The following is a 144,179-nucleotide window of genomic DNA, read 5'->3' as shown; positions in this document are numbered from 1 at the left end:
AATACATTTTAAGTCTTGAATCTATTGGATTTAATTTTTATATGGAGTAAAATACATCTACATACTTTTTCCAATATGAACAACATTTATTATATAATCTATTATAAATCTACTAACTCTTTGAAATATTAAATTCTTAGAAATTAGCATCTCTTTCTGAATTTTCTCCTGGAATTTGTGCATTTGTCAATCCCCAAGCCAACAGAAATTGTTTGATCGCAGTGGCCATTGGATGCGGCTACAGGTTCAGCAGAGGCAGCCTAGAGGGGACTGGACCACAGAGAGAAGGGATATATTACATGGAGGGAGATGGAGACATGGAGATGCTGATGCTGGAGGTATCACAGGAAGCAGAGGTATCAAGAAGAAAGACCCTTGCTTTTCCTTTCTTCCAAATCTCCAAACTTCTGCCAATGCTTCTCATTGGCTGGACCTCCCAGAAGGAAAGAAGAAAGGAAGGAGGACTGGGGAGGAAGAGTCTAAGACACTGCAGTTTTAAGACTGCAGTGTAGTTCCAAGGAAGTTTTAACCCAGCCAGTGAGGAGTCCCACATCCCACTAGGATGTCTACCATGCTTGGTTATTGGCTGGGAGCAGCCCAGGGGAAGCAAAATTTCAGTGCAAACACGGTGATGAATCCGGAGCAGCAGCAGCTGGAGCTGCCAGTCAACTACATTCCCCTCTGCAGGAGATCTAAGTAGCTAGTTTCCACAGTCACCACCTCTGGTTTTAACACTCAATCTATATTTAAGTCACGGGTACAACATCACCAGTGGTCTCTAACTGCAAAGCACAACATACACTCTGACTATATAAATACTTGGTATTGTACATTTGTCAAGATACCATGTTGCAGGAAAAATGCACACCATATTCCATTTATGCCAATTGTTACCAAATAACTACCTTTCATATCTGAAATGAAATCTAAATATATTTGGTATCTTCCAATTGAACGGCTATCATGTTCCAGACAATGCTCTTAGGCACTGGAGGGACACGGTGATCAAGCAGAACAGACTTTGCCCACATGAAGCTTACATTCTAGAGGGGAATGTGGTAGGGTACAAAATAAATGAGGGTAGTGAGATGGAGAACCTTGACTTGTTGGGTGGAAAGTACCCAGAGGGAAGGAGCCAGAGGAAGACATTAGGTAGAGTAGTTCAGCCAGGCCCCCAAAGAGGTGACAGCAGAGCTGGGACTTGAATGAAATCGTTTTTGCTCTCTCAAAATATTTCATAACTTACGTTCAATTCTTCAAGTGCTTTTAGATAGTCTTGATTAGTGACAAAAAGAAGTCAATCTATCAGATGCTTAGAATTCTTATATTTTGAGATGAAAGTCAACTAGCTTCTTTTTATAATCTTCATGAACTTTTTCTTTCAAATGACAAATTTAGAGAGTGTTTTCAGCTGCTATTTGTAAGCATGGCTCTACAAATAACACATTACAGATGTGGATAGTATTTATTCCCAATAAATAGAAAGCCAAATGGGAGTACTTTCCATCATATTTTTCTTTGGTACTGGCTGCTTAAGTAAGATAAAGATCTCCATCAGATAAATGCAACTTACATATCTGGGAAGAAGATCTTGAGGCATATCTAAGGAATTATCCTTTATCTTCTTAAGCGTATATTTCAACATCAATGAGCCTCATGTTTCCAACCTTCCATCAAGTGTTTATCACAGCTGTGAATTAAACACTATGACTAAGAATCTAAAAATTTACAAAGTATGATGTAATGGTTAAGGTAGTCGCATTGTCCACTCTGCTCTACCAGCCACAAGGGACTTGGATTCAGATAGACAAACTCTCAAGGCAAAATAGACCCCACCCAGCATCAAGTTTACTTAGCCTTGCTAAAGGATAGAGGACATGCTATACCCTGGCATGAACAGCCGAGGCACAGCGGAAGTCCCGTGACTCCAAGGCACAGTGATCCTGAGCTTGGGACATGTGTGCTCACAAGAGACAAGACTGAGCACAAATGACCTCAGTTCAGGGAAGCCATCAGCTCTGAGCCCCCTTCAGCTTTACGCCAGCTGGTCGTGCAGCCCCTTCCCTCCCTTTGACTACCCCATCTCTCCTTCTTCAGGGCAGCTGCATCTCATCGTTGTCAATTACTCATTCTTCAATAACCAATTTTGACAACGTGCATGTACAGACTATAATTCTCCACCAGATTCTATTTAATCAGTAGCCTATCATCCCAAGAATACTTTGAGTTAATGTTCCTGAGAGAAAAGACCGAGAGTCAAATCCTCAGATACCCCGAGGCTAGAGGAAAGACCACAGAAGTGGCTGTTAACCCCTTCCGTCCCGTTTGCCTCCTGAACTCCATGAAAATCTCCTTGATACAAACTTGAAGCATTTTCTTATTCTTAGAACAGCAACTTCTACAATACCTGTTGTCCAAAAATATATATATACCTGTGTACTAAAATGTAGACAGCCACAAAGACCTGTATCCTCCACTGAGGAGCTGGAATTCTCTCCACAAAACAAGTTAACAAGACTCTGTTCCACTCACAAGATTTCTGATATACTATATGCCTTGGCCAGATGCTCTATTCCTCCCTCCTCCACTCCCCCATATCACCTCCATGGTTTGCCCCCTTTTATAGATGTTGACAGAAGCATTCATTCAACTCCATCGTGTCTTTCAGCACGTTTCCATGGGAATTACATCAATTGGGTGTCTTAAGTCTATGTCCCAAAACATCTTTTCATCTTAGAGATCATCTTCTCCATTGGCTTGATATTCATTTAGCTCTATATGTGAAGCTAAAAATCTTACTATACTCTGCAACTGCAGCCCAGAGATTAAAGTAGTGCTTAATACATCAGTTGATATTACGGTGCCATCTTTCCAGCTTTCCAAGTAAAAACACTCTTTTTTTCTCATATACCATTTATTTCCCTTAACCAAGGTGATCACTAGAGACCACTGCTCAGCCAACTCTAGGTCCCTCCCATCTGGTCTGGGACACGACCATATCCCACACACAAGGATGTAAGTTTTCACTAACCCAGGCTCTCAGGTTTCACTGTGCAGACCCACTCACCTGCCTTTCCAACGTGCCAGGGGATTCAATGGGGGCATGGCCACCATATCATAGTCACACTCTTGGACACCACTATGATTCCATGAATGCTTGCTTACATGGTTTTTATCCACATTCACAATTATGTAGTCAAAAGGCAGAGGTGATTCTGAGATATTATGTGAACAGCAAGATGCGGCTCCTCTTATACCCATAAGTGATGCCATCCTTGCTCACAACAGTATAGCATATCAGCTTCCAGGCACAATAGACAACATGTCCATCCAAGTTCAAAGATAGGATTTCTCTCAAGACCAGAAAAAAACCATTACCACAAACACAGCCAAAACAAACAAAATGAAAACCACCCCAATCCAGTCTACAGTTATCCCAGTTGGTCATCAGGACGTACTGAGTGAGGTCATTTGTCTCAATCAACCAAACAGAATTCTAAAGAATAGCTTGCACTCTGACTTCAGTTCAAATCTCCTTCTCAAAGGAAATTCAGAGGTTTCTCCCAGAATCTGCCACAGTTTGGCACCACCAACATTTAAGAGTATTATTGTCTTGCTCTAAGTTGCAAACTTTGGACAACATACATTATCCTTTCCCAGTATCATTATCCATTTGTCTTCTCCATTTCCATCTGCCACAATTCCCCACTCTGTCCATACATTATCTGGTTTGAGATGGATAAAGAGAACCTGCATTTCTGGATTCAGCCATACTGCCCACTCACAGGACAGACAGCAGGACTGACCTCATCCTAACTTTTCCTTTTGGCCATTACAAGGAAGGAGGGGATAATAGGATTAGGAAAGCAAAGGACGAAGGAACTATACCAACAGGCAGCTGGGCAGCGTTTAGAGTCATCCTGGTGTAGACATAAAAGATGATGTCTCTATCCAGCCCTTATTGCCTTTGGGAAAAAACACCAATTCCAAGCAACTGGAAGTATCCTAAGCAGCTCTGTCTAGTATCTCCATGGTCTTGGCCCAGGGTAATTCCCAGGAACTGAACTGACTGGAGCTGCATTTTAGCCAAGTGCAGTAACCATCTCTAGCTGGTCATATGCGCTGAGAGTTCTCCAATCTTCTCTGACGGTTTTTCTGAGACAGAGACCATCACAAAACCATCAGTGTGAAAAACAACTTACTTTGGATGGCAATCAAATCTAAACCTCTTCTCACCAGGTTGTGACCATTTACTGGAGGCTTGAGCACCCTTGCAGGAAGACAGTGAAGGTATAATACACTCCTTACATAATAAAGTGAGTTGTGCCTGGCCTGAATTCCTTGCAAAATTCATACAGAAAAGCAAGCATTAGTCATAATCTATCTAATTTTAGCCAGTTGGACTTCCTAAACAGTTTTTACTCCAGTTTTTTAAAAAATTATTATTATTATTTTAATGGAGGTACTGGGGATTGAATCCAGGACCTTGTGCATGGTAAGCACATGCTCTACCACTGAGCTATACCCACTCCATCACTGTGTCTAGCTTAGGCCAAATAGGACTATTATGAGGATAAAGAGATGAATCACTCCTGCTTCTTCCATGTATTAAAGCTGAAATTTCTTAATGCCATCCCATCAGGCAGTAGTATTTAATATTCAATTTAAAGTGTGTATGATGTTAAAGCCTGTCTGAGACCGTAGAAACTATATATTGTATATTTAAGCAATATTGCATATTTTACATTTGTAAAGCTTGTTTAGAAAGATAATTGGTCATGAGATACAAGTAGAAGATTATTGATCAAGATTTATGTATATGATTCAGTAGTCTACTATTATAAGTAATTCTGAAATCAAAGACTATTGGGTAGGGGAGGGTATAGCTCTAGTGGTAGAGCACATGCTTAGCATGCAGGAGGTCCTGGGTTCAATCCCCAGAACCTTCTCTAAAAATAAATAATAAACAAACCTAATTACCCATCCCCCCAAAAAACAAAAACAAAAAGACTATTGGGTAAATTTGACATTAACCTTCACTGGATTAACATCAACAAATTAGGATAATAGAATTACTGAAGGCCATTACAGCCATCTGAGTTATTTCCAGGTACATCTCAGTTAAAGGGGAAAAATACAGTGGAAGGTGAGCTTGGAAATCCGTGATGCAATTACCTGACAAGTTGTGACCTGACATTGTCAACAGAAGGCAGACTCAGAAGAAATAAACTTTAAGTTATTACATGATCAGAAATAAAATCTGTTTCAGTTTCTTGGGGAAAAAAAGGTACATATGATATTAAGGGTGGAGGGGGAAAGTGCAGTGTATGGGAGGTGAACTGCCAGGTCTGCTCAATAGCAGTGTATTTAATAAGTAGCCAAGCTTGTCTGATCTCCTCTAAGGTAGGTTGTTCCCAAGCACACGGGAATGGTGAGCTGGGAAGGGTTTCAGATTCTACCCTACTTCAAACTAACAAATTAGCCTACCACAGTTTCATAGCGGAAGATGAGATGCTTGGATCAAAGGACTCTTACTCATGGAACAAAAGCATGAGCTGCATGCTTCCATAGCTCCCCTCGCATCAGGCGGATTCTACACTGCCGGTACCAAAGTCCCAAGGTGGGAAAGGCACAGTTAGCACATTTACGAAGAGGAATAATACAGGTGTGCCTGGAGCCTTGTCATCAAGGAACAAAGTCGAATGAGAAGATTAGCAAGGAAAACAGGGGTCAGGTTTGCAGGTCCTGTGGATCATGGTAAGAAGTCCCAAATTTTATTCTTGAAGACAGGGAGCCAAGTAGAAGATAGGGAGCCAACTGACTCTTCAAGGTAGGAAATGCCAGCATTTGATTTATGCCTGATTTATTCTGCTGCCAGGTGGAGAAAAGATAGGACAAGGTCAAGAGTGAAAAGCTTCGTCCAAATGAGAGATGAAGATGGTGATAGGAAGACAGAAAGCTGTAGGTTCATTCAAGACAATATGGCGCTCGAATCAACACCTCCTGCATATGGATTGGTGGGGAGAAGCTCTGTGCTGGGAGGGGTCAAGGAAGAATTAAGAGTGATGCCTAGGTTTTGGGCTAGCAGTAAAAATAAATATACCAGAGGTGGGTAGATAGGAAATGAGGTTTGGGGCCATCAGAGAGGCATCATTAGAGCTCCTTTTAATCAAAAGTGACTTGAAATGCACATCAGTGTTGGCATGTTAGTATTTGGGGCATAAGGCAAGGCATGAGACTGGACAAGATGACCCAGTGAATGAGTATAGAGAAAAGATGAGACAAACACCATGATGTGGGCAAAAATTTACCTAACAGAGTGGACATCGTGGTGTTTAATCATAAAAGCACAAAATAGTAACCAAAATAGTAACCAAAGATCCATTAATAGGAGACTGATTAAATACCATGCCATCAATTAAAATGGTGCTCTCCAATGTATTTGCTCACATGGAAAGAGATTCATGATATTAAGAGAAAAGAGTTATGAGGCTCTATATAAAGTGAGCTTACTTTTATTGAGAAAGTTCTCTACACATGTGCGTAAAAATAAGAGTAACACCAAAATGTACATAACAATACTAATGGTAGTACTGAGTGGCTAGATGATAGACTTTTTGGTCTCCATTTTCTAAATCATCTTCAAGGAACATGTATCATTTGTATAATAGGGTAACAGCTATGAAACAGTCTGATTCCTCACAACTTATCTTTGGGACTAAATCCCGATTCTTGAAACTCAAGTGCGGACATTAAGCTAACCCCGGTGGATCAGGACAGTGAAATCTATTGTATTTTTTAACATCATTTCCATATTCCATGTCTGCATCTTGGCAGGATACTAGAATCAGCTGAGGAATTTATAACTCTATGCTAGAGATTCTGACCTAAGTGCTTGGGCAAGTGGCCCAAGCATAATTATTTGGGGGCCCCAGGTGACCCTGACGGGAAGGAAAGCCTGGTAAATTCTGGCTTAGATTGGGAAGCCTCTTTAGAGAGGAGAGTAGGGTAGAAAAGGAGCTAGTGGAGGAGGGATTGTGGGGAAAAAGGAGACTTAGAAATAAAGGATTAAAGAGAAATTAATCAGGACACAAAATGCAACGAGGAAAAGGTTGAGAATTCCTCCCACCTCTAAATAGCTTTTCTTTCACACCAAGCACTAGTTAGCAGCAAAAATCTGATCCCTACCAGAAGTTGATAATAAGAGGCTGTTCCCAAAGCTGCTGGAGCAGGTGTTTCCTCCGGAAAGAAGGCGGGCCAGAACCATAAATCTCATTTTAGAAGTTTCGAGCCCCAGGGATACTATTCTGTGTCACTGCCACTCTCGCTGCCATCTGTACTGCATCTCGGCTCCCATTTCTGGGGCAGCCCTCCATCCAACCTGCAGCCTCATGGTTTGCATTCTCACACTGCATGTGAATGGAGTGGGAGAGCCTCTGGCAAGGCAGCCCTGGGGTCTCCCACTCTCAAAAGATTTGCCAGTGCTCCCTGCCCTGCTGGTTTCCCCCTTTAATTGGCCCGCTCTGTGGGGAGCAATTGAGATTAAATGGCAGCTTGCTGGGTGGCTGTGCAACGCTGGGTGTGGGTGGCCCTATTTGGAGCATTTGTTGTATCCCAGGGTTGAATGAGGCCACCGTGGCTGCGGAAGCTCATGGCATGTTCCTTGAAGCCATGTCAAAGCAGCCTCTCAATTTTTGCAAAACAGCCTCCCAAGTCAAACCGGCTCTACTGGGGAGACTTTCGAGACAGAGAGATGGATGTCACAAGCAGAAGCCAGAAGGCTCAGAAAGAACCAGGCAGAAGGAATTAAGAAAATGGGTTATTGTATAATTGCCTCTTCATTTGAAGAGCCAGCAAGGGACAGGGAAGGACTTCCTTCACTCCCAGAGCTGCCGTGTTTCTCTCACAGTGCTCTGGGGCAAAGATCATCCCAAGAGAATCCAGAAATTCTGCATTTGAGATGCTAAGGGTCAAAGCAGGGCATGGCTGAGTATGACCGTGGGCAAGTTGCTGAGCTTCCTGGGGCCTCAGATCACAGGCTTTGCACAATGGTGACAGGAAAAATCAAAGACATGTTTGCATCTTCTCCTGGGAGTGTTGTCAAAGGTGAGCTCTGAGCCCTGTTCAGCCCCATCATGCAGAATGGATTAGGGACTGCTGTCAGATCGAGCTAATGCAAATGCCCATCCTTTGGCAAACTCAGAACCTGACCACATGCTATCAGCTGCTGCCACATGCCATCCTCCGATGAGACTTCTGGCCTCATCTCCCCCCACCCCCCACCTCATGCTTTCTTTGCCACCCACACACTCTTGCCCCAAGGTCATTGCACTTACTTCCCTAAATCAGACCTATATTGGAGAGTAAATTGAGCTTCTAGTAGAAAGAACAAGCATTTCCAACTAATAAAGATCTCTTCAGCTGCTACTGTAAATGAATTACAAAATGTATATATCAAGACAAACAAGGTAAATTGCTGCCTAGGATTATTAGCTATACACCAATTATAAATCAGGAATTGTCTACCACACAGAAGACTTTGCTTACTCAGCAGCCCTTGGATTCTGGGTGAAATTAGCTGACGGTGCCTACTGCACAGTAAGGCCCTTCCTAATAGTATGTAGATGACATGGCTTTAACATTCCTCTGCGTGTATCCATGCTGGGCGATCATTAAATAGAGACGAGCATCCTGGACCATCAGCCTGTGACGGGTGAGATAACTACACATGAAACCAGAGCAGGGTCACAAACACAGGTCTAGCAGGTAATAAGTAAGAGTGAAGTGGGCAGAAGCAGACTGGAGGGAGCGGGAACCATCTATGGGGACAGCTCCTGCTCAGCACTGCCTGATTATGACCCCGTGGGAAACTGAGTCTGGGAATACCAGTTAGGATTTTTCAGTGCAAGCCAGAAGCCAAATTTATGTGAAATTTGTCTGTTTTTAACTATTGGCAATTCATTTCAATTAAAAACAAAAGTGGTGTGGATCAAACTACATCTTTGGGACAGATTCAGCAAACTGATTGCCAATTTGTAATCTCTGAATTGACAGACAGAAAGGGACAGTGGGTAAGTAATGACATGAAATGCAGCCACTATGGAAAACAGTATGGAGATTCCTCAAAAAATGAAAAATAGAGTACTATGTGATCCAGCAACCCCACTCCTGGGCATATATCCAGAGGGAACCTTAATTCAAAAAGACACACACACCCCAATGTTCATAGCAGCAATATTTACGATAGCCAAGACATGGAAGCAACCTAAATGTCCATCAACAGATGACTGGATAAAGAAGATGTGATGTATTTATATAATGGAATACTGCTCAGCCATAAAAAATTAAATAATGCCATTTCCAGCAACGTGGATGGACATGGAGATTGTCATTCTTTTTTCAGATTCTTTTCCATTACAACTTATCACAAGGTATTGAATATGTGTTCTGCTAAATCTGTTTATTAGTTCTAGTAAATTCTTTTTTTCTTTTAATTTTTTGCAGGGGGAGGCAATTAGGTTTACTGATTTATTTTTTTCCCGGAGGTACTCGGAATTGAACCCAGGACCTCATGCATGCTAGGCATGCACTCTACCACTTGAGCTATTCCCTCCCCCGGAGACTGTCATTCTAAGTGAAGTAAGTCAGAAAGAGAAAGAAAAATACCACATGATATCACTTATGTATGGAATCTAAACAAACAAAAAAAAAGACAAATGAACTTATTTACAAAACAGAAACAGACTCGCATACATAGAAAACTTATGGTTACCAGCGAGGAAATAGGGTGCCAAGGGATAATTGGGAGTTCTAGATTTGCAGATACTAACTACTATATGTAAAATAAATAAACAAGTTTCTACTGTATAGCACAAGGAACTATATTCAATATCTTAATGAAAAAGAATATGAAAATGAATATATATAGTATATGACTGAAACATTACACTGTACACCAGAAATTGACACACTGTAAACTCACTATACCACAAATTTTAAAAAATTAAAAAAAATAAAGTATTAAAAGAAAAAGGAGATTGAAATGGAGGGAATATTTCCAAACTCATTCTATGAAGCCACAATCACCCTGATACCAAAACCAGGCAACTACCAAAAAAGAGAATTACAGACCAATATCACTGATGAACATAGATGCAAAAATCTTTACCGAAATATTAGCATTTAGAATTCAACAGCACATAAAAAAGATTATACACCATGATCAAGTGGGGTTCATCCCAGGGACACAAGGATGGTTCAACACATGCAAATCAATCAATGTAATACATCACATCAACAAGAGAAAGGACAAAACCACATGATCAGCTCAATAGATGCAGAAAAAGCATTTGATAAAATTCAACACCCTTATATGATAAAAAACTCTCACCAAAGTGGGTATAGAGGGAACATATCTCAAAATAATAAAAGCTATATATGACAAACCTACAGCCAGTATAGTACTCAACAGTGAAAAACTCAAAAACTTTCCACTAAAATCTTGGACAAGACAAGGCTAACCACTCTCACCACTCCTATTTAACATAGTCTTGGAAGTCCTAGCCACAGTATCAGGCAGGAGAGATAAATAAAAGGGATCCAAATTGGAAAAGAAGAGGCAAAATTGTAACTATATGCAGATGGCATGGTACTATATATAGAAAACCCTTAAAGTTCCACACAAAAACTACTAGAACTAATTGAAGAATTCAGCAAGGTAGCAGGTTACTAGATTAACGTACGAAAATAAGTTGCATTTCTTTACACTAACGATGAATCAACAAGAAAAGAAAGTAAAGAAACAGTAAAGAAACAATCCCCTTGAAAATAGCACCCAAAGTAATAAAATACCTAGGAATAAATCTAACCAAGGAGGTGAAAGACTTATACATGGAGAACTATAAAACATTGCTTAAGGAAATTAAAGACTTTAAAAAGTGGAAAGATATCATCCATGCTCCTAGATCAGAAGAATCAATATTGTTAAAATGGTCACACTGCCCAAGACAATCTAACGATTTTATGCGACCCCTATCAAATTACCCAGGATATATTTCAATGAACTAGAACAAATCATGATAAAATTTGTATGGAATCACAAAAGACCTAGAATTGCCAAAGCATTACTGAAGAAAAAGAATGAAGCTGGAAGAATAACCCCTCCCAGACTTCAGACAATACTACAGAGCTACAGTGATCAAAACAGCATGCTATTGGTACAAAAACAGACATACAGATCAATGGAACAGAACAGAGAGCCCAGAAACCCACAAACTTTTGGTCAATTAATCTTTGACAAAGTAGGCAAGAATGTGTAGTGGAGTAAAGACAGTCTCTTCAGCAAATGGGGTTGGGAAAACTGGACAACTGCATGTAAATCAATGAAGTTAGAGCACTCCCTCACACTTTACACAAAAATGAACTCAAAATGACTTAAAGACTTAAACATAAGACAAGACACTATAAACCTCTTAGAAGAAAACACAGGCAAAACATTATCTGACATAAATCTTAGCAATATTCTCCTAGGGCAGTCTACCCAGGCAATAGAAATAAGAGCAAAATTAAACAAATGAGACCTAATTAAACTTGTAAGCTTTACCACAGTAAAGGAAACCATAAGCAAAACAAAAAGACAACCTGCATAATGGCAGAAAATATTTGCAAAAGATGTGACTGTCAAGGGCTTAATCTCCAGAATATATAAACAGCTCATACAACTGAATAAGAAAAAAACAAACCACCCAATCCAAAAATGGGCAGGAGACCCAAACAAGCAATTCTCCAATGAAGACATACGAATGATCAATAGGCACATGAAAAAATGCTCAACATCGCTAATTATCAGAAAAATGCACATCAAAACTACAATGAGGTATCACCTCATACCAGTCAGAATGGCCATTTTTCAAAAGTCCACAAATGACAAATGCTGGAGAGGGTGTGGAGAAAAGGGAACCCTCCTCACTGCTGGTGGGAATGTAGTCTGGTGCAGCCACTGTGGAAAACAGTATGGAGATTCCTCAAAAGACTAGGAATAGACTTAGTATATGACCCAGTAATCCCACTTCTGGGCATATATCCAGAAGGAACCCTACTTTAAAAAGACACCTGCACCCCAAAGTTCATAGCAACACTATTTACAATAGCCAAGACATGGAAACAGCCTAAATGTCCATCAACAGATGACTGGATAAAGAAGAAGTGGTATATTTATACAATGGAATACTATTCAGCCAAAAAAAGGCAACATAATGCCATTTGCAGCAACATGGATGGACCTGGAGAATGTCCTTCTAAGTGAAGTAAGCCAGAAAGAGAAAGAAAAATACCATATGAGATCACTCATATGTGGAATCTGAAAAAAAAAAAGAGACAAATGAACATAAATACAAAACAGAAACAGACTCATAGACATAGAATACAAACTTGTGGTTGCTGGGGGGAGGGGGTTGGGGAGAGACAGACTGGGAGTTCGAAATTTGTAGATACTGACAGGTATATGCAGAATAGATAAACAAGATTATACTGTATAGCACAAGGAAATATATACAAGATCTTGTGGTAGCTTACGGTGAAAAAGAATGTGACAATGAATATATGTATGTTCATGTATAATGAAAAATTGTGCTCTACACTGGAAATTGACACAACATTGTAAACTGACTATAATGCAATAAAATAAAATTAAGGGAAAAAAATGAATGAGATGAAGGTAGCACTATAAATGCAAAATGAAGAATGATGACCCCCAAGCCTGAGATCAGGGAAGGGGTCAGAAAGGAAACAAGTCTTAAGACTGAAGAACACGACTCATACAGAGCTGCAGGCAGGTGTGCATAGTAAGCCCGCCAGACTTTGGCACGGACAACAGAGGCAGGGAGGCGGAATGGACAACACACTGGGACTGAAAGACAGGGAGCACGCTTGGGCAGCAAGATATCCTGTCTTCCTTTTCCTATCTGGGTTTTCACCTTTCAAAACTACAGGCAGCTCTGTGCTCATTGCCTCAAGGCAGAAGTCACAAGCAACATGGGACTCCACAGGGCGTGTTTCCAAAGTCTGTACCTCTTGCATCTAGGGCAGAATTCTCAAGAAAGGGGTTTGGCTCACGAAATGAAGGGACTGTCCTAGAAAGAGCTTTCCCTGGGCTGTGGACGTAAAAACAAGCAGAGGTCTGGCAGTCCCATGACAGAGGCCATTCATAACAAGGCAGGAAGAACCGCCTGGGATGGAGCCCAGAAAGGGGATGTAGTACCTCCAGGCAGGTGCTATTCAACACGGCTGCCCAGGTGGAGTCCCAGCTACAGTCTGGATGCAGCAGAGAGCTTCCAGGAAAATGCTTCATAACCAGAGAGATTCTGCCCAATGCCATGACTCCCCTGAGAAAAAGGGAGGATACAGTTTCCTGAGACTCAGTAAAGTGGAAGTTCAAAATCAAAGTTACTTTTTATATACCTGGGTTTGAGGACTGAGATTCAAACCAGCTCCCCTACAGAGGGGTTAAAGGTACAGGTGAAAAGGCCAGGAGGAATAGCTGGACTTGAGTCTGAGCTCCTCTGCGGACGGTCACAGGCGAACAGTCTCTAAGACGGCTCCTAAATGATCCCCAACCCCTCAGCATTCACACCCTGGCTGGACCCTCCCTCACTGCACGGGGACTGGTTGGTGTGAGATCAATATTTCACAGCAGAAGAGATGACCTATCACTTTGAGGATCAGCTCTGTCTTGAGCGCTCGCTCTCTTCCCACTCACCCTGCATCACTCTCTCTGGGAGATGTGAGCTGTCACGTTGTGAACGGTTCCAGGAAAGGCCCGAGTTGTAAAGAACTGAAGCCTCTGGACAACAGCCAGAGGAGAACTGCGGTCCTCGATCCAACAGACTGCAAGTAACTGAGGCTGCCCATGACCATGTGTGTGAACTTGAAGGCCGATTCTCCACCCTCACTCAGTCTTCGAGGTGATTGCAGCCCCAGGTGGGAGCTTGACGGCAACCTCCTGAGAGATGCTGAACCAGAACCCTTAGGCTAAGCCGCTCCCAGGTTACGACCCTTCAGAATTGTGAGATAACATTTAGTGTTTTAACCTGTTAGGTTTGGGGGTAATCCGTTACACAACAATAGATGACTGATAATAGCCACACCCCACTAGGTAAAGTGGGTGCTGAACCTAGTACATTAGGCACTGGCTGACGGGCCAGCAGCCAAGTACAGAAGAGTTGTCCTTTCTCTGCCCACGTGATGCCACTGACCGTCTGCCAGAGAAGCTGACGCAGGGGAGAGAAGAGGATGAGGCAGAGAGTCGGGGAGGGATGCTGAGACACGCTCTGTACCAGGCACCCCTGGGTGTGACAGAACAAATCTTGTACAGGAACTGCATGTCAGCAGAGGGATGCTTGCCTTCACGGCTTACACCAGTGCAGGAACCAAGAGTTCCCAGGCCAGCTTTAAGCCAAAGCCCCACAGACGGGCAGCCCAGAAACACGCTCTGGGTGATTCAAGGTAAAGACTGATTTTTAAGAGCAGCAAATCTTTGCTAGTCTTCTCCCCTCCTACTCTTTTTTCTTTTTTAACACAAAAGGGGAACATTTGCTGCTTTTTTTTTTTAATTGCCCAGAGTCTTAGCATCTGTCCCCTTGTCACTGGGAACTAAGTATTATGGCACTTGCTGATTTTTAAAGTAGCCATTAATCTCTTAGCTCTACACTCACTGTGATGACAAGCCAGAAATGATTAAACTGGAACATCAAAGGGTTAACCCAAGACTTTGTCTCCTGACATTTGTTCTCCATGGTCTATGAAGCTGGTGGACCCAAACTGGAGACCCTAGAACCCAGGAGAGAGGTTGGGGTCAGGGAGCCTGGAATCCAACCCTCTCTGGAGAGATTTCCAGTGGCCCCTCTTCTAGTACCTACATCTTCTGCCTTGAGACACATCCCACAGGAGGGTACTTCCAAAATTCCAAAACAGTGCGAGTGTCCTCCCCGAGTCACGGGTTGTAGGCAGTGCCGCCCCTGCTAACTGTTTCCACTGGAAAAGTTTACAATCAGAAACAAAATCACTTTAGATCCTGAGACTTAAGAAGACTCCTCTAAATTAGCACAGAGCTTCCTCTCAAGAAGGTACATTCACATCACCTTCACTCTGATGACTGCTCATGGTAACCTTGCGACAAGGCATCCACTCACACAGGACTGAGCTTGATTTTAAACTCTTAGCTGGAAGCAGGAAAGCTGAGAAGTACTTGATGTGAGCTTGTGGAATCGGAGCAAGGGCAGCTCGTGAGGAGTGGCCTTTGTCAAGCGTTTAAAAGGTCAAAGTAAATGCCCGGTGTCGGGTGATTGGATGGGCTGAGCTGGGCTGATCCGCTGGCAGGGAGGAACTTTGGCTTCCTAACTGTAGGAAGAGGAAGAGGTTTGGGTGGGCAAGGAGGAGTGGAGATAAAGTCAACCAAAGCAGGAGCTGGGAGTGGTGTGGAGACAGCTCTTCCCTGGCCCTGTGGATGGATTTGAACACCTGTGGGTAGGGGAATATGGGCCACCAGCTTTCCATAGAGTCCAATCCATGACATACACATTGGCCTTGTCAGAACTTTGTTCCACTCAGCATCACTCCCAAAAATCTGGGGAAAAGTTATCTCTGTCTTGGGCTTGAAGAGAAACAGAAAGATTTTGTGTCACTAGAGTAAGCCTAAGATCATGAGGCTCTGAAAGTCTGATTCTGTACAACAGCTAGCCAATTTCCTTTACAACAGCTAGTCAATTTCCTTCAGTCCCCAGGCGTGGTGTCTGCCATCTGTTTCTTTCAAGTTACCATGAGCACTTTGAAGTGTGGGAGCTGGTATCCGGTTAGCATGAGGCTTAGCCATGCTGCCAGAGCCAGAGGCTGTCTCAAGTGTCACTTTCAGTAAGAACTTATCAGGGTTTTTTCCAGAGATGCCACTTCCCTCCACAGTCAGACCACACACCTGGAAAGACTTTTTTAGAAGCCTCCTCCTATAGGCAATCATTCCAAGGCCTCTTCACAATTGAAGATGCTTATTTCCACAGGGAAGTGGTTCTGAACTTACTCTCAAGACAAAATTATAAGAACCCCAATGTACAAAATAGGTCCAAGTGGCAATTTTGATTAAATGAGGGAATGTAGCATCAAAGTCCCACCAAACTTAGTTAGAAACCACGCGGTAACATGAGATGTCATCTTTGAAAGTGGTCAAATGGGTCCCCTTCGTCTTGTTGCCCATTCTGACGTCTGTTTTGTTTTTGTAGAATGATAGCCAGTTATCGGGGGTCTATGGTCCTGGGACAAGCAAAGCCTCCAGGTCCAGCTAAAGCACTGTGGGGAGATGCCAGGGGAGACCCAGCCAAGTCTTTTCCAGTGCCAGTGATGGCAAAATCCAGGGTCTGCTGAGTGGTTGTCCACACTGCCACTTGCATGTCCTTCAGGGGACCAGTTTTGTGATGTTATTTGGGGTACTGCTCCTGGCTATGGAGCCTCCAAATCTGATTTTTTTGTCTTTCTTGCCAATGACTTTCTTTTCTGCTTAACTTAGCCAGCATCGGTCCTTGGAACCCAAAACTTGATGCTGATCCAAGAGACAGACAAAGGAAGGGAAAGTTATGGCAGTAAGAAAGACTTATGAAGCTGGAGGAATAACCTGCCCAGACTTCAGACAGTACTACAGAGCTACAGTAATCAAAACAGCATGGTACTGATACAAAAACAGACACTGATCAATGGAACAGAATAGAGAGCCCAGAAATAAACCCACAAACTTTCGGTCAATTAATCTTTGACAAAGTAGGCAAGAACATACAATGGAGTAAAGACAGTCTCTTCAGCAAATGGAGTTGGGAAAACTGGACAGCAGCATGGAAATCAATGAGGTTAGAATACTTCCTCATTGCATACACAAAAATAAACTCAAAATGGCTTAAAGATTTGAACATAGGACAAGACACTATAAACCTCTTAGAAGAAAACATGCAGAACATTATCTGACATACATCTCAGCACTGTTCTCCTAGGGCAGTCTACCCAGGCAACACAAATAAAAGCAAGAATAAACAAATGGGACCTAATTAAACTTACAAGCTTTTACACAGCAAAGGAAACCATAAGTAAACAAAAAGACAACCTAGGGAATGGGAGAAAATATTTGCACATGATGCAACTGACAAAAGGCTTAATCTCCAGAATATATAAACAGCTCATACAACTTAATAAGAAAAACAAACCACCCAATCCAAAAATGGGCAGGAGACCCAAACAAGCAATTCTCCAATGAAGACATATGAATGATCAATAGGCACATGAAAAAATGCTCAATATCCCTAATTATCAGAGAAGTGCAAATCAAAACTACAATGACATATCACCTCACATGAGTCAGAATGGCCATCATTCAAAAGTCCACAAATGATAAATGCTGGAGAGGGTGTGGAGAAAAGGGAACCTTCCTACACTGCTGGTGTGGCCGTTATGGATAACAGTATGGAGATTCTTCAAAAGATTAAAAATAGACTTACCATATGACCCAATAATCCCACTCCTGGGCATATATGCAGAAGAAAACTTAATTCAAAAAGACATCTGCACCCCAGTGTCCATAGCAGCACTTTCTACAATAGCCAAGACATGGAAACAGCCTAAATGTTCATCAACAGATGACTGGATAAAGAAGATGTGGTATATTTATACAATGGAATACTACTCAGCCACAAAAATAATAAAATAATGCCATTTGCAGCAACATGGATGGACCTGGAGAATGTTCTTCTAAGTGAAGTAAGCCAGAAAGAGAAAGAAAAATACCATATGATATCACTTATACGTGGAATCTAAAAAAAAAAAAAAGAGCGACAAACGAACTTACTTACAAAACAGAAACAGACTCATAGACATAGAAAACAAACTTATAGTTACTGGGGGGAAGGGGGTGGGAAGGGATAAATTGGGAGTTTGAGATTTGCAGATACTACTGTAAATAAATAATAAAATAAAATAGATAAACAGTAAGTTTTTACTGTATAGCACAGGGAACCATATTCAGTATCTTGTAGTAACTTATGGTGAGAAACAACATGAAAATGAATTATGTGCATGTTCATGTATGACTGAAGCATTATGGTGTACACCAGAAACTGACACAAGATTGTAAACTGACTATACTTCAATAAAAATGTATTTAAAAAAAAAGACTGAAGTCTCCCAAAACAGAATTCTGCATCTGTTTGATGCCCCCTTTCCCCCTGTAGGGAACCCTCCATTTCCAGTGGCTCAGGGTCCCTGCTTGGTGTGTTGTTCTCAGTTTGAGCCATGAGCACTGTCTCAGGGCGGGGCACGTGCCTGGAGGTGCCGGGGCAGAGACAGAGAGCCATGGTCCTGAGGGACTAGCTGAAAGGTGGAGGGTGAGTCTCTGCTAATGAACATAACTGGAATAATGGTCCAAAACAGCCACTTCAAAATCGCCTTCTGCAGCAGGTACCTCGGACGACCTCCTGCCTAGGTTTTGCTCCCTGAAAGTGGAGCTGAGACAAAACTTATTTGCTGGTCATGAACTTGACAAGGGTTCTGGGGATCAGCAGTGAGGGGAAGGGTGGCATGAGGTGAGGAGGGAAAGCCATCCCCAGATGCGTCCTCATCACTGAGCTGGTCACACTGTGGGCCACTGGGGTTGGGGTGCCCCGTGGGGCCATAACCCTCACCCATGAGGATTGTGTGTACAGCCGTGTGAGGTGGGTTCCCACAGCCCCCCACCCCGGGGAGGTAAGAGCAGCTCCAGGGCAGGTGTGGCCCTGCCCAGAGGTGCTGACCCCTGGCAACTGGGCACTCTCGCTGCACCTGTAATCAGAGGCCAGGGCGAGTGGATGTGAGGCCATGCATAAGGCATCCAATGCCCCTCCCACTGCCACTCTCCTACAGCGCCTCGTGCGTTTCAGAAGGTTAGTAACCACGTTGTGTGTCTGTTAAAAATGATTGCTGCCCAAGTATGGTCACTTTCTGTGTTATTTCTAGAATAAGCCCCCCAGAGATCTCTCTTCCTTCCCTGTGCACCCTCCGGCTTATGCACTTTTGGATTTGTTACCATGAGGCTGGGCAGAGGAAACAAGGTCCGAAGATTGGGGTTTGGGGCTTAAGAGAAGAGGGCCTACTCAGGCTTCAAGCCCAGCCCATCTTTTCAGATTCTGTACGGCAGCCTTGGGAGCCTATGTCAGACTCAGCTGAAGACGTGGCTGCTCTCCCACGCCCTCTTGTTCCTGGGTGTGGAGCTCCCTCGACCAGCTCCCAGGAAAGGTGTGGCCGAGTCAAGATACAACTCAGGGTCCCTCATCACTTTGATGGCAGCAAAGTGTCTGCCTTTGCCTGTGACATTCAGTTGGGCAAAGGTGCAAATGATGGATTTATTCCACTGATAACCTGAAGCTCTTCCTTATGTTTCAGCTTTTTCCAGTTATCAGAACTGTTTACCTTAAATTATGTTCAACTAGATTTGAAAGCCAACCCATCATCTTCTCTTGGGAAAACACTTTATCAAAATGGCCAGCACATAAGCAGCAGCAAAAAAAAACAAAACAAAAAACAAAAAACAAAAAAAACCCAGGGGGAACTCTGGCCTCTGACCATACTTATGTAACCAAATCTCTGACTATATTACCACTGGCCCAGTATGGAAGTCAATTATGAATGAAGTCAAGAGCTTGAGGTTCATTGCTTTCTTTTCTTATAAACAAGTGTGTATTAATTTCATTCTTCATTCCTAGTGATTCTGTAACACTGACACAGTCACGAAACACTTTTGGTCAGCCAAGCATCTCAGTCTAAAACCTTACTCCATTAACCACTTTCTCGCTCAAGTTCATTAAGCAAAGGTGAGCCGTTACAATTTTTTTCCTACAAGGATAGTGATTCCTGTAGCACAAACAGGTCTGAAGACATTAAAGATGGTAGCTATCTGAGTGTAACACCTGTGTCGTGGATCTTACACATACGGAAGTTATAAGGCAGCCTCAACAGGGGCTGACCTGTCACTAGTAAGCAGTGGTGCTGACTCCGGGAAGAAGCAGCCTAATCCAGTGCTCCAACCAGAAACCGCCCATCACGGTCACCATGAACTCAGCCCAAGCATGCTCTGCCTTTCCAGTTGTTCTTTTGCCCAGAGACAGCTCTCCAAGCAGTCACACTACAACCCATTAAGGCATCTTGCATCTGACTTTAACTTTGCCCCAGGTTCACATGTGAGTCAGGATGCACTGGTCTTTAAACACTTCTAACCTTTTTTTATCAGAGAAAACTTGGTTGGGTGAAATAAGATTATCCCAGGTCAGATGACTGGATAAAGAAGTTGTGGTATATTTATACAATGGAATACTACTCGCCTGTAAAAAAGAATAAAATAATGCCATTTGTAGCAACATGGGTGGACCTAGAGATCGTCATTCTAAGTGAAGTAAGTTAGAAAAAGAAAGAAAAATACCATATATCACTCATATGTAGAATCTAAAAAAAAAAAAAAGACATGATGAACTCGTCTACAAAACAGAAACAAACTTACAGACTTAGTAAACAATTTTATGGTTACCAGGGAAAGGAGATGAGAGAGGGTAAATCTGGGAGTTTGAGATTTACAAATGTTAGCCACTATACATAAAAATAGATTTAAAATTTTTTTCTTCTGTATAGCATAGGGAACTATGTTCAATGTCTTATAATTGTCTTTAATGGAGAAAATATAAAAACAAATATATGTATGTATATGCATGACTTGGACATTGTGCTGTACACCAGAAACTGACACATTGTAACTGATGGTACTTCCATAAAAAAAAACAAAAGATTATCCCATGTCAGACTCTAAGGGACACAGGCATGCTCTGTGTAACAGTCCAGTATATGTAAAATGTGCCATGGGTAACAGGTCAGTGGGTGTAGCATCTGCCAGGGAAGGAACAATGAGCATGTATTGATATTGTGGCACAGAGAGGAATGCCTCTCTCTTCTCCTTTTGGAAGATTGCTCCTCCACTCACCTCCAGACATATAATTCTAGTCAACTTGCCAGTCACAGGCTGAACTAAACATTGATGTGTCATGTGTCCTTTCCCCCTGTTCAAATTCAGGCCAGTTGGAGTCCCTCCCTGGCATTCTATTACTGAAGTTGTCAAGGAAATGCTCTTTTTCCTCTCTGATCATATGGCTGTGAAAAACCTAAGTCAGGAGCTGCCTGGAGATTTGGTTCCAGCTTCCTCAGTACAGAGAGGGAGCCTGAGAGAACAAAAATCATCATGCAAAGAAGGCTAGATACCAAAGCCAGGGATTACCAATGACATCCAAGTCCCTGGGTCTACTTATCCCTTAGATCAACATAACTTGAACTCCTTCTTGTGCAAAGGTGGGAACCTGTAACTGACAGTCCAAATGCAAAAGGCTTCATAAATGGATATACAAGTTGGGTCTTGAAGGCAGGTTAAGGCTTTGGATGCGTGTTAAGAAAAAGCACATGAGAGCTCCAGTGATGTAACTAAAGAGGTAGGAGTGTTGCCTAACTTACTAAAGCTGATACAAGAAGAAATGAGAAATTTGAATGCCTGTATCTATTAAAGAAATGAACTATTAAAATTTCTCAAAAACAAGACTCCAGACCCAGATGGTTTTATTAACATATTCTATCCAACATTAAAGGAGGAAAAAAAAATCAGTCTTACACCAACTCTTTCAGAAAATGGAGTAGGAAACAATTCAACTTATTTTACAAACAATTCAACATTTCCCCAATACCCCAGCACTAGACTAAGACAATGAAGGAAAAGAGTAATGTAGACCAATATCTCAAATGAACACACATGCAATACTCCTTAGCTAAATATTAACAAATCAATATATTGTGAGTAAATGGAGTTAATGTCCAAAATGCAAAGTTGGTTGAAGACTGAAAATCATTTGATAAGACTCCTCATATTAACATAGTAAAGGGGGGAAAATCACATGATTATTTCAATAGATGTAGAAAAGGCACTTAATAAAATCCTACAGTAATTCATGATAAAAGAAATAAAAAACACTCGGCATACTAAGAATAGCAGGGAATTTCCTCAATCCAAAAATGCATCAACAGTACACCAACAGCTAACATCATACTCAAAGATGAAACGCTGACTGCTTTCTCCCTAAGGTCAGTAACATAGCAAGGATATCTACTCTTATTATGTCTATTCAACCTCGTATTCAAAATTGTAGTCTCTGCGATAACACAAGAAAAAGAAGATACTGTGATCCGAAGAGAAAGATCAAACTTCCTCTTTTCAAAGATGACATGATTGTGTAAACAACTTTAAAGAATCTATAAATCAACCACTAGAACAAGTGAATTTAGTCAGGTCACAAAATACAAGATCAACATTGAAAAAGAACAGTTGCTCATCTATACATTAACTGAAAAACTGAAATGTAAAAACCAATCCCACTTACAATAGCTTTCCAGCCTCCCTGGCGTTAGGTGTGGCCTGTGGCCAAGCTCTGGTCAATGGAACTTGATAGAGGTGATCTGTTCTAGGCATGGCTCAGATAATCCTCCAGGTACAATCCTGTCCACTTTCCCCTTCCTTATTACCAGAAACCTCGGCAGCCTCGGAAATCTTCATTTGAAGATGACAGAGCTACAAAGACAGGTGCATGGATCCTCAAAGCCCTGCTTTAGAAGAGAGATGCCTGCTCTTAGGAGTAACTGTTTGGTACTCCTAGTAATAAATTTATCATGTTTGATCCATTAGCTATTATTACCTTAACTGATACAGTGACCATCACTTGGGAATCAGATAAGGAAATACTCTCGAACACCATGTTGCAGTTATCTGTCATGAATAAAATATATTCACGTAGCTGTGCATACATCTTAAACAGGCACTGAGTGGAGAAAAAGCTGAGATCCGTAATGTGGAACCACTTACGTAATTTGGAATACATTCCACTGTGTCTTGAGTCATGCATATATAAGAACATATTACTAAATGCACTACAAAGGTTAGGGTGGAATGGGAATGAATTTTAGGAGAAAGGGGAAGAACATGTGACCATGAAATGATACTCAACTCAGCAACTGCAAGGAGACAACACAAAGTGAGAACAGGTTGGACACAGGGAGTCTGAAAGTAGGTGCTGTGAAGTGGCTAAGTGTCATCAGCACACAAAGACAATGACAAGAATTGTTTAACAGGATGTCCAATGGCACAGTGTGCTTTGCAGAAATAACAAATAACAATATACTTAGTTAAGGAAAGCATTTTGATAGTCACTGTCACACTTGCAAAATGGGATAGTGTACATTTTCTGGTAGATGCAAAAATACCCTAAGTCACGATACTGCTAGTCTGTGTTTTCCAAAGGAAGGGTTGCTATAAAGAGTAATACCAGGTACCATTAAGGGAAACAGTAATACCAGGTACCATTAATGGAAGCCTCAAATCAGTACTGTTAGAATTGAGACCCTCTTCCACTGAACCCAAAACTCTGCTACACACCTGTCACAGAACTGCAAAGAACCCTGAACACATGTCACGTGCAATGATCACGAGCAGTGATTCATCCTTGGCCTTTAATTCTCTGCTGGAAACGAACTGCTCAAGACTGCAGGACATTTTCATCTAGCACAGGTGAGACAATCTGACCACTTAATAATCCTATTGTTCTAAATTCCCATGTAAAGGAGAAGGGGCACCGTTCTAGTTTAGCCATTTAGTACGTGAATTATACATGATTTTAGATGAGGCTTTTAGACTATACACTCATCTCAGTGTCTAACTGCTGGAAAGGGTGCAATAAAAATACATTTAAGGCCCCATGGAAATAGCAACAGTCATTAAAGTTGTACTACTACTTAAAGAAAAACTCGTAATTGAATGCGATTGCTTTGGTCTCGTTGCAGTATTCACACAGAGCTAGGAAAGAGCCAGCTCCTAGAGATAACAAAATACATTTTGACTGTTAGCCTACATTTGGGGAGGTGCCTGCAAGCTACTGATAACAGCAGGGAAAACCCAAGCAGAATTTCATTTCAGAGGACATGATGGGGAGAAGGCAAACAGTCATAATATTCTTGTCTCGTGACTGATGTCAGCAATAGCATGTTCCAACACACGCACTTGTGGGCTCTGCACTACAACGTATTGCAAGACTTCAGTGCAAACAGACCCTGGGCACCGTAAGAACTTTGTGAAGATGTTAAGATAAAATGCCTCACTGCCACTGCCAAACTGTTGCGACTTGCTGAGGGCACGGTGATCACACTCGTCGCAGATGCTCTGCAGAAGAAAACCCAGAATTACGCCAGGTGACGGGCAGGCAGAAAGCACTATTTAGCCAAAATGTGAAACACTCACTTTGAATTGTTCTGGGACAAGGCGGGTGGGGTGGGGATCAGGAGTTTAGGAGAGGTTTCTGGCTCACTCCGAAAATTCTTCTTTCAAACTATTAGGCAGATTTTCTACACTCCGGAGCGAAACAAGCATGTTCCTCAGCAGTTAGCATCCTGGTAGGAAATAGCCTTTGGCACACCGCCATCTAGTGATGTCCAGGAAGAACTCAAAAAGCTCTTTTTATTTTTTTCTTTAAACTCATTGGAGGGGAGGAAGGGGAGTCGATGCATTCTGGGCTCTCCCTGAACGGAAGACCCTCCATTGGACTTTAAAGACAGCAGTGCAGAGTGCCCTCATTTGAAGGAACCTCACCACTTTTCTTCATCTCGTGTGAGGATAATAGTATTTATCCCCAAGTTTGTCGCGACGATAAAAGTGCTCACACATGCAGCGCTTGTGCCCATGCCTAATGTAGAATAAGCACTCCAATACCTTTACCAGCAATCAGTGTTAGAGCCAGTGACATTCCTGCAATTATAAACAGCTCCCTGGGGGAAGAGGGTATAGCTCAGTGGTGGAGTGCTTGCATAACATGTAAGAGGTCATGGGTGCAATCCCCAGTACCTCCATTAAAAATAAACTTAATTACCTCTCTGCCAAAAAGAATTTTCTTTTTTAGAGAGTTAAACCAAGCCATCTGGGCTTGTCAGCTTGCCCTAGCACAACCATGCATAAATGCACAAACACAGGCAGTCAGGAAGAGTGGAGGAGGCAGCAGCGCTTCCATTGAACGAGGGCAAAAGATGAAAAAAACCTTCCATTCTTTCCTTTGTTCTCAGGACCAGTATTCATTCCATGACCTCCAAACAGAAAAAACGGTTTTGGCCATTTGGGGTTTCAAAAAAACACCTCTGGGAATCCAGTGTGTCTGGTTTACCAGAAAAATGCACACAAAACTTTAAAACCTTACATTTGACTGTGGGCGTTTCATTGACACCTCAGAGCTTACTTCCATGAACCCCAAGGTTGCAGGATCACCTGGAAATAGGTGAGGTGGCACCTCCCACCCTGAGCCCTGTTTTGAGCCCCTTGCCTCCAGCACTGGGGGAAGCGGTATCGGTGAATACACAGCCTACACCACCACATGTGCGCTCATCTCTGCCCTGGGCCTGCAACTTGCCCCCTGAGAAAAAGCTGACATCCTCTAAAGCTGCAGTACCATTCAGACACCTCAAGCTTTCCTCCCTCCTTCCTCACAAGAAAATGTGCTTGGAGGCTGCCCTTGGGCAGTATGACAGCTCTAAGCAGAGGATGAAATGCTTATGAAATACACTGACATTAAGACCCCAGTCATCTGCAGGTAACTTAGAATTTTCAACAGTAAGATGAACAGTTGTCCAGGCTTGCCAGCAGGCCTGACTACCCATCTCTTCCTGAAAGTCACACCTTCTGCTAAAGTGTCTACGTAGGGTGACCAGAGCTGCAGCCCACCTGGAAGCTCAGGGCTTTCCCTGCCCAGCATCAATCACTCCTGGACCGTGGCAGCTGTTGGTTGGATCAGTAACTTGTCCCAACTCAAAAGTTGTGCCTGGTTCACTGTGATTTTAAGGGATGTCATTTAATATAGTTTATATAGTTCAATACTTTTAGCAAGGCACTCTCTGCTCTGGTTAGAGGATATGCACATTCTGCCCTTCCAGGGTCAAACAGATCACACGCCCAAGTGGACTGTAAGATGAGGCAGGAAGCTGGTTTTGTGGAGGTCTTCCCAATTTTCTCCCCCACCTTCAAAAGAAGCTCAAACTCAATTATCTAATTTCAGTCTCAATTTTCCTAAGTGATACGCAAGTCAAACAGTGCCTCTGTGGACACTCATGCCGTGCTGAGCCTAGCCCCCGTCTCCGGCCAGCTGTGGTACCCAATTTTCCCTTTGGTCTCCCAGACATGGAAGCCAGCTTTCCTATCTTACGTTTACTTCCTCTTTTTTTTTTCCTCTTTTCTCTGCTTTCATTGCATCACTCACTCTTTGGCTACATCTATGACTGTCTATCCTATGACTGTGCCCTTTATCTGTACTGTTCTGTTTGTCCTTGGCTCTTTGATTTCTTGTTCTTGCTGCTCACACTGTTCCTTATCTCACGTGTATTGCTCATGCCTATTGCAAGCCCTTGACCTGTCTGTTCCAGGACTTCTATTTCAGAGGGTTTGTGTTACTCAGTTTGTGGTCTTTTGTGTAATAGCACTTCTCCAGTGTCTAGTTAAGAGAGGCTGTGAGCTATTTCCTTGAAGGTATCTGCTACCTTGCCTGGTGAGAGGTCCTGGGGAGGGCTGAGTAAGGTTCTCTGAGTTCTGGGGAGCCCACAGGGTGAGCCAGGAAGAACCCCGGGCACCACAGAACCACCTATGATCTTGGTTCCTGGCAACTGTCACCTTTAAACTCAGAGAGGCCGTCTTGAGATTTGGATTTGACAGGAGTGACCTGCTCATTCTTAAGGTGAACAAAGGAAATAAATATCAACACATACCCTGTTTGCTGGACAAGGCCGCTCGTATTTTGATTTAAGAACACTGAGACTATCCCTAAATCCCAAGTACCTAGGAACAATCTGATGTTGAAATTTCAAAAAACAGACATATTCCCAAGTATCTTTTGGAGTCTCCAAAAATTTAATTTCATTTTCTAAAACATTTGGTAAGGTTTGGGGAAATCATAGGCAAACTGCCAATAAGGTGCCTGGACAGCTGGCTGGCTGGGACTCAGCCTGCCCACTGCGTGGGAAGAAGAACTGGGACTTCCTATTTGTTGGCATTAGCTGTCAGTCCCACTGACTTTCCTCTGGGATGCAGTACCCACCAGGATGTGAGTACTTCCACACAGCCAATTTCTTTATCCTGGGGACTTAGTGGGATACCAAAGAAATGGTGTGGATGCTACTGGCAGAAGAGGGGAAAGAGAAGAAAGAAAGAACAAAGGAAGGGGAAAGATGAATATGAAACCTGCTTCTAGGTGTACTTGGTCTCAAAGCCATCTCCCACCAGGCTCTGAGCCTTAGTGCCAAGATGGAATTAATCGCAAGCTCCAAGGCTCCAAGCTATTACAAAATACAAGCTCAGTGCGTGCTTGAATAAAGGCACCAGCCCATGCACAATGACTCGGATCAGTAACTCAACAGTTTGCTACAAATCCTAGTGGCTCCCAGTCCCTAGATGGAGGATTCTAGTCTCAACCAGTCGAGAAGACTCAAAGTTCACTCAACTTACCCTCTTGACCTTAATAAAACAGAGACCCTGAAACTCCATCTCAGGACCAGCAGAGCTACAGCCAAGGATTCTAAGTCCAGCTCTTGGTGGACTGATCTCAAGTAAACTCAACATTAAAACCAGCAACCACAGCAGTGTACCTCTTGAGTAAAAATAAAGGAGATAAATGGAAAATGTGGAAATTTTGGCTTCTATTTTATGTGCCATAATAATCCAACACTTTCCCACAGTTTTAGAAATGTAATAACTACACATAGACTATATATACAATATGTGTGTGTGTATATAATATATATATTTATCTGTATATTTTATGTATGTATATATCTGTGTGTGTGTGTGTGTGTGTGTGTGTATATATCATCATTTAGAAAACACTGTTCCCAGAGGGTTGCAATGATAACAGACTCAGGATGATTTAACCCTCTATGAGCCTTAACTGAGAAGACATTTCAGATCAGGTTATAAGGATTAAAGAAAATGAATCTAGTCTAGCACAAGTCTGGCAGAGAACACATCCCAAATAAGCTCCCTTCCACAAACTGCTTCTATCTTCTTACTCCTGCTATTCAGAATGGCCTTCAGACATCTAGAAAAAAAAAAAAGACCAAGGAATCAAACCAATAGTAAAAGGCAAGGGAGCAAACCTGTCATCCACAGTTCTATGTTAGAGAAAATTAGATGGAGAAAAATTGTGCATCTGACACAGTGTTTGCCATCTTCATGGATGCATAATTCATAAGGTTATAATTAAAAGGTGATGGAGGTGGACTGAAGCTCCCCACATAGGTGCCACTCAAAGCTCTAGCTGTAAGTGTGCCAACTGGGTCTTGGGGACCAATGCCAAGAATGAATGTGGTTGAAGGCTTTCTGCCAAAAGCAATGATAATTTAATGGACATGGAAGGGCAGACCAAGCTGGGCTCCTCTACCAACACAGCCTTTGGGATCACGAAGGAGTCTTTTAGGGTTTTCTGTATCTGTGCCACGTGGAGATGAGCGGTCGATAGAGCCACAGCTGGAGAGTGGCCAAAAGGAAGTGACTCCCTCTGAAAGAGAGACTACGTGGAGAAATAAACCAGCCAGTTGGGGCCCTACCAGCTGCAACTGTACATGAAGCATTTGATTGTTAAAGAGCCTAAGAGAACACACACTGAGAATTGGAAATAAAATCCAAAGAAAACTGTTCCTGTAGTCCAGGCTAACAACTTTTATTTATTTATTTATTTTACTTTTTTAAACTTTTCTTTTTCTTAATGGAGGTACTGGGGATTGAATCCAGGACCTCATGCATGCCAAGCATGCTCTGTACCCCTGAGCACTTCCTACCTCCCACGCCTCCCTCCCAGGACTGGCAATCTTCTGCAGGCAATCTTCTACAGCTGTCTCTGCCATGGGAAAGTGGATGAAATGGGACGGCCCACATGATCAGTTTCAGTCCCTCTCAACCACCCAATCACTAACTAATTATGGAAAACTCTGACATCTGGGGTTCAATTGTAGTGCCTGTAAGGGAAAGAGTACTCCTGTCGTTTTGCTAAAGAGCAAGAGTGGTAGGTAGGCTGGCTAGACCACCATGAAGCCCCTCTCAGCTCAGATTCTCCAGGATCAAGGCGCCTGGCACCTTAGGCCTGTTTTAGTTCCCTCCCAGTCAGGATTACGCGTGGTCTACGCTTGCTGTAGCACTCGGCAGAGGCTATGGTCCTCTCACACGCATACCTGCCATTTTCTGAAGACTTTCAAATGCCAGAGAAACTGCTTCTCATTTTAATCAATACTCGGAGTAGCTATGTCACACGAGGTGCTGAGTTAATTCAGTGTGAGTCATGAGAATGTACAAATTGTTCCCTACTGTCAACGTGTTTGGCCATCTGAAGGCAAGGAATTCACTGCATCTTAAAAACTGGGGAGGGGTGGGGGAAGAATTCCCTTTATCAAAAATCAAACTCAGCATTCACAACTTTTCATCCAGCTCCCAAGCAGACATGGGAAAAGCCAGGTTCTTTGGCTTCTTCATTCCCACCCACCTTTTCCTAAGTTAGGTGCAGCCTCCTAAGCCAACCCAACACTGGGGAAGAGAAACAGGGACATCTCTGGGTTCAAAGCCAAGGGGGTTCTCTCACCAAACCTTTTCTTCAGAGCAGTGGTGGCCTGCCATGGAAGGGAATTAGAAACAGCCCATGAGGTCCCAATAAGTAGATGGAGCTTTGAGGCAGGACTTCAGTGAGGCAGTCATTCTGGGGGCTTTGGTAGGCTGCAATGATGCCCCAGGCTGGGTGGCCAAGGAGAGAGGTGTTCCAGGCTAATAGGTGACCTGAATCAAGGGTGAACACACCAGAGCAGATGCCCAGGGAAGCACTGTCTTATTTAGTGCTCGCATTTGACAGGACTCAGTCCTGGCTTGCTCCAGATACATTACAGCCAGCAACCAGCATCAACACCCAACACCTGAACTGAATTGAAAACAGAAACCTAAGAGTTTACTATCAACAAAAATAGCTTCCATCTGGCTTCTTCCTAGCCAAGACCAAAATTACAGCGACTGGGTGGTGTTGCCATGGTGATTCAGTTACCGCTGCAGACTGGCCTGTCCCATGGGTAGAGTGGCAGGGTCCCCATGAACCCCACATGGTCCTGCACTTTACTTCTTTTTTCTGACCTTTTCAATTCAATTTCAAGCTTCTTTTTCTAACTACAGCCTCCAGAGCCCATGAAATATACCAATAGCCCAACCTCCCTTCAGGTGCCATTATCCTGGGCAGGCTATGCGGCTTAAGTATACCCTAACGTTAGATGCAAGCTTTCCCCCTACTTAGGACTTAAAAACAAAGCTACAATTCAGCCTCTCAGTAACTTTAGAAAAGCCATCCATCTAAAGTAGAAAAGAATAGCTTGAAACCAAAAGTTATTCCACTGAGGCACTTGCAAATGCCCAGTCCCTAACATGGGGCTACTCAGACACCCCACAAAAACAATTGGCTTAGGATCCTAATTTTCCCCTTTGAAACTGCATTTTTTAAAAAATGGTCCTGCAGAGCAAGTTTGGATGGATGGGGCTGGGGCCAGGGCTGGGGGTTGTATTCTCCAAAGAGCAGACTAAACACACAGTGGAGTTTATCTCTATGGAGCCAGACTTACAGCTGACCCTGACTCTTCTTTGCACCTGGAAACTTGGCTTTTTCTACAAACCCACTTGTTCATCCTGGGCTTACCTTCCAGAGGCCATAAAGCTTCTCTTCACAGCTACCCAAGCAGCAGGTTTCAAAACAGACTCCATGCCACAGGCTGACTTCCCCCACCGCCTGTACAGGCAAGAGGCCGCCGCCCAGAGAGAGCTTTTATAACCTATGACTGCATTTTCTGCTCAGGGAATCCCGAGGTGGGCGGAGACCCTTAATTCCACACAGCTGCTGCACATGAGGGAGGCTTTGGGCATTGTTGCGTTGTTTTAACCAGCAATCAACACCTCTTATGACTCCAAGGAATATGCTTGGTGGGTTCTTAAGAAAACTTGGAGTGGCTATATTTTTCAGGAAGCGCAGGGTCATTCTGCAGAGTCAAATGTGCCACTGGGAGAAACTGCTGCCCAAACAGCGCTTGCAAGCATGGGTTAAGCAGACGGTTCTCAGACCTCACTGTACATGGGTCCCACCTGGGGAGCTTGTTAAGGTGCAAGTTCCTGGGTCCATGAGGCTCTGATTCAGTAGCCTGTGACTCTGTATTTGTATCCAGCATCCAGCTAAGAACCATGCTAGGGTTCCGTGGTCCACACATCTGAAAGACCAACATGCAACCCCTCATTTGAGACCAAGGTTCTGGCTGGACCTTACACTTCCGGGAGCCCTACCTATGACACCACAGCACAATTTGTCCACCCCATGATTCATCTGGGATACCACCATCCAATCCACTCACTCCAAACCTGTGTCTGTGCTACGAACAGTGGTGGCTCCAGAACCTCTCCACAAGGCAGGGATTCGGATGCTGGATGCAGGGACAGGGGAACATCACTCAGGTTTAAATAATGTGCTTATTTGGGACAGCTTGTCACGGGGCTGACGCTGACTGCTGAGCAAGGGACTCTGACTTTATCACTGAAATGGCTGTAACCCATAAAGACAGCTGATTTATACAATGGTTATAAGTGTCAATTTGTCTATCTCACACTGGATTCTAAGCTCATTGAGGACCAGGACTGGGGGTTACTCATCACAGGGCCCCAGAAGAGCATTCCATGCAGTAGATGCTCATCAACTCATTACAATTCATTTCTGCACATTCACCCGTCCCCTAAATCTTGCCCAAATGCCTATAGGCAAGTACAGTGCCTTAAACACTAGAAGGCACACCCCAAGTATTTATGGATCTGGTTTAATGCTAGGTCCTCCTAAGTCAGAGCTGCCACACAAGGTTGCACAGGGTGTTCACTGCAAAAAGCCACCACATCCAAGAGGTTCTCATTTACACTGAAGCCACTAAAGTATCTGAATAGATGTGGGCAAAATATCTGGATAGACATTTGTCCAAAGAAGATATGCAATTGGAGAGGGGAGGGAATAGCTCAGTGGTAGAGCATGTGCCTAGTGTGCACAAGGTCCTGGGTTCAATCCCCAGTGCCTACGTTAAATAAATAAATAAATAAACCTATTAATTCCTCCACCAAGAAAAAAAAAAATGTTTCTTAAAAAAAACCCAACAAACCCATCAACCCCACACCTAAATATATGAGTGAAAAGAAATGAAAACATGTGTCCACACAAAAACTTGTGCACAAATGTTCAAAGCAACATTATGCATAATAGCCAAAAATGGATCCAGCCCAGATGTCCATCAACTAATGAATGAATAAACAAAATGTGGTATATCCATGCAACAGATTATTATTCAGCAGTTAAAAGGGGGAAAGTACTAATATACTGTACAATGTACAACATGGCTGTATATTGAAAATATGCTAAGTGAAAAGAACCAGACACAAAAATTGACATATTGTATGATTCAACTTTTATGATATGTCCAATATAGGCTAATGAGTATGAGGCTTCTTTGGGCATGATGAAATTGATTATGGTGATGGTTGCAGAACTCTGAATATATTAAAAAATCATTTAATTGTACACTTTTCATGGGTTGGTTAACTGTATGGTATATGAATTATACCGCAACAAAGCTGTTTTTTTTTTTAACCCACTGCAATAAAATGGACAAGAAAAGGTCTAAGGGAGCAAAGTTATTCTATATTTTAAAAAATCTCTTTTGGTGGATTTGTTTACAATTAGATCTAGCAGATAAGAGATTCTTCCAAGTGTATTTCATACAAGCAGGGACACTGTACGGTTGGGCAGGTTGTACACTCAACAATATACTCAGCAGTATGTAGCAACCCTGTCCAAGTGGAACTCCATCTCAGACTGCATACTTTCTGGCCTGGGAAAGCAGAGCTGACCTGTGCCCTTAACCCTTTGTGTCCACAATCAAATAGTGGTTATTCATTTCTACTCATTCTTTCCCATTTCAGATGGCCCAACTCACCTATATCCCCTAAACAATTCCCCTTCAAATGCATGGCACACAAAAGAAGGCCAACACCAAGGGTAGAATGGATGTGAAACCCCACTCTTCCTCCTGGTTGGGTTTGAAGCATTTCTATTTGCTTCCTGAGTCTGTACTGACCATCTGGGAACTCCATCTGTCTCCTCCCAGGCCCTGCAACCCTGGACTGTGATTCTTGCTAACAATTGATTGCCGTGATTCCAGTTCAACAAAAATGATTTGGAGTTTTACGTTGAGTGTTAAAAAAAACTCTTAATTATCCCCTGATGGCTTAACATAGAAAACACACTTTAACTGCTAAAGGAAAGTAAACCCTGCTTACTGAACAGTTTTTTTTTATTATTTTTGAGAATAAAATGAGAAGATACATGTAAAAAAACACTTTGAATGTTTATAGAGAACAAAAGATTTGATAGCTAGAAAATAATTAGGGAGTTGCTAGTAAAGCACTTCAAGCTGTGTGTCCTTAGGCTAATGACTTTACTTCTCTGGGCTGCAGTTTATCCATTTGCAAGTTGAGCAAAATGGTAGTACTCTTTTCATAAAGTTGTTGTGACTATTACATGAATTAATATATATTAAGAACTTTAGAAAAATATCTAGTTCCTACCTTGCTATTATTGTAGTGTTTGCTATTATTATCATTTCATTATACATTCCAGATTTTACTTGGAATGAATTTTGGAGGGATCCACTCCAATGTGTTGGCTACCAATTTATGGATTTCTTCTTATCTTGACTCCAATTTTTCTAAATAAATACTAATTGGACAGCATAATTTAGTGCTTAAGAATCTGATTTTGGAGCTGATCATCTGGATTTTAAACCTGGTTCCATCATTTCCCTATAATCTCTCTGAGCCTCAGTCTCCTCATCTGTTAAATGGGTTAACAGTAGTACCGACCATATAGGATTGTTGTGCAGGTTAAGTGAGTTACTACACATGAGGACTTAGAACAGAGCCTGGTACATACATAATAAGCACCATGTAAATGCTTGCTATTATGATTAAGTTAGGTTCCGAATATGGAAATATTACTGATGGTCTTATGATCATACTTCCTACTCTTCTGGGTTGCTGCTACAGGAAAAAAAAACTCCAATGATGTCGGTTTTTATGGCTGAGTAGTATTCTATTGTATAAATATACCACATCTTCTTTATCCAGTCGCCTGTTGATGGACATTTAAGCTGTTTCCATGTTTTGGCTATTGTAAATAGTGCTGCTATGAACATTGGGGTGCAGGTGTCATCCTGAAGTAGGGTTCCTTCTGGATACAAATAGACTCATAGACAGAGAATACAGACTTGTGGTTGCCAGGGGGGTAGAGGGTGGGAAGGGATAGATTGGGATTTCAAAATTGAGGAATAGATAAACAAGATTACACTGTATAGCACAGGGAAATACACACAAAATGTTATGATAACTCACAGAGAAAAAAATGTAACAATGAGTGTGTATATGTCCATGAATGACTGAAAAATTGTGCTGAACACTGGAATTTGACACAACATTGTAAAATGATTATAAATCAATAAAAAATGTTAAAAAAACTTCAATGATAATCAGATGCAAACTAAAGCCACCCTTTCATGCCAAGGTAGTCCTTACTGCTGGAGAAGAAACCCAGGTTATCCATTCTGAGCTTACAGCCCAGAATTTACAATAGGTTAAACATTTAAACAAGTTAAGCACAAGGGAAAACAGCTAATAGGAACCACTCAAGGTAGTTATGTCCTCACGCAAATTCAGATTTCAGGAACACACAAATGATCCATGCATTCAAAGGACAGTGAATACAATTTTGCCCCCCACAACAGGGCAATGTTTGTTAGGAATGTGGAGGGAGGGCTACAGTTGATGATGAAACAATTAATCACACTTTTAGAACGGCTCAGTGACTCCCATTTTTCCCATTTGCACTTTCCAAGGCTCTGTTCACCCTGTGGCTAAGATGAACATCCCTTAGATGCAAGGTCATAAGGTCCAGAACTATGAGCGCAAGTACTGTTGAGCTAGTCCTGACCTGGTGAGCCTGCACCAGTAGAGAAAGAGATAAAAGAATAAACTTGAAAGCAAGATCAGTTTTTAAATCTTCATAATATTATGCTGACAGGTCCTGGGCACAATGATGTCTGACTATAAAAAAAAAAAAAGGAATGACAACAACTCATACTAAACAAATTTCTTCCGTATAGCAGGGAACCATATTCAATATCGTATAATAACCTTTAATGAAAAAATATTAAACGAGTATATGTGTGTGTATATATATACATGACTGGGACATTGTGCTGTACACTAGAAATTGGCACATTGTAACTGACTGCACTTCAGTAAAAAAAAATCCATACTAGACCCCAGGCCAGTGAAGGACCCCAGTCCTACTGGAGTATGGTCATGAAATCTGGACCTTGTATGCTAAAAAATAGGCAATTTTCTTTTGTAAATTGTGATTAGTTTGGTTAGATTAGAATTTGAAGGATCAGAGGGAATTTGACAGACTATGCGCACCCTCAAGGGGTTACCTCTGAAGAAGTTCTTACTGATTCACATAGAAATTATTTAACCATCTGAAAAATTTAGGGAATTACAAAAGCAAGTGGTGAATGCTAATGTCAGCCAATGATGAAGAAAAATGTATAGAAACATAAAAAAATATTTATCTTGACATACTATTATGTACCTATAGTGTGCATATGAGAATTTGGACCTCCAAATTTAAATATGTGGGAAGATTTATCAGCATCCTACTTAAGGATCTCTTTATGAGCCACAAAATATCTGTTCTCAGGAAGGGGGCCTCCTTCCTCCAGATCTCTCTTCTCACAGAACAGAGGTTCTTATTAAAACCAAGTGTAGAAAAGAAAACACTGACAGATTGAACATATAAAAATCCAAATGCTTCATTTAACGAAAGATATTGTAGACAGAATTAAAAGACAAGCTACCAATAGAAGAATGTACCAATAATATATACATAACGAGGAAGATAATAATATAATAATACAGAGAATCTACAAATCCATAGAAAGAAATAGCAAAACCCCCAAATGGGCAAAGGACAGGAAGACAAATTCACAAAAGAAACAACCACAATAATACATGAAATACTTTGAACCTTAATAATATGTAATGAAGCACAAGTTAAAAATAGAACATTCCTTGTTTTGGCTAATCATAAGGGGAAAAATTTAAATATTAACAGTAACACAAAGAATCTAACGTTATATTGTAATTTCCATCTTCATTAAAATGAAGAGGATTTTAAAATCTCCTTATGACTAATTTCATTTATTCAACCAATATTTACTGAAGGCATCTAAAGCCAATTACAGTGCTAGACCAGGCAATAGTTAGTAAAATGAGTAAAAAGACACCTACAAGAAAACTGTAGTCTAGTCGATAGACCATTATTTTGCATTGCTACCACTGATTTGCAACTTACATAGTTGTAAAATAGCTCCCATGGAATCAGAGTCAGGTAATGCAGAAGGGTGATAAATTTCCACCAACCACAACTTTTACCCTACAGACAAAATTAAATATTCAGGGCCGTATCAGAAATACCACACTAAAGAATTTGGACTTTCAATTAATTTCAGTCTTTGAGCAAAGGAGGTTCATGAAGGGTCAAGCTGCAAAATGCCAGGATACCCTTTCATTGGAGGGGCAAGGCCTGGCAGCAGGTAGAAGCTGACTGGAACAGCACAAGGATGGAGGCATCAATAAAATTTAGGAGGCTGAAGCAGGAGATCAGTCAGAATCTGAGAGCCAGAGTCAAAGTGAGTGGCCAATGAACACAGAAAACTGAATCAAGCAATCTAATGGATGTGGATGTGGGGAGTGAAGTGGAAAGAAGCTTATCCCCTGATGGTTTCTAGGTTTCTGGCTTACACAACTGGATAGATGGTAGTGCATCCATCAACACAGGAGGAGCAAGCCCCTGAGCAAAGGTAAGGTCAGTTCTGCACAACTAGAGCTTTAAGTACCTTTAGGATGTCGGGAAGGCAGATAGAAAGTGATCCCAGATGATCTGCGGTGGAGTTAGAAGCCACTTGGTGTGTGGGGGCAGCCAGGCCTCCAGAGGCAGGAGGTAACGCGGCTCCTGAATAGTTCCGGAGGTTTCAGCCCAGCGGAAGGCCACCGGGCGGGAGTAGCCCCTCCTCCGCGGCGCAGCAAAGCCACAGAGGCGCGGGCCGCAGACGTTCACGGTCTTTCTGCCGTCGGGCCCCTCCGCACGCCTGCCCGGGCTGCGCCACGCAGGCCCATTTCCGCTTCCGGTCCCAGGGCCTAGGTGGCGGGCTGCGCGCGGGCGGGACTGAGGGCTGCAGGTGCCTGTCGGCGGGAGCAGCCTTCGCGCGGGACGCGGGCTCCTGCGGGCGGGAGCGGCGGGCCTCAGCAAGCAGACCTGCTGCCCGGGCAGATGTGGCGGCCACCACCCTCGGGCCGCAGGACGGCCCTGAGACGTGGAGGCTACACGCGAGGCTCGAGGAAGCGAGGCCGGCGTCCAGGGCCAGGCGAAGCGGGAGGCGGCGGCCCTGAGGCCGCGGCGCGTGAGGAGAGCAAGCAAAAGAGGAGGATGGTGGCCCGGGCGTCTGGGAGAGAAGAGGTGAACAGTGACCAGTCGGGTGAGGCGTCCAGGGCTGGGAAGGCCTCGGCAAGGCGGCGAGTGGAGGGGCCGGGAGGTCAAGCGGGCCCTTCAGACCAGTCGGACCAGCAGGGCCTAGAAGCAGCGAAGGAGGCGGAGCTCCCGTTGCAATCCGGAAGACAGAGTAAGACAGCACTGAGGGGTCACCCCTTACTAGCCTTTGCACCCCTTCCTCTCAATCCATGTTTTACCTCTAGTGTTTCCCTTGAATCTGAGTGGGCTTTACTGATACACACGGTTGACCAGGAGGGGGTGGGGGGAAACAGGGATTCCCTTAAAATGTGTTTGCCCCGTTGAGATCCCTTGGTCAGAAGTTCTGTGAGGGGAGTTCCTCTTAGTGATCCACTTTGACTAGTGTGATATGATGATAATACTAGAGGTTATTTAGCTGCCTTAGAACTTATACAGATTTGTATGTAGTTCTTTAATAGACATTAAACCTTTGATTTAAAAACAAATAAATGTTTCCATAAAGCTATTTGGGGAAATTAAAAAAAAAAGGGTGGCTTCACAGTATTTTTTATTATAAGTGATACTGCTTTTTATTCCTCAATATAAAATCTTTTGTGGTATGTTTTGTTGTTTTGATCAGCCAAGGAAAAAAGAAAACTTACTGAAGCCTCAAGTGATGCTCTACAGCCAGGAATTGACCTAGTAAGAAAGGAATCATTAACCAGTTCGGAACCTTTCCAAACAGTGGAATGCAGTGAGTTTCAAACTATGGCTTTCTTGCAGCCTTTGGGTAAGGAAGGTTTGGTAGAAGGTATTAAAAGAAGAATTCGAATTAAACTTAAAAGCTTAGAAAGCCCACCTCTCAAAATAACCAAAAACAAGGCTCCCCAAAATATTACGGTTGAATTTCAAAGTGAACTGTACAAGAATACTCCGAAATATTCTTGTAACAGCTTGTCACCTGGAGTAGAAAATAATCCCATTTTAAAATTACCTAATTGCAGTTGTTTCCCCCGTTCCAAGGGCTGTAATGATGAAAATAACCTTGCACCTAAACCTGATGTTGGATGTATACATGTATCAGAAGATACCTCAAAGTTAAAGAAAGAAAGTCCTAGGAGTCTTGCAGTTAAGAGTGACACAACTATTCCGCAGCTTTTACAAACTGAAGAAAACTTAATGGGAGTTAATAAGTTATTGCTTGAAGAAAATGACTTATACCAAAGTAAAAATAATGGCTTGCTTTCCTGCCTCCTAAGTGAAAAAAATAAAAACTCAGTAGAGGAGAGCAATGTTGGGAGAAAACCCAGAAAAAGGATGAAGGTATCTGAAAAAGAAGAAGAAATGGTTATTGAGATGAAGTTCTCTAATGTGTATAAGAAGTCTGAGCTGGTGTTACCAGAAAGCCAAACAGGTGCTGAAGGTAAAGAAGCAGAGACTTTAGAGGCTAAAAAAAGTCCTTTAAAAGTTTTGAGAAAAGTAAACCATGATACACTGTCAGCAACGGATCATTTGTTAAGTCTTCCAGAAATAGAAGGAAAAAAAACAAGTCCTGAGCATCACGTAAATGCTATGTTCCAGAAAACCCTTGAGCCACTTTTGAAAAAAGAAACGAATGCTTCAGAGTCCTTAGGATGTAAAGGCATAGATCCAGAAGAGTATTCTAAGTCGATGAAAAGCTCAATAATGGAATCACCTAGTGATCGCTACCCTATTGAAAGAAGATCCCCAAGGGAAGACTTGAAGAATGAAGGTGAAGTATCTAAGTTAAGCTGTCACAGAACAATACCAATGACTGGCAAAAGAACTTGGCCTTGTTATTCCTGTGCTAGAACATCTGCCTGGTGTTGGAAAAAGGCTTCCTTGCCACAGTCAAATTTTAACTTTCTTCCTGGGTCTCAGGAAGGTTTTAGGCAAGATGATTTTCTTAAACACCAAACAAATCAAACTCACTTAACTGACTCCAAGTTAATGCTGCAAAGTTCCATAACAGAAACAAACAGTGAATCTTCAAGTAGAGAAAAATTGGATTCTGATTTAAATTGTTTATCTTCAGTCTCTACAGTAGAACCTATTTTAATGGTTATGAAGGAATTTATAAACAATTATGATAAAAAAATGCAGTCAGAGGAACCGAGCAGAAGTGGGTCAGAAGTAGTTTCTAATCCTACTGAAGATGTCCAGTTAACTAACGTGACTCAAAACTTGACAGGAAGTAAAAAAAAAGATAGAGGGAATTTAACAAAGCCTACTTTGACAGTGGCTTCCCAGGATGGCCAGGAAGCAAATAACACCACAGGCGAACTTATTCATCAAAAAGCATGTATTGCTAAGCAGACACTTGTGGTTCCAGATTTCGTTAAGATATTGAACACAGGGTGGCTGACTAATTTTAAAATTCCTTTGCTTAAGAATAAAACAGAAAAAAGAAAAGAAAGAAATGCCAAGTCATCAGAGAGAGAAGTATATAATCCCCTAGAACTTCTTGACAATTTTTCTGGAGCAGAGGTAAGGCAGAATAGGACTGAAGAAAATGTCACCACAGTAACTTCAAGACGTCAGGCTTTGAGCGTACGAAGTAGTGTAATCCCAATGCAAAGCTGTTCCAACTCACACGGCAGTAAGAATTCCTGTATTTCTCCAAGCTTTTTAACGCAAGGTAATAATAATAAACCATCTAACCACATCTCTAAACCAGGCAATATTGTTTCTAATAAGGAAGCTATTTCTCTCCCAGTTGACAATAATACTTCTTGTGATCCTGGGTATATAGAGAAAAGTCCTGCCTTTGGCTCCAATGAAGAAGAAACATTCAAACCAGTTTCCTCTGACGTTAGTGGTAGAAAAATGACTAAGAACTTATCAGAAATTAAAGTTGGGTTTCCAGATATTCTTAAAGCATATGAAGATGATGTCCTCTTAATTGATCTAATTGAAGATGACCCGGACCTCTTTGGAGTCTCCAATGAAGGGGAGCTCTCATTTACTTCAGAGGTTCCCACAATAAGCCAGGAGCTCAATGTTGCTGAAGAGCATCAGTCAGCAGACTCCAAGCATGCGGAGCTTCCAGGAAAAAAAGAACCAAGCGATGACTTGAGGTATGTGTGTTCATGTGTACCTTTTGGTGGAGATTATTGTTGGGGGTTTCAAAAGCACTTTCTGCTCTTAGGTGTCACTAATTTATTCAGTGATCATTGAAGCTCCATTATTTTTTTTAACCTAGTTATTTATTAAATGTAATACAGTATATTATTGCTGAGACCTGGAAAGGTCATTATGCTAAAACTTAGGATTGAAATAAAACAATTATATATATCCTTGCAATTATGATGGAGCAGATTAGCTGTTCAGAATTTTAAATGGTGATTTATAAAGTAACCTTTTCAATTATTTACATTGCTTCTTTCAAAAGTCAATTAAATATACTTTCATATGTTTTTAAATTATTATCAATATGCAGATAGACTTATTTCAGCCAAGTTACTTATTAAGAACAGTGCTGTGTGTTTTAACCCATTTTCCTTGCTAGGTAAAAAACTCATTTTTCAGGGGACAGAGAAGCCTTGGAAAAGTTTATTTGAATTAGGACTTGAAAGTAGAATAAAAATTTAAACTAATTTTCAAAGGGAAAAAGTCTAACATTTTTTCATGGCTTTATTTTTAAGGTGATGATTTTAAATGATGACTTAGCCCTAAAGAGAATGAGTTTGCTTGAGGCAACTAAATTGAACCAAGTAATAAACCTTTGTGTTATTGGAACTTGATCTACCTAGTTGCCCCAAATTTTATTTAATATTATGCCCTATTTTGCTAGATTTTTGTAGTTCTTCAAGCTCTGATTTATATTTGTACATCACAATACTTGAATGTTGGAATGTATTGTGAACAGACTCAAAAGGAAACATGAAAACACTTTCCACTAAGATTCAATGGTACATGACTTAAATTTCTCTGGTATTTATACATTTTAGTTAACTTTTGTGATACTATATTCTTCCTGATGTTCTTGGGGTTACAAGAACTTATAACTTACCCCCAAAGGAAAGACCAAGAGCTTTATCTGTTATTTTTTAAAATAGTGTAATAAGGAAGGATGATAATCTGCCTATTTTGAAGGTGGAAAAAAATGAAGATGTCAGGTTATCATTTATCCAGGGTCACACTACTAGTAGCAGAATCTAGATTTGAACCCAAGCCTGTCTTACTTTAAAATTAGTGGTTAAGAATGTAACCTTTATAATCTGACCTAGGTTTTTGAATCTTCTTGCCCTAGTAGCTGTGTGACCTTTTAGGTAAATTATTTTACCTTATCTGTGAAAAGGGAAAGTACTTGCCTTAGGGTTGTGAGGATTAAATCAGTGAATGGATGGGAATGGTTTTGGTGTGGCACTGGATGAGTAGTAAGAAGTCAATAAAGGATAGTTATTAAAAGTGCTTGTAACTCTTGTTACTCTGTGCTTCCTTTGAGGAATACAAAGGGAAATTAGAGCAAACCCCTCATTCAAGAGTAAACATCTCTGTTAACTAACAAGATGTTGACAGTGAGCTACAGCCAAAGATAGAGACAAATGTGAACTGGGCATGAAGTTTGTTTTTTATTCTTTCTTTTCTTAGAATAATGTCTGATTTTATAAAAATGATACATGTTCACTATATTAAAAGTCTAAAAGGAAATCTCACCACCCAAAATAACCAGTTAATTACTCATAATTTGTATGCATTATTCCAGACACCTGTCTATGCATATATGTGGTTATAATCTTAGAAAAATTGGATTATGCCATTTTTTAGTAAAAACATTTAATTTTATTTACACTTAACTGAGGGGAGAAGGGCCTGAGGTGAAATTGAAGGAATTGCTGAATCTATGTATTTATGAACAATAATAGATTTATAAAAACAATATTTTTCCTTACTGTAAGTGGTGCATTATCATATTTTGTATTTTATTCTATTTTATTAAAAAATTCTGGTTACAGCCCATTAGATTTCATCAACCCCTTGAAAAATGCTCTGGTAGAGAATAAACTTGCTGTAATCTGTGTCATTCTCCAGAAGTTTGTCTTACTCTCCTCTCCTTTTTGCTCAGATTTTCTCTTTTGTGTCCCTATATTCTGTAGCCTCACCCAGGTCTGTTTCTCTCCTTTCCTCCTTCTGCCTTTTTTTTTTCCCTTTCTGCTCCATCAAGGCAGAACTGTAACTTTCTACTCCAGTAATGCAAAACTGTAATAAAATATTTATGGGGATTGCAGTTTTGTTTATATTTTTCTTAGGTGAATTTAAAATTTTTGTGTCTTGTGTCTTTCAAATTCAAAACAAAAATTACTTCTAACAAAAGTGAGGTGCAATTTTACCTTCTTTGTAACTTAGTTATTCATAGTAAAATGCTTTTCACCCTTACAAACTATACCAGCAATATTAAAAATACTATCACAATACTTTGAAATTAGAGCAGTACATTTGCTGTACCTATTTATGTCTTCTGTTTTTTTTTTTGTGTGTCTGAATCTGTACCTGTTTATGAATGTAACATTCAGGATAATTAGAAACTACAGAAACACCCCTCATTTCTTCTCTATTTATTGTCACTTATTCTATTCCTGCTATTACCTTAATATCTCTCCTGGTTTTTCCTTCCTCTCAGTTCTCACTGCTACCAACTTACTCATATTCCTTCTGGGTTATTTCAGTTAGCTCCTTGTTAATCTTCTTGAACTCTAGCAGTATATCCTCCTCCATAGTAATATTTTGAAATAGAAATTGATCTGCCAGGACTTCTTACAGTGCTCCAGTGGCTTTCAGCCACCTGAGGGTAGAGTCTAAATTGCTTGGCATGACTTTGTATAGCTCTTTAGTGGTTCTGCATCCATTTTTTCTTAGGCAGCTATGGTGTTGGTGGGGAGGAAAGTGAGGTGAGAGGTTAATAAAAGATAAGCAGAGCAGGCAGCTCACTGTTTCCACAATATGTCATGCATTTGAATCCTTTTTGCATGTTTCTTTATCTGAAAGTTCCTTTCTCTTCATTCAGTTGTCCTTTAAGTCACACCTGAGTTGTTATTCTAGGGGTTTGTTCCAGTAGTTCTCTTGGCACACATCTCTATATGTTATGTCTTCTTTAAATGCACCTCTTCCAATACTACGAGTTCCTAGGCAGGAAAGGGGCATCTTCATTTGGGTCTCCATAGAGTCTGGCCAGGAGGATGTTAGATGCTCAATGTATGGAGAACAACTCAACGCACAGGAACCTTGTTCTCACAGAGCTTTTAGTCTAGCAAGGAAGGCAGATGATTAAGCGAATACATAAAATATGGTAAGAGAAGTGCAGGATGTTAAAGGCCTCCTGGTCTGAGTGATGTTTAAGATGAACACTAAAGAATGAGTAGGAACTAGCCAATAGGTGAAGACAAGTTCAGAGTAGAAAAGTGAGGGGAAGGAATAGCCTATAGGAAGGTACCCAGGGAAGAACACGTAACAGCTGAGAGTCAGAAATAACATCCCATGGTTTAGTGGTCAGGTGGCGAGAAATGAAGCTACCAAATATGCAGAAAGGTCAGTTGTGCAGAGCTTTGTAAATAGGATAACCCTAGAACTGATCTTCGGAATCACAAAACATTTAGAAGGGAAATGAGCTATTAATAATCACTATGCCAGAATAACAGGCATGAACGGATCATCCTGGATAAACTAGAATTCATGGTGGATTTGAACTTTATCCTGAGAGCATATAGAGATTCATGGAAGGATTTTTAAGTAAAGAATTTGATAAGATTTGCATTTTAAAAATCATTATAGTCTGGTGTGGAGAATAAATTGGCGGGGAGCTATTGTAATAATCAGACCAAAAGGACGTGGTGACTTCAGCCAGAAGTGGAAGTGGATTTGAGAGAGGTTTAGAAAGTGAAGATTGGTCAATCAGATGGGGGCAAGGTCAGAGATTGGAGTTAAGGATTATATCTGGTTTCTCTTATTTCAAAGCAGGTCATTACAATTCTCTGATGAAAAGAGGCAGGATCGTGGTGGGATATTGGTCATAAGGGCAAATTTAGACATGTTCAGTTGGAGAGACCTTTGAAATACTGAAATGGAGATACTCAAGTAGACATGAGTCAAGAGGTAGGAATTGGGGGAGGAAATTTGTGTATGTATGTGTCTTGTTTGTGTTTTTATTTTCCCATTCTTTAAACTGTATACTTGTGATAATTTGCAACCTCAGGGACTTCTAAATGTAATCTGAAACTGCCCCCACTTCCTTACCATCCCCTATACACACACACACGCATGCACGCACACAGAGGGCAGGTGGAGTCTGAAGAAAGAGGCAGACCATTCCAGATTGGTAGGTGACAGGTTTAATAAGCAAGGGAACTTACACACGTGACTTGTCTTGGGAAGCTGCAAGATGAGTAGATTTCCATTCCAGTCCCCTGGAATCTCAGAAGTTTGCATTGAAGCCTTGAGTGGGTTGAGCATGTATACGATCCAGATGGTCCCAACAACACCTTACTATCAAGGCTGTGTCCTTGGGCGGCTTCTAGCATGGGGAATACAAGCAGAACACACATCCCCAGGATGGGAGAGGGGACGAGGAGCCCCAGATTGCTTGGATCCAGCTCACAGGTCAGCTGGCAGTTATGTCCTCTCAGGTGCCTCCTCGAACAGCTTCTCATTGTTTCTAGGGTTTATGTTGAGGGGAAAAAATACTTCATGTTTTCCAAAGACCTCAAAGAACAGTATATATAAAATGTTTTGTTTTCTTCTTTCTTGGCTAGGAAGTAATCCTGAACCAATGAGCAGTTGTAGGATAGGTTTAGTAAAACCCACTTACCAAGTGAATAAATGGTGAGATTATGGACGTTTGTTATATTTTATTCAGTGTACTTTTATACATTTTTGTCTTGAGTTTTTAAAAATGAACAGTGTTTTGCCATTTGTTTTTTAGGGACTCCTGCAGATGTAGTTTTCATTTGTTGAGCCTGTGCCAATTGGCTTTGAGAACATTTTATCTCATTTAATCCTCACAATAACCTCATGGGTAGGTGGCATTCTCATTTTACAGATATGGTTAAACTCAAAGAAGTTAAATAATTGTGCCACAGTTGACACAGTAAGTGGCAGAACAGTATTTGAACCCAACTTGGTCTAACTCTGATCTCCATGACCATAACCTTCAGACTTTATATTGTCTTCAGAGACTGCAGAAACAGACTCAAACTGCTTTCCAACCGTTGTCTTATTCCATTGGCAGCAATACAAACATGCACATGCTTGAGAGTAGAAGTGGAAACATATTACGTTGGTGTAATACTTTAAATTCAGATTCTTGGCACATGCAGTCATCAGTCCTCTCTGAGTAAGAGTTCAGACAGCAGCGCTCCATACAGTTGTGGCACAAGTGATTAAAGAGCCAGATGAAGCATCTCGGTGGTGTGCTGTCCCAGGACAGACTCCCGCCTCGGAGGACTTGAGCTCATGTTCCCCAGCTGCTACAGCCAGTAGTGTATAATGTTTAAGAGGTGTGGATGGTTCTGCTGGAGTGTGTTCTAATGTTTAAACTCTGTTTGCTTTGTAGCAGAGAACCTCGTGTCCTGGATCCTGGGCTGATGAAGTCCGAAATCTGTACTTCCTTGTCAGCAGGTAGAATTCGACATTTGTACGATGTGCAGTATTGAGCTATTTATGTATCTCTATTGAGGCCTAGTCAAAATGAATTCATTAAAATAGGAAGATTTTCATTTTAGAGTCTGTTAAGCATGTTTTACAGTTTGTCACTTTTCCTCAGTTTTAATTGCCTAGTTGTCAGATCAGATTTTGAGAAATTGTCTAGTTGGTTATTTAATAAATAAGTTGTTTACTAGTGTCTTTAGTTATACAGATAGTATATAAGATAGATAACTGGCCTTAGCAATTTTTGTAATCTTATTTTGAAATTGAAATATATACTTAAGCTTTACCATATTTTAAGTCTGAGTGCTTTTTAAAATTTTTATAATTAACAGCTAATCATAAGTTCAGGTAACTGAATCTTTACAGGAAATAACTTAATTTGAAAGTTAATCTTACTTCAACTATCAAGTTTTAAAAATATATTGGAAATAGCTGGACATGACCAAGAAAGAGTCTTAAATTTATCTTGATATGTCTCAATTTTGTCTTACTGCCAATTCTTTTTATACCATATAATGGAGTTACTTTGATAGAAAGGGAGGAATAAAGGTATAATTTGCTGAAAACTCTACTTCATATTTGTCACATTGGACTTTAAAAGAGTGTCTGAATTCTGACTCATTTTTAGAACAATCTTTAAATGACTTGATTATTTTGTCATTTAAAGTTTCTGCAGTTGAATATTATTTCTTTTCAGCAGATGAGCTAAAACATGATTCCAAAGATGTAGACATTTCCTTAGAAGAAGTTGCTAATGAGACCCCTGAAGATGAAAAACTGGGGGACTTCAGTGAACACACAAAAAGCTCAGATTTGGATGAAAAGGTACGAGGGAGTCTTTTGGGTTTTTTTTTTTTATTCTTCTTGATCCAAGTAGTGGTAAGTATAGAAGTTTATGGTAACACTGCTGTCAGATGACAACTATAACTTCTTTTTATTGAGGAAAAGAATCACAGCACTCTGACCATGGGATATATTGCTGGCTGCTTTGCATTAGCACAGTGTTAAGAGTTTGACTTGTCTGAGAAAATGGGGTGTACTGTTTAATTATACATTTAGCTTTTTTAAGTATCCTGCAGTTCCTCTCAAACCTATGTAAATCTTTCTAAATTGTTAGGCATTTTCCTGCCTCATTAAACACATTTACTGAACATCATCTGATCTTAATTGAGATTTAGAATGTCATAGTACCTGAGTGCTGTGAATGCACGTGTCAGTTACGTGACCACAGATGTAGGAGGCATAGGAATTGGAACTAAACCTAAGCCGATGTTGGAATGCACCACTGGTGTATGAGATGGGGAAAACTTGGGGTGTCAGTTATCTGCCAGATAATGTGTATTAACCTTTTGAAGAATTTGACTCCTAGGCAACTATTCCATACTTTCTTCTTTGTCCTTATTCCTCCTCATTCATCCTCACAGCTAACAGCCTAGGTTCCTACTTCATCAAGAAAATTGAAATAATTGGAAAAGAACTTCCTGAGTTCCTACCAGCACATTAGCCCACCCCTCTGCATCTGTCCCCAGAACTCCAGCTTCACTTCTGCAGTGGATGAACAGGCCAAGGCTGTTCTCTTCACCTGTGTGCTAGAACCCACCTCTTCTCTCTCAAAATACTACTCCAGTAATTCTTTCATTACTAGATCATTCTCTTCAACATAAGCATGCTTTTCTCCCAACTTCAGGTAAAAACAAACAAAAAAACCCTTTCATGGTCCCATTTTCCTTTTTGGCTGTCATCCTGTTTCTCCAAAGGCTTGTCTAAACCCACCAGCTCCAGTTTCTCTCCTCCAGTTTCAAAGATATTTGTCTTCACCTCCATCAAAACTACCCTTCTTAAACTCTCCAGTGACCTCCTTGTTGCTAAATCTAATGGCCATAGTTCAGTCTCAGTCTGACTCAATCTGTCACCAGTATTAACATCAAAACTGTTTTCACATGACTTCCAGGATAAACATATGTGCCTGGTTTTCTGTCTGTCTGCAACTTCCCAGTTGGATTTGCTGGCCTCTCCTGATGTCCCTGATCTCTACATGTTGGAGTGACCCAGGGCCAAGACTGTGCATCTGTTCTTTTTTCCTGTCTAGAGTTGCTCCTTACATGGTCTCATCCAACCTCATTGCATTCAATGCCACCTATGTGCTAAGACTCTCAAGTTGGTATCTCGAGCTTGAACTTCTTCTCTGAACTGCAAACCTTTGTGACTGGTTGCCTACTTGATTTTTCCCCTTGGTTGTCCAACTAGGCATCTCACATTTAATATGGTCAAAACTGAACTGTTTTATACCCCCTTCCCTACCACAAACCAGCCCTTCCTGTAATTTCCCCCTTTTCTATTGATGGCAGCTCTATAAATTACTTAGGCTCAAAATCTTGGATTTCCTTACTTTCTTTTTCTCTCACTCCATATCCAGACTATAAGGAAATCCTGCAGGCTTTACCTTCAGATGATGTCTAGAAATTGTCCACTTTCCATCATTCCTGCCCACACCGCACAGTCTCAGCCTGATATAATCTCCTGCCTGAATTACTGCAGCAGCCTCCTAACAGATCTCCTGCTTCTAATATTGCCCGCTTGTAGTTTATTCTCAGCACAGCATAAATTAGGTCATGTCAGCCTTCTGCTTCAAACTCTCCAATGGGTTTTAATACTCTGATTCAAAGCCACAGTCCTTTCTGTGACCTGCATGGCCCTGTATCTATTCCCTTTACCCTTCCCCACCTTGTTACCTCTCTGACCTCTTCAACTCCTCTCGTTACCCATTTCGCTCTGACCGCATTAGCCTCCTTGCTGCTCTTGGAACACAGCAGGCCCTCTCCCGCTTTGGGGCCTTTGCCTTTGCCTTTGACATTTTATCTCCTAAAAAATGATACAGCTAACTTTCTTGTTTCTTTCACTTCTTTGCTCAAATTTCATCTTCTCGGGGAGATTTCCCCTGGCCAGCCAACCTAAAATTCCAGTGTTCTCCCTTCTCCCGACATTTCATATTTCCCTTTCTGGTACTTAACACAGTCTGACATTCTATATATATTTGCTTATTTATGTTTGTCTCCTCCTGCTAGAATTAAACTTTATGAAGGCAAGGATTTTTGTCCATTTTGCTTACAAATGAATCTTTAGCACCAAGAGCAGTGTGGCTGATACAGAGTAATAGCACAAGTGATTGCTGAATGGATATTGAATGTGAATTTGAAGGGAGTCCTGAAGTGCCAGAAGTGTCCTGTAGCATGAATAAGGATCTCAGTGGTTTGATGATAAGAGCCAGTATGTACTGAAGCTTTATTAAATGGCAGCCAGCCACTGCTGGAGACTTAGCACTTATCTGTAATATCTGGAAGTGCTGTTCAGGGGTTCCCAAGACCACCCTCAGTTTCCATAATTTGCTAGAAGAACTCACAGAGATTAGCAAAAGTGTTATACTCAATGTTACAATTTATCACAGTGAAAGAAGACAGTTTAAAATCAGCAAAAGATAGAATCACATAGGACAGAGCACTGGAGAAATTGGGCGCAAGCTTCTGGTTGTTCTCTCCCAATAGAGTCATGTGGACACTGCTTGCTTCTCCCAGGAGTGACATATGGCAACACAGAATATTGCCAGCCAGTGGGGCTTGACTGAACCCTGGTCAGGGCTTCTATTGGCCACTTAGGCATGGCTGACCACCTGCATGACTGACCTTAATCAGTCAGTCTCCAGTCCCTCCAGAGGTTGACCTGTTACCATGTGGCTCAAGTTCCCCATCATAAATTACGTTGTTAGCATAGACACTCTGGAGAGGCTCAAGGCCCCTATCATAAATTACACTGTTAGTGTACACTATCTGGTGTGACCCCAGACCCCCAGGTTAACAAAGATACGCTTATCAGGCAGCATATTCCAAGGGCTTAGGAGTTACCTCTGAGGAGCAGGTCAAGGGGCAAGCCTTTACTGTACAGCGTATAGACAGCCCAGACTTACTAAATTAATTCTTAACTGCACATGAGGTGTGTACTGTTATTTCTCTTTACAGATGGTAAAACGGAGACTTAGACTCAGAATCTTGTCCATGGTCACACAACAGAGTTCCTTGACTCTGTAGCAGAGGTCAACAAACCTTTTCTTTAAAAGACTAGACAGTAAATACTCGTCTGGCTTTGTGGGCCATGTGGTTGCTGTCGCAGCCACTCAACTCTGCTATTGTAACAGGAAAGAAGCCATGATGGGATGTAAACAGTGTGAATTGCTGTGTTCAAATACATCTTTATTTACAAAAACAGGCAGCCTGCAAGCCATAGCTTGCCAACCCTTGCTCTAAAGCATTAAAAAAGTAAACAGTTTATGCTCTGTTCTTAAAGCTGAAGAGAGGACTTAATCCATTCAATTCTGCAAGGGCAGATTTTAGGAGACGTTTGCCAGAACACACTGAGTTTCTAACACTAAATATTTTAAGATGTAGACTGTTTTCAATATTAGCTCTTTTAAAAATAATCCACAAAATCATTTAGTGTCTGGTACTACTTCCTGGATTTGTTTAAGGGAAGGGGAATGATTCCTTTATCCTTCTGATCCCATGGTAAGCTTCAGAGTACCAACTCCAGAAAATACATGACCCTGACAGTGATACTTATCTTTATCTGTCCCCTAAATTTGGGAATCAACAAACTTTTATCCATCTCTCACCTAATGTTTTAGGAAATTTAGAGGGCAAATAGGTTGACTTACAGGAAGGACATAGCCTAGCCTGCCCCTTTTCTGCTTTTATGTATGGTTTTCTGTAAATTTTTAGAAATGTTTCCTTATTTGTCTTTTCCAAAGACCTTGTTTTTTCTTTCTCTTGTATATCAGTTATACCCAGAATCCACGTATAACAATTTTTAGGTTTGCCATGGTAGTAATTGCTTAATGATTCTAGTTTTCAGCCCCAGATGGTTAAAATGCTAGTATACTTTTTAATATTTGTTTTGAAACAATTACAAATTCACAGGAAGTTGCAAAAGTACTTTCCCCCCATGATTACATCTTAAAGCACAATATCAGAAGCAGAAATTTGATATTAGTACAGTGAGTGAGTGTAGTTCTGTGTATTTTATCAAGTGCAGATTTTTGTAGCCACTGTTGCCATCAAGATAATTATTCTGTCACTACAGAGATATTCTTTATGCTGCCCCTTAGTCTCACCTCCCTCCCTACCCCAACAGCCATAACCTTAGCAACCGTTAATATGTTTTCCGTGTCTATAATTTTGCTATTTTGAAATAAGTGCCTAGGTCTGCCATTGCTGGGCTAACTGGTAATTGCATGCTTAGGTTTTAACTTGGGTGGACTCAGCCTCCAGCTTACTACCCTGTGGTAGCAGGCAGTAGAAATGTTTACTGTGTTATTTTAGTGTTAGCTGAGTTGTTTGGAGTCTGCCTTACAAAGGTGTAGTTCAAGGGTCAGTTTTAGAGACTTGGACCAAGTTGAAAGCAGTTTTGGGGGCTTCCTGCCTTAGACTCTTTCCTTTCCAGGATTCCCAACCTCACTTCCCAGTTTCTGACTTTGCTCTAAATTTTGTCTTCTGGTTCTTCGTGTCAGTGGGGCAAATATTTGGCCTTCCCAAGTGGTTCCAACTAAGGCCTGCCTTCAGGAATAAAGCCAGATAAACAGGACTGTTACCCCGTGTCATCCTCTCTTTCCAAGTGTAGACTTCCCTTCTGATTCTGCCTCCTTTTCATATCTCTCCAATGTTTTCAGACAGATTTTTTTTATATTTTATCTCAGGTTTATAGTTGTTACTGCAGAAAGATTAGTCCAATAAGATATACTTATTTGCCATTTCTCAAAGTGGACCTACTATGTATTTTTAATTTTATAGAAATGATAGCATATCATTTTTTATCTTTTTTTAATTTAATAGATAATAGAGAATGTTTCCTTTCCATGTATGTAATGATGTTTGGCTTTTTATAATTATGTAGTCATCTGTTGTATGGCTGTACTCTATTCAACAAGTTCCACTATTGATGGACAATTGGTTTGTTCCCATTTTTTGCTATTTTAATATTGTTGCATTATGCATCCTTGAGCATAAGGCATTTTGCAAACGTGCAAGCATTTTTGGATTAATTCTTAGAAGTAGAATTTTCAGATTGTCCTACATAGAGATTGCTTTGATTTATATTCCCAACAACATCGTATGAAAATGACACTTCTCTCCCCCACACACTCACAACTCAGTATTAGAATTTTTTAATTTTTGTCCATCTGTACATTTTTACAAATGACTTTTAATTTTAATTTGCTTTTGTTTTATGAGTCTAGTTAAGCATCTTTTAACTTGTGTAAAAGTCATTTACATTTTCTTCTGTGAACTTTTTTATGTCCTTTGGCCATTTTTCTTCTAGGATTTTTTTTTTAATTTGTAAGAACTTTTTGCATATTAAACATATTTGTTCTTTGTTTTATGTTGCCATACTTTTTCCTGTTTTTCATTTATGTTTGACTTGGTTTAGGAACTTTTTATTGTGAAGGAGCTTTTTATTTTTATTTAGTCAAATGTATCAGTTTTATTATTATGATTTTTGAGTTATGAGTCATATTTAGAAAAACCTTCCCCATTTTAGGATTTAAAAATTTCACCCATATCTTTTTGGTCTTATTTATTATGTTTAAATTTTTAGCAGTATAAATCTAGATTTTATCTTGGGAGAAAGAATGTAGAAGCAATATAACCTTTCTGTTTTGACAGATGGCTTTTGTGTACTTTGTATTCTCTTAGTATATGGAAATGTTTTAAATGTTTGTATTCAAACCTATTGGGGGGGAGGGTGTAACTCAGTGGTAGAGTGCATGCTTAGCATGTATGTGGTCCCAGGTTCGATCCCCGGTACCTCCATTAAAAATAAAATAAAATAAATGAACCTAATTACCTCACCCCAAAAAACAAACAAAATCAAAAATGTACAGGGGAAAAAAAAATTCTTTAAACGTGTTGATATCATAACTCGCAGTTTCTGCCTTTGGTGTCAAGTATAGGCTTTCTCCACCCTCCAGATTATATAAATACTCATCTCTATTTTATTTTTGACCAGTATTTCTTACATTTAAATGTTTAATGAGCCTAAAGTTGTTCGTAATATGGTAAATTGGTACCGAGCTTATTTTCTATTCAATCAACTAGCCTGTTGTTCTGCTACTATTTATTGCATCATTTCCTCACAAATTTCAAATGCCATTTCTGATATTTTCCATTTTTAAGTATGGAGTGATTCCTTTTCTTCTCTTTTGTTTCATTAATTGCTCATGGCCTGTGCCAATTACATACTGTCAATTATTTTTAAAATAAAAACAAGGCTTACTTTAAAAGATATTAAGATGTATTATAAATTAAAATATTTTTGGTTATTCTTAAAGTCTTCTAAGAGAGCTTTAAATTCACACCGTAAGGTAGTTTTTAAAATCTACAAATTAATTTGGGGGGAGTTAACTCTTTTACCTTTTAATATTCTCATCCGAGAACATGATATATCTTTCTATTTGTTAATGTTTTGTGTTTCTCAGTTGATTTTTGTAGTGTTCTTCCTAAATGTTGTGATGGTATGTATAGTATATACCATTATTGTGAAATATGATTATGTACTTTAAAAAAGATTAGAAAGGTATAAAGTAAGATATAAGTGGGTATCTCTAGCTGCCCAGATGATGGGTGATTTAGGGTAGGGGTTTGTTTTCTTGGTGCCTGTTTTTTCAAAAGTCTAGTATTGAACTTGTATGACTTTCTTATAATTAGAAAATCACAATTCCCAAAACACCAATTGTATTTTAATACAATGATATTTTAAATACATAAAAACATTTCTAATGAGAAATATATTTATGTTCATAAATATCACCTAAAAATAAAAGTCACTCAAAGCTTTTTTTCTGAATGAAAAGAAATATAACTTTAATTGTCTATAATAATTTGAAATGGTAGCTTGCATAATTAAGGATGATATCAAAAGCTGGGAAAATATATTTATTTGTATTAATTTTTCTCAACAGTGGAAATTTTTAAATCAGTATTGACTATTTTAAATGATGTAGAGTTGAATTGTTTTCTGGGTTGGCCATAAGCTAATTGTTGAATTAACGTCTAATACATTCTGATCTGATAAGCCTCATAGCCTAATAATGAATGCAAAGATACTCACTTATACTTTTTAACTGTAATCTCTTCACAGTGTAGATTTTCAGACAAGATGACCATTCAAGATGAAAAAGAAAATACTTACGAAGTTTGCAAAAGGTCTGTAATGTAATTTTTAATTATATGATGTTAAAAGAGTCATTCATGTAATGTATATCTTGAGGCATATTTTTCATTCTCTGCTGTATATGCTTGGACTACTATGCCATAAACAGTACATGGATATTATTTAACTAATGTGTCAGGTGTATCCAGATGTCAGGGATATTGTAAGTTACCTTAAAGTTGTCACTAATTAGGTATTTTGAGCCATTAAAATATTTTTTGAGAAAGGAATAGTGATAAAAGAAGAGAGATGTGTATGTGACTTTTCTGAAGGTAAGAATAGCTGAAATTAAATGAACAGTGCAGTTTGCAGGTATCTTCCATGTCTACAGTGATTAGTACTGGCAGTTACAATGCACTCACTAGAACGTATATACATACGAAATTTAGATTCAGAGGATAACTTGGAGATCATTTGATCCATTCTGTACCCCAGTTTTGCTGTTGAAGCAAGGCACAGTCAAGTCAGGTGACAAATACATGTAAGTCCCCTTATGCTAAGACTGTTTTTCAAAGTGTGATCCTTGGAGTACCAGCATCATGTGGGAACTTGTCAGAAATTATTTGGTCCCACCCCTGACCTACTGAATCAGAAACTCTGCAAATGGGGTCCATCAGTCTGTGTTTCACCAAAGTCACTAGCTAATCCTGCTACCTGCTCATTATGTTACATAGCATTATGTTAAGGAGAAGCCTAGGTAAGAATTAGATTGGCATAGAAGCTCAGTAGGATTCATGACCATTTGGAGATCTTAAAGAAAAAGCGAAGGTAGTAAGGTTAACTTTTTCTTTTCCTATCAAAAATATTTTGCTTACAGACAAAATAGTTGGAGCCTGCAGAGTTTTGACATCACCTTGTCTCTGCCATAATGACATTGGACTGTGACGTGGGGCAAGTCACTCCATCACCCCAGGTTTCATCTTCCAGTCAAAAATTTTAAATTCCATCAATGCTAAGTTTCAGCTGTTAAAAGCATTGGCTCCTCTTACTATTTTTACTTTCCCCTGGCCCAAGGAACCCCAGCTGAAAAATCTTATTAAAATTGTTTTTAAGATAAAATATTTTAGTATCTGAATGAAGGTACAAGTCCTTCTCCAACAAAGTAAATTCATTTATATCTATTAGCTTCGTGGTACTTTTCACCTTCCCTCTTGCTTAAGTTACTTATTTTCTAGGTAAGTGACATCCAGATTAATTGGTTATGTAGGATCTCACGTATTAGAATATAGTCAAAGCTGTTTAAATGAACATTCTAGAACAGTACGTTTCTTATACCTTGTTCCCAAAGGAAGATCTTAAGTACATGTATACACTTAATATATATACTTGTCACTTATTTATTTTGTTGCACTGTTAATAGAATTGTTGGATGATCTTTTCTGGATTCAGACACTAGTCCAGTTCCTTCTCAGACCCTTTGTCTGGCATGATCAAAAACACTTTGCTCTAATTTTAACCCCACCACCCTACTCTTACCCCTACCCCAGCCATTTAATAAGCACTGGTTTTCTAGTTAAGAAGGCAGGAACAACCTATTGAAAACATTAAAGAATCACAGTATATGACTGTAGTATGCAGCACAGTGTGTGGAACATACATGTCATTAGGTTGCACTTCTGCTTATTTGATTCTCATTACTTTAACATTTTTAGAATAAATTCTGATTTTGTTTGTTTTTTGCTCACACAGTGGTGATTCTAAAAATATTGAGATTATGGTTGATGAATGTCACTTAGCAGCACTGGGCCCCAAACCTCTGTACTTTTCAGTGCCAGTGCCGCCTTTGACTCTAAGTGCTCATCAAGAAGACACACTGCTGAAGCCCTGGATTAATGGTACAGTTTTCTTAATACAATGCTATTGGCTTTTGAAAATACAGAAATGATACAGGAAATTTTTCCACCAAAAACAAAAAGTTAAGAAAAAAGTTGAAACAAATGTAGGATATGTTAAGATTAGAAGATTTGTGTACCTTTGTTTAGTACTTTTGATAGAACAACTTCTGAGATACCTATATTTATGTGATAGTGGTAGTACAGGTAAGTTTATACCTAAAATATTCATATTTATTTGAGTGTTTTAGAAATTTAGAGTATACTTTAGAATTTGTGTGAGGTTTTTTTGATAATTCATAATGCTATGAACAAAATAAGCTAGATTGAAGAATAAATTTAAAAACAATAAAGTTCGCTTGTGTGGCTCACACCTAGCTCTTCTGTGCCTCACATTACTGACCTCATGCCACCTTGTGTTGTGTCCTGTAGCACCCAGCCCATGAGAATCACATGTTTTGTCTTAAAAAGCTTTACAGCTTTCATAATGAAAAGTACCACGCAACTATGCAGCAGAAACTTCAGTTTGTCCCAAATTATATCTGATGCTGCCAAAGTAAAAAATGAAATAATTTAAGATAAAAAAGCGTTTTCATTTGTCTTATCTTTAGGAAAAATAAATTTTAAATATCCTAACTCATTTTAAAAGATCAACATTGAAGGATAATGATGCCTGGTGTAGCAGTCTCCCTGGGCTGCTGTAACAAAACACCACAGACTGGGTAGTTTAAACAGCAGATAGTCATTTCATACAGTTCTGAAGGTTAGAATTCCAAGATAAAGGTTCTGGTAGGTTCAGTTTCTGGCTCAGTCCTGGCTTTCAGATGACAGCCTTCTCACTAAGTCTTCACATGGCCTTTCCTTGGTGCCCGCACGTGGAGAGAAAGAAAGCTCTCCGGTATCACTTATAAGGACACTAATTCTATCAGATCAAGGCCTCATTTTTATAACTCCTTTTTTTACTTCCATAAAAGGCCCTAACTCCAAATACAGTCACATTGGGGGTTAAGGCTTCAACATCTGAATTTTGGGGGGGACACAGTTTAGTCCGTAGCACCTGGGTTTGTCAGTAGTTCTTTTTTCCTAAGAAAGGTTTATTGTGTGCAATATTTGTCTGTTTAACTTAGAGACAATCATTTGAATACAGTCCTCACTGCTGCCATGTAAGGCTTTTGAGAAAGTGTCTTCCAGGGGAGGGTATAGCTCAAGTGGTAGAGCACATGCTTAGCATGCGTGAGGTCCTGGGTTCAATCCCCAGTATCTCCATTAAAAACTAACTAAATAAATAAACCTACCTACCTCCTCCACTAAAAAATTAAAAAAATAAAATAAACCACAGACTCTCAAGTCCGATCAAAAAAAAAAAAGAAAAGAAAACGGAAGTATTATTAGCTTATAATGAATTTAAAATGTTAAATTCAGATCTAGATACTTTAAAGAACACCTGAGATGTAAGTTATCCTGTGTTTCACAGGTACACACCGTGGTAGCAGTCTGTGAATTGAGCATGAGTAGTCCAAAGTGAAACTTTAAAGCAGATAGTAGTGGTCATCTGTTTCATAGTTATGAAAGGAGTAAGTTGTAACATATTGGAGTGTAATGGCATTATTAATGATTTCTAGATTTCAGATTTCCGGGAAAACGTCCTCTCCTAAAGCTGCAGAACCCTGAAATTTGTGACATATTTAACAGGGGAAAACATGTATGGGTAAGTGCCCCATTAAAAAAAAAACACCTTATGAAGCACATACTTTGGGGCTTTCTGGTTGTATTTCCCTATCATTTTTAAGCAGTTCTGGACATTTTACAGATTTTTAAATTGGCGTTGGTGGAAAGGAGAAGAAAATGAGTAGCATTTCAGAGGATATTCACAAACAATATAAGAGGTTTAAGGCAGAAGGGTAGAGATTGGGATATTCAAAGCAAAATACAAGATGAATAGTTCCCTGTAATGAAGGAGGAAAGCTAGCGATGTAAAGCAGTTGATGGGAAAAACTCGCCGTAAAAAGCTTTCACTCATTTGCCTTTTTTTTTTTTCTAAGTATGGTTGATTTACAGTATTGTGTTAGTTTCTGGTGTACAGTATAGTGGTTCAGTCATAAATATATGTACGTAATTCTTTTTCATTATAGGTTATTAGAAGATATTGAATATAGTTCCCTGTGCTATACCATAGGAACTTGTTTGTCTTGCCTTTTTCTGTTAATCAGAAAAGCTAAGGAAATTTTGGTTCTAGTAAATGCATCTGAAATATGCATATTATAATAGAATTAACTTTTTATAAAAGTAGAGGGCAGGTACATGAGAAGGAGGAGGGAATGTATAAACTTCAAAACATGTAAAGTAAAGCTAGTAACTTTGGTGAAACACAAGTTTTACACTAAAGAAAATTGCAAAAATTCAGACAGATAGCTTTAAAGTGTGTTCTTTTCATTATTTTTAAAAATACAACTTGACTGGAATTTTTATTTTATCAAGTTGGCAAGCAATTTATCATGATACCGTTTTAGGTATATAATACTTCTGGTTGCTTCAGATACTTTCTCACTTGATCATAGTTAAGTGTTTTACAATTAACACAGAAGGAAAATTTGTCTGTTTTTCTAGGTGTTCCAGAAGCCCCTAGGGTTGATGATACCCCATAGATACTGCAAGTTTCATTTTAATACATTATGTGGCTGTAAGCGATTACAATGCAAGTTTGCTCACGTGCCTGAGCAAAGGGATGAAAAGGTAAAGTATGTTAAGTCATTGAAGTAGAGATTGTCTTAATAACCATCTCAGTCATACGTTTTAATTCAGATTTTCATCAGCTCCTAATCGATGAGCTTTGCCTGGTTTTGTGTTTCATATAAATGGAATTATACAATCTGTATTCTTTTGTCTCTGGCTTCTTTTGCTCAGTATTTTTGAAATTCATCTGTATTTTTTACCTAATTGTAGACATTTCTTTCTCATTGCTGTATAATATTGAATGTTCTTTTGTGAGTATATCAAAATTTATTTTGTTGATAAATACTGCTTTTGGTGGGTGGTTTCTAAATTTGGTAAATTCAGTAGTGGTGCCATTGGTGCTTTGCATGTCTTTTGGTGAGCATATGTACACATTCTGATGGGTTATACTTAAAACTACAATCACTAGATCAAAGAGTCTGCATATATTCAACTTTAGTACATACTGACAGACAGATTTCCAAAGTGGTTTACCAACTTACACTCTCCAGCAATGTCTGAGAGTTCTGGTTGCTTCACATCCTCACCAGCTCTTGATATTATCAGCCTTTTAATGTAAGTCATTCTGGTGGGTGGGGAGTGATCCTTCCCTGATGGTTGATGAAGCTGAGCATCTTTCAAAATGTTTATTGGGTTTTTGAATATCCCCTTTTTGTAAATATCTAAATATTTTGCCTATATTCTGTAGGATTGTCTTTTTCTTATCCATCTTAATAGTTCTTTATATATTCTGGATACAAACTTGTTGGAGATATAGATATAGATAGATTTTTTTGCACCTCCCTTCCTCAGTTGCTTGCTAATCTTAACTGTTTCCTGGACTACTTCTTTGACAGAGCTTCTCTAAATAAGGTTTTTGTAATGAATTCAGTATGCATTTCAAATCTTAGGTAACCTAACATCATCCTCTTTATTCCATTGTTTTAAATTCACTTTGAAAAATTGGAATAAGCATAAATACAGGACTGAAATTTGTATAGTTTCTGTGGAATATAAAAAGGTAATTTCATATTTTCCATGACTTTTACAGGTTTGCATGGATGTTTTTAAGAAATATATTAGAATCGATGAGCTGTGTTTGCTACAACGTGCAGGTATGAGACATTGGAATGATTACTATGAATTCATTAATGTGAGTGTTTCAAATAATGTGCTATATTGTCTTACAGTTTGAAAGTAAATTCAGTACATTTAAGTATGAAAACTGAATGACTTAGAGTGACTCTCTTGGTTAATGTGAGTGTTTCAAATAATGTGCTCTGTTGTCTTAGAGTTTGAAAGTAAATTCAGTACATTTAAGTGTGAAAACTGAATGCTTCAGAGTGGCTCTCTTGGTCTTCAGATTAATAGTAAGTTTGGCATTTTGGTTAGTAAAAAATTATAATCCACATAGCATTATAATTCCCTTATATACTAATATTTTCATGGTATAGAAATTTTATTTACAGAAAAGAAGATATTGTTAATTAGCTTAAAATCTTTCTGAAGGGATCTTTCAGAAACTGGATCTTCCCTACTTCTTTTCTCCATCCTTCTCTTTTTGCACTTATCCCTTATAGCCGATGCACCATCCATCATTCTGTGCAGTTCCCTAAACAGGCCAGGCTGCCTCTCTCTACCCAAGATGCCTTTCTTTCATCCCCTTTGCCCAAAGCAAAGACCTGTTCATCTTTCAAAGCTTAGTCATGGGAAATAGTATTACCTCCTCTATTAGGCCCTTATATGACTCCATAGCCTCATCCCATTCTCTGCTCCCATCTCCCCCTACTGTATGATGAGCCCCAAGATGAAGGGACCAAGCTTTATATTTGTCACCCAGACACAGCCACCAAAGCCACATAATACAGTAATAGAACACTTTAGCTTCATATTCATCTGCTTAAAATCTCATTTGGCTGAAAACAAAATCCCTGACGAGTTTGTTTTGCTGGTGATACTATGTCCCCAAGGATTAGAGGAAGTGTCTGAGGAAGCTGGTGATCTGGACCTAATCCAGCTGTAACAAGGAGGAAGTAGTTGAGATGTAAGTAATAAGAGCCTGTATACGGAATATATCTGTCACCTGAGGGGTTGTGATAGTCAAGCAAAAGAAGCTGCACATGGTTAGATGTGGATGAACATTTATATTCCAGAAGTAATTCCATAACATGAGATGTGGAAGAAAAGAAGGTGACATGGAAAAAATGCAAAAACTCCCAAAAATAGAATTCTGATTATATAAATATCCAATATGAGAATAGGAAAAATATATGTGAATTTAGTTTTAAAACAGCAAATACAGAAAACAAAAACCCATAGTGAAAAATAAATGCAGGAAGTTAGCAAGAATCTGTGTGAATTATGTTTGATGTGAAAATAGAAACTTAGATTAGTGGAACAGATAGATAGCTCAGAATAAACTCGACATTATATAAAAAGATGTTTAGTGTTTAGAAGGACCATAGGGTTTGGGAAGGAAGGCTCATTTTATGAATGATGTTAGGGTAACTGGATAGCAACTTAGAAGGAGACTCTCAATACTACTGGTATAAGGTGTAGTTACAGAGAGCCCTCAGGAAACACCTGGTTCACAAGGGGAGGTACTGAATGGGTGGGAATCCCCATTCCTCTCTGTATCCATGGGATCATTTTTGTCTGTTTATATTTGAATTTCCACATAAAATTCTTTTTCCAGAAGTTTTATGACTAAAAACATTTGAAAAACTACTATTGCTTAGAATACTTCAAAATGAATCAATATAATATATTGGTAATTCAGTAGGAAGAGTTAAAATTTTCTATCAGATTTTTTGGAAAGTTGATCATTTCTGTAGTTGAAAGTAACCAAGGGAAGCACAAAAGATAGAGCTTTGATCATATAAATTTAAATTTAAAAAAGCTGTTAGCTTCAAATATTTTAAATTTACCATTGGTGATATACACAACATATTCTAATTTTTAATAAGAAGAGTCCAGTTAGCTCTTTACAGAGGCATGAGCATTACTTCCTCTTACGAGAATCAGAAAGAGATCTGGAGAGGAAAATCCGGTGTTACTGGTTCACCAGAATTGTGTACTGCTAATCAAATGAGAGAGTCGTTCTTATAAGTTAATTGAAGTGGCATTATGAATTGACAAAGCTTTTTAGAAAAGCACTGTAGGAAGACAGCAGAGTAGGTAGTCCCAAGAATCTGTCTCCCCATCTAGACAACAGTTGGACTGGCAAAATCTGTCTGATATAATTTGGAACTCTGGAGTCTGTTGAAGGCTTACAACTTCTGGGGGAAAGCTTGAACGGTAGGTTGTTAATTTCAGTCAATTTCTACTCTTAGCATGGCAGCAGCTACCCATCCCTTAGCCCCAGCCACGTGACAGGCAATTATGCCTCACTTCAGTTGATATTCAAAAAGCATTTGAGAAAATTCAACACCCTTTCATGATAAACAGACACGCACACACAAAAATAACCAGGAAGAAAAGGAAACTACCTCGACATTTAAGAAGCCATATGCGAAGAGCCTACACAAACACCATAGTTAATGGCAAAAGACTAGATAGAAGCTTTTCCTCTAAGATCAGGAACAAGGCAAGGATGCCTGTTTTTACCACTTCTATTCAACATAGAAATGGAAGTTCTAGTGTGAGTAATTTAAAAAAGCAAAGAAATAAAACACATCCATTTTGGAAAGGAAGAATACATTATCTGTTTGCAGATGATATGACCTTGTATGTAGAAAATCCTAAAGATTCTGAAAAAAAAAAACCTGTTGGAGTTAGTAAATGAATTAAAGCAAAATAACAGAATACAAAGTCAGCACGTGAAAATCAGTTGCATTTCTATACACTGAAAATGAACACTCTGAAAGGGAAATTACAAAAACAATTCCACTTATAATAGCATCAGAAAGAATGAAATACTTAGGAATTAACTTAACCAAGGAGATGAAAAACTTGTACAATGAAACCTACAAAACATTGGTGAAAGAAGACATAAATTAATGGAAACACATACCATTTTTACAGGTTGGAAGACTTAATATTGTTAAAATGTCATTATTTCCCAAAGTGGTCTGCAGATTCAATGCAATCCCTATTAAAAGCCCAGTAACCCAGTAGAAGTGAAAAACCCATCCTAAAACTCACGTGGTATCTCAAGGAATCCTGAAAAAATCTCGAAGAAGAACAAAACTGGAGAACTCATACTTCCTGACATGAAGACTTATTACAAAGCTACAGGAATCAAAACAGTGTGGTACTGGTATAAAGACAGACATATAAACCAATGGAATAGAATAGAGAGCCTAGATGTAAACCCTCACATATATGGTCAGATGATTTTTGACAAGGATGCCAAGACCATTCAATGGGGAAAGAATAGTTCTTTTTCAACAAAGGGTACTGAAAAAAACTGGATATCCACATGCAAAAGAATAAAATTGGACCCTTATCTAACACTACTTACAAAAATTAATTCAAGATGGATTGAAGACCTTAATGTAAGACCTACAACAATAAAACTCTGAGAAGAAAACATAAGGACAAAAATCACAACATTGGATTTGGCAGTGATTTATTGGGTATGACACCCAAGACGGGGGCAACAAAAGAAAAAAGTAGACAAATTGAACTTCATGGAAATTTAAAAATTTTGTACATTAAGAGGCAAAATCAGCAAGGTAAAACAGCAGCCCATAGTATGGGAGAAAATATTTATAAATCATTTATCTGGTAAGCAATTAATATCCAGAATATATAGAGAACCCCTAAAGCTCAACAGTAAAAAAAAAAAAACCCACCAGATTCAAAAATAGGCATTTCTCCAAAAATATACACAGTTGCCTGATAAACATATAAAAAGACACTCAATATCACCAATCATTATGGAAATGCAGATCAAAACTACCACTCACATCCGTTAGGATGACTACTATCAAAAAAACAAAAACCAACAAGTGTTAGTGAGGATGTGGAGAAATTGAAACCTTTGTACACTGTGGACAGGAATGGTAAATAATACAGACACTGTGGAAAAACAGTATGACAATTCCTCAAAAAATTAAAAATAGAACTACTGTTTAATCCAGCAGTTCTCCTGAGTATATAGTTAAAAGAATTGGCAGCAGGATCTCAAAAGATACTTGAGCAGCCTTGTGCTAATATTTATAGCAACTTTAGTCACGGTAGCTAAAATATGAAGCAATCTAAGTGTCCATCGAGAAACTGCTTTTGTGAAGGAAATTAATCAGTGTTATAATTTGTAGTAGAATGTTCATAATCATAAACTAGAATAAAAAATATCCCCGGGTCAATTTGTTGATGGAGTTAAAACAGCAGGAAGGGATATGTGTCAAAATAGTCTGCAGCTATCCCCAAACAGGCCATTGCCTGAAGTCCCTGGGAGTGTGGCTCCCCAGGAGTTTGTATTGAGACCATGATGTATGAGGCAATTTGGTCCCAATTTTTGTGGATAGCACATGAGTTAGCTCCCAGTCAAGTGCCTAACAAGCCTGGTTGATATGTTATTGCCACTAACTTTGGCTTTAATTTATTTCTGTCAAGTATTTCTGATACTGGAAGTATACCTTTTAAGAAATTGAATTTATAGTATTCAATCTTTAAATGTAGAAAAATTGCTTAATTTAGGAAAGATGAATATCTTAAAAGCAGCAAATGATCTTAAAATATATTTCTTCATTTTCAGTAAACATGTTTATGGAGTACTACAGAAAGTTTCCTCCGGGTATACACTTTGACTTACAAGTGCTAAATGACCTTCTGAATTCTTTACTCAAACATTATTTATTGAAAGAAATATTTCAGGTAGTGGACCTCAGCATAATGGTTAAAATGCTGGTAAGTAACCTGAAAATGTATTTTTTTTTAATATTTTAAGTTAATTTCCCTGTTATATTTGTTTCTATAATTTAGCAGTTAAATTTCTGTGTTTGTTGAATATTTCCTAGAGAACACTTGTGTTTTTCAGCATAAACAAATTTGAGAAACTTAAGTGTACTGAAAGAAGACATGAAAATGAGTGTAATTTTTTTGTTTTATCCAGCCTGCTCTGAAAATATTACTAAAAATATTTGAGCTTGTGGCAACTACGAAATTAAGGAATGCTGTATCTGCTTTAATTGATATGTTTTGCAAGGTATGATTTTATTTTATCCCTTTTATTCTCTGATAGTGAATAACCAAGAAAATAATTATTTCTGCTTATACTCTTAAGTTGCCATTTATTCACGTTCTTTATGCCAAGGAATTCTATTTTCAGAAATGTTCTTTTTCCCCTGAAATAGGGTTTATAAACAGACTCCAGTGACTTACAGGTCTTCACCTTAATTAAATAGTTCTAAGCATGCCAGGTGACTTCTTTCAGATTAATGAACTATCCTCATCTCTACTACTTAAGGATAATTAAAATTTTCTTTTTCAAAAAGATTTGAAGTCATTTATAACAAAAATAAATACACAAATCACTGTATAAAAAGAAAATCATTACCAAAGTGGATTGATAAAAAATATGGTGGCGAGGAGTTAATTTTATATTTGGCATTAAACAAAACGAAAAACAAGGATTTTGCTGGCATTTTAAAAGTATATTAAAATTTTTAGTTCTGTTGAATATTTTCTAGTATTTGGTACTACCCAGCCATTCATCTCAGAGTAGCCTAATAGTGAGAAAACGTCCCACTTCCTGCCCTTTTTCCTTAGGGAGCAACATTGGAACCACTCCAGCAGTTGAACAAATATTTCAGTGAATACCTTTAGTTCCACATTACAAAACTTGACAAAATTACTTTCCTGAAAGTGTTTCAAATCAGAAATTACTCAGACTTCCCAGTTACATAATAACTGAGACACAGGGATGAAATGTACAGCATGGAAATACAATGAAGAATAACGTGGTATCTTTGTATGGTGCCAGACGATAACTGGACTCATCATGGTGATCGTTTTGTAATGTATGGAAATACCAAATGTCATGCACCAGGAACCAACATAGTGTTGTAGGTCAATTATACTTCAGAAAACAAACCCAGAAAAAGAGATCTTGTTTGTGGTTACCAGAGACAGGAGGGTGGGGAGTGGGAATTGGATGAAGGTGGTCAAAAGGTACAAACTTCCAGTTATAAGAGAAATAGGTGCTAGGGATGTAATGTACAACACGATAAATGTAATTAACACTACTGTATGTTATATGTGAAAGGTGTTAAAAGAGTAAATTCTAAGAGTTTTCATCACAAGGGAAAATATTCTTTTCTTTTTCTTTTATTTGTATCTATATGAGATGATGGCTTTTTACTAAAGTTATTATAATCTTTTTGTGATGTGTGTAAGTCAAATCATTATGCTATGCACCTTAAACTTTTACAGTGCTGTATGTCAGTTATATCTCAATAAAACTGGTAGATAGATAAATTAAATTTTTTTTAAGTTGTTACTAATCACCTATATTAGTTGTAAAACCTCAATTTGATACTTCTTAGAAATTTTACCATCAGGAATATGGTATAAGTGCTATACTTACTAAAAGACAGAATGAGTACCCAACAAAAGGAGATACTACTGATAAGGTGGTTGAGATACTTTGGAGAAAGGAAGAATATTCAAGTTTGAATTCAAAAGTATTATTTTCATTTTTGCTTTAAATTCTTGAAATAAGGTATCTTACTGTGGTTCTCAAATATTTGAAGAAAAATAACACTTAAGATTTTTTGAAATGAATTTTAATTCTATTTGTCTTCATGTTTCACTTCTTCCATCAGTCTTAGTTTTTTCACACATATTGGTTTCAATGCTTTCATGCTTTTCCAAGAATGACTACTTTTTTCTCTGTTGTACAGCTTGTTGAAGCTGGGATGGTACTTGACCCAGAAGACTTCAGCTATATCATTAAGTGTTTACACCAAGTACAGGCTTCCAAGCAAGAAATAAATGTAGTTCTGGAAATGAAATCCAGGTAAGAAAAATCATTATAATTAAGGCTAAAATATATGTGTTTTGGTGAGGACTTAAAAAGGATGAAGACAAAGCACTTATGTTACATCTAGATATTTGCCCACCCTAACCCTTCTCCCTCCCTTGGCTGTGGCCTGGCCGCACTGTCATCAGCTGCCTCTAGCCAACCCTTCTGTCCTGCCTCACCAAATCTTTTTTCAGTGCCTGATTTCATCTCAGTGCCTGGCAGATCAAATGTAAAAGAAGTTTCTCTTGCTGTTTCACAGCTTACATAATTCTACTTAATGCACTCTCTTGTATGTATACAGATTACCTTAATCCTTCTTTCTGTTTCATTCACGTCTTGTCATGTTAGCTGAATACACTATTTTAATGCCCCTCCTTCATTCTTTCTCTCACTTGTTCACCTTTAAAAAAAATACTGAGTTATAAGAGTAGTATCATAGTATACCTGCATTGAGAAAAAGAAAAGCCATAAAATGAATTTTATAAAAAAATTTATTAAATTGTCACATACATAGAGAAAAGTATACTAATTTTAAATATTTAGATGAACCATGACTTTTTTTTCCCATTTTTAAAACCTTTTTATTGAAACATAACACAGACTTGAAAAGTACACAAACCTAACATGTACAGCTCAATGAATTTTCTTTTTTCAGGAAATTGAATATAGTTCTCTGTGCTATACAGTAGAACCATAACTTTTTAATGAAATCAAATTTGATAAAGTGCAAATGGTAGCAGCCACCAAAGTCCTTGAGAATGCCCCGAAAGTTCCTTCACAGGAGCTCCCACGGTTGTTTTTATCTCATTTCTCATTATCTTCTAATACAGAGGTTTCCAAACTTTCTTGGTTCACAGTGTCCAGAGGCCAAAAGGAACCCATTAACAGTATCATTTATTAAATAGTTAGATCCAAACAAGTTAATAGTAGTTTGACAGTGTCTGTCTGATGTCGCTTGAAAATATGAAATAACCTGAGGAGCCCCTGTGAGTTTGCGCTAGTGCCCTGAGCGCCATGTGCAGCTAGGGACCTGCAGCTCTGCGTGCTGCCGCTTTCCTTCCAGCCGCAGCGTTGAAGACACGGTTGAGTTCAAGTTCTATGATTCCTTTAACTAGTGATAATTAATAATCTTTATTTTGCCTATTAATTATGACAGTTTTATCTAATTTGGCTTAAATATTGTGACAATTATGTCCAAAATTATGACGATTTATTTGACATTCCCTGATTTTGGAAATTGTATCCTCATACACTCTGCCTATTCCTATGTGCCTGTTTTAAAGCAATTATCTAGTATTTTTTAGGAGGTATTAACATTGGTGACCTATTTAATGAAGGAGAAAATAGAAAAATAACTGTAGATAGTTAAGGGGTGTTGATGGTTGGGAATGTGGATCCAGCCCCAGGGCAGATGGGAAAAAATTTAGTATTTATTATTTTATATTTAAATTTTCCTGATACTCTTTAAAATAATTATCCTTGTCTAGACAAGGAAAATGAATTTTAATGGTTATTCTTAGTTTGATTTTGATTATAGTTTTTAATTAGCTAGTTTATAGTTCATTTGAAAGTCTTTTACTTTCAGTAGATAAGGCTACTACGAAGAATTCTAACATTTATATTCAAGAAATCAGTGAGAATTTAGGTGTGTATATAATCTAGGAAATTTGTCAACATACATTTAATGACTTAATTGTATTTTGAAATAATCTTAGATTTACAGAAATATTACAAAAATTGGTGTAGAGAATTCCCATGTACCCTTCATCTGTTATGTTCATGTTAACATCTTACATAATAATAGAACCATGATCAAAACCAGGAAGTTAATTTTGGTATGAGTCCACTAACTCGCTGCAGCTCTCATGGTATCATAGTAGGGTGTGCATGGTTCAACATGTTGTATTACTGGCTAAGTTAAGCTTGACCACTTAATTAAAAAGATTATCTGCCAAGCAAGTTTCTACACTGTAAAGTTACTCTTTGTCCCACTGTGATTAATAAATATCTCAGGGAAGAGACTTTAGCATTATGTATTACTCCATTTCTTCTCAAAACATCGTACATTAATTTTACTATTCTTCAGTGGCTCTTTACTACAAGTTTCTACTATGATATTTTCCACATTTTTTCTACATTTATTAATTGGAATTTTTCAGTAAAGAACAGCTGTTCCTTCTCCATTTATTGTTCAGTAATTTATATCAGTATGAACTCATGGCTATTTATTTTATTCTATAGGCTATTTATGATCTAATTCTGTCATTATTTATTTTGTTGCTCAAGTTGTTCCAAATTTGACCTTTGGGAATTCCTTCAGGTTGGTCCCATCCTTTCATCATGTTTTCTTTATCTTTCCACTACTTTCTTGTTATTTCAGCCACAAAGTTAAGTCTCATCTTCTCTTTTCCTTGCCCCAACATTAGCAACCAACACTCCTCTAAGGAGCTCTGGTTCCTTTTATTAGAGAACAGTATTTAAAAACCAAGATCTGAATGTGTTCATTGCTCCTAGAGTGTCATGGCAGTTACAGTGTCCTTGCAGCCAGGTCTTCTCAGTGGACAGGGCTAGGAAGTATATATGTATGTATACAAAACGTGCATACACACAAGGTACGTATTTATTTCTCTAATATTTATGTACATTAGAAGAAACATGAGTATATACTGATAGCTTGATTCTAATCTGACGCTATATGTTTATTTTAGCCTTCTCTTTTTCTTATTTATAAATTCTTTCTCTAACAGTGAGAAACCTGACTCTTACTACCTGCAATATGTTTGTTCACTTATTGTTTTGCTATCCATATAAAGTAGTTTCAGAACTGCTAACCCATACCTGTATGGGAAAAAAAATCTACCTAGAGTGCATTATTAGTATAAAGATATTACAGTATTCAGCCAAAATAGTTTCCTAAGTTACTTAGGTTAGTTCTTTTTTCCCACACGCATTCACTGTGGTTATTCATTTGTAGACCATTTAGGTTTATTTGCTTTTTTAAAGTTTTTTTTATTGGTTTTGCTTGTTTGTTTGGGAGAGGAGGTAACTAAGTTTATTTATTTACTTATTTATTTTAACAGAGGTACTGGGGATTGAACCCAGGACCTTGTGTATGCTAGGCATGCACTCTACCAACTGAGCTATACCCTGCTCCTAGGTTTACTTGCTTTTGTTTGTATTATATTTGGAGTTATCCCACATCCTTGTCAATTTGAATTATTTAGGGAAGTATGTGAAACATTACTATTTGTTCCAACAGTCAAAGCTCTACTAAAAAGATGCACAATGACAAGTGTTGCTCCCCCTTATTCCTACTCTGCCATTTCCATTTCCTTCTTTCTATCCCTTTTCTACCTACCTACTGAAGGTAACCAGTCTTTCAGTTTCTGGGGTTATCCTTCTTATAATGAGCAGATATGTATGTATTTTTTTATATCTAACTCTTTACTACATGAAGTGTAGCATATACTAAATACTCTTTTCAGCTTTGTTTTTTTCACTCAAGCAATATATCCTGCAAATCAATCTAAATCAGTTCATAGAGAATTTGGTCCTTCTTTTATAACTGAAAATACTCCATTGTATAGATTAATACAATACACAAATTATACTTCAGATTATTCAATCAGTGTATGGGTATTTAAGTTGTGCCTAATAATTTGTAATTATTGGATTGGAAGAATTAATATTGTTAAAATGGCCATACTACCCAAAGCAATCTACAGATTTAATGTAGTTCCTGTCAAATTACCCATGACATTTTTCACAGAACTTGAACAAATAGTCCTAAAATTTATATGGAACCATAAAAGGCCCAGAATTGCCAAAGCAGTGCTGAGGAAAAAGACCAAAGCTGGAGGCATAACCCTCCCAGACTTAAAACAATACTACAAAGCTACAGGAATCAAAACAGCAATTTTGGATCAAATTGAACTGCTTTCTTACATCATATACAAAAATAAACTCAGATGGTTTAAAGACCTAAATATAAGACATGACACCATAAAACTCCTGGGAGAGAATATAGGCAAAACAATTTCTGACATAAATCGTACCAATGTTTTCTTAGCTCAGTCTCCCAAAGCAAAAGAAATAAAAGCAAAAATAAACAAATGGGACCTAATCAAACTTAAAAGCTTTTGCACCTCAAAGAAAACCATAAAACAGACAAAAAGACAAGCTACAGACTGGAAGAAAATATTTACAAACAATGTGACTGACAGGAGGTTAATTTCCAAAATATACAAACAGCTCATACAACTCAATATCAAAAAAACAAACAACCCTGTCAAAAAATGGGCAGAATACCTACATACATACTTCTCCAAAGAAGACATTCAGATGGTCGGTAGATACATGAAAAGATGATCCACCTTGGTAATTACCAGAGATATGAAAATCAAAACTACAATGTAGTGTCACCTCACACCAGTCAGAATAGCCATCATCAAAAAGTCTACAAATAATAAAGGCTGGAGAGGGTGTGGAGAAAAGGGAACCCTCCTGTACTGTTGGTGGGAATATAAACTGGTACAGCCACTATGGAGAACACTATGGAGATTCCCTAAAAAAACTAAAAATAGAGTTACTGTATGAGCCAGCAGTCCCCCTTCTGGGCATATATCTGGAAAAGACAGATTCTAATTTGAAAAGACACATGCACCCCAGTGTTCATAGCAGCACTATTTACAATAGTCAAGATACGGAGCAACTTAGTGTCCATCAAAAGATGAATAGATAAAAATTAGGAACTTGTCCTTTTTTAATGCTCTGGAATAATTATAAAGCATTAGAAGTAATTATCAAAATTGGCCCCATAGTTGGCTGTTGTACAGTATTCTTAGTTTAATGGCACCCTCTCCTTTCCCCCCCTTTTCTTATCGTCCAAGTTGCCAAAGGGTGCCTCTCCATTCATTTTTGTCTTTTATCTTTCCCAGAAGCTATGCATTTCACAGATTGTTGCCTTTAAATCGTACAAGCTTTTAAGTTCCTTCTGTGTGTTTTGTGTTCTCATCTACCCACTTTTTTTCTTAGCATTTTCAAACTTAGGACTTTGTGATGGTGATTCTTAATCAATGTTAAGTCCCTTTACCAGTTCACATTTTTGGTTTGTTTTGGTCAGTCTTTGCTTGCCACAACTCTTTGTGGAACAGTGAGGATGGAGTGGGAGCAGTAGAGATCAAGGGCTCATATTAAAATTTTTTTCCTCTCTTTATTCACAATTGTTTTGAAGTTTTGACATTCTTTGTCTTCAAGTTAGGCTAAAGTATGGTTTCCAGTGGAATTTGCTTTTTCCTTGTTGCCTGTCATTTGGGAGGAAATAGTATGAGTTACATATCTGTGCAGTTGCCATTTTCTTCAACATTGAAAATTTTTGTAGTATATTACTGTTTCTCCAGTCTCTTAGGCATAGATTATAAAACAAATGAATTAGGAGCAACAGTGACTTTTTTGGGAAGTCAACATAATTAACTGTTTTCTATTGTTAAAGGTTACAGATGAGGCAATTTAAGAAGAACTGGAAGTATGATTTAGAGTCAGCCTTGAATGAAATAGAGGTATGATACTTATTAAATAAGTTAATGGAATCTCTGAAAAACAATAACAACAAAGACGCTTGAAATAGTAATCCAACTTTAGAAAAAGTTTTAGAAATGTGACTACATAAGGAAGAAAAGAAAGTTTTATTTACTTACTAGTTAATGCTTTGAAATGCAAACATTTTTAGAGTTGTGAACTATTCTAAAAATAATTGTAGAAGTTGTTCAGTTTAAAATTAACTTACATTAAGGTGTAATAATCTGTAGCTTAGCCTTTAATTTTTGTCACTGGGTAGACTCACTCAGTGCACAAGTTGGCTTTCTTGTCATGGTCCGTGCATGGCTGCAGGATGTGACCTGACTGAGTAAAGCCAAGGTCACGAACACTCTCCAAGCACTTAATGTCTGAATAAGAGATAGAGGACTTTCAGGATGATTTTACTTTTTAATTTAAGATCACTTTTGTACTCATGCTAGTAATTGTTGGTCTAGTCTAACTTAGTATTTATACCCTTTAAACAGTTTTTGTTGCTGTGGGAAACTTCCTTAGTTTAGAAGATAATAGGAAGACAGTAAGTTTACTGAAATTTACTTTGTAGCCCCTTTTGTAGAAGTATGCTCAAGATGATGTGTGGATCCCAAATCATAAATGGCCCAATAACTGTAAAATGCAGTCTCTAAAAGTAGTAAAACAACACATTGCTGTGGAGGAAGCTCAAATCATGCTGCTAATTATCTGTTTTCCACAAAATCTATCTTCAGTATCTTATTCAGGTTTGGAGGTGACATCATTAAGTACATTAGGAACTAGATACTTAAAACAAGTGTACGCTGACATCTGGAACTTGCGGAGGTTTTGCTATCGTCAGATTGTACAGTAATATGTTATTGATGTTGTAGCAATTGTTAGTTTATAAGATTTGCAGAGATTATGTCTAATTAATTTCTATTTATCTGATGCCTGCATGTGCCTACCCCATAATATATTTGCATAAATGAAAGCTTGCATTTGTTTTGTTTTGTTTTTAATATTTCTCTTAGTGTTATAAAGAAAAAGGTGACTGGACCAAATTGGGAAATTTATACATAAACATAAAAATAGGCTGTGAAAAATTTGCAGATTTGCAGAGATTTTGCACTTGTATTGCTGAAACACTAACAAAAGACTGTGAAGAAGAGAGACCAGGTGTTCCATTTTGTGAATTTGCTGAAACAGGTAAATGTCAGTGTTTTGATTTGAGTATTGTGTGTTAGTGTGTTACAGTGTTCTTTCTGATTGATTGATTGACTAACCAATACAATGTTCTTAGCATATAAAGAAAGCTCTTAATATTCTCCATGTTGGGGATAAGTTGATATTGCAAGTTTTAGATACTTTCCCTTCTCTTTATAAGTTTTTCCATCTATTAATTGTTAAATTAGATTATAATGATATAAGGTCAATGTAAAATCAGATATTTCATGTCTTTATTTTTCATTCATATTGGTAGAACTATTACTGCAAATTATAGTGAAGCATCTAAATTTCTGAATCATTAAGTTGTTACTATCTTCACTATTAAAAGTCAACAAAATTCGTATTTTTTTAGACCTTTTTTTTTTTCCCACATGAGCTCTTCACAGCTATATTCTCTGTCAGAGTCGGCAAACTTTTTCTGTAAAGGACCAGATAGTAAGTATCGTAGGCTTTGTACACGTGACATGTAGTCTGTGTCACATAATCTTCTTTCCGAACAATCCTTTAAAAATAAAAGAACTGTTCTTACTGGTTCACAGGCTATACAGAAATGGGCCACAGGACAGATTTGGCCCATGAGCTAGAATTTGCTGACACCTGGTCTTGGTGGTAGTGTCACTAATTCCATATTAAATTTGCCTTTTCCTTCATTCTAAGTGACTGTTTCACTTTCTTTCATATACCTACTTTGTGTTTCAGTTAGCAAAGATCCACAAAACAATGAAGCAGATAAAACTTTGCTGGGAAGAATCGGAATCAATGCTATGTACTTCTATCACAAGCTGTTGCAGTGGTCCAAGGTACTTCATTAAATTTTAATTTTGGCTTGGTTTATAGAAAGTTAGTTTTAAAATTTTGAACAGAATATAGATTAACCCTGCAAATTAGGAATTTGCTCATAATCATTGCAGGTGGCAAATTGAGACCCAGACACTAAGTGAATTATTTGGTGGCAAATCAGGCAAGTGTGAAAAGGAGGTGGCAGGAGACGGGCTACTATGAAGAAGCTCAGTATCGGGAACACTGAGGAAGCTGTGCTAAATATCGTATTTATTTGAAGCACCTTTTAATTCAGAATTTATTTTGCCAGCTCCTGAGTATTGGTAGCATTATAATTTTGGAAGACCTTTCTTAAGATGAACCCAGGATTGACACAACATTGTAAACTGTCTATACCTGAATTTAAAAAAAGGAAAAAAAAAAAGGTAAACCCAGGATACTCACAATTAACAGAACTCCTTTAAAATCACCTCTTAGGATTCCCTGCTGTATGTCTTCATGTATTTCTTTGAGGCTTAGCTCACCATTGAAGCAGTGTAGGGATTCTAGACCATGCTGTACTGCCATTCTTTAGATTTCCCTGAGGTGGCGGGTGGAGTTGTAGATTCAATAAAGTTAAGTAAAGTAAAGACCAGGAAAATGTAAAATAGGAAGTGCTGAGGGATGGAGTAATACAGAGAGTAGGATAGTTGAGAGTGGGGTTGCTCTAGAATCAGCTACTGAAATGTGACTTGTATTCCTTTTCATAAAGAGGTTAGTTTACAAGTGAAATAACATTTAAGTAAATGGTCACTTATATACATTAAAAATTTATGAATTAAAAAAAAACTTTTAAGAAATCATTGTACAGGGGGGAGGATATAGCTCAAGTGGTAGAGCACATGCTTAGCATGCATGAGGTCCTGGGTTCAATCCCCAGTACCTCCTCTAAAAATAAATAAACCTAATTACCTCCCCCCTTGCCAAAATAAAATAATAATACAATAATAAGTAAATAAAAATACCGAAAAAAGTTTTTAAAATAATTAAAAAAAGAAAAAAGAATGAAAGAAATCATCGTACAGAAGTTTCTCCAGTCTCCAAGGTCTCCAAGAGGTTTAGCACTTATTGTGTAGCAGGCCTGGGATGGGCAGAGTGTACCATGTCCCTGCTCTCACAGTACAGTTTAATTTTATTTGGTTATTTTTATTAAGATATAAGAGGTTGCTGAATTTGTGCCTGTATTTTAATTTTAAATGTTTATTAAAAATTATTTATCTTATTTAGAATGAAAATGTTATTATCTTAGCATGAATTTTTTCATGAAACTTACTCCTTTTTGAACATTAAAGTAAAACTGTTGGAATTAATGTATCCCTTGAAAAATGTGCTCATTTACAAATTGAAAGTACTCTGACATCATAATATGCATCTGACTCAAAACAGCGTATATAATACAATACAAAGCAAGAGTTCTGTAAACTAAAAGCCAGATCTGGCCCACAGTCTGTTTTTATACAATTTGTGAGTTAAGAATGTTTTTTTATCACAGCGAAAAAAAAGTGACAGTATGTATGTTCATGTATAACTGAAAAATTGTGCTCTGCACTGGAATTTGACACAGCATTGTAAGATGACTATAACTCAATAAAAAAGTTTTTAAAAAAAGAATTTTTTTTTTACATTTTTAAAGACTTAAAAATTATAAAACAACGAAAAATAATATGCAGCTGACCAAATGTGACCTGCAAAGCCTAAAGCATTTACTCTCTGGTTCTTTATGGAAAAATTTTGCTGACCCCTGGTATAAAATAATAATACATGTCTATGTCCCAGTTTCTGATGTCTACCCTAGAGGCAGTCTTTATGTAAAATATGTGAAATAATTAGCCTATTGAACAAAAAAAAAATTTTCAGCCAACAGTTTTACCTCTTTTTTTTTTCCCCACTATCATTCTTTATCTAAATTTGATACTGTCTTTTTTTCACTGACTCTCCCTCCTGGATCTCAGGGTGATCAACAGGAGAAGAGCAAAACATATAACAGGTAGTTTTCCACATTAAGGCATGAAATCCTTTTTCCAAGTGAAATCTTTAGAGGAAGCACAGCGAATAAAACAGATGAAAGGAGAACTGCTGAAAGGGGGCCCAGCAGGGGGCGTGGCTAATATGAGGCAAACCCCTGCTTGCCTCCCCTTCCTTCCCATCTCTTTGGTTGAGCAGGAAAGGGCTTAAGGAGAGAGTCTGGGAGCAGTTCAGCTGTCAGTCTAGAATGGTGATTCAAACTGCATAATTGTCTTCTATATAATTTTTGGTGACTTTGTATCTCTATAATACTCTACGTGATTGATACTCAATTAATGCTGTTTTTTTTTCTTTTTTTTTCCTCTAGGGACGGAAGGTCTTAGACAAACTGTATGAGTTAAAAATACATTTTACAAGTTTAAAAGGACTTATAGGGCCTGAGAAGTTAGCACCAAGATGTCAGATTGTGAATATTGCAGCAGAAATTTTTCTAAAAAATGGAAACCTGGATGGTGCCATTTGGGTCTTAAGGGGTAAGTTCTGATATATGCTAGCATAAAATAATTTGTTAAGCTTGTTATAAATTCTTGTCTTTGTATTTACCTCAAGTTGATACTGAATTGTGGGTAATAATTTGGTCTAAACTAGTAATCATGTGGGTAGGAAAGGTTGTTGTGTAAAATGAAAGGAGAACATTAACCTCACTTTAAAGAAGAAACTATATGAACCTTTGTTGAAAAGGTAGTTCTTACTTTGGCGCAATCACCATATAAATGCTTTACGTGATTATCTCAATTAATCTTCACAGAAACCCCATGAGGTTGGAATTATTACAATCCCCACATTATAGGTAAGAAAATGTTACGAGACATTAAGCAGCTTGCCCCAGATGACTAACAAGTGAGGAGTGGAGGCCAGATTCCGTCCCGGACAGTCCAGCTTTCAGAGCCCAAGCTTCAGCTGCTGAGACAGGGAAGTCCCGACTGCAGTCTGCATAAACTGTATCTGTACATGCGCAGACAGGCATGGCTTCAAACCAAGACAAGTAAAGTTTATTTTCCCTGGTAAGTCAGTTCGTCTAGAGAAACGACAGTGAGATTAAGCTAGCAGAAGCTACTTAGTTTGGTATGAGGTAAATGAAAACGTAGATGGCACAGTAGCCGCACAGCATCTAATAGTAGCTTTGGCTACGTGCACCATCAAGCAAATCTTATTTGATAAAATGGGATATATAAGACTGAAGAAATCTCAAGAATCTCAGAGTTTCGGTGAAAGACAGAATAAATGCATGAGTAAATAAAATAGAAATCCTTTACACTAACACTCAAGACTAGCATGCATACATATTCATATATATGTATATAAAACACCTATATTTGTTCACTGCTGAGGGTTTATGGAATATATAGGCTCTGATTGGACTTCGTGATCAACAGCTTGTTGGAAAAGGTTTTCTTCAACTTAAACATAGCCAGTGAGGTTTCCTCGGAGAGGAAGAACAACCATATAGAAAGATAAAATACAAAATGATAATAGAAAATGCAAAATATACAAATACAAACTAGAATGTATATAGAAATAGGAGGTAGAAAAATGCAAGCCGGAGCTCACCAGCTCTGTGAGAAAGATGAGATGCAGCAAGAAATTAAAAGGGTAAAAATCATTGGTAGAAGTGGGCTTGGTGATCTTCTGCCTTCAAAGTTTCTGGCAAATCCAGTCTTTCTGAAACTAGTGGCTGGGGAGAGTTTGTAGTAGGGGTGAGGAGTGGTCTATGGAGATTTACAGTTTTTACAATTTTGATGCTTCAGTTTTGAGATTATCTTTTAAGATTCTGTCAGTTATAAATGCAAGATTTTCTTTTGCAGTGACCATGTCAATTGAAAGTCATTTTCATAAGTAAAATTTTATTTCTTTCCAAAAAAGACCCACAGAAGTATGTTAAATTGTCCCCAGATTTTTTTTTGTTCTTAAAAGCGTTCTGCAGTGAACAGGCCATTCTCAGGAAAGCAAATACAACTGCCTTGTAATAAGTGAGAGCAATACTCAACTTGTATTAAGAGACAAAAACATTAACATCCTAAACACCTGTCAGACCAGCAAAGGTTAAAGGCTTGTGATATGCCTTTTGTGAGGGTAGAAAGAAACAAGCCTTCACATACGTTGTCTTTTAGATAAAATATCTGTCAAAATTTAGTAATGCTAATTTCCTTTAATCTATTAACTCCATTTTTAGGAATTTTTCCTACAAACACATTTACATCTGTATGCAAACGTATGCACTGTAAGTTATCTGGAATCTTTTTTTTAAGCATCAACAGTGATAACAAACAATTCCAGATAACTTAAATGTCCATTAAGGATGTACCAGTTAGTGAAACTATTTGATAGCCATTTGATGGAATGGAATGAGGGACACCTGCAGGTACTCATTGGAATGCTCTCCAGGATCTTTTACCAAGTAAAAAAAGGGATGTGTTGAACGGCGTACATAGATGCTACCATTGGTATAAAAAAAAAAAGAATACATACATATAATCTTTATACTTTTGAAGTATTTGTATGCACAAGAAACTAGTAATAGTGGGTGCTTCTGGGAAGAGAATTGAGTGCTTGGAGGGCAGGAATGAGAGGCACATTTCCTTTTTACGTATTTTTCTATACTTTTTCCTTTAAAAAACATATGCCTTTATTACCTATTAAACTTTTTTAAAACGAAGTTTGAGAAATGTAGAATATTTTACACATTTCTTATTTAGTGGGTGGCAGACTTTATGGTGAGAAGAAATCAGTTGTTTTAGCTTTTCACATTTTCACTTGGCCATTTTAAACTTTTTCTCAGCACTGATACCTTGCATCCTGGCAGATAAGCAGCAGATTCCTACCTTGCTTTCTCCCCTTACCAGCATTAAAAACAAAGAAAGAAAGAAAAAAAAATCCTTAAAACCATAATTTTAGTTTTAGTCAAGATTTGGAGGCTGAAAAAAAGTGTCTTAATGTTCTAGAATACAAATTTTGTTTAAAAAAATGCTATGCTATTTATTGAGAAACTGCCCTTGAATTTTAAAATAACTTCTGTTACCTTTATAGAGGTAATACATAGTCATTATAGAGACATAAGAAGAGATGAATAAGCAAAATGGTGGTAAAAAGTCCATATCAAGCCACCTGGAAATGAGTGTGTAAATTAAATGGATACATTTGTTATTGACCACTTTAGTGATGCTCTGCAGACTCCTTAGTGCCTTGCATTTTCTTTAGGCAGCCGTCTTCCTGTGGACATCTTTCTGTGAAAGGGAATATTTCTCTACAACATAACTTAATGGGCTGCATGGTTTTCCATCTTATGAATAAATATAGATAAACATAGAGACCGATCCATGAGTCCCCTTTTCTTGAACTAGCTGGTTTTTAAATTTCTATGAACAACAATCCCTGCTAAACGTCCGTGCTAAATCTTTATTATGTCCTTAGGATAAATTCTGATGAAATTACTGGATTAAAGGTAAGGGCAGTTTAAAGCTTTTTGGTAAATGTTGCCAAATTTGCTCCTGTTGCCATCCAGATTTGCAGCGAGTTATTTTGAGTTTTTTAGAAAGCCTCCTTTTGTGAGAAAATCCTTAGAGAACTGTTGCATAAGGATCTTCTGTACAGACACTGTCCTATTAGGGACCACAGGTGCATATAAACTGTCCAGATGTTAGTGCCCAATAGTACAGTTTTTAGTTACCAGACAGTGCACTTCAGTTTAGGCAAACCCTAATCGGCTGTTCAGTACATTCCATTCTGGGTCTTGCCATTTTCTCCAAAAGATATTTTAAAACATTAGTTATTATTATACTGTTTAGTGTAATGTTCATGGTGTTTTTACTTTTTCTTTTTGTAAGAGTCAGAGTGGATCATCAATACACCACTGTGGCCTTGCGATAGACTGGATGTGCTCAATCGGCATAATCTGCTCTGTACAATGGCACATGAAATCTTAGCAAAGAGCCTTTATAGACAGACATTTGAAGTTTTACAAAATCTACCAGGTTTTCAAAATTCTGAAGGTATGTTTTTTGAAAGTTTAGCTTAATTATCTCTGGCCCATCTGGTGTTTAACTGTTAATAAGAAACAGTTCTCCACCTGTTTTGGTTGAGTTTTTTGTCCCAGCACATATTTTTAATGATGTTGTTTTTTGTAAAATGTGTTCTCTGCAAATTGAATATGCTTTCCTGATGGTTTAAAAAAAATCAGATGCTTATCTTTGGATTGTTTGTCAGCAGTTCCTAAAAGGAGCATTTCCTGATTCCCCTTTTCCTACTTCTGTCAAGTCATGAGCAAACAGTATGTTAAATTCCCCCAGCAAGTGTCATACCTTAAAATAATTCATTGCATTGGAAAAATAAATAATACTTTTTCTTTTATCACTTAACAAATATAGAACTTACTTTCCATTACATTGGAACAGAGGGAAACGTGGAGGAAATGGAGGAAATTAAGCAGATAACAAGTTCAGAGAAAGAGAATACTGTGGGCATTGGCAGGTAGTGCCCTTGAGTGCTTGCAAGTCACATGCAGGCAGCACGTCGAGGGAAGCAGCAGAAGCTGTGGGTCAGGAATGAGCTGAGGGATGGGTCAGAGTAATGGGTTAATGTTTAATGAAAACAAAAACGTTAACGTGAAGGCCTCCCCTCAGTGCTTTATCAGTGTCCCTTTTCCCATTTATTCCACTGGCATATTGCAATTAGTGTTCTTAACTGTTTCTCCCTCTAGACAATAAACTCCTTAAAGGCAGTGATATTTTCTTTATCTTGGTATCCCTGGTACAGTGGCTGCTGTAGAAAAGGCTTTTGATAAGTAATTATGTTATAATGAAACAAAATAATAATAGTGAGATTGAGCAGGTGGTTGTGCCGGACTTTAGAAGATCCTGAATGGCAGACTAAACAGACCTTCTTCTCTATGTGTAGTAAGGGGTCGCTAGAGTTTTGGGGACAGGTAGTGATGTAATCAAGTTGGTGTTATAGGAAAGTTCCCTGGTGGTAATGTTTGGAAAGAGACTAAAAGTAAGGAGATAAATTTCCTAATTAGGCCTAGACCACTAAAAAATCCTAAAGTGATAAAGACCTGGAGTCTAGGCACTGACTGATTCTAGGCAGTAAAAGAGTTGGAAGTCTCCGAGGGGACTTCACTGTCTTCGAAGTAAAGAGCAGAAAGGAGTAGACATATGTAGTAAAGGAGGGTTTTTTAAATTTTTTGAACATTTTTGGGGGGAAGCAATTAGGTTTATTTTCAAGTTAATTTATAATTAGGTTTATTTTTTATTTTACTTATTTATTTTTGGTGGAGGAACCATGTATTGAACCCAGGGCCTTGTGCTTGCTAAGCATGGTCTCTACCACTGAGCTATACCCTCCCCACTGAGGTTTTTTTTTTTTTTTTGAATTTGAGAGTGAATATTTATGAGAGGATGATTTATTTTAGTCATCGGAAGGAGAAGTCTGAGGTGTGCACCATAGATAGAATGCAAACAGAACTGTGCAGTCATTCATCAGAGACCCTGCACACGGCAGTCACCTTGTGAGGACCATGGATAGAGGTGTTAATGCAGCCTCTGAATTCACATTCCCTTCACATTCTCCATTACACAGTAAATGAACGGTTTTGCTTCTGTTGAGTGCTTTTTTTGTTAACTTAGACAACATGTAAGATGATTACATTTTAGTGACTATGACTCCTGTAGTGGGTAGGAAGGGGCCAAGGGGAGCAGAGGGGAAAGGAGAAGCATTAAGAGGGAAGTTTAGGAGATGAAGACGCATCAATTTCATTATGTCATTTATTTTTTCTTTTCAGAAACTGTGGAGGTCTCACAGTGTAGTCTTCTTTTTAATAAACTTCTGGATGCCTGTATAGAAGACAACTGCCTTGGCATGTCATCCTCCGTAGCAGAGTTCATGATTTCAAAGAGCATCCCTACCGATTTTTCCTTTCTTAGAAGATTGATTACTTCTTTAGGAAGGAGTAATTTATGGCTCAAAGCCAGAACCCACTACAAAAGTAAGTTACATTTTAAAAATTAAAATCTGATATATTGGTTTTTAATTTAATTTTCTAAACCTAAATCCATGTACGATATTTACATTGAGGCACTGAATATATAAAAAGAGCAGTTGATACACATTCAAAGATATCTAAACAGAGCTGTACTCTTTTGAAACCTGTTACTAATTACTATATTTTGTTTCTAATTGCTATATCTTTTATTTCTTTGTGTATTAACATGTCCACTAGATGATGTGAAAAGGAAATAAATGACACAATTTGAACCAATTTGGTATATTTTTTAAACAGATAGGAGTTAAACAATTGGTAGAATGAAGTTTAAGAGGTAATCACACACCTATCACTGATCTTTATGGTAGAATATTTTATAACAGGCCGCAGGAGGTACAAAGGCTGCCGTTACAATGCAGCATGACACATGACAGTTTTTCATGTGGCTCCTAGTAATAGAACTTTGTTAATCTGTTTACAATTGTTCCTCTCTAATAAGTAAGCTTAGAAAACTAACGCTTTCTCTAGTCCCAGCCTCTTCACAGGTATTTTATTAAGAACACAATTTTGTGTAGAATCTAGATCTAGAAAGGAGTTCTTTTCTGCCTTCAGGCAGTAATTTGTCTTAAATTTTCCTTTCTACCACTGTCATCCATATAACAAACATTTGAGGACCTAGTGTGTGTCACCCTTGTGCCACCCCTACCGGCACCAACAAAAACCTCTCTCAGCTTGAAATTGTTTTTCACGTTGCCAGCTGTGATCAGTTTAGCAAGTGGTAACTTTTTTCCCCAATGAAATGAGAAAGAAAATATTAGCGTGCATTACAGATAGTAAGGTTAAGTATTATTTGATAAAATTTTCATTTCAGTTACATATATTCATGTATGTGTACTGGGTCATTATGTAAAATGTATTTCTTATTGTAGATTACAATCAAAAGAAATTTCGAAAGCAGAATTTTTTTGAAGATGATCATAAATTTTGAGGAAAGGTAGAATGGTTTGTTCATAACACTTCATTTCACTTTTGTGGTTATGTTTCAACTCCTTATAGTATTTCCTTGAAGACTGCTAGGAATCACACTACAAAGTATATATGTACTGTTTGGTGTAACTTGATGATTTTAGTTTTTAGAATTGATGTTAATGAGGTCACTTTTTTCAAATGTGCAGTTTGGGGGAAGTGCCATCAGAAAGCATTTGTATGCCACAGAAACAAAGTATTAACTTGGAAACATTTAAGTGAGATTTCTATGAATCTTTCTGTTTTTTAGTTGGAAATAAAATTTTGTATTAAAACAGCTAAACTTAATCATTTAAAAATTTGTATTAGCAGCTTTATTGAGATATAATTCAAATATGAAGTTCACCCATTTAACATGTACAATTCAATGGCTTTAGTGTATTTACACAGTTGGGCAACCATCACCACAGTCAAACTTAGAACATTTTCATCAGGCCAAAAAGAAACCCCATGTGCATTAATAGTCACTCCCTATTCCTCCAAATTGTTCCAGCCCTAATGATAATTTATTTTTTAAGTTTTTTGTTTTTGTTTTTTTTTTAGTGTGTGTTAAAGCAGTTAATGCCTGGGTACAATTCAGTACCTTCCTTATTAGCATTCTTCCTTTTATCTAAACACACCTGTGCCTAATTTTATGTGCAGTAAAATTCTGGGGCTTATGCAAGTAAGGTTATATGGGTAAAGAGTGTTTTTGTTTTTATTTAATGTACCTGAGTTATAAAATGAAATGAATAATTCATAGTCACTGATCAGTCTTCAAAACATCTTATTTCCTGAGAGTGCTGACGTTAAAGTATCAGTGGAACTCTCTTTGATTTATCTTCACACATAGCTTACCACAAGCTAGAAAAGACTTTCAGTGCCTCATGATTACATCTAGAGCTACATACTTCATTCTGAGCTTACGGCTAATTCTTCTTCAAGGCACTTATGTTACGGCTGTGGTGCCAGTGCCTTTGTTTTGCTTTTTAAAAAAGTATGTTTACAGCTTTATTAACATAATTTTGCATACTATAAAACATATGCATGTAAAATGCACAGTGCATTCATTTTTATATTCAGGGTTGTGCAGCAATCACCACAGTCTAATTTTAGAACATCTTCAACACCTCCAAAAAAAGAAATCTGAAACACATTTGCATTCCTTCCCCGTTCCATGTATGTTCCCCACCCGACGCAGCCCTAGGCAACAATTCATGTCTCTGTCTCTATGGATTTACCTGTTCTGGGCATTTCACATAAATAGAATCATTCAATATGTGGTTTTTTGTGACTGGCTTCTTACACTTAGCATAATGTTTTCAAGGTTCATTCATATTGTAGCCTGCATCAATATCTCTTTCCATTTTATTGCTGAATAGTACCCTATTGTATGGAATTTGTTTATCTGTCCATCAGTGATGGACATTTGCATTGTTTCCACTTTTTGGCTATTAAGAGTAACATTGCTCTAAACATTCACATACAAGTTTCTGTTTGGACGTATGTTTTTCATTTCTCCTGGGAGCAGAATTGCTGACTCATATGGTAAATCTGTGTTTAATATTTTGAGGAACTGCCAAACTGTTTTCCAAAGAAGCTGTGCTGTTTTACATTTATATTGCCAGCGGCCATGCATGGGACTTCCGATTTCTTCACATCCTCACCAGCACTTGTTACTAGGTTTTTATTTTAGCCTTCCTAGTAGATGTATAGTGGTGCTTCACTGAGGTTGTGATTTGCATGTTCCTAAGATTAATGATGTTGAGCATCTTTTCATGTGGTTATTGGCCATTTGTATATCTTTGTGAAGAAATGTTTGTTGGATCCTTCACCCATTTTTTTCTTTGTACTATTTTAAATGGAGGAGTTTTTTGTTTTTTCTTGCTGAGTGTGCAAGTGGAGGGGTACTTATCAGTACACTTATGATATGCATATATATAAATATATACACACACACACACTTCAGATATAAGTCCCATGTTAGATATATAAATTCATGGGTTTTTTTTTCTGTTCCATGAGTTGTCTTTCACTTTCCTGATGCCTTTGCTTTTGTCCCCAAACTAATCAGAGGGAAATTGTCCAGGGACAGCAGAGTTGCCTTCCTGATGCTCCTAATTTGCTACCTAGTCCTAAAAATATTGCTTTTCTCTTGGAGCTAAAAAGTCAGGAAGGGGAGATGTTAGTGTTTCTTTCTATTACTTTCTGCCCCTAAAGCCAAATGGAGTATTTTTCTTTTCATGTCTGATTTTAGGGGAAAAAGTAATGTGAGTAAATTTCTACTCAGTTTATTGGCTTTGGTTTTCCACTTCTCAGAAAAGTAGAACAGAAATGCACATAAATTATATCTACCGATAGCTCAGAGAATTAACAAGTCAGTGATTGGTTGGTCCTGGCAGTGGTCTAGGGAGACGGGACTACCTAGTGGTTAGGGTTCCAAAATCTGGAGTCAGAAGGCCAGGGTGCTTACATACAGCACCCCCCATCTATAATACGAGCATTGTTGTGCCTAATTGCAAAGTTGGTGAATTGTCAGGTTAAAATTAGATAAAACCTATATGTACCTGGGGAGTAGTAGGGCCTCAAAGATTAGTCATCATCATCCACAGTAGAAAGATTTCTTGAAGAAACTTATCTTAATAAGACATTTTAAGCAAATTTTACACACAGATTTAAATTGGTTTCAGTAAAATATTGCCCATATACAATTTGGATGTCCCAAGACTTATGTATAGAAGATTTCCCTATGTATCACTTGTAATAAGTACATAAACATTTTTAGAGTTTAAATCTCTTCTTTGGAAAAGTGAAAATTTCAGAACATGAACTGGTGAACAACACATAGAGTGCCTACACGATGGAAGTGTATTTTATTCATTTTTGTATTGCATCTTTAGCATACTGCCAGCGTGTAGTAGGAACAGCACACATTTATTGCACAAGCTGTAACAGCACTATAAATAAGCGTGCTCAAAAATACTGTAAAACTATGTGATACAAAGTAAAATCTTCAAATTCTATCTTCTATTTTCTTTCTACATTTTGGATTCATAATTCTTTTTTTTTACATTTTTCATCGAGTTATAGTCATTTTACAATGTTGTTTCAAATTCCAGTGTAGAGCACAATTTTTCAGTTATACATGATGGATTCATAATTCAAGATAGGGAGTTATTATAAGTATATATATAGTTTCTGTTAGACCCAGGTCCCATTAAAACAACACCCGAGTAGCTATTTCTGATTTTTTAGTTATTCTGAAATTATGTTGTGTTGACTGTGGCTTGAAATAAGTGGGCAGTTGCTCCAATGAGGCTCAAAAGTAATTTTTCAGAGGGTTTTTTTTAAATTTCTCATTTCATATTTAATGTTTCAAAAACATTTTACAAAGGATGATTTCACATGTACTAGGATAAGCTCACCACCATATAATTTGTACAATAAATCTGCTTCTAATGTGAAGAATTATTCTGTAACAAAAGTAATTATCACCTCTGGATATTTTGGAAACCTAGGTTTTCACCTGTTGGGGTTTTAGTAAAGTCTGATCTGTTACTTGATTTTCAGGTGCTCTTTCATTGGGTTGTTACCCACCATTGGAGGGGAATTTATACCGAAAAATTCTACTGATTCCTTCCTGTTTGTCTGAGATCGAAATGCTTCTAGCTGTTGAAATCTTCCTGGTATCTAACGCTAGTAGTACTCAGAGTCCTGAAACTTCTACAGAGATGCTGCAGATCGTTTTAAAAAGGTTGGTTGAAATAACTTTAACTGCATCCTGAAAGCAGATTGTGGCTCCCTACACCTGCCCTAGGATGTAAATGTTTTATTTATGTATATATATAAACATATGTAAAGCATTTATATATTTGTATACTTGTGCATGTATAGTATTGACAAACTTTGGTAACATTTATATTGAGAAAGGATTTGACCTTTTGAGACTTAAAACTGAACAAGTTAGTACCTTTCAAGAAACACTTTAACAACTTCAAAGATCTTGTTAGATGGTCATAGAGACAGATCTTCTTTAGGTATGGATCTTTCTTGTGTACTGATAGTTTTTAGATAGAAACCTAGAAGTTATTTATCTTTATGGTCATCACAGAAGATCTAAGAACCAGGTGTAAAAGGGAAATATATGATAATTTATTAGGTTCAGTCAAGAATCCTCTTGAAACTAAAGCCATCAGCCTAGTCTCAATATTTTAAAATGTTGTTATAAATGCATAAATATTATAACATAGCTCTTGGACCAGAGTGGCATCCCTTCAAATAATTTTATTCAAAGTCCAGAATTTAGGTTTACAACACTCCAATTTCTTGTCAGCTTTATCCAGGAAACTTGTAATATGAGGATCTCATGGGATTCCTATTTTAGAGTTTTTTGACCAGAGTTTTGCTTCAGTTTACTGGTGGTACAGACCAGATCCTCAATCTGAATAGTCTATTAGTTATCTGTTACAGTTTTTGGATTATCCCAAAACTTTGTGGCTTAAAACAGCAAATATTATCTTAGTTTCTGTGGGTCAGGAATTTTGGGAGTATCTTATTAGCAGGATGGTTCTGGCTCAGTCTCTCGTGATGTTGGAGTCAGGATGTGATCAGGACCTGAATCACCTGCCTGACAGCTTCACTGGGCCCGGAGGATCCATTTCCCAGCTGGCTCACTCACATGCCTGCTGGCAGGAAACCTTAGCTCCTCGCCACATGGGCCCCTCCATAAGTTTCTTAAGTGTCTTCATGACATGACAGCAAACTTCTCTCAGAGTCAGTGATCCAGGAGGGAAAGCAAGGAGGAAGCTGCAGTGCCTTTTAGGACTGTATCAAGAACTGTGAAGGCTCTGAGATCTCACCCTATTTGCAGGCTACAGGTCAGCCTGCTACAGTTTCAAGGATTCTGGCATAAAATAGAAGACTCCTGGGTTGGAGACAGGACTTTATTAATTATGGCACAGCAAGCAGCATGATTATCTGCATATTTGTATCTGTTCCTCTTGCTCCCAAGTCCCACAGATGGGCCAGGATGGATACCTGCACATGCAGTGGGTTCTGTTACCCAGGAGAGGACTCCTGAACCTAGAAACTCAAGTCCTTTATAAAGGGATAATAAGCATGCCTGCCCCCCCGCTCTTCAGGAAAATACTGTCTCCACCTTGTAAGGCTGTAAGCAAACCTGTCTTTTGCTGCAAAAGGAGAAACTCTTTGTCTTTCAAAGTTGTTCACTGTATTAGACATTCTTCTAATCTGGAACAAGGGGTAGTCAGTGTATCTACTCTCAAAACTTAAAGAAATGCAAGGGGCCATGAAAAATTGGTATCTAACAACCTCGTGTCCTAAGTTGTACAGTGTCATTTCTGCTCTATTTTTGATAAACAAGTCATTCAGCCCAGCCCATACTGAAGGGGAGGAGAATTGGGAAATAATTTATTTTAGGTCCACTTTTTTTTTTAAACCCACTAAAATTAGCTTTTTTGTTAGAGCTCTTTTCTGAGGGCTTCCTCTTCACCACTGTGCACCCCAGTGGCATGACGCATTTGGGCTTCCATCGCTTCCAGAGGATTTGGTTTTCTCATAGCTTTCCATTCCCCACACATGTGCAGCCTCTGTATTCAGTACTGAATTTGTGATGCTAGTACCTAACAGTGGCATGCCTGGATCTTTGGTTTTGTCCAAACCAATGTTGTTTTCTCTATTATTATTATCATATTGAGCCCTGCTGTCAGCCAAGGAAGGCTGATGTGGTGTTCTAGGAGGTGAGAGGCCCAAACGAACAAATGCACGAGGAGGTGCCATACCGCCGGACAGACTTCAGCCGGAGACACCATAGGGTCAACAACACTTTATTGCCACAGGGAGGTGCGCCTATGATGCACCCGTCCTGCTTTTATCTGTTTTCTGTCAGCACATGTGCAGTCTGAGTTTCTTTGTTCATTAGGCTTACAGAATATCTCTAGCACATGCGTACTTCTATTTTCTTTGTTCTGAATCTTACATAATTGATGCATGCGTGGAGCAGTTATTTACTGCATACTATAAACATGCTCCAATCGTGACCTTGGGTCCCACGGCCTTAACTCATCTCAAGATCAGCTTATACCTGCCTTAACCTCTGAGAGAGTTTTATTCATCATTAGACTTTCAAAAACTGCATGTGGTTGGCATACGCCCAGTCTACCAGATTTCAGGCACTGATTCCTAAGCCAGAGTGTACTAGAAGGTGCCTGACCAGTCTTTCCTCTTTTTGACCACTGGTTCCTGTTCCAGGTGGAAGTCCTCACTCCTACCACTCTGTAGACCACACTGTGGTGCTAATGTGGGTAGGCTCACCCTCCGGCCTTCTCCTGGGCCCTCTGAGTGCTAACAGCAAGACACAGGAAACACCAAGAAAAAGCAATGCCTAATGACGGCCACATCTCTATTTTAAATACTTCCTATTCCCTGTCTATAGGAAAATGGAGACTGGTAGAAAAGTTACTTTAAAAGTAAATTCTAGCACTTTAGTGAAATATTTTTAATTAGGACTGAAGAAAATAACTGGAAATTAATAAAGGCATATAGCTACAATTTCTGTTACCAAATGTGAGCTACATATTAAGTATATGCTTATAATTTTAAAAAGCCATATCAAGGTAAAACACATGAATGTTATTAACTTCAAATTTGATTAAATTTAGTACTCTATGCATTATAATAAATAATTATACAATTATTAACTTCAAAAATAGGTTATTAGCTATATTGTAGATTATTGTTTCCAGACTGAAGATTGTAGCCCATTTGTGTAGTAAAATTAGGTTAGGGGGTTGGAACCATTTAATTTTTTGAAAAATGAAACCGAATAGAAAACATAGTACATTGTCATAAAGGCAAGTCTTGTTCAGTTTTTATGTATGTGGGTGTATATAAAATGTCTTTTACTGTGTATTATAGTCAAACAAGTTTGAAATCCACTGTTAGAATGTAATAAAAAGACTGTCATAGCTTAGAACCAAAAAATGTAAATTACTATCTTTTGAAGAAACTATATAGCTTCTTTTTCAAGATTCTGACTCTGTGAGGTGTCCACTTTGTAGATGTGAAGAAAACAAATCTCGGAGCCAGGATGATTATCAAGCTGCAATGAAAAGATTAATCATGGCTGCTCGTATATCCGATCCAAAGCTTTTCATTAAGCACATGACTGTCAACGTTAATAAGGAACAGGTTTATAGTTTGGAACAATGGTCTGCCCGGAAATGGCTGAAAAAGAATATGAAGTGGGCTGAAAAGGTTTGGCTTTTCAATAACCACTAGTTATTAAAGGCTTTTTTTTTTAAGTTCAAGTACTCATTGTTGAAAATAAAAGGCCCTAAAAATAAAGACAGTCTTCACCATATTCAGCTTTTGCTCTTTATTGACTTATAGAAAGTTAATTTTCAAACACTAAAGATTTTGATTGATGTATGCAGTTTATAACAGTTTTATCCATACTGAAAATAATTTTTCGAATTACTTTTTGACTTCTCTTTAATTTAGGTAAACCTAAGTGTCGTGAATTCTAATTTATTCTGAAATCCAAACAATGGAAAATCACAAACTGAGTGTTGTGCAGCATTTAATAAGAGGGAGACATAAAGTGGAAATATGCAAGCAGGTGTCTGGAGCCTTCGGAGAAACCTTTAGTGGTATGAAGTACATCTCATGAACACTCAGTCCACTCTCTGAAGCATAGTCTACATTTGTATTCTAGAATAGTAAAATAAATTGGAAAATGACTCAAACACCAAAAGTTCAGAGTACCTTCTGAGTTAACCAAAATTTTTAAATTATTCTTTTTTCCTTTAGGGTATCTTAGAATACTATATGTATCTTGAAAATTTGTAATTTATGTAAGTCACATTAGCTATGACTAAAGAACTTTTAAACAAATATATCAGAACTTAAATATCCAAACAAGGATTGTTCCTTTCAATCTTATTATCTTATTTCAATCTTATCTTACTATGTTCCTTTTCTGAAGCCATCTTCAAAATCTGTAGCAGTCATTCTCCAAGGTGGTCATCCTCAGTCCTAAATTTGATAGTTTAGATACTTTAAACCATAATTTAAAATCATCTAGAGAAAGAGTCTGAATAAGGTAAGAAAAGAATAAGTGGTGACTAGGGGGACTGAAAGTATTTCTTAAAGGAGTTCCCAAAATAGAGTGTTGGCAGCATCATTGGAGAAATCTATAGCCTCACAAAAATAAAAATGTTAAAACCTAGAACTTAGCAAAATGCCTTACTATGATAAAATGTGGAATGAATAGTCTTGTGAAGGGGAGATGGGAAATGAGGCAGAAGGAGACATCAAGAAAGAGGCCCAGTTCTCTAGTATGAACAAACTGGGTGACTGTCATTACTGAAATTCAGCATCTAGGAAATAAATTGAGTTTGGAGATTATTACCGTGAGTTTAAGGTGCCTTTGAGGACAAGTGGAGAACAGTAAGTGGGCAATTATAATTCAGTCTTTTCATAACTGAAACCCAAAGAAAAGAACTAAAGAAATATGAGACCATTTAGATGCTGGTGGCAAGGATGCATTTGAAGGGATGAAGGTGCAAGAGATGATAAATTAAGGTTTTAGGAAAAATGGGTTTGGATGGAATGGATCATAAGTTGACCAGATTGTTTATAATGAGAAGTGAAGAACCCTTAGGGCTGGAACAAGACGAGGTTTTTGTTTTTTGTTTGTTTGTTTTCAGCTCAGTCAACAGTGCCAAAAGGTAGGAGAGGGAAAAGAGTGGTAACTACATTTGCCTATTTCTTCCATGGCAGTTTATGGGGGTAAACAAAAACGAAATACTGCTATTAGAAAAAAAAAAAAACCCAAGCTCATGGTGGAGAATGCTTATGGTTTCAGAGTATCCAGATGTTAAAAGGGGCCAAAGTCAAAAGGAAAATGTGAACCAGAGAAAAGAAGAAAATTTTAATTAGCTATATTTATGTAAAGAAAGCCAAAGGACAATCTTCAGTAAGACCTTCAAAGTATGAAGCTCTCAGCTCCGAAAGCTTGCGGGCTGATCCATCAAGCCAGCCTTGTCCCTCCCCTGCACCCTGAGATGGGACACCCGGGCCATCCTTACTCCTGGCGTCTGGTGGGAGGAGGAACAGGTCAGAGAAAAGCGGCGTGTGGACCCTTGCCAGAATGTAAGTAGCAGGAGGAGGGGAGGGGGGTTCCGTTTGTGCCTGCGGGCTGTTTGGGGCAGAAATGGAAGTCGGTGCGGGCAGGGCTCAGAGTCACCTTATCTCGTTGTGCTAAGTTTTGAACCAAGGCAATGCCAAGGACTGGAGTACCCGTAACGCATCTGTTTTAACTTATTTTGAAATGAGAGACCTAAGATGATTTAACGTTTTATTGTTTCCAACTATCATATTTCCCCAAAGCCTTTGACTTACCGTAGGAAATTGCTGTGATTCACATCTCATAGCAAAATATTTAGAAAAGGAAGCTTAAAAACCTAGATACTTTGCTTTGCTATAATTTATTAATTTATCCAAAGGGCTTCTTGTTTTTGTGGGGGTTTTGCCTTTTTCTCTTTCCTAAGAAGTATTAAACTGAAAAGCAGTGAAAATTTTCCTGCTTTTCTCTCTCCTTGATAGAACAAACTACTTTTTAAAATCTTACAAAATAGTTGCTAAGTAAAGTCACAGTTTAAATGAGAGCCACCTGAGGCTATTAACTCTGTTAAAATAAGTTACTTTCAAATAACAATTGTGCCAGATGGCCAAAGATCAGTAAGACCTCTATTTGGCAAACATTGTTTCTATAAAAAGCAACTTAAACAAAAGTTTTTCTTAAACTACTCATAATTTGGCTTTTCCACCAGTTTAGATATCTCTACCAAATTTGACTTGAAACTGCACAGATTTAGTGCCTCCCTTTAACAGCACAGAATTTAACAGCACAGTTAAAATCAGAAATTTTCATTTTATGAAATAGAACGTAATTACACTATTAAGTGGATTACAGCAGCCATTTACGATGGTTTGTAAATGAACTGCGTCCTTCCAACCCTCCATCCAGAGGATACCATCTCCTTGTAAAAACCTTCCAGAACCCAGCCGTTCTAAGTGTTACCAGCTGGGAGTTTCCCCTCACACTCTGCATGGCAAAGTCGCTTCACTTGCTGCAGTGTTTTGTAATTGCCTGCTTGTGTGTGTTCTTCCACTCCTGCTCTCTCTCCTAGTTTTTGGAGAGGTGGGCCTGTCTTGATGTTTTTCTGTTCTCAGTACTTGCATACAGCCTGGCACATAAATGCTTGGGTAAATGCCTGTTGATGAGTTGGGTGAGTTAAGGCCCCCAGAGTTACTCCCAGGTGTGGTTAAGGCAGAGGAAACTTTTTAGTTTTTTTGTAGTATGCCTGAGGCCTTTTCCTAATGGAAGGATAGTGGCTACCTTGATATACGGGCAAGAACCACTCATGTATGAATTTGAAAACCAGAATCTTGCAGTTGACCTGGATGCCCCAGGCTTTGGGACTCTTTCTCACTAGCAAATGGAAGCCCCAGTTCTACTCTGAAGCAGTGGCTCTTCAATCTGCTGATGGTAATTTGATTTTCTGTGTAGCTGATCCTGTAAGGAAAAGAACCACAAATCTGAATCTTCTGGTCTTTTTAGCAATTACATTTCTCGTAGTAAATTTAAAAGTTGTCATTGGTAATTATCAGTCAGGCCCCTTATCTTTCATCTTCCCAGGGCCTGTTTATTTCTGGCCGAAGTGATAAAATTGGGTGCTTGGTCTTGTAAAGATGAGGACTAACCCAAGATGTGTGGCACAGGAGAGGGCAAGCAGCTGTGCCTGCTGGCCTTTAACCTTATTTACGCTAGATTTTTTTTTCTCATCTTAAGAATTGGGTAAACCATACAGGAAACAAAGAACAAGTTCAGGCAAAATTTAAAATCTTCATTTGACTTTTAGCATACAATTGGGTATCTAAAGATCTTTCCCTAAAATTGTATTAAGCAAGTGTATTTAAAGAATTAAAGCTTAAAGGTTTCCTGCCAGCTGCCTTGGTCCTATAGAGTGATAGAATCAGGGTTCCTTAAAGCAGTGGTTCTCAAACTTGAGCTTTGAGAACCACTTGCCCTAAAGGATGGTTCCTTCTCTTTCTTGCCTTCTTATCTTCTGCCTTTTCCAAAACTGAATCCTGATCTGATCACATCTTCCCTGTTACTTAGTTGTCAGAGCCCACTCTTAAAGGAGAGCTTATGGGAAATAACCAATTTTTTCCAAGAATTTAAATAGGAAATGATCATCTTAGAATAATAATTTGGTTGAGTGTAGATCAGAATTATTAAATGAGTATCTTTCTTATATACATAGGCATTTTCCTATAGAAATACCACCGCTGGGTGAGAAGGGAAAGTTGTTGGCAAAAAGAAGTCATGTGCCCTCTCCTATTGGCCCTCCACCTCCCAGTTGATAAATACTGTCTTTAAAAAACCAATATTAATTCATAAAAAAAGGCAGTTGCCACGGAACAATATGTTTTATTTTACCCACTTCGATTCTTTTCTATTTTGAAATGAGAAGTGCTACCACTGTGAACGCTTAATGTTTTTATTATTAAGCAAATGCTAACTTTCTTTGTCTTTGAATAATAAGTCATATTTACTTGTTTGGGTAGATTCACTGTGTTAGCTAAAGTTTGTGAAATTAAGTTGTTCATTTGTAAATTTTGACTTGTCTGTAGCCTTATAGTGTCTTTTTAAGACTTTCAGGCATCGATCCCTTATTGCAAGAATTCTGAATTTTCAATCACAAAACTTGTTTTCAGGGAAAATGTTGCATTTAACTGTGTGCTCTGTCTATAGATGAGCCCTCATTAGAAGGGGAAAAAAAGAATTCTGCAGGTTTTTATACACTCTGAGTTGAATAACAATAGTTACCACTTTTATGAATTTTCTGCTTGTCAAATGTTGCTAAGTCAGTTACGCACATTATTTTGCTTAAGTTTCACAAAAATCCTATGAGCGAGGTTGCACCTACTTTCACATGATGTCCTCCTAGAAACATGTACAAAAGTCAGATGCAGGATTCCATATCCAGAGAGCTCAAAAATAATTACAGTGTTCAAGAGTACATTTCATCTTTTAGAAACAATCTTTAATGAATATTTCCAGCATTTTAAATCCGTCTTCCAGCATGTTTTCTTAAATACACAGCCCAAATAACTTCAGTCTAATAAGCATCAGATAAAAGCCAACAATGATACACATATTTATTGCTGTTTCATTTGTATTAAATTTGTTAGTCCTTGTTCTCAATATTAGGATTGTCATTTTTCCTTTTTTATAAAATCAAGACAAATTTCAATAAAATTCAGTAACTCAGTAGACATTTTCTACAGCAAACACAAAGTTTCTGAGCAAACTACTCCTGCCCAGCTGGCTATAGTATGGTGTTAGCCCCAAGTATTCTCTAAGTTAATGACAAATTTTATATTGTGATTTTAGGGCAGTGTGTAGTGATAGTACATATGACACAAGTATTTTTCCTGTGACATACATGCTGGAAATCTTGGCATTCTGCACACTAATACACGAGACAAGGTTTATGGAGGGAAAATACCATTCAAAACAAGACATGTGGAAATTTCTGGCTTTTTCATCTGCACTGGCAGCTTCCCAGATGGCTTGATGTGGAAAAATGCAGACACACTTGAAGCCCTAACTGTCTGCTTCTTAAACCAAGGGAAAGAACTACTAGGGGACGTTCAGGTGTTTTTTTCTATTAAGGGTTTTGTAATTGTAAAAAGCCCACCTCTGGTCATTTCCAATCATTAACATGCTGGGGAGAAAAATGCATGTAACATCTCTCCCCTGCTTACCAACGACACACAAGTTAAGCTAATTCATCTTAAAGAAACCAACTGCTCCTGGACCATCTGTCTTATTTACTAGATGAGGAAACAGACTCAGGAAGGTGAAGCAACTTGTCCTTGCTCGCACAGCTGGTAGTGATGGAGTCAAGATTTGAATTCAGATCTTAGAGGCTCCAACCTCTCTAACCATTGTGCAGACTGCCTTCTCTGATAATGTCGTGTTAAATTTGCCTTGAACTGGCCTACATCAACGTGGTCCAGTAGAAATACAGTGTGAACCACAGATGGAATTTAAAGTTTTCTGGTTGTAAATTAAAGACAGTTAAAAGCTGGTTGTGTTTTTTTTTAAAGCAAAAAGATTAAGTGAAATTAATTTTAATAAATTACCATTTTGACATCTAATCAGTATAAAAAATTATTAATGTGATACTTTGCATTCTTTAAAATCCAGTAGGCACTTTACGCTTAAAACACATCTCAAATTGTAGTACTCACATGTGCTAGTAGCTACCTTACTAGAAAGCAAAGTGTAGATTCTCATTCTCTTTACTGCAGTGTGAACCTTTTTTTAGGAAATAGCCTATTTACCAAAAAATGAGGCAGAAAAACACCTAACTCTTAATCTATAATAGTCTGACTTTTAAAAATTCTTTATCTGGAGAACTTGATTTAACATTCAGACTTGTATTTGAGAACATTTTATTTTCTTTGGGAGAATCTCTTGTCACACTTCCAAGTATTAATGTTCTTTACTAGTCATTGCTCAGTACTAAGTTTAATTATCCCCATGAATACAAAGCAACAGTGAATGAATAATTTTTCTGGGTAAGTAAAGACCAGTACTTTTAACTACAAAACTTTTTGTTGTTGCTTTGATTATTTATGATGGAAACACTTCTAAAACATGCTCTGTAATTCTCTGCACAACATACTTTGTGCTCAGTATTTGAAAGTCATTAAGGATAGATACCCTAATTTTTGCAATCTTGCTGTGAGTGACTCTTTGGAGACTAGTTCTCAAGTAACTCAAGACAAATCTTGTAAGTTGCTTTCTTGGCTCAATCAGCCTCTTATCAGTTCTTATTCATAAATGTTTAGCTATATAAACTCCTAAGCAGTATAACTGGGCTACTTGCCTCTCAAATTCTTTGTGAATCAAATTTGAGGCAGTCAGTCTTTTCTAAGTTGATTTCAAACAATTTTATTACCTTTTTAGTATACTTGAACTTTTAAACTTCCTAACACCTCTTTTATTTCAAATCAGTTATCATGAGTTTCTTTCCACCATTTTGTTTGTTTTGATGCCTTACTTTTGAAAATCCGGCCTGGAGCATGACTGTTGGACAGACTACATTTGCACATCGGATGGAGACATTTTGATTTCATGAACTTCTAAGATATTGCTGCAACAGATGAGTAAAACAGGTTACTTTGCTGACATTGTAATCGTAGGCCTAAGTGCTTCCTTTGATTTTTGTTGTTGTTGTTAATTTTTAAGAACGTACTCCACCTGTTCATTTTAAACAGACGAGGCAATAAGAAAAAAAAGGAAAGGACTTGCTCACTATCACCTAGAGAGAGCCAGGTCTGGACTGGGTAGGGTTGTGCATCTCATCTCTTCTTTGCAAGCTTCCAGCCCTGTACCTGTGCCATCTTACCTAAGTGCAGTGTTCAGTTACTTGTGATGACGTTTGGTGAGATTTCAGTCCATCACGGGCAGCACTGAAACGTTAATCAGAATGGTTCTTTCTTCCTCATTGTGTCTCCATTTATTCTCAGAAATATTCCAAATGGGAGGAGTATTTCTGGTGTCTGTGTTACAGAATAGCAAGGTGAATGGTTAAGTAAAAATCACCCTTTTAAACATTTAAATGAATGCCTGTAACACAGTGTATCCACAAGACTCTTGCCGCAGCAGTCAACCAGAAAATAAATATAACTATACACTGTTGTTTGAAAATGCACTTTTTTTTAAATAGGCCATTCTTTGATTTTTCTTTAAAATACATCTTCCTATCATTATGTTAATGACACTTATGCTTCATTACATTACCTTTGTTCAGATATATTAACTGCATTATGAAAATTTTTTTAAAACATTTTTAATGCATAAAATTTGACAGAATAGGACTTGAGCCTTTTGGTGGTTTGTTCTCAATGAGTATGCTGCTCTGCAAGTCTATGAGAATGGAGGCATGGAGAAAGCTCAGAGCTTCAGAAGCAGGGGGCAGAAAAGGACTTTTTACCTGGTGATTTTTGTGTAAATAATAATAATCACTTTTCAAGACTTCTATAAGAGACTGCTCATAGGATTTTTAAAATCACTTGGTCAGTTGACGTTGGAGACTATAGTTTCATTGAAATTCTTGCTGAAGCTCTAAATTGTTGGAAAACTTCATGTGATTGAAATCATGTTCCTTTTACCTACTTAACCTTTTTAAAAAATAGACTTTATTTTTTAGAGCAGTTTTAGGTTGCCAGCAAAAGTGAGCAAAGTACAGAGTTCCCACATATCCCCTCCCTGCCACACACAACTCCCACCCCTTGTAGGGTACGTGTGTTAAAATCAGTGAACCCACACTAACATCATTATCACCCCAAGTCTACATTAGGATTCCCTCTTGGTGTTACACACCCCAAAGGTTTGGACAAATGTACAGTGACGTGTTATCTACCGTTGTAGTGACTCTGCCTTAAACATCCTCTGTGCTCCACATCTTCATCCCTCTTCCCCTCCAAACCACTGATCTTTTTACTATCATCATAGTTTTGCCTTTTCTAGAATGTCATATAGTTGGAATCATACAGTATATTATCTTTCCAGATTGGCTTCTTTCACTTTTTTTTAATATATAGTTTTATTGAATAGTCAGTTTACAATGTTGTGTCAATTTCTGGTGTACAGCACAGTGCTTCAGTCATATATGCACATACATATATTCATTTTCTTTTTTTTTGCTTCTTTCACTTATTAATGTGCATTTACATGTCCTCCATGTCTCTTCATGGCTTTGAGGGCTCATGAAATAATAATAATAGCACTGAATAATACTCAGTTTTCTGGATGTACTATAGTTTATCTGTTTACCTACTGAAGGATATCTTGGTTACTTCCAAGTTTTGGCAGTTATGAATAAAAGTAAACATCCGTGTTTACTTGTGTGTAGACATGTTTTCAGTTCATTTGGGTAAATACTAAGGAATGTGGTGGTTGGGTCATATGGTAAGAGTACCTTTAGTTTTGTAAGAAAGCACCAGACTGTCTTCCATAGCGGCTGTACCATTTTTCATTCTTACCAGCAATGAATGAGAGAGTTCCTGTTGCTCCACATCCTCACCAGCATTTAATGTTGTCAGTGTTTTGGATTTTGGCCTTTCTAATAAGTGTATAGTGGTATCTCACTGCTGTTTTAATTTGTATGTCCCTGCTGACATATGATGTGGAGTGTATTTTCACTTGCTAATTTGCCATCTGTATGTCATCTTTCATGAGGTGTGTTTGCTCTGTTTTTTAATCAGATTGTCCATTTTATTGTTGGGTTTTTGTTTTTGTTTTTGTTCTTGTATGTTTTGGATAGCATTGCTTTGTCAGATATGTGTATCTTTTGCAAATATTTTCTCCCAGTCTGTAGTTTGTCCTCTCATTTTCTCTACATTGTCTTTCCCAGATCACGAGTTTTTAATTTTAATAAAATTCAGCTTATCAGTTCTTTCCTTCATGGATCGTGCCTTTAGTGTTGTATCTGGAGTTATTTGTCATACCTAAGATCATCGAAGTTTTCTTCTAGGTAATCTTTTAGGAATTTTATGGTTTTGTATTTTACATTTAGGTCTTTGACCCATTTTGAGTTAATTTTTGTGAAGGTCTGTGACTGGGTTAATAATTTTGCCTGTGGATGTCCAGTGGTTCCAGCACCATTGGTTGGAAAGATTATCGTTGCCCCATAGTATTGGCTTTGCTCCTTTGTCACAGATCAGTTGGCTGTATTTTTGTAGGTCTGTTTCTGGGCTCTCTGTTCGCTTCCACCGATCCATTTGTTCTTTCACCACTACCACACTGACGTGATTACTGTAGCTTTACAGTAAGGCTTGAAGTCCAGTAGTGTTAGTCCTCCAGCTTTATTCCTCTTCGATATTGAGTTGGCTATTCTGAGTCTTTTGCCTCTCCATGTAAACTTTAGAATGAGTTTGTTGATATCTGTAGAAGAACCTGCTTGGATTTAGGTTGGGATTGCATTGAATCTGCAGATGAAGTTGGAAAGAACTGATGTCTTGACAGTATTGAGTCTTCCTGTCCATTAACATGGAATTTCCACTTACTTAGTTCTTTGATATCTTTCATGAGAGTTTTATGGTTTTTCTCATGTAGGTCTTATACATATTTTGTTAGATTTATAACTAAGTATTTCATTGGGGGGCATTAATGTAAATAGCAATGTGTTTTTAATTTTAAATTCCACTTATTCATTATTGGTATCTGCTTAACTTTTTCAGCAATTGATGGATGCCTGGGAATTGATCTGCATATATACTCAGAAATGTTTTGCCACCTGAGACCTGTGAGGAGGTAAGTTTCATGGTTCAATCTGTAACTAGTGTAGGGACGGGGTGGAATCTGTTATGTATTTGGCTAATTTCAATTTATTCTAATTTATCAAATTCTAAATATTTTGTGGATATTATGGTGGAGGGCAGGAATAAAAAAAAAATCATGTGAACATCCAGATCTTTCTTCCACAAGTTCCTTTTGGAATAGAAGGTGAAAAGAATACCATCTTTCAGAACAGTTCAGTGTGAAAAGTTTAAGAGGGGAAAAAGATAAAAATTTGTCCTTAGCACGATTCTTATCGCATTGCCCTCAAGCCAATGGCTGTCATATAGAAAACCATTTTACATTGAAATTGTGTCATAAGGTCATTTGACTACTACATTTGCTGTTTATGTGTGTATAATCTAAATCCTATCTAGTACTTCAAGAAAGGATTTAAGGAGTTCAGCAGTAAAATTTAGTTGGCACAGTAATAGGCACATATAGGGTAATCAGAATAGAGATTAGATGCCCTGTAGGGAAAGGAGATCTTTTGTTAAAAAAAAATAGGACTGATTAAACAATTACTTACTAGATTTCATTCTGGCTTCTTGATAGTCAAGTCAAAACAGGTAAATTAAGTATTTATTTTATTATATTTTAAATTGAAGTATAGTTAGTTACAATGTGTCAGTTTCTGGTGTACAGCACAGTGTCCCAGTCATGCATATACATACATATATTTGTTTTCATATTCTTTTTCATTAAAAGTTATTAGAAGATATTGAACATAGTACCCTGTGCTATACAGAAGAAACTTTATGAAACCTATTTTTATATATATTGGCTAACATTTGTAAATCTCAGTCTCCCAAATTTACCCCTTCCCAACCCCTTTCCCCAGTAACTGTAAGATTGTTTACTATGTCTGTGAGTCTTTCTGTTTTGTAGATGAGTTCATTAGTGTCCTATTTTTTTCTTTTCTTTTCTTTTTTTTGAATTCCACATATGAGTGATATCATATGGTATTTTTCTTTCTCTTTCTGGCTTCACTTAGAATGATGTTCTTTAGGTCCATCCGTTTTGCTGCACATGGCATTTTATTCTTTTTTATGGCTGAGTAGTATTCCATTGTATAAATATACCACAACTTCTTATAAATAAAATATTTATCTGGCTCAAAGTATATAACCAAAATAAAATTTGACCTGTTGAATAAAAATGACATGTGAGGTTTTAAATTTCTAAAACATATTTGACAATAATTAGTGCCTTTAAATAGCTATTACATATATGAATATCTCAGTAAATGGTCACTGTTAAAAGGAATTTCTTTAGGAGGAACAACTCAGTTTTTCTACCAACTCAGTTTATGGTGAGAATTACCAAATGTAGGGAGACTTACTCTGATTGAATTTATGACAAGAAAAATGTTAAAAAGAAGAAAAAGGAGAGAGAGAGAAATAGAGAAACTGTGAGATCCTGGAAAATGTCCAGAAAAGTTGTTGGTCGGATGTTGAGCAATTCATCATGTTGTGGTATCTTAATCATGTTTAGCTGTAGAGCACCAGGATAAAGTGTGGTATCCTCGTGCTCTGATCCACAGGAGCCTGGAGGATTGGGCTTTATAACACTTCCTGGGCTGTTGCCTTCAGGGACGCTCACCTCCTCAGCCCCACGTCACTGACGGTGATAGCAGTCGTGTACTGGAGACACGCTTTCCCAGCTCCTTTGATCCTGGCCTTCAGAAAACTATATTTTAATCACAACCCATAAAAATAAAAGTTTCTTAACAGGAGTTACCCTTGCCACACACAGTATCTGGTAATATTTTCTGTCCCAGGAAATATTCTCTGGGGTTTTTTTTGTTTTCTAACGTTGGTCATGGTTTACTATGTTGATTTCACAACTGAGCTGATTAAACGGACCGTGTGTGTAAATGAAGTTTGATCTGCCCTGCCACACTCCTTCATTTCTTGACTGTGGCTGCTTCCAGTGTGAAAAGCCTGAAACTCTTGTTCTCTGGCCCTTCACACAAGAAGTCTGCTGTTCTACTGACGCATTTTTCCAGAAGCTAACCCTTTCCTAAAACCTCTTTATACATCTAGATGTTCGCATGCCAAATTTGCTCAATCTAAAGTGACACATTGTATGGGGTTTATTTTTCCTTGATTTAGTTTTTCTTGATTGGCTTCTTTCCTTTCATGAAACACCAACTGTGTATTCATTGAGCACACATGAGCAGTAATACTTGTGCCAGGCCCTGTGGTGGTAGCCGCTGAGCCCCCCTGCCCCTCTGGGTCCACATGGATTTACCCTGAGGCCCTCAGTGGCTCAGCAGGGCAGGAACACGAAGTCAGGCTCCCTCCAGCAGGACACAGGGCACCTGCAGTGGGGGGCTTTGGTTCAAGGACTCCCCGTGGTGTGGCTGAACCCTTGGGACGGGGCTGCAGTCGCAGGCCCCCCTCAGTGCTCCTTTCTTCCTTTTCTCCTCTGTAGACATCAGGCCTGCAACATGGTCTGAAAGCTCTCCCTACCTGCTGCCTTTCCCAGGAATCCTCGGCCCCTCTCATCCTGTCATGGCCCCTGCTCTCCAGCAGACCCACACTGACCTCCCTGACAGCAGTAAACCCCTATTAACCGTGTTCACTGTCCTCAGGGATGCAGTGGTAGTTGAGGAAGAGTCTAGAGCATTTCCACATTGTGGTATTATGTTCCATGTATATGGGGCACACAGTTTCTTTTATTAGAGTTTAGAAGAGGGAAAGACTGTTTATAATGAGGATACAAAAGAGGAGGTTCTGGGGGAAGGGCCCGTGGCCTCCTGGCACACAGTAGGAAGGCAGTAATGAGTGAGCGAGTGCAGTTTGGACCAGGGGAAGTGGGCATGGGGAGGGTATATTAGGACTTAGAAGTGATGGAGAAGGGCAGGATGAGGAAGATCAAGGAGGGTGGAGCTGAGGGTTTCTGCAAGGAGTGCTTGGAGATCAAGTTGGAAGGATAGATGGGGAGTCACTGGAGAGCACTTGTATACCAGGCTGAGTGGGTCTTAATCTGCCGGAGCTGAAACTCCATCACAGGTGTTTCAGTCAGGAATACAGTGATCGTGGGATTTTAGGAAAATCAACCTGTGCACAGTGTGGCTAGGGAAACAAAACAGGAGAGAGTACTGATCATAAAGCCACGTAGTCCAATTTTGCAGTGGTCGTTGGTGGCAGAGAAAATGGGAAGAAGGAGTGATTTCAAGGGACATTGTAAAGAGAGAGGAAAGAAGACTTCAGGAGTGAAAATGGGGAGGGGGCGCTGAGCAAGCTGGGGCAGTGGTAACCCTCGGGTCCTGTGCGTTAGCAGCTCTGAGAAGAGCGGTACCTCGGTAATAGAAGGGAGGACGATAATCCTGGACAGAGCCGTCTAACTGCTTCCTTGCCTTTTGTATCCAGGCTGAGCTGGGAAGGAAATGATGACCTCTGCTCCTTTTTTTAGACACATAACATTTGAGAGGCTGGCAGGACAGCTAAGTGTCCATTAGACGTTTGGAAATGGGGGCTAAGGCTCAGGCGAGGAGTGAGTGCAGTTGTCACCAAGGTTCACTTACACTGCCTCCCATTGAGGACTTTGCTCATTTCCTTTACTGTTAAACTCCTGTTAGAATCCTTAATGCACAGTCTATATGTTGACTTCATAAAAGGTTCAAGGACCTGTAAAAAGGCAGAAAACAAAAGGCCATCTGAAAATCTGTTGGTGATCTCCCAATTATTAAAAAAAAATCTTCAGAAATGATTCTGTAACCTCAGTTGTTTCAAAAATGAAACACTTTTCCAAAGACTGGGTACATATACCTCACATACGAGACAGAAACATGCACAGTATTCTTCTTCATAGTCCATTACAGAATGGAAAAGATAAATTACCACATTCAAAATTAGATGTCATGGAAGTGCTTCTTGGAAATTATGAATTGTTTCTTTTGGATTTAAAACTACTTTTTAAAAAAAACACCCCCAGGTGAGTTATGCCAAAATTTAAGGGCAACATGTTAAGTTATCCAACTAGGATAATTTTAGCATACTAGTGATGAGGAAATGAACTGAGACGTCTTGTACATCTTGTTAAGTATTACAATTCTCAAAATATTTTTCACTGTAAAGAAGAGATTACACTATTGATATTGGGATTTCTTTTTAATCTGAAGAAGAAAATGATTTAGAAAATCGTCATCCTTTACAGTGAAGCCAGTTAACATTTCAAGGCAGACTTTTGAGGGGAAATTTTTTTATTATTAAATATTATGTTCTCATATTGCATCAGAGAAATTTATCACCAATGTCTTTAGAAAACATGTGGCACTCATTGCTTGTTAAAACTTCTATGGATTTCAGAAAACCACAAAGTTTTGCACTTTGGTTCCTATCTTGTGCCTGTGGTATTTTCCATACATAGTCATTTTAACGTTACTGTCACTTTATACAGTCGGGATTTGTGTGTATCAGCACACTGGTGAATGACAACTCCACATCTTTTTAAAAGGTTCTGTCTGGGGAAAATATTTCCATACTGGTTTCTCTACTCGAGAGCCTTGGCGGGAGCTGAAGCAGTCAATGCCTTAAGGCCTTTCTGTTTTGCTGTGCATCCAGATTTCTTTGGACAGCAGCCCCAGGAAAGGGTAAACATTTATTTATTTATTAATTTACTAATGTTCAGTGTATGTCTGTTTAGGTTATTTACCTTCGATCTAGCATACAACGAAGAGTTCTGTAAATCTGCATTGATTGTCATGGTGGTGTGATCAGTGCTTTGAACTGTAGATACGAAAATTAAAACTAAGACTTGTTTTTTTTTTAATTGAAGTATAGTCAGTTTACAGTGTTGTGTCTGTTTGTGGTGTACTGCATAATAGTTCAGTCATACATATACATACATATATTCCTTTTCATATTCTTTTTCATTGTAGGTTACTACAAGGTACAGAATATAGTTCCCTGTGCTATACAGTATGAACTTATTGTTTATCTATTTTATATATAGTAGTTAGTATCTGCAAATCTAGAACTCCCAATTTATCCCTTCCCACCCCCTTCCTCTCCTGGTATCCATAAGTTTGTTTTCTGTGTCTCTCAGTCTGTTTCTGTTTTGTAAATCAGTTCATTGATCTGTTTTTTGTTGTTGTTTGGGTTTTTTTTTTTTTTGATTCCACATGTGAGTGATGTGTGGTATTTTTCTTTCTCTTCTGGCTTGCTTCACTTAGAATGACATGCTCCCAGTACATCCATGTTGCTGCACATGGCATTATTTTTTATGGCTGAGTAGTGTTCCGTTGTATAAATATACCACAGCTTCTTTATCCAGTCATCTGTCAGTGGACATTTAGGTTGTTTCCATGTCTTGGCTATGGTAAATAGTGCTGCTTTGAACATTGGGGTGCATGTGTCTTCTTGAATTAAGGTTCCCTCTGGATATATGATCACTAGTGAGATTGCTGGATTTTATGATAGTGTATTTTTAGTTTTTTGGGGAATCTCCATACTGTTTTCCATGGCGGCTGCACCAAACTACATTCCCACCAACAGTGCAGGAGGGGTCCCTTTTCTGCACACCCTCTCCAGCATTTATCATTTGTGGACTTTTGAATGATGGCTGTTGTGACCGGTGTGAGGAGATACCTCAGTGTAGTTTTGATTTGCATTTCTCTGATAATTAGCAACATTGAGCATTTTTTCATGTGCCTACTGGCCATTCATATGTTTTCATTGGAGTATTGCTTGTTTGTAGGTCTTCTGCCCATTTTTGGATTGGGTTGTGTGTTTTATTTCTTATTCAGTTGTATGAGCTGTTTATATATTCTGGAGATTAAGCTCTCATCAGTCTCATCTTTTGCAAACTCCCTGCAGGACCATTTCTGCACCAATTTTTTCTCTTTCCTTTTTTTTTTTCTTAACTGCATTTTGTGAGAGTCCTCCTGTATTTTGAAACTAGAGACACTCTGTCAGAGTTCAGTAGGTGTTCCGTGCGATTCAGCGGGTTTGCAGATGTAATTCTTGGTGTATTTGTGGGAGAGGGTGAGTTGTGAGTCTCTACTCTGCCATCTTGGCTCCCACCCCCAAGGATTTTTCTTTTTTCTTTTAACAATATATCCTGGAAATCACTCCATATCAGTTCCTAAATATCATCTGTGTCATATTTGTTCCTCTTTTTTTTTTTGTTTTTGGGTGGTGCAGACTCCATCAGAAGAATATATCATTATTCAACCAGTCTCTGGATGTGTGTTTTAAGACCTTTATACAGAGAAATTAGCTCCTTGGTATGAAAAAACTTCCATATATTTTATTCCAGTTTTTTTCTGTAGACTGCTTCTTGTGTGTGTGTGTGTGTCATTCTCTTTATAATGTGTTCTGTTTTACGTTTTTTTAATTTTTATATAATTGGATTTATCAGTCATGTGTTACTTTGGGACATTCGGTCATAGTTAGGCTTTTTCCACATATAGGTTATAAAGTACAGACCTGTGTTTTCTTCTAGTACTTCATGGCCACATTTTCCTAAGGAATTCATTCTGTCGCCTCTTGTCAGATGTGAATACAGTTTTACCTTTCACTGAGAACGTATGGCATCCCAACATTTTTTTAATCCTGAATTCTTTAATACACTCAATAATGTGTTTAAAATGTCAGGAGAGAATTTATGATGTGTCCTTGTTCTATTTTATGTGTAAATGCCCCTTGATATTTTTTTCCAGGAAGTCAATGAAAATTCTCTTAAGAGATTAAGTGCCTACTTAGAAAACCTCCAGAAGCCAGGGTTCAAGTCTTTGAAACCAACTCAGCTCATGTTTTATGTAAGAGAAACAGACCAGAATTCCTCCGATGGCCAGGAGCACTTTAGCACTTCCGGTACGTGTCTTATTTCTCGTGTGTCCCTTGCAAGCTTCATGTGTCCGTTCTGTCTGACAGTGCCAGAATAACTTTGGATTGAAGCCTTGGGTGTAGAAAATAATATCATTTAATTGAGTGTTTTCCTAGAACTAGATTCTAAGTCTGGCTGCATGTGTTTGACAAGCTTTTTTTTATGTTTAATTTTTCTTTTTACCAGAAAACTGAAGTGTTCCTATTTGTCCCCTTCTTATTTCAGTTCATTTTTAAGCATTAAACATGTAGATAACAGTTTATATTTTTTTAAAATATAGCTTATGTTTTTTTATTTTATTTAGTCCTCAAAGGATCTGTGAGATGGGTAGTATTTGCCCACTTGTAACTTAGTGATGTCCTGGGACCAGATTAGAGATCTTGAACCCAGGTCTTTTAACTCCAGCCTCGTGCTGTTTCTAAAATCCAATCAGTCTTAATATACAGCCTTCTGTTTGGTCCTTTGTCACTTGCTTTAGCCATGATTCAGTGATATTTAAAACTAAGGGCAAATATGGCTCTGTCATTTCTGTAAACATCCATCCTTTTAGTGATCCTTGAGGAAATAATTTTAGTTTTAGCATGAACTTTAAACCAATTTAAAGATTTACAATTTAAAGATTTAAAGATTACCAATTTCTCAGCTCCAGCTAAGAGAAAAATACTTGAGTTGATGGTTAACCTTGAATCATTTATTAAATAAAAACAGATTATAAAAAAAATTAGAAATGGAAGCAAGCATTCAGCATATATGACAACAAGATAATGTTAATATATAAAGAGTTCTTTGACGTCAAAAAGAAAACAGTAGCTCTGTTACAAAAATGGGCAAACAGTGACTTGACAGTTCAGGAATAATACACATAAATAGCCAATAAGCATATAAAAAGGTTTAACCTGAGTAATCAAATACAAACTAAATTAGGTAGCATTTCCCAATAAAGACATGTGCAATCTGGTACCGGCATTCCACACTTTATTGCAGCCCTTGCATTTGATTCAGTAATTAATGGGATTGATAAGATAGAAACTGAGATTTATTCCTTGACTTAGCTCTTCTAAGGATAAACTATTTCTTCCTAACATCAAATGCAGGAATTTGAATTTTCCTTTCCTCTTTCACCAATTAGAATAATTCTCCAACTAGTATTTCTCACTTTATTGTCAGTGATTCAACTAAAAAAATCTCTCAGTTTGTGCATCATAGACTCCTTAAATCTGTGTGGTGAGCACGGTAGGTAGCTCTGAGACTGGTGTAGACTGTGATGTCTGTCACCAGTGGCCAAGACAAGACACATTTCAGCCTTGTGTGGAACGGTGAAAAATTAAAATCAACTTCTGTGCACATCAGTTTCAGAAGTAGTGAATGAATCATGCTATGTTCGTTAGATAGATTAGTGTGTAGCTACTAAAAAGAAAGAGGTTGATGTATGCATGCAGACATGGGAGGGTCGCCAATGCTCAGTAACAAAAGTTCAAAGTAATGGATCCAGGCGGGTACCATTTATGTACTTAAAAGGAACAGTTGACACCAGGGTGTGGGTGTATGCAGATACATGAGCTTATGTGTTGTAGGAAACATATAGAGCACAGAAAAGGGCAGAGCAGGGCCATCCTAGAGAACTCTCTGTGATGATATAAATGTCCTGTATCTGCGCCGTCTGGCGCAGCCAGCAATAGCCCCATGTGGCTGTTGAGCATTTGCAGTGTGGCTAGTGTGGAGCTGAATTTTACATTTTATTTAACTTCAATTACTTTAATTTTAAATAGCCACATATGGCTAGTAGCTATCAGATTTTAGATAGTGCAGATCTAAATGCGTGTGTACCTAACTTAATAGTGTTATATTGAGTGAAAGTGTGAGGTTGTGTGCCTGCCAACAGGAGACTTGACTTTATATAATTTTGCAATAAGGATATACTTATATAATACTTCTATAATTTTTTAAACCAATTTAAACAGTTTTTGGGAAAGGGAAGGCATAGCTCAGGGGTAGAGAGCATGCTTAGAGTGCACAAGGTCCTGGGTTCAATCCCCAGTACCTCCATTAAAATAAATAAATATATATATGTATGTGTATATATATATATATATATATACACATACCTAATTACTTCCCCACCCCACCCCCAATTTTTTTAATCAGATTGTGAGGCACTAACTTTTTTTAAAATTAGGGAATTTTGAGTCTCTTCTGAAAATAGTGAGTCACTAGCTAGCTGGATGGGGAAGCATGAGGACAAACTCAATCAGAGAGAAAAGTTGAAATGAGTTTCTGTGACCACTGAGCCTGAATTGGCCCCTCTCCTCTGAACCACTTTCACAGGACAGCCTCCCTCTCCCTCCACACTCCCTTTCCCTCTCCCCCCTTCACTCAGCGCTGGAAACTGTCTTGGGGGACACTTGCTCATAGGAAAGCTTGTCCATCCCTTAGACTGTAGAGACCAAATTTATGAAGAGCATTGAAAATATTCTGAATCCCCCTCGTGGGGTGGGGTGGGTTTGGCCACTGGTGCCAAACTAGAAAAGGGGGTTAACAATTTCAGGGACTTCATGAAGCTTAGGGTAGTGTGGTACAGTTTTGGAGAAGGGACAGAATTTTCCATTTACAGATGATTTTTTTACAGCCAATAGGGTGAATTTTAATCGGTAATGGAGTGTTTTTAAAGATTTTGATTCTATAAATGTTGTATTAAAAATGTTTTTAAAGTAAAGCAAATGATCCTCTGTATTAATTGGGCGAATTATATTCTCTAGGGTTTCGAGCAGTCAGATTTACTTTGCACACCTGAGATCTGCTAAACACAGTATTATATATTCTCAACTCCTGCAGTTTATCTATTGAGCATGTCCAACGCTTGAATAATAATGTGAACTCCCAGATTCTCAAAGAGGCCAAAGGGATATCTGACAGGCCCATCAAATGGGAAAAGTCTTACTACCCCTTTACTGGATTCAAGGACCCTAACGAAGACCTTGAGCAAGTCTGGAGAATGGAAACAACCCTAACGTATGTAAGAGTTTTTATTTAACTAAACTTACTGCGGTCATGTTTAAAGTCTAATTTTCCAGGAAAAGTAATGCTATTAAGTATAGCTAATCCAGTAACCATTACAAAAAAGATATTTCATGTTTCTTACTTTAGGTTGCCGGAATACTTCTAATTGTATTTGATTTTTTGGCCTTTTGAACTTTTGATACCAAACACATGCAGGAGGTGGTTTTGTTTAACTTTTAAAAATTCTACTCCCCAAGTTACCCCTCGTAAAGAGTCTAAGGACCCAGAACTCAGCCTGAGCCAGCTGGCACAGTAATGAAAACAGGTGGAAACTGAAGAGCCAGTTCACCAGGATAAGTGGGGTCCCAGCAGGTTCCTTGTCCAAGCTGAGTATTTATGGTTTCCTTATTTGTATGTAGTTCATCCTGTAAAACTCCTCAGTCTCTAATCAAAGTAGACTCTTTTCCATTATATTATATTACATTATACTAGAGAGTGAGTTTTTTGTTTGTTTTTTTTAGAGGGGGAGGTTAATTGGGTTTTTATTTTATTTATTTTTTTATTATTTATTTTAATGGAGGTACTGGGGATTGAACCCAGGACCTCGTGCATGCTAAGCACACACTCTACCACTGAGCTATATCCTCCCCCTTAGAGAGTGAGCTTTTAAGAGTAGGACACATGTTTTAGTCATCTCTCTTTCTGCTACTCTGCGTCATAGATTCGTAAAACCCATCCAGCATTTTGATTACACTGAATTAAAGGACTTTTGAGTAAGTGTGGATGCAAAGTGCTGGAGGCAGAGGATGGAGAACTGAGGTTTCAAATGGAAATGTGAAGTAGCTTAATATAGACGGTAGGGGTAGAAGGGACTTGGCAATGATGTAAAGGGCCGTTTTTAAAAAATAATACCTCTGTTGATTTCATTAGTTTTTACTAAAAAACATCTGTTTTTAGCAAGAGTTGCTTTGTCGTAAGGAAAATTTCTGTGTAGAGATGAGTTGTGCTACTATGAATTCTTGATTTCCTCCAGAGGTGTACTTTGTTTTAAATTCAAGTTCTCATGTTGACAGTTAACCAGGACAAGCTCATTTGGATTTGTCCACCCTTAAAGAGGATAGCAACATGAATTAAATAGACAACAGCTTTAGAAATTGAAATCAGTGGAAATTTAACTTTCTAATACACTGACCATCATTATCCAAATCCACTTGTCAGTAGCTATCTTGTCAGACATTGAAACAAACCCATTATTAGCCAGATAGAACCTTTCTTTTCTTAGCTTTGCCAGATAAAACTAACAGTGGTGGAGCATTACATGTTTTAGCCTTGTTTAAAACAGAAATCTTGCATTCGCTTTAAAACTGTGATTTCAAATTAATACAGAATTCTCCTCAGTGAAACAGACAGCATTCAGAGTTGCTTACAGAAGAGCTGGGATGGGGTTGTGGCTGGTTCTTGGTATAATGCTATGTCCATATCTTTTACTTCCCTGCATTTTTCTTGGGCTGGAGAGGATTAAGAGTTGACTGGTATCACCTTCAATCTTCCTCCTCAAGATCTGTCTTCTAAAATCTACCAGTTAGAGATTTCTGTTTGTTTAGTTTTTAATTCTTACACTAGAGGCCCTTGGATTTGATTTCTTGAGCGTTGCTATTGTCTTAGTGACTTTCCTGAACCAGATCATCACACCTCGTGGAGTTTTGAGTTTAGCTTATGAGTATAATTTTAGAGCAGACAGTCCAGGCTGGGTAGGATGGGAGAGGGTAGCTCTGCAGTGAAAAGGGCAGGAGTAATACATCCTGCTCTTTGGGCACATTGAGTAAATTGTCACGAAGATGAAATGCTGCAGAAAAATCTGTGTTGCCTTTACCAGCGTGCCTTCGAGTGCCGATGCCCAGTAATGAGAGTTGTACAAATTTGGGAGATTTCATCTCTTATCTCCACAGCCTCACCTGGTTTCCCTGTTCCAGTGTGTTCACATAGGCCCAGAGCCCCTTCCAGCGAGTCTGGACATTTTCCCAAATGTGGACCTTGCCCAGTTTGAAGGACCCCCTGATAAGGTTGGTCCAGCACTTTGTTTCATGTTAAGTTCTTCCCAGTAAGGATTCCAGGAATGTATGTTATCAAAGCCAGAATGGTACCTGTATTGGTTTCTTGTTTTAACTATTAATTTTTTAAATTTTTAATTATTTTGCAAATAATTATAAAATTGTTGAACTATATGAGAGCTTCCAAATCATATGAATGGAGTGACTGCCCCCTCATCGGATTGAGGGTACCTGTAACTCGGCCAGAACCTGTTCACCACCGTGGGCATTCTGGTCAGTTTGTCTTTATTTTCACTTGTATTGTTTAACTCATCTTTATTCTATTTGCAGTTTATAGAATAGGCCTCACAAGGAGCACATACTAAATTAAATGATGATGATTCTGCAAATTTACATCAAACTGATCTTCACCTGATTTACAAATTGCATTCACCTGAGCAAAATTTATTATTGACAGCATACTAAGATATTTCTAATATCTCAGAACGTAATGTTAAAAAATATAGCAGTATTGTTTAGTGTGAACGGTCAAGTAATTTTGCTTTTGTTTCTGCAGAGAAGTGCAGGCTGAGCTTCTCGCACCATTTTGAAATAAAACACAGAAATTGTGAAAGTAAATCAGTTTTTTTTTAAAGATACAACAGAAGAATTATCAGGTCATAAAAAGCTCCATTTAATCTATTTTCTCACTGTACCTGGTAATTACATTTCAGTCTACATCTTAGGACGTGTAATTTTGAATTTCCCAGCAAATTGTGCTGTATCTTACTGCAGAATCATTTTATACTGTATAAAAAGGATAAAATGAAACATTTAACGCTTTAAGTGTTTTTTTAATTATATGCCAGTCTAAAAAATTTACCAGCCTAAAAAAAAAAGTAGGAAATGCTACTCTGTGTTGTGACTTTTAGTATTTCCATATTTTGCATATATTCTCTGATTATCAAATAATATAACAAAATGTATTTTAATGGTAGAATTTGTGTCTGGAAGGAGCCAACAGGATCCGTATGTATCTAAACAAAATTACCCCATGTGTAGTGTCTATCCCACTGAGAACAGGGTGTCATGGGACTAGAAAAACCATCGAAACACTATTCTGCCAGCTTCTGCCATGTCAGTAAATGTCAGGCTCCCATTTTTTCCACTTGAAGTTTATTCAGGTAGTTTTACTTCACTCTCAGTGTCTAAGTTCTGAATCAGCCCTGATGTCCAGGAAGTACCACGTTGGATGACTGCAGCATTGGGATGACTTCTCTACAACGCTGGGGAAGTTTATGATTGTGCTTTAACTCCTGTCATGCATTTATTCACACTTTCTCTTGTTCATAGGCCAAGTCAGTGTCCTTCAAAACTGCACGTCTTAACTTTAATGTCTGTAGTCTCCTTTAATCTGGAATGGTTCCTCAGTGTTTTCTTGTCTTTTATCACTGTGGTGTTATTTTGTAGAATGTCCCTCAGTTTGAGTTTTTTGAGTTTATCTGATAATGTCTTCCATAATTAGAGCCAGATTATGCATACTTGGCAGGTATACCCCCAAAGTGACGTGTGTTGTTTTCCATGGATCATGTCTGAGGCATATGATGTTGATTGAGCCTATTACTAGTGATACTAACTTGAACCATATGATTAAGGTGGTTCTCCCAGTTTTTTCCACTGTCTTTCCTTTCAGTTAGTTTCTTTTGAGGAGCTACATAGGGCTATGATAAAGTATGTATCCTTTTACTCACCACATTTTTACCCCTTACCTCTAGTATTCATTGATGATTCTTGCCCGAATCTCATATTGTGACAATGGTTCCAAATGATAATTCTCTAATCTTGTCATTTCTTCCAGCGGGCTCCTCTGTCCCCGTCATTCTCTGAGGGCTCTCTCACTTTCTGGTTCACCAAGGTATTCCAGGCCCATCTGGACTGTCCCTGCTATCCAGCATTGGATGGAGCCATTTTGCCAAGAGGCCCTGGTTCTTTCTAGTAGGGAATGATTTTTAGAAACCAGGATCTGGGTGCTCCCTGTGCGTGACGGCTGCTGATTTCCCAGGGATCAGCTGGAAAACATGTCTTTATCTTTGTAGCTAGGTTTAATATCTGCATAGACACATAGAGAATTAAATACCATGTTCTGAACTTTCATTTTTATCTCATTTTGTTAGAAACAAAACACAAAAATTGTTAAACTAGGCCACTTAAATTTTATACATGAAATGTAAAAATTCCAAAACTCAGGTCATGAATATATAATCATAAGATTATATTCAGTCTATATTTTAAAACATTTGGTCCACAAACCACACACAGTATGGCCATTTGGTAATACATTTGTCAACAAATCATCCTTTTTCTTACATGATTTAAAGTAAATTGATTAACATGTATTACTTAGTAAATGAGGAAAAGGTTGAAAAATTATGATAGCTATTAGTAGTCAGTGATATAAAGTAAGATATTTTTACTTATTTTCTTATTTCTCACACATGCAGAAATGACAAAATCTTCACCAGTATTCTTAAAGAGGGGGTGGGAAGAATTATTAATGACTACACACAGTTAATGAATCAAAAACATGTTCCTTAAAGGAACACCTTTAAGCTGGTGAGGAAAGGATAAATTAGGAGTTTGGGATTAGCAGAAACAAACTATTACATATAAAATAAATAGCGAGGTTGTACTGTATAGCACAGGGAACAATATTCAATATCCTGTAACAAACCAGAATGGAAAAGAACATTTTTATATTTATATATATATATATATATCTGAATCACCTGGCTGTACACCAGACACTAGCACAACAGTGTAAATCAACTATACTTAATTAAAAAAAAAGTGAAACACCTTTACCTGGAGGATAAGTTCCCAATTCCTTATCCCAGTGTGCAAGACCTTTTATGATCACAGACACAGAGCCTCTCCGGTCTCATCTCATGCCCCTGTCCGTCTAGACATCATGTGACCTGGGCACGTTGGTTCATCTTACAGTTCCCTGTGCACAGCATGGTTGGTGTTCCCTTCCCTCTCACCAATCTGCCTGAAAAAATCTGATCCATCTCTCGGGTTCCAGGTCCCATATCACCTGCTCTGTAGAACCTTCCAAGCAGAATTAATTCTTCCTCTATTCTCATAGAAGCTTATATATTCTGTTCCAGCTGCTTATCTCTCTGTTCCTTACTGGAGGTGTCTTCCTCATATTCTCAGTACAACACGCTGCTAGGCTTTCAGGAGAAAGATTTGGTACATACAGATGTTTTGGTTGGTTCTGTGAGTCTTGATAATTTTTTAAATGTTGTAGATCATAACATCTAAAACCTTTACGATGACTATTAAAAGGAACCTTTACAAGGTGTGTTTGGCACGCACTTCTGAGATGGACATGAGCCCTTCTGCAGTGTTACTTGTTAATGGCCAACCGCCCCTGACAGTATCCCACAGATGTCAGATGTCCTGGGATGGGCACCGCATGACATGTGCATGTTCCCTCTGTAGACTTTTTCCTTTCTGCTGAGGCTCTTATATGGTTGATGGGGAGCAAATAAAGGAGGGGGGGAGGTGATTGTAGACTGAAGTGGCTGAGATGAGCCGAGAGCTGGGCATTCAGTAGGGTGCAGAGGAGCAGAGGTGTGAACAGACCCACCCGAGGGGGGCAGGTGGTTAGAGACTTGGAGATGGGTCAGATCTGAGCTGCGGAAAGATGGGATAGAGAGCTGAGGGAGAAAGCGGGGAGAGCTTGGGGCACTAACAGCCAAGATTAAAATAAAGGAAGAAACTGGATCCACCCAGTTAGAATCCACAAAGTAACCTTCATGAGTTCCTTCGTCAGGAAACATTGCCTTTTAAATGTCGCCTGCACCATGAGATGCTTCTCCAGATTGACTTTGTCATGGCCCGGCTGTACTGGAACAGCATCTGCAATGTTTGCTCCAGTAGGAGGAGGGCGGCTGCCCTGCGTGTGCGTGACTGAAGTAGTGACCATCTCGTGTGGCCTGTTGACAGTTGCAATAACCATAAGTGAGGTTTGAAGCATCTCTAATGATTTTAAAAATCATCCCACCTCTGGAAATCTAGTGACAGGTTTGGCATAGTTAAAATCTGATTTTTTTGATAGAGGACGTTGTCATAACCAGAATGTGATCTAACAGCTGCTGGCAGTTCTTTAAGAGACGTATTTTAGAAGTAGGTATTTACATGAACAGACTTGGTAAGAGTACTTATATTTTGATAAAATGTTTGACTGGAAACTCAGTTTACATGGGGGCTGCTTTAAGGTGCTGAGCACGTCTTGGAGTAGTAGAAATGTTCCAGTTATAGTTAGTACTGCAAACAGTGTGTCTGTTTTCCTTTCTAGGTCCTGGTTAGATAACAACAGGGAAAGTGCTGTTAAAAAGTTGAAGAACAGTTTGCCGCTTAGAAAAGAACTAGATCGTTTAAAAGATGAACTGTCCCATCAGCTGCAGCTCTCAGACATCAGGTAATGAAGAAGAGAAAACCTAATTTAGAGAGTAAAATAAGCATGTGGGTTAAGGTTTCTAACAGTTAAATATTTGCATCCTTAATTATTCTGATAACTAAATATTCTTCAGTTACCTTTTTATGAAAACAGTCAAATGTTTATTTAAGAAAACTGTTAGGAATTTCTTGTTTAAAATAGTGAAGTAAGGTTCTGATACTGACATTTTTAGCATAATAATTGTGGCTTTTTACATAATAAGTTTGTAAGAAAATATACTTTTCCATATGCACATAATGTATAAAAAATAATTATTTCCCCATCATGTAAGATTGGTATTCAAGTTTAAAAAGAGAAAGGGAGAGAAAAAATGTTGTATTCTTTGGTTCTGTGTTACATAGCATGACTTTTTTTCTTATTTTTAATTGAGGTATAATTGACATAACAATTAGGGTGTATTACATAATAATTCATTGCTTATATACACTGCAAAATGATTACAGTAAGTCTAGTTAATATCTGTCACCATACATGGTTACAAAAATTTTTTTTCTTGTGATGAGAACTTTTAAGATCTACTCTTTCAGACATTTTCAAAAATGTAATACCATATTATTATTTATAGTCACCATATAACATGACTTTTTAAGTAAGTTTTTATAAACTTAGAAATCACACATGCTGGTTTATTATAAAAATAGTTTTAACAGCTGTTATGACCCTAAGGAAGGGAAAAGGAGGGGTCAAGTGATTGTCATGCCCACTCCCCACCCCCAAGAGCCTTGAGATACTGTCATCTGGTCTAAGTGCTTAAATTTCTATTACTGTTCGCAGTAGCCTGTTTTGTTGTTTTCAACCCTTATAATCAAGACTTTTTCTTATATTGACCCAAATGACTATTTGGGCACCATGACCGCACCTTTCTCCTGTGCTTGCAGAGTACGGATAGTACTCATATGTTCTGTTCTTGTATACGCAAATCATAGTTGTCTAAGCTAATTCATACTTCACAGGAAAGCATTTACACTGGGGACGTGTAGAGTGTTTGTAGCCGCTCTCTTACCATCGCATCACTAGTTTTAGGCCAAGCTTTGGTTACAGGGGCTCTTCCACGATCTACTAACATAGCATTTTCTAACTGAAAACCAAATAAGATCCTTTTTAAGGATTTATAAAGTAAACAAATTAATATGCATGAAAATAACTTTTTATAAATAAATTTTAAAAGATCTGTCAAAGCAGACTGGGGTTAGGAAAATGGAAGGGTTTCTTAAACATAAACAGAAATAAACATTGTTTTACAATACAGTGGAGAAACTCCTCAGCTTAAATTCTTACCCTGGTAAATATCAGTAGCTATAACGCACATAAACAGAAGCTCTTCGGGGCCCTCAGTTTTTAAGAGTGCAGAGGGGTTCTGAGGCCAAAACGTTTGAGGACTGAGGACATGAGAGTTCTCCACTTACTGGGAAATTAACCAAGTCTCCAGCAAAAGGACGCATTGTGACTGATGACATTGGGGGTTAAAGGGAAAATATTAAAAGTCGTTTTCACTTTATTAGAAATGACATTCTTCAGAATTGCTGTTAGGACGAAGAAGGAACCTAAGTCTTTTTGAGAGTTTGTTTGAGTGCCTTACTCCTTACATTTGTTTCACCCTTTGATTTGCACTATCTGTGCTGTAGGTAATGTCCCCACTTTGCAAATATGACAGAGAAACCGTAGGAAGACTAGAAGCAGTTTGTTCAAGGCCACAGAACTAGTAAATCGCAGGATTACAGGTCAAAGGTGGGGTTTTCTGATACCACTGAATGCCCTTTACATGTACACAGCAGGACCCCTGTGATGTCGTTGGAACACCAAGTTCCACCTGGTCACTCAGATTTAATGTTCATCTGTGAAGTAAACAGATCACATGATGTCATACACTTGATCTTAGCCGAAAGGCCGAGAAGTGATACATGATGTCATAAAAATCACTTTCCCTCGAATATGATAAAAGGTAAACTATCTGGAATTCCTAATTGGAACTTAAATCTAAGACAGAATCATCATCATCAAACAATGTGGAGAAGAAAAAGATTGTTTTCCAAGTTTTTCCCATTTCAGCCTCTTATTTTAAAAGAGAAACATCGTGTGTTTACTAGTTCTAAATCTTTGGATAGCTGAATACAGTAGTAACATTTTTACCCTCTAGTAAACAAGTCATTTTCCATTTGGTTGCTTCTTGAGAAGTGAGTTCATTTGGAAGCGGCTCACTGAGTGAGTGAGTGTGCCGACTTGAGAGAGAACCTCTTCAGCTTTCATGGGGATCGGGCAGCTGGGGCTGAGCACAAGCCTCCCCCTGCGGGGACGCGGCCTCACGTGCTGTGTGCTCTGTTGGACCAGGTGGCAGAGGAGCTGGGGCATCGCGCATCGCTGTAGCCAGCTGCACAGTCTAGGCCGCCTAGCCCAGCAGAACTCGGAAACACTGAAAAATGCAAAAGGTAAATGATTTCCATTTGCTCTTTTTTTTTCCCCTTCAATTTTTATGAAGTATAGTCAGTTTACAATCTCGTGTCAATTTCTGGTGTACAGCACAATACTTCAGTCACATAGGAACATACAGATGTTCATTTCCATATTCTTTTTCACCATAAGTTACTACATGATACTGAATATAGTTCCTTGTGCTATACAGCATGAACCTGTTTATCTATTTTACATTTATTAGTATCTGCAAATCTTGAACTCCCAGTTTATCCCTTCCCACTCCCTTCCTCCCCTGGTAACCATAAGTTTGTTTTCTGTGTCTGTGAGTCTGTTTCGGTTTTGTAGATAAGTTCGTTTGTCTCTTTCTCTCTCTTTTTTTTTAGATTCCACATGTAAGTGATACTGTATGGTATTTTTCTTTCTCTTTCTGGCTTACTTCACTGAGAATGACATTTTCGAGGGACATACATGTTGCTGCAAATGGCATTTTATTATTTTTTATGGCTGAGTAGTCTTCCATTGTATAATATACCACATCTTCTTTATCCAGTCATCTGTTGATGGACATTTAGGTTGTTTCCATGTCTTCACTTTTTTTTTAATGGAGAGACTGGGGATTGAACCCAGGACCTCATGCATGCTAAGCATGTGCTCTACCAGTGAGCTCTACTCTCCCCTCCATTTGCTTTTAAAATATATCTCCCTTAACTGCTATACACATCTGTCAATTTTAAAGGAAGACCAAGTGTTAGAAGTCTGTATAGACATGACTTTATCACAGCTGAATTTTTAAATCTGTTACTCTGCCTTTAAGCTTATACCAAATTTAATCCTGAATTTGTATACTAAATTTCAGTATTTGCACAGTGCTAAAAGAATGAAGCCTGTATGGACAGTGACCAGAGGGTTTGTGCTTTATTATCAGGATGTACAGTAATATTCACAGACTGGTCCGGGGTGAGTGCAGTGGGCCACGTGATGCTAGGAACCGTGGATGTCCATCATCACTGGACAAAGGTAAGAAAAAGCTCTGAAAGCAAAAAAAAAATCTCTGATTTGTCATCAACAGACTTGTGTTTCAAACTAGTATGTGCTAATATGTCAGTGAACTGAAAAAAATTTGTAATCATAGTTTCAGCTGTTTGTAGATCAGATGTTTAATTTTACATGATTAGAATTCTTAGAGGACTAATTTTTTAAGTCCATTTTTATTTGAAATTTAATAGTCTTTTCTGAAGGGCAACTTTTTTTTTTACATTTTTTTATTGATTCATAATCATTTTACAGTGTTGTGTCAAATTCCAGTGTTCAGCACAATTTTTCAGTCATTCATGGACATATACACACTCATTGTCCCATTTTTTTCTCTGTGATTTATCATAACATTTTGTGTATATTTCCCTGTGCTATACAGTGTAATCTTGTTTATCTATTCTACAATTTTGAAATCCCAGTCTATCCCTTCCCACCCTCTACCCCCCCCCCCAGTAACCACAAGTCTGTATTCTCTGTCCATGAGTCTATTTCTGTCCTGTATTTATGCTTTGTTTTTGTTTGTTTTTGTTTTTTAGATTCCACATATGAGCGATCTCATATGGTATTTTTCTTTCTCTTTCTGGCTTACTTCACTTAGAATGACATTCTCTAGGATCATCCATGTTGCTGCAAATGGCATTATGTTGTCGGTTTTTATGGCTGAGTAGTATTCCATTGTATAAATATACCACCTCTTCTTTATCCAGTCACCTGTTGATGGACATTTAGGTTGTTTCCATGTTTTGGCTATTGTAAATAGTGTTGCTATGAACATTGGGGTGCAGGTGTCATCCTGAAGTAGATTTCCTTCTGGGTACAAGCCCAGCAGTGGGATTCCTGGGTCATATGGTAAGTCTATTCCTAGTCTTTTGAGGAATCTCCACACTGTTTTCCATAGTGGCTGCACCAAACTGCATTCCCACCAGCAGTGTAGGAGGGTTCCCCTTTCTCCACAGCCTCTCCAGCATTTGTCATTTTTGGATTTTTGAATGACGGCCATTCTGACTGGTGTGAGGTGATACCTCATTGTAGTTTTGATTTGCATTTCTCTGATAATTAGTGATACTGAACATTTTTTCATGTGCTTTTTGATCATTTGTATGTCTTCCTTGGAGAGTTGCTTGTTTAGGTCTTCTGCCCATTTTTGGATTGGGTTGTTTATTTTTTCCTTATTGAGTCGTATGAGCTGCTTATATATTTTGGAGATCAAGCCTTTGTCAGTTTCACTTGCAAAAATTTTCTCCCATTCCATAGGTTTTCTTCTTGTTTTATTTCTGGTTTCCTTTGCTCTGCAGAAGCTTGTAAGTTTCATTAGGTCCCATTTGTTTATTCTTGCTTTTATTTCTTCTAGGAGAAAATTTTTGAAATGTATGTCAGATAATGTTTTGCCTATGTTTTTCTCTAGGAGGTTTATTGTATCTTGTCTTATGTTTAAGTCTTTAATCCATTTTGAGTTGATTTTTGTATATGGTGTAAGGGTGTGTTCTAGCTTCATTGTTTTACATGCTGCTGTCCAGTTTTCCCAACACCATTTGCTGAAGAGACTGTCTTTATTCCATTGTATATTCTTGCCTCTTTTGTCGAAGATGAGTTGACCAAAAGTTTGTGGGTTCATTTCTGGGCTCTCTGTTCTGTTCCATTGGTCTATATGTCTGTTTTGGTACCAATACCATGCTGTCTTGATGACTGTAGCTCTATAGTATTGTCTGAAGTCTGGGAGAGTTATTCCTCCAGCCTCTTTCTTTCTCTTCAGTAATGCTTTAGCAATTCTAGGTCTTTGATGGTTCCATATAAATTTTATTATGATTTGTTTTAGTTCTGTGAAATATGTCCTGGGTAATTGGATAGGGATTGCATTAAATCTGTAGATTGCCTTGGGCAGTGTGACCATTTTAACAATATTGATTCTTCCAATCCAAGAGCATGGAATATCTTTCCATTTTTTAAAGTCTTCTTTAATTTCCTTCATCAATGGTTTATAGTTTTCTGTGTATAATTCTTTCACCTCCTTGGTTAGATTTATTCCCAGATATTTTATTACTTTGGGTGCTATTTTAAAGGGGATTGTTTCTTTACTTTCTTTTTCTGTTGATTTATCGTTAGTGTAAAGAAAGGCAACTGATTTTTGAACATTAATTTTGTAACCTGCTACCTTGCTGAATTCTTCGATCAGCTCTAGTAGCTTTTTTGTGGACCTTTTAGGGTTTTCTATATATAGTAACATGTCGTCAGCATATAATGACACTTTTACCTCTTCTTTTCCAATTTGGATCCCTTTTATTTCTTTCTCTTGCCTGATTGCTGTGGCTAAGGGCAACTTTTTAAGGCCTGCATTCTGTTGTTTTGTTCTGAACAGATTTACTGTGGTATAATTGACAGTAAGCTGCGCATATTTACTATGTATAATTTGATGAGATGTGACGTATGTAAACATCTGTGAAACCATTACCATTATCAAGATCGTAAGCACACCTGTCACCCTTAGTGAACCTTCTCCTCTGTCCCGCATCCCCTCCCCAGGCAGCCATCGGTCCCCTCTGTGTCCCTGTAGATGAGTTTACATCTCTAGAGTTTGATGTAAGTAGAATCAAAGCACAGGTTGGGGGACGATCTGATTTGTTTCACTCAGCTTAATTATTTGGAGATTCACCCATGCTATTCCATGTATAAAGAATTTACTCCTTGTTGTTTCCACATAGTATACTATCATGGATGTACCACAGTCTGTCCATTCACTTATTGATGCATGTGGGGTTATGTCCGCTTTTGGCCACTAGAAATAAAGCTACTGTGAACACTTATCTACAAATGTTTATGTGGACATATATTTCCTTTTCTCTTGGGTAAATACCTAAAAGTGGAATAGCCAGATATGTTTTAAGAACTGCCAACACTCACTATGGTCATCTTTTTCACTTTAGCTACCCTAATAGGTGTGTGGTATTACCTCATTGTGAGTTCAATTTGCATTTCTCTAATGGTGAATGATGGTGGGCATATTTTCATGTGCTTATTTGCCATTCATGTATCTTTGATTAAATGTCATTCAAATCAAATATTTATTTAAAAAAATACTTGCAAACCACATACCTGACAGTCTTATCTAAGTATATAAAGAATTATATATCTAAATAAAGAACTCTCCAAACTCAGCAATTAAAAAAAATGCAGTTAGAAAATGGGCAAAAGACATGAACAGACATGTCACAGAAGAGCACATACAGATGACAGAGGCACATGAAAAGCTGTAGAGAAATGCAAATTGAAACTGCAGTGAGGTATCATTGTGCACCTATCAGGAGGTCTGAAATGAAAAATAATGACACCCCCAAATGCAGGCCAGGATGCAGAAAACTGGATCTCACTCATCCATTGCTGCTGAGAATGTAAAATGGCACAAGCTCTCTGGAAGAGTCTGGCAGTTTCTTATATAACCACTGGCTTACCACGTGGTTCCGCAGCTACCCTCTTGGGCATTTCCACTATAGAAGTGAAAAATTATGTTCACACAGAAACTGTACACTAATGTTCATGGTAGCCAAAAACTAGGGGGGAAAACTCTAATATCCTTCAGTGTTTGAAGGTGGTACAAACTGGCACCTCCTGCAGCAGCCTACCACTCAGCGATGAGGAGGAATGAACTGCCAGTACAGCAGCAGCCCGGGTGGATGTGCTGAGTGAAAGAAGCCAGTCTCCCAAGATTGCATGCTGTACGAGTCCATTTATGTAACACTCTTCAAGTAATACAATTGGGGGAGGGGGGAGTGGTTGCCAGGGGTCAGGGAGAGGGGAAGCAGAGGTGTCCATGGCTGTGGAAGTGTAGCAGGAGGGGTCCTTGTGATGGAACGGTTCTGCATCTTACCTGCGGTCTGTCATGTGACTGCACGTGTGATAAAACTGCATACACTTAAATACACAAGTGCAAGTAAGACGATGAAATCTGAATGAGGTTAGTAGATTGTAGCCACATCCATTTCCTGACTGTGACAGTATATAGTTTTGCAGGATGTCACCATTGGGGAAACTGGATGAAAGCTCTATGGCTGTACACTTCTCTCAAAAAGTTTTTACAATGTAGTTACCATTTACACATGAATAACCAAGAATATAAACTTACAGCTCTTGACCTGCCCCCCTTCCCTCCTGATTGCAGAGTGCCTCTGGCTACAGGTCTTGCTTCCCTGCCTCCAAGCCTTTCCCTCCTCAGAACTCTTCCTGCTTCAGAAGTTCCAATGACAGCTTGATGGGCTAATTGCCTTGTGGCTCCAGGCCTGGAACTGGGCAGCTCAGACATTTCCTAGGATTCGAGGCATGTGAGGTTTCTGAACAACAACCTCTGTTTTTCTATTTTCTGCATTTCAAAGTCCCAAGAAATAAGTTAGGCGGTATTTGACTTGCTGGAAATTACACAAAGTGAGTTTTCTCTTCCAGTTTCTCTCTGGACTCCAGTTTTTAAAGTGAGGATTCATGTGTGCCTGGGACAGTTCTGGTTACCTGTTGTCTGAGTGCATTCACTGTACCCCCATTCATTCACAAAAGGCTTATTAGATGAACAATTGTATGGTCACCTGAGGTTGAGAAACCTCAAATCCAGTTCTGTTATAGCTTAATCTGTTTTCTCGTCTGTCGATGGGCCTAGCAGCTCCTATTCGAGTGTTGACAGTGGATGAAGGAATAGGGCAAACTGTTCTGGACCAGCTACAAAGAATCACTCTGGACACTCAGGTGACTCGTTGTTATTCCTATCATTCTTATTACGCCTGCTGACCTGTAACAGATGTGCTTGACTTAGGCACTAGTGAAAACTTTACATTAGGACCATAATTTTCTACATCTAATTACATACACTTATGAATTTATGTAATTTTTTGAGATGCCTTCTCTTTTACTGAAGATCTTAAATCGTCTTTAGCTCTCTCTCACTGGTTTCTCCCCCAAACTCCGCACCCCCAACCCCTCTGCATCTCTCCTTGAAAAGTGGTGGGTAGGGGAGCGGGGCAGGGTGTAGCTCAAGTGGTAGAGTGCATGCTTAGCATGCATGAGGTCTTGGGTTCAAACCCCAGTACTTCCTCTAAAAATAAGTCAGTAAAAAGAAACAAAAACCAATTCCCCCCCCTAACAAAAAAAATTAAGGGGAAAAAAAAACCAGTGGATGGCTTCTCAGATGCGGTGCTGGGGCATCTCATGGGGACTGTGCCCAGAGAAAAGGATGGACTCCAGCAGCTTCCCAACGTCTAGAGCAGGGGTTGGCACCCTTCTGTAAATGGCCAGAGAGTAAATATTTGAGACTTTGCACCTGCAAGGCCTCTCTCACAACTACATAACTGTAGCTCAGAAGCAGCCACAGATAATAGTTAGCATTAAATGAGGGAGTCTGGGTGTCAATAAACTTTATTTACAAGAAGGCCATTGGGCCATACTTTGCTGGCTCCCTGGTCTGGAGGACTGTTCTTGGGCCCTGACCTGGGCTCTCCTCTCTATAAGCCCTTCTTGGCCAGGGCACAGGGCCTCCTGAGACAGCAGCTGGTGAGGTCTTGCAAGTCCTAGTTGTGTTGTCTCCTAGGAGGTAGCGATTAGGGCGAGGTTAACGGCTCCCACACCCGCTGTCTCAGAGGTGAGGTCATTGAGGCCCATTGACTCCCCTGTGACATGGTTGCGGGTCTTCATGACCACAGGGCCGGTGTGAGGGCAGTAGTGGGATGTGGTCACTGCCAGTGGAAACTTTGAGAGCAGCTCTCCTCCAGGAATCCCCACTGCTGGCTGTGACCAAGCAACTGCAAGTTACCTAAAGTGGTAAATGGGCAGTTCCCAGTTGACACGTGTGCTAGGTACTGGAAGTTGCTAGCACGTCAGTTGTTTGGAGCCTGAAATGTATCTCATAGAAACAATGAATGGATGGCTGGTGGTAAGGTGGCTGCTTGCTTGTGCACTCAGAACCTGAGCAGCCTGTGCTGGGAGTGTTGGGAGCCAGAAGACATTGGAGGCATCACATCCCTACCCAACCCCCAGAAGCACGAGAAGCTCCCTCCCTTCTCACCCCACTGCCCCCCAGAGACTAGCTGTGGCTTCCAAGGCAGGAGGAGGAGCCCAGGGTCAGGAAGAGGAAGGACCAGCTCTGTGCCCCAGGGAAGTGGGTAGAGGAGCTGGTGTGGGACAGAGCCCTGCCCAGGAACCACCAGGCAGCATCCAGTTCTCCGCTGACTCCTTTATGTTATTAAATATAATAGTATTTATTGTTTTCCTTAATCCAGTAGTAATGAGAACTCATTTTAGAAAACTTATGAAATACAGATACACAGAAGGAAGGAAATTTAAATATCCTATATTCTCACCAATTTGGTATTCAGGCTTCCAGTGTGTTTCTATGTGTGTCTCTAGGCATACATTTATATCTATGTTTATATACTTTGTGTAATGTTCATAACTTGATTTGCATTGAATGATATATATTGTGAATATTTTTCGTGTCATTACATGTTTTCCTACAGCATTTCAAAATGGATCAGTATACCATAATTAAAAAAATTTATTGAAATGTACATAGTTGATTTACAATGTTAGTTTCAGGTCTATAGCAAAGTGATTCAGTTACACATGGTATGCCGTAATTTATCTAAATTAACCTATGGCTGGATTATTAGGGTTTTTTTTTTTTTATTGTAGTAAAGTCAGTTTACAATGTTGTGTTAATTTCTGGTGTATAGCATAGTGATTCAGTTATTTATATATATATATATTTTATATATATATATGTATTCCTTTTCATTAGAGGCTATTACAAGGTATTGGATTATTAGGTTTTTCTATCACAAATACCCCTGTGATGAGGCCGTTGGAGTTGCAACCTTTGCATGGATCTGCGTTCAGGCATTGAGTGACTTGTTATTGAGGGACCCTTGAATGGTGTGTGAGAAGGCTTACTCTCACCTTTCCAACACTAGATATCAAAACATTTAAGAACTCTTTGCTAAACTGATAAGCAAAAACTAGTACTGACTTTTGTTGCTTTTTTTTCTGAGTATCAGTGCATTTGGACAGTTTTATGTTTATTAGCCCTTTTGTGAATTGCTTCCTTCTTTAAATAAAAACACTGTCCATGGATTGTTACAGCTCTTGGGAATGGAAGCGGATGGGTCCAGGTTTTATTACCCTTTGAAATGTAAGCACAGGCAACTCTTCCCAGGGTAATTCATTCTCTGCCTCTGACTCCCAAGGCTGGTTTCTCAGTCCTTCATCCTTTGACCTCAGCTGCCCTGCCGGCACAAGTTCCGGGGTATCCATTTTGTTTCCTTACTGCGCCCGGTGGGGACTGGTATTGCAACACTTTGCTTGTTTGGGAATGCAAGCTTTTAAGGAGAATAAGTTTGGATCAGGAAAACAGTATGAAATCCTGGATGGCCTTAAAGCCAAGAGATGGGAAACATCCATCTACTGGAAAGAGACATTTGGGTTCTCTCCAGTTTTGGGTCATCATAAACAGACTTGCCAGGAGTGCCTGGGTCTTTGGTAGAAACATCACTTGCTTTGTGTTGAATATTCACCTGGGGGTGGAAGTATTGGGCCAAAGTGTAGGTATATGCTTAGTTTCAGCAAATAATGTTAAACAGCTAAAAAAAAAAAGCCAAACAAACAGTTTAGCCTCCAACCAAGTGGTGTCTGAGAACTTAGCTGCTTTGGATCTTCACTGACTTTTGGTATTTTTAGTCCTCTAGTTTTAATCATCATTCTGGTAGGTTTCATATTTCTTTAAATAACCTAATTTGATGCCACATAAAATATTTTTACTTTGTCCATTCTTATTTGTTTTTGGTTTTTTTTCTAATTTTTTGTTTTTTGCTTTTTTTCAGTGGGGAGGGGAAGTAATTAGGTTTCCTTAATTATCTATTTTTAACGGAGATACTGGGGATTGAACCCAGGACCTTGTGCATGCTAAGCATACACTACCACTGAGCTATACCCTCCCTCCCAGTTTGGTTTTAAAATAGATATTTTAATTTTTCTAATCTGTAGCTATTTTTATAGAAACATTGTACATTCAAGATTTTATGCAATATTTTCTAGTAAAAATTCTGGGTATTTTATGATAATTTTCACCTTTTTATATACTACTGTAAAGAATTCTCTGTGTCTACACTGCACATTTCTTTTTGACAGTGTGTTTTTACCACTGTTCATTCATCCTATGAGACGGTATCCAATACCTTACTCTGAAGTTTTGTCTTATCCTGCTCTATTGAAAGGATATGGCATAAATATTAAGCTGAAATATTCCAGCATGGATTACTCATAAACCTCCTTTCCTTACAAGTAAGTTACCATGGAAAGATTGACTTGGGTTCATAACCTGGCCCCACGCCTTACTAGCTATGTGACCTTGGGTGAGTTACTTCACCTCTCAGAACTTCGGGCTTCCCATCTGTAGGACAGGGATAACAAGATCCATCACTTAGGATTGTTGGGATGATCAATGAAGTGGCATCTCTGGTGTCTAACATGTACGATGTACTCAGTAAATATTAGTTTCCTCCTGTACTGGAAGCAAAGTCATCAGGTGCATCTTTATTACATTTGCCTCATTAGTTCACAGAGCTCTTAAAAATGGGCATTACCTTACTTTTCTACTAACTGTACCTTGCTGGTTAGCCAGAAACCCAAATTATTAAGCATCACCTGGACTTCATTTTACTGTTGGTTTACCCTGCACTCCAGGTAGATTGAAACATCCTGTGTGACTTTTTGGATCTTGTCCCAGGACAGAAAGAATTCAGTATACATTCTTATCTTTTGATGCTCAGAATGTCGCCAGGCAAAAGAGTGCTCTTTACAGTTGTGATTTTGAGAGCCTTCCACAGAGTGGTGGGTTGGAACATGGCCCTTTTTGGGCACCACATTTGTCATGCACATTCCTTCAGCATCGACATATACATCTATCTTCTACAGAGCTGGGTTGCTGGCTCCCCAGTTTAGCTAGGACTTTGCCAAGCAGCCTGGAATGGGAGACGACTTTATATTCTGGAGCCATCTTCATTCCTACCAGGCAGACCTCCATCTCAGCTACCAGGTGAGGGGCTGGCCTGTCCACTTGGCCTCGATCCTACTTATTGACACAAACACTTTAAAAATAGACTGAAGAATCAGGGAGTGAAAAATTCAGGATGCTTAAAAATGCTAGCGAATATGAAAACAAATATATGTATGTGTATGTATGACTGAAGCATTATGCTGTACACCAGAAATTGACACACTGCAACTGACTATACTTCAATAAATTTTAAAAAAAGTTAGCGACTGCCAAAGAAAAGGCAGCGAGCACTGCAGTAGATGGCTTGGAAATTCTCAACGCTTCTGTTCTAGTCTTCGCCGTCCCCTCCCCACCAATATACACACCCACTAGAAGGCACTGGCATCGGGAAGGTGCCAGCTTGCTTAGTAAGGAGAAATCATTATCTATCAAGGGTTCAAAGGCAGACTCAGTAGGAAAAGGAACTCTTTTTTCCTCAAGGCTAAGCTCCAGTGCCACTGGGAACAAGCAACACTATCAGGAAGTTGGATTTACACTACCTTTGAGAGACAGTTGAGGAACATACCCACAATGCTGTCTGGACAGTCTCAGAGAAGTCACGTCCTCTTGGTCCCAGTAGAGGACACTCCTGGTCTCTGCCATCATCACCTGGGTGTTCAAACCTGTCCTGAGCTACAGGGCCAGGTCTCTAAATGGAGGAGCCGTGCTCCTTGTGAGACTCATCGAAACATCCCCATGTGAGCTAAGCATCTCACTTCACTTGCTGGCCCCCTCCTCATTCCTCTGGTTATGTGAACAGTACCATCATTTTCTTGGACCATTCTTTCCACACTGCTCAAACACGGTCTGATTGATTACTTTAGGTGAGGAGCTTTTGTAGCAGAAACTGCAGGCAACCCCCCAACATCTATTTGTGCCTTCTCACAATGATAGGATTTTCATCTGGCTGTCCAGGATCGAAACTCGACCTCCTGGATCCCTTGTCCCTGGGTGTGGCCACAGTCTTTTGCTCTCTGGTCAAAGTGCTGCGAGGGAGATTCTTAGTTGCGACTGCTAGGCCATTTCCTGAAAAGGAAGGAGTGTGCGCTCCTTCCACCCCTGCCTCCATCCTGCTGCTATACCACGGCGGGGTGGAGCAAGACTGTTTGGAGATGCCCACAAGGAAACACCACAGGGGTGGCAGAGCGACTGGAAAGGGAGAACCTGGTCTTAGCCCTGGGAGGCTGCTGCACCAGCCCCCGGCTGTCACACGTGGACGATTACAGGAGAGAGAAATTGACATCTGCCTAAGTCCTGACTCTTTGGGGTCTCTGTTAGAACATCTGAAATTTCTCCTGAGGAAAACATCCACCAGAGAGAACTCAGCCCTTAGTCTTCTTGCAGGATCAGCCTCCGATTTGAAGGCAGAATTTGGATGTGACATTGGTGGCAGTGAGGGCAGCTTCCATGGAAAGTCCTACCAGGTTAGTTGGAAGTACAGAGCTCAGCATCTCCACGCATTTCCCTCCTGCCCTGGCTTCTGGAGTCAGCCAGACACCGCATCCTGCCTTTTCTGATGTCAGGGGTCTCTTGCCTTACCTGAGCCTCCCTGTCTGCACTTCCTTGGGGCTCAGGGAGCTGGATGACTTTAGGGGCTTCCTAGACACTTTCTCGGCCTTTCTTCTATCTTTACTCCTATCTTTTCATTTTTTAAAAATTTATTGAAGTATAGTCAGTTACAGTGTGTCAATGTCTGGTGCAGAGCATAATGTTTCAGTTACACATATACATTCATATATCTTTTCTATACTTTGATACCAGATTACTATTTGTAAAATATTTACTTCAGTATCTTGATTTCCCCCGAGTAGATTCCGTGATGACCCCATGTGACTGATGACCTCATCCATGTCTCCCCATCAAGTGCACTTTCCCCGCCTCCTAGGTTGGTCACATGTCCTCAGAAATCCGCTGGTTTCGTTTTCACCTCATGTCTTTGCCCATAGTGCCCCTGACAGTGATGTCTTTGCTGTTTTCTGTCCCAAATCAGCCCAGCCCACTGAGCGAGAAGGCCACGGCCATCCCTGCCCACTCTGACCTCTGCTTAGAGTCCCACGCTGCCTGCCGCTGGTCATTTCACTATTCTTGGTATGATGTAGCTCATAGAGTCATTGGAATGTTGGAGTTTGTTCGTGGCTCAGATGTGGTTTTGGCCAGCTAGAATATAAATTCAGATAGTCCTAGTCAGATCCCCATTTGGCAGTGTCTCCCCTGCCTAGTTATTGCTTTGATCATATTAGAATCAAACTCAAAAACCAAACTCCACGTGGGAGGGGTGCGATCAAGGGCTGCGGCACTTAGAACTTTCCTGCTGCAGTGCATTTGACAGACGCAAGACCCTTGGAAGTAAATCACAGCCCTCACTTCTTGTTTGGAATTTTGGGGTGAACAGTGAGGTGATAGCCCATCGAACGTAAAGGGAGGAGTGTCTCTTCTGAGTCGAATCAGTGGGTCACAGTGCATCTCCGGCCTCCCTCCCCATGTCAGAAACAGTCTATTCTGTCATAAGAAGCAGGACGGGAAGGGTTCCCTGGGCCTCGTTGGATGATTCCTATTTCTAAGGCTGGATTTCCTTTTCTAGAAGAGCCTACATCATCTCAAAGACAACCTCTCATTCCGAACACAATGGCCAGCATCCAGTGGGAGCATAACAAATGCTTCCTGGCTGCCTGATAATTGCATGGCTCACCTGATAATTGCATGGCTCACTTTAGCTGCAGAAGGCGGATCTCAGAGAAGAAGCCACCCACACACTCCCCATTGCCCTGTCACATCGCTGCCTGAAGCTTTCCTCCCATTTCGAGCTCGCCTGGTTTCCATTTCCTACCTGACTTCTGCCTCTGCCTGCTTTATTTTTGCGCTTGTGACTCTAGCTACCATATGGAGAGTGAGCTACCTTGGTGCCCTGAAAAATGAAAAAGGGTTTCTAGTGTGCTGCAGGTTTTATTTCTTTTTCTCAGGAGGCAGCAGACCTCAAAGGTGTGGTCTGGCACTGAAGGTGAGGGTGGAGATAATGGACGCTCAGATGCCTTGGGCAGTTGGAAATTCCCGTAGCTTGGCAAGATTTAAGTGACGTGGAAGAATTTGTTTTTTGTTTTTTCTGAAAACAACTTAGCTCTCCTGGTGCTTTTGCCTTCACTGTATTGACAGTAGCAGGTGCTCGCTTTGAAGCTTAGAAGTAATATGATGGTTAATTGTGAGTCGTAATGTCAATCATTTTTGTCTAGCTTCTGTATTTTATTTTATTTTATTTTATCTTATTTTTTATTTTATTTTATTTTATTTTATTTATTTTATTTTATTATTTTTTCAGTTGAGGGAACTTCTAAGTCAGTGAAAATGTTGGGTAGTTAGATTAGTGAGGGCACCAGGCAGATAGATGGAGGAGAGAGGGGGATGGTCCAGAAGATGGCGTTCTGCCCTCCTCCAGCATAAAGGGGCTTTACTTCTAAATGATGCCAGCAAGAAACTGATTAGAACCTGACAGCCACTGCGCGGTAGCAGAAAGCACTTAACTGGACATGACCCAAGATTCATTGTATTATAATTAACATCACGGTTTAGGGCACCGCCTGCCGTGGGTTTTTCTGTATACACCAGGGGTAAGGACATGTGCAGAAGAGAGCATGACTAAGCATTCCAGGGACAAGAGCTCTCAGTCAATCAGAAGACCACCTCTAACCAAGGGTGTAAGAGGAAGTAGAGATGAAACCCGCCGCTCTTCCTCCCTCAGGTCGGCCCTCCTCCTGCTCTTGGAGGTGTACTTTTCTTTCCCTAAATAAATCCTTACAAATCTTTTGCTGCACAACACACTCTGTCTCCCATCTATAATCTTGTCTTTTGGGTAGGACAAGGACTTTTTCCTTTTTTGGGGGGGTAACAGAAAGACTGTCCTTGCTCTACTGATTATCTGACTGAGCTGAGGCCCAAGCGGCAAGGGCTGGGGTGTGATTTGGAGCAGGTGGGGGAGTGGAGGGCAGTGCAGTGTCCCCTCAGCCCCGGCCACCACCTTGAGGGCTGGGAGCAGCCAGGCTGGCTCTGGAAGCCCCCGACTGGTGCGAGCGCTAGCAGGGCTGTCACCATGATATAAAGCCCTGAGAAGACGAATTAGCAGGAGGTAGGTGGAAGGTGGGTGCTGTCACTCTCACCCTAAAAGGACTCCATCAATCAGGGACGGTGCAGCCCCTGCAAACGCCCTCCTGGCCGGTTTCCAGAGGCCCTCCTGTCTGCTCTGCCCTCACGAGTGGAAGGAGGCGATTCCTCACGCGAGGTGAGCACTGCCCCAGCTGCCTGCCCTCCTGCAGCTCCCAGAGAGACTGGCGGTGGCCCGCCTCCTGACAGCGGGGCTCAGAGTCTTTGCCCCAGCGTGGAGTTCAGCTTCTGGTCTGGGAGGATGTGCCTTTCGTGGGGCGGTGATGAGGCAGTTTGATGAAACAGTTCTGTCACGTTGGAGGAACACAATGGCGCCCTCTGAACAGGGACAGGTTGGTTTGTTCCTTCTCCTCTGTGCTTTGTTTGCAGCATGTCCCTGGCACGTCCGTGCTCCAGCCTGCTGCCAAAGCTCTGCTCGGCCCTTGTGTAATCCTGGGGATACTGTCTGAAGGTCGGCCCGGGGTCCCTCCCCAGAAGGCAGACAAGAGGGCTAAAACCTGGCCGAGATCCCTGGATGTTTTCAGTTTTAGGGTTTAAATTCATTTCTGGCCCCAGCTTCCAGCCTCCACCTAGTTCATCCACTCTCTGGCCACCCAGGGGCAAGATCTGGGGCTCAGGCTGCCTTCAGGGGCCCCCTAAAAGCAAGAGAACCCTGTCACGGAGGCCAGGGGCCAGGCGGTGACTCCTCTTTATTTCCCTCCGCTGCGTGCTCCAGCAGGTTTGTAGTTTATGAAAGAGGCAGGAGTCACAGCGAGGTCAGCTGTGGTGAACTTTGTCCCCTGAACTCATTTACCTTTCCTGTTAGGCAAGTAGGTACAACTTCATCGCTTAGCAGGAATCAAGGTGGGAAATAAGACCTTGCAGGGACTTGTAGGATCTGAGGAATAAGATTCAGTTGTCTCTGCACTTGGTGTACAAACCCAACAGAGAACTTGCTGTAGGAAAGCCCCCTGCGCCTGGGGCCCTCCGCTCAGCCCACAGGACGGTGGGGGGCGGGGGAAGGCAGCACCTCCCGGTGCATGGGCAGAAAGTCCCCTTCTGGGAGGGCCGTGGGGGGCATCCTCTGCTGTGGCCAGACAGGTGCCACCCTGACTGTGGGGCTGACAAATGCTTTGTTGACAGGTTGGTGTTGGTTACTAGGGGAATAACAACAGAAAGGAGCAGTAGACAGACAAGCACCTGCTGTTTCTGGGGACACTGTCACTGCATACCTAGGGTGGGGTAACCGTCACCACACACCCAGAGGCAGATGTCCCCTAAGCAGACACTCTTCCTCCATGGCCCTTGCTGGCTGTAGCTCTCGTTGCTCTGCCGCTTGGGCAGTGAGACCTTGCACAAGTCACTTTATACCTCTGTGCCCCACCTCCCACATCTGCTAAATTAATTAATAACATCATCACATCCTCATCACTGTAAAGATTAAATGAGAAGTAAAGGTGGAGCTCTAGAACGGTGCCTGGCACACAGAAAAGGTTCAAGTCATCTTTGTAAACATCTCCTGCATATCCATGTGTGGTTTTTACCGTTGTTTTTAGTCAAGGATCAAATCTCATCTCTGGTCTTTGTGTTTGGAATCTGGATGGTGGGAATCTACCAGTCTTTGAGACTTTTCAATCTGGAAGATAATTTGCACTTTAGGAACAAGTCTCGTTCGGCTGTGGGCCTCTCCCCTCTTGTGTCTGCAGGATGAAACATTACTAGCCCAGCCCAGTCTCCGTATGGCGGCCAGGTCTTTGTGGAGCATCCTCACTGTGTCCACATGTCCTGCCCACGGTCAGCGTGCTCTCAGAAGAGCCAGCAGGGGGACCTAAGCGGCTGCTTCCCAGCTCCAAGCCAGGGCTGTGCAGGCAGCCAGAGTCCCAGGGCACCTGAGATCCCTCCAGGGGAGGACGGAGCACCCCTTGGCATGGAGATCCACCGTGCACTTGTGCACACAGACGTTTAGGAAGCAGAAAGCTGTGGACTGTCCCTGTGGTGAGACTTCTTTCATAGCTCTACTTGGGCCAGTGGCCCCTCCTCCCTCAGGCACAGAGAGGCTGCCCTGGGGGGTTGTCGCAGTCACTGTGTGGCTGGGAGAGATCTCAGCCAAGGAGGCCTGTAGGAAATGCATTTCTCACAGCACCTAATGAAGGGACAGCTGGGCCAGGGCACCATCTTCCAGAGTACAGCAGTGAGGGTGTCAAAGGCAGACGCTTCCCAAAAGCGGATGCCTGGGAACGGCCTCTCGCCTCTGTTCGGGGGCCTGGCCCTCAGGAGCAAGGCCCTGGACCTGCCCTGGTGGACAGGACAGCAGCTTGCTGACCTCTGCCTCTAATGGGCCACCTTCTCCACACATAGTCACCTCCTCTGCCTACAGCCGAGCTTGTGAAAAGCCAGGCTCTTTTCCATACCTTTGAAAAGTTCAAAGGAACCCTTATCCTTGGGAGAGCTGGCAGCCGAGGCACGTGGATCTGATGGTCCTGAGGACTTGAGGGGCCCCTGCCCTGTATGGCCAGTGTCAGTGTCCCTTGCTCTAGGGGAGGGCAGGCCCCACCCTACCAAGCTCAGATCTGTCTGGTTTTATGAGATCAGGCTGTGCCCTTTGACCCCGCACTGTGTCTCGCAGCAGAAGCCCTCCTGGCCACGGAGGCCACGAGGCAGATGTCAAGACCGCCCCAGAGCACGCGTGTGATAAGACCCAGCAAATCCACCATGGTGAGTCAGCCAGCCCTGCTCGGGCAGATGCTGCCTCGCCGGCTCAGAGCCCAGCTCACTTCTGCTCTGGCTGGGGCCCCTGGACCCCACATCTGATGGGGAGGTGGAGCACAGGCGAGCCTCCTTGCGGCAGGCACAGGTGTGTTCAGGTTGGGAGCAGGGCTCACAGGCTCTTGGAATGTTTTGCTTACAGACATCTTCAACTCCACCCGAGGCTTCAGGCCAATGGAGACTTTCTAGGGGACAATGAAAGTGCTCTGTGCCCTCTGTTCCAGTTGGTGGCACTTACGAAGTGCTCAAGAGGTGCTTGTTGAACAGATGAATAAACTTCACTTAAAGAACAAAGGGAACCTGGTTTGGTTACTTATGGGTACCTAGAAACAGGGCAGGGCGAGAGTGGGAGGGGAAAACTTGCTTATAACACCTTTTCCTTCCCTTAGTGACCTCTGCTCTCCTCTCCTGCCTGTCAGACCAACGGTAGTGAATAAGGTACCCTCATGATGCCCGACATGTGCAGTGGAAAGCAGGCGGCACCTCCTCCACTTCTGGAAGCCTGTCTTATGCCCCCTCAGCCCTCTGTCTTGATCCTTCAGGGGTCAAGGTGTTCCATGATGGCTCAGTTTGTCACAGATCCGGGACCAGACCCTCAGAGTTCTCCTTTTGTCTGGTGTTTGACCGAGTGCCCCCTGCAGCCAATGGGCAAGTATGTAGCATCGTGTCCACATCATTCATGGCATCATTCTTGGGCTGGAAGGTCTGCCTGTTGCTTCACATCTCCAATGTCTGGACCATTCAGAATGGAGGTGAGGATTGAATGCTCCCTTATCCCAAACACACACTCAACACACACAGACTCACACACACAGACAAACATTCACATACACATTTACATACTCCCCCTCCCCACCCCGATGACCCCACATCCTCCCACTGGTTGGAGGGTTGGGCTTATAAGAGAAGACATGAGCTTTTCATCTGTACTTTTTCATAACAGTCATTCTGTAGGATTTTTCAACGTACGTCTGATGGAAGTTGCTCTAAATTTTACCGGTAACAGTTTAATGCTAGGAAAGTAACCTCTGAAACATAGTCATTTACTGCCTCTTTAAAGAGTTTGAGGCAGAGAACATTCTTGAAGTCTTTTTTATGTTCTTAATTGCTTCTCAATCTTGGCTCCCAAATCCCCTTATGGTAGCCATTGCCCAGCCCAACCCGGATTATGAGTATCATTGCTGAGTTCTCCATCAGTGAGGTTTGAATTCAGGTTGGCTGGTACCCTTTCTGATTGTGATCCATTTGGGGCAGTGAGTCATCCTTCTGACTCCCTGTGATGGGGAGCTGGGGAGGCTGGCTGATCCTCTAGACCAGCCTCCATCCTTCAGAGACAGACAGTGGCTCTTGCCACTGTCTTGCAAGCCTGCAGACTGGCTTTGACTCCTAGCTCTGTCCCTAGTGAGAGCTGGAAGCTTGAAATTACTGTGATGCTCTGCCCTTTGGTTCTCTTGCGACTTGAGGACAGGAGTACCTGTCTTTGAGGGCTCTCGTGAAGAGCAAATGAGATATTTTCGTAAAACATCTGACACTGGTTTTATCACCTGTGGTTGTGACGCAGTGATGAAATAAATCTGGTGGGTTGTGACCAGCATTAAGAAAATAAGTAGAATAGATATTAAGTATGAGGTTTCTCTTTGCTGATGAAAATTCTAAAATTCTAAAAATTCCAAAATTAGGTCATGGTGACGGCTACACAACCCTGGGACTATACTAAAAACCACTGAGTTGTACACTGTAAGTGGGTGAATTGTGTGCTACATAAATTGTATCTCAATAGAACTATAAACAAAAAAGATTAGCGAGCCCCACAAAAATGATCAAGCTGTGTGTCTGAGACTTATGCACTTTATTATGCAGTGTTAAGTCTCAATTAAAAATAAAAATAAAAAAAATGGAGGTGGGGATATAGCTCAGTGGTAGAGTGTGTGCTTAGCAAGCCCAAGGTCCTGGGTTCAATCCCCAGTCCCTCCATTAAAACCAAAAAAAATTAAAAAATTTAAAAAAAAGGAGGAAAAAATACACATGAAAATTATTTAAAAAAACAGACTAGAAAACAACCAAGTAGGGGAGGGGTATAGCTCAAATGTAGAGTGCTTGCTTAGCATATACAAGGTCCTGGGTTCAATCCCCAGTACCTCCTCTAAAAATAAATAACTAAACCTAATTACCCCCCTAAAAACAAACAAACAAACAAAAACAACCAAGCACCCTACCTGTAGTAAGAGCAAGCAATGTTTTTTTTAATGTATTTCATATAGATATTTTAAATTGAAATATAGTCAGTTACAATGTGTCAATTTCTGTGTACAACTCAATGTCCCAGTCATAAGAGCAAGACTGTTTTTATGAAATATTTGTGTAAGTATGTGTGTGTGTGTGCATGGGTGTGTGCTGGGCTATGGTGAAATGTGGGTCATTGCATAAAATGTTTAAAGCCAACGGCCTGCATGTGCCTAGTCCAAGCAGGCATTTAACATGGTTATTTATGCCCGCCCGCCCTTTTCTTTCTAGAAACAAGACCAGGCCCGTGTTTAGTCACTGACCTTAGAGCGCTTGCCTGTTTGTGACACAGAGGGGGACATTCTGAGAACCCCAGCCCCTCTGGTTGCCATGTGCTCTTGCACGCACACGCACATGCACACACAATTCTGTCAGGCTCTCTTCTCCAGTTAAATCAACATCACACTCTCAGAGGAAGAGCAAGGTGCTGGCCGAGTCCCACAACCCCTGCGCCCCAGCCTCTGGATTTGGAGGTTTTCTAATGCTACTTTGCAGGTTCTCCACTTCCCTCCTTCCCTCCTTCATTTGGGTTTAAGCACCACAATTTACATCAGTGGCCTGTGCGCTGTTGCCCTGGGTAGGGGTTGTCTTGTAGACGTGCGGCTCTCCAGCCCCGTCCTCCTTCAGAAGTGAGAGCGGAAGGAGCTGGCACCGGGACCTGGACCTAGAGAGACAAGCACGTGGCTGCGATGTGCAACCATGGTGGGTCCCAGCCCCGCCCCTGCCAGGGCCTGCTGGACTGTTGCTCAGTCCAGGTAAATAGATCAAGTCACCAAGTGCCCGATGACCTTCTGGAGATGACCAAGTCACAGGAGCTTCGCGATGACTCTGGCAGACAACCCACCTGACACCTTCCATGACTCGAGGGGCTGGCACGGACGTGTGGGAGGAAGGACCATGCTGGGAGGGACAGGGATGGTGGCTGTCTCTTCACTGAAGTCTGGGGAGTCAGCGAATTGATGAAGAATTATTAGAATTTACTCCTCTTTTGTAAGTTCTGGGTTCAAATTCCATTTCACATTATAGAGTAAGACAACTGCTAATTTGCAGCCACATGACCACTGATTTGGGTGGAGGGTTAGTCTCTGATTATAACTAGCTGCTCTGGGAAGACCATGTCAACAGTTTAAGGCCACTTGGATCCCTGATTGCCCAGAGCAAGGGTGGATAGTTTTATTTATTTTTACTTTTTTTTTTTTTAACAAGTAGACAGTCAGTGGTCAATGGCCAATGTCCACAGTTAATGTCTGTAACCAGTGGTTGAAGGCTGATGGCAATGTTGGTCCCAGACCTTAGAGGCCACCTGTCTGGTGAAGGTCCCAGCTCTACCTTTGTCCTTAAGGTGCTAGCTCTGCAAAATAATATCACCTCACTTGTCGAATTTTGTTTTTATAGTGGTAAAATCTACATAACAAAAAATCGACCATCTTAACCATCTGAAGCCCAGTGTCCAGTGGCAATAAATACATTCATAATGTTGTGCAGCCATCACCACCATCCATCTCCCAAGCTCTTTTCATCTTGTGAAACTGAAATTCTGTCCCCATTAAACACTGACTCCCCATTCTGCACCCCCAGCATCTGACAACCACCATTCTACAATCTGTCTCTATGAATTGGACTCCTCTGGGCACCTCATATGAGTGGAACCATGCTTGTCCTTTTGTGACTTGTTTATGTCCTTTAGCATGATGTCCTGAAAGTTCATCCATGTGTCAGAATCGCTCTCCTTTTTTAAAGCTGAGTAATGGTCCATTGTATGTAGATACCATATTTTGTTCATCCATTCATCTGTCGATGGGCACTTGGGTTGTTTCCATCTTTCGGCTAGTGTGGATAATGTACCATGAACACGAGTGTATAAATATCTGTTCAAGTCCCTGTTTTCATTCTTTTGAGTATACACGCAGGAGGGGGATCCCTAGATCGTATGGTAATTTTACTTTTAATTATTTGAGAAACTATTGTATTGTTTTCCATAGTGACTGCACCATCTTAAACTGGCACCTGTGATGTTCCAATTTTTCTACATCCTTGCCAACACTTGTTATTTTCTTTCTTTTTTTTTTTTTTTTGATAATAGCCCTCCATAGTTTTATTTTTGAGGGTTTGATGAGCGAATGTATGAAAAGCACACAGCATAGTCTTGGCTCAGAACATCATAGCTGCTTTTGGTATTTCAGGTTTTGCTTCTCTTTCTGTAGAAGTAGAGTAAGTGACAATTTTCTCAGAAAAGCCACCCAAACTCCTAGTTGTCACCTCACAGATCACTGGCCCTGGGATGCCATGGGTGTGGCTTTGGATGGGAGTGGTGCATTCAGCTCTGCTCTGGAATAGCTTGGGGTCATGTCAAGTTTTGAGGTTCTTGAAGGGAGCAGCATAGCTTAATGGGAATCCTTTCTTTTTTTTTTCTTTTTCAGTTATATTAGGTAGAATTATTATAGTTTGACTGCACATATACATTATACTGCATGTAAATACATATATACAATATACTGCACATTTTTTAGTTTACATCTATGTACTGATCATTGTTCCTAAGAACAGATTAGAGGTTTAGCCTTTTAAACTTACATAGTTATCAAAGGAATAAAGCCAGCTACAAGATAAGAATCAACAGAATGCAGTAATCCAATCATAAAGGACAGTCAGATGTGCTCACACATATACAAGAAATCAAAATAATAATTAGTTCATTTGTGTCCTTATTTTTTTTCTTTTAGATTCCACATATAAGTGATATCACATGGCATTTTTCTTTCTCTTTCTGGCCCACTTTATTTAGAATGACGATCTCCAGGTTGATCCATGTTGCTGCAAATGGCATTATTTCATTCTTTTTTATGGCTTAGTAGTCCATTGTATAAATATACCACAACTTCTTTATCCAGTCATCTGTTGATGGACATTTGGGTTGTTTCCATGTCTTAGCTGTTGTAAAAATTGCTGCTATGAACCTTGGGGTGCATGTGTCTTTCTGAATTTTATTTTTCTCTGGATATATGCCCAGGAGTGGGGTTTCTGGATCACACAGTAAGTCTATTTTTAGTTTTTTAAGGAACCTCCATACTGTCCTTCATAGTGGCTGCACCAATCTACACTCCCACCAGCAGTGTAGGAGAGTTCTAATGGGAAACCTTTCTGCGTCACCTCTTAGAGTCTTTTCTTGGCCTGGATTCCCACTACCTTGAGGGCCTTATTACCCGGCCTGGTAAACAAGCTGTTTCTGTAAATAGAGGAACAATGAGAACGTCCTGCTTATGTCCCATGAACACTCCTAGGAAGAGGTGGTGTGATTGAGTGCAAGGCTTTTCTTGGAATTATTATGGAAAAGTTGAAAAATGACTGCATTTGACTTACTTGAAATGATCATAATGACTTACTTGATTAACTTATTTAGTAAGAATATTTTCAATGGAGTAACAAGTGTGAAGAAAAATGGTCTTTATGCGGGGAGGGGATAGCTCAAGTAGTAGAGAGCATCTTAGCATGCATGAGGGCCTGGGTTCAATCCCCAGTCCCTCCTCTAAGAATAAAATAAATAAACCTGATTACCTCCCTCCACCAAAAAAAAAAAGGTCTTTATTTTCTTGAGTGGAACTGCCTAGGGAACAAAAGGACAAAAGGAATGAGTTTAGATGGGTTGACTTGGGTATTTAAGACCCAGAATAGGGGTGAGAAGGGTCCCACTGCACTCTTGCGGTGCCGTTCCTCCGCCAGGCTTTGGGTTACCTGTACGGTGCTCTCGGCTCCTGCAACCAAAGGCTGTGCCTTTTAGCTGCAGATTTCTGTATCACGTAGACTGTGTCTGGTAAAGAGAAAGCTAGAGAAGTGGTTTTGGGATTAGAAAACCAGAAATAATCCAGTAATGTTAAAAAAATAAAAAGAGAATAAAAAGCTTCCTGCAGTCTAGAATTTTGCTCAAAAGATTCAGGACAGGTCTTTAACAGGCACGCTTCTGTCAGCTCCATAGTCTCTCACTTGCCTGTGTGAAAACAATCAGGAAGGTCAAAGTAATCGTTTTACGTAAATTTGGATTCTCCCTAAAAGAGCTCATTGGTGGACACTATTATTACACGCCCCATCTGTCTACATATCTTTCTATATCTCCTATTGCACATGCATGCACACGCACACAGACACCCAGACATACACAAATTATCTGTATATACAGGAATGGGTGCCAGTTTCATAGGGTGGTAGCTTATAAAAGTTGGGTGGCATTTTAAAGGAAAAAAATATAAAGGATCTTACTTTGCAAAAATTTCCAGAAATGCTACAGTGCCGGCCTCATCCCTCAATCCCCCCTCCCACACCAGGTTCGGCCAGAAGCCTGAGCTCTGTTGGCTTCCTGGAAATCTGGTCCAGGCCCATGGGGTCCCCATGAGGGCTCCCTGTTCAGAGGCTCCCTGATAGGGATGAAATATTGATCATGAAGCTAGCAGCTCAGGCTTGATACTTGCTCCAGGTCCAGGCCCCTCCCCATCATTACTGGTCTCCCCCAAGGCCAGAAAAGGCGTGTTTTAGGAGCAAATCCAAATGCTCAGGTCTTCAAGCTGAAATATGAGAAAAAAAGCGAGTGTGGCAGGAGCGGGAGGGAAAAGAAAGACATAAGGAGAGAATTGTAGGTGGAGGAGGGGGCTGCAAAATGTTTTCCTTACAGGTGTGGGAGGAAACAGAGAAGTCAGCAGTTTCAGACTCTCCCTAAATTCGGGAGCAGGAGGCTGGAGGCTGGAAGCTGAATTATTCACGAGGAGGAAACTGGCCAGCTCACTTACAAGAGTCTCCCATGGATGAAAATGTGCAGTTTAAAGTCAGATGAGTTGCGTGCTTGCCAACCAGGTCTCTGGGGCGCGA

At 39.3% G+C, this 144,179-nt stretch overlaps 2 protein-coding genes and 1 non-coding gene across 6 annotated transcripts; 2 read left to right on the top strand and 1 right to left on the bottom strand.

Annotated features, from left to right (window-relative positions):
• Nucleotides 1-4,457: 4,457 nt before the first annotated feature.
• TRNAG-ACC (transfer RNA glycine (anticodon ACC)) lies at nucleotides 4,458-4,532 on the bottom strand. The gene has a single exon. It is a non-coding gene; the product is annotated as a tRNA-Gly (tRNA).
• Nucleotides 4,533-37,671: 33,139 nt separating this feature from the next.
• LOC102539326 (protein TOPAZ1-like) lies at nucleotides 37,672-91,507 on the top strand. Of its 4 annotated transcripts, XM_072955027.1 has the most exons (21): nucleotides 37,672-37,938; nucleotides 38,407-40,864; nucleotides 46,336-46,400; nucleotides 47,131-47,255; nucleotides 54,615-54,679; nucleotides 56,376-56,521; nucleotides 58,141-58,226; nucleotides 59,126-59,251; nucleotides 60,282-60,345; nucleotides 64,932-65,083; nucleotides 65,289-65,381; nucleotides 67,078-67,193; nucleotides 72,691-72,757; nucleotides 73,781-73,955; nucleotides 74,676-74,776; nucleotides 77,128-77,293; nucleotides 80,645-80,809; nucleotides 82,597-82,800; nucleotides 87,373-87,556; nucleotides 90,882-91,077; nucleotides 91,324-91,506. In XM_072955027.1, the coding sequence occupies exons 1-21, from the start codon at nucleotides 37,746-37,748 to the stop codon at nucleotides 91,357-91,359; spliced, it is 4,983 nt and encodes a 1,660-aa protein (XP_072811128.1). In that variant the 5' UTR covers nucleotides 37,672-37,745; the 3' UTR covers nucleotides 91,360-91,506. The 4 variants fall into 4 exon arrangements, with proteins under 4 accessions (XP_072811128.1, XP_072811130.1, XP_072811129.1 ...); XM_072955029.1 differs by lacking the exon at nucleotides 80,645-80,809 and having other exon boundaries at nucleotides 47,128-47,255; nucleotides 91,324-91,507; XM_072955028.1 differs by lacking the exon at nucleotides 91,324-91,506 and having other exon boundaries at nucleotides 47,128-47,255; nucleotides 90,882-91,183.
• Nucleotides 91,508-101,192: 9,685 nt separating this feature from the next.
• LOC102539569 (T-cell activation inhibitor, mitochondrial-like) lies at nucleotides 101,193-125,333 on the top strand. The gene is given in 9 exon segments (XM_072954975.1): nucleotides 101,193-101,221; nucleotides 105,710-105,845; nucleotides 107,916-108,069; nucleotides 110,839-111,091; nucleotides 117,473-117,595; nucleotides 119,963-120,060; nucleotides 120,972-121,063; nucleotides 123,602-123,658; nucleotides 125,235-125,333. Coding segments are annotated over 9 exon segments (1,041 nt in total).
• The last annotated feature ends 18,846 nt before the right edge of the window (nucleotides 125,334-144,179 follow it).

Source organism: Vicugna pacos, chromosome 35 (genome assembly GCF_048564905.1).
Source record: "Vicugna pacos chromosome 35, VicPac4, whole genome shotgun sequence".
Taxonomy (NCBI): domain Eukaryota; kingdom Metazoa; phylum Chordata; class Mammalia; order Artiodactyla; family Camelidae; genus Vicugna; species Vicugna pacos.
Note: the sequence above shows the minus strand (reverse complement) of the source record. Positions and strands in the feature narration are given on the sequence as shown.

Coding starts and splice junctions, on each gene's coding strand:
- LOC102539326 (XM_072955027.1), top strand. CDS start 37,746: ATGGTGGCCCGGGCGTCTGGGAGAGAAGAGGTGAACAGTGACCAGTCG. Junction 40,865..46,335: donor GAACCAAGCGATGACTTGAG/GTATGTGTGTTC, acceptor TTTGCTTTGTAG/CAGAGAACCTCGTGTCCTGG. Junction 67,194..72,690: donor GTTCTGGAAATGAAATCCAG/GTAAGAAAAATC, acceptor CTATTGTTAAAG/GTTACAGATGAGGCAATTTA.